The sequence below is a fragment of the Empidonax traillii genome, unplaced genomic scaffold (genome assembly GCF_003031625.1).
Source record: "Empidonax traillii isolate 1590-97213 ecotype Southwest subspecies unplaced genomic scaffold, ASM303162v1 scaffold135:size1941959, whole genome shotgun sequence".
Lineage (NCBI taxonomy): Eukaryota > Metazoa > Chordata > Aves > Passeriformes > Tyrannidae > Empidonax > Empidonax traillii.
The window spans coordinates 491907-633935 of NW_020955328.1; the positions used below are offsets into that span (position 1 = coordinate 491907).

The 142029-nt window shown below is 47.6% G+C and overlaps 4 protein-coding genes and 1 long non-coding RNA gene across 11 annotated transcripts in view; 2 read left to right on the forward strand and 3 right to left on the reverse strand.

Moving 5' to 3' along the window:
* Window positions 1-212: 212 nt before the first annotated feature.
* PAFAH1B1 (platelet activating factor acetylhydrolase 1b regulatory subunit 1) lies at window positions 213-28881 on the reverse strand. Of its 2 annotated transcripts, none has more exons than XM_027883786.1 (11): window positions 28726-28881; window positions 13771-13982; window positions 13255-13339; window positions 11666-11740; window positions 10435-10641; window positions 9041-9209; window positions 8077-8179; window positions 7158-7386; window positions 5641-5742; window positions 4855-5011; window positions 213-3706 (listed from the first exon to the last, which is right to left on the reverse strand). In XM_027883786.1, exons 2-11 carry the CDS (start codon window positions 13800-13802, stop codon window positions 3633-3635), a joined length of 1233 nt encoding a protein of 410 aa, XP_027739587.1. In that variant the 5' UTR covers window positions 13803-13982; window positions 28726-28881; the 3' UTR covers window positions 213-3632. The 2 variants fall into 2 exon arrangements, with proteins under 2 accessions (XP_027739587.1, XP_027739588.1); XM_027883787.1 differs by lacking the exon at window positions 28726-28881 and adding an exon at window positions 28492-28564 and having other exon boundaries at window positions 3177-3706.
* A 21064-nt stretch (window positions 28882-49945) lies between these two features.
* Window positions 49946-53682, reverse strand: LOC114057520. The gene is made up of 3 exons (XR_003571236.1): window positions 53567-53682; window positions 50990-51085; window positions 49946-50125 (listed from the first exon to the last, which is right to left on the reverse strand). It is a non-coding gene; the product is annotated as an uncharacterized LOC114057520 (long non-coding RNA).
* Window positions 53683-67041: 13359 nt separating this feature from the next.
* On the forward strand, window positions 67042-96499 carry MNT (MAX network transcriptional repressor). 2 transcript variants are annotated; one of them, XM_027883812.1, is made up of 6 exons: window positions 67042-67144; window positions 76665-77226; window positions 79198-79239; window positions 79913-80024; window positions 93961-94153; window positions 95681-96499. In XM_027883812.1, the coding sequence occupies exons 1-6, from the start codon at window positions 67093-67095 to the stop codon at window positions 96385-96387; spliced, it is 1668 nt and encodes a 555-aa protein (XP_027739613.1). In that variant the 5' UTR covers window positions 67042-67092; the 3' UTR covers window positions 96388-96499. The 2 variants fall into 2 exon arrangements, with proteins under 2 accessions (XP_027739613.1, XP_027739612.1); XM_027883811.1 differs by lacking the exon at window positions 67042-67144 and adding an exon at window positions 68687-68769.
* Window positions 96500-105542: 9043 nt separating this feature from the next.
* The window catches only part of SGSM2 (small G protein signaling modulator 2), a 38294-nt gene continuing 1807 nt past the window's right edge, over window positions 105543-142029 (reverse strand). The window contains exons 2-24 of one of the 5 annotated variants that reach the window (XM_027883853.1): window positions 138011-138086; window positions 129142-129304; window positions 126987-127148; window positions 124743-124810; window positions 124113-124258; window positions 123556-123690; window positions 123008-123132; window positions 122335-122402; window positions 121159-121322; window positions 120519-120648; window positions 119000-119134; window positions 116011-116161; window positions 115403-115467; window positions 114854-114999; window positions 114304-114432; window positions 111582-111764; window positions 110845-111231; window positions 110046-110170; window positions 109172-109254; window positions 108622-108731; window positions 108069-108165; window positions 107121-107195; window positions 105543-106664 (exon numbers count right to left, since the gene is read on the reverse strand). In XM_027883853.1, the coding sequence (XP_027739654.1) occupies window positions 106576-106664; window positions 107121-107195; window positions 108069-108165; window positions 108622-108731; window positions 109172-109254; window positions 110046-110170; window positions 110845-111231; window positions 111582-111764; window positions 114304-114432; window positions 114854-114999; window positions 115403-115467; window positions 116011-116161; window positions 119000-119134; window positions 120519-120648; window positions 121159-121322; window positions 122335-122402; window positions 123008-123132; window positions 123556-123690; window positions 124113-124258; window positions 124743-124810; window positions 126987-127148; window positions 129142-129304; window positions 138011-138086 (3012 nt within the window). In that variant the 3' untranslated portion in view covers window positions 105543-106575. Of the gene's footprint in view, window positions 106665-107120; window positions 107289-108068; window positions 108166-108621; window positions 108732-109171; window positions 109255-110045; window positions 110171-110844; window positions 111232-111581; window positions 111765-114303; window positions 114433-114853; window positions 115000-115402; window positions 115468-116010; window positions 116162-118999; window positions 119135-120518; window positions 120649-121158; window positions 121323-122334; window positions 122403-123007; window positions 123133-123555; window positions 123691-124112; window positions 124259-124742; window positions 124811-126986; window positions 127149-129141; window positions 129305-138010; window positions 138087-142029 lie in introns of all 5 variants that reach the window. The other 4 variants (XM_027883851.1, XM_027883852.1, XM_027883854.1 and 1 more) reach the window with 4 other exon arrangements.
* Window positions 127224-142029, forward strand: part of IFT20 (intraflagellar transport 20) — a 30541-nt gene continuing 15735 nt past the window's right edge. The window contains exons 1-2 of the mRNA XM_027883866.1: window positions 127224-127228; window positions 136648-136653. The gene's annotated coding sequence lies outside the window, so the exon portion shown is untranslated. The remainder of the gene's footprint in view (window positions 127229-136647; window positions 136654-142029) is intronic.

Here is a 142029-nt window from a genome sequence, read left to right on the forward strand (position 1 = left end):
TCCCATAGCACCAGACTGAACAACAAAACCTCTCACTACTCTGACTGCCACCAACCACCTCAAAACTGCTTCTCTTGCCCTCAGGTGAGCTCAAGTCAAATTAAAATTAGAGCAAAGGCAAAGCAGGTGTGGAGCAAAATCTGAGGGTGAAACTCCAATAGCTTTCCTCAAAATAGTTTTAATTCTTGCATCCAAGGAAACAAAACCACATCTAGTTTTATATGCATTTAATAGTTTACCAATTGGTACAATAAGATTTTTTTAATATGCAGAAAACATGAATAAATTTTGTTTTACACAGTCTGAGAGCAACAAATCTTACTGTAAAACACAGAGCAATATTATATACATTCCTTTACCAATTTTAATTGTGTCAATAGCTTCAGTTAACTCCTACAGCTAGGAACTGTTCTCTCCAATTGCAACCTCTAACAGTGCTTGAACAAACATCTGACATTTGCCTTCTCGATGTTGGAATCGACTCTAAATTATGAGGACTTTGCTAACTTCTCTTCAGAATGAACTTGGGGAAGCCTGAGGGACAGGCAGGACAGGAAAGCAGCTACTTACATGACACAGTGGAAAGATAAAAAGGCCAATTAAATCCAGTTGTGAGTTGCAAATCCAACGCGATTTCCCCGCTCCCCCCCAGCCATCCCCCCCCTCTATGCACGTGCTCTTGCTACAGGACTCTCGGTATTGATTTAATACACGGACGTTATGTACAGCTGGACACAACAGCTCACTCCAAGGGCGCTTTTCCTTCACTCAACTCAGCATCTGCAAGATTCAAATCATTAACGGATTACCAAGCCACCACCGTCTACAAAAACAAAATGTATTTCCTTTTAAACAGCTCTCAGGCGAGTCAGGAGCTGTCTTAAAGTGATTTCTCAGGCAGTTCACATGGACAGGAGGAGGCAGAGGGCAGGCAGGGACCCCATGCCCCAACTCACTACCAGCTGGGGGTTGTTTTCCTTTCCTCAGTGCCCTGGGCACACATTGGTCACACCACACACAAAAGCAGGACGGGTTCGTTTCACCTCCTAAAGTGCAAGATGCTATAAAACATCAACTTCCAGATTCTGTCTAAACCACAATGAATGTTGCACTTCTCAGCCCATGTGGCACGGCCCAGGCTGGGTTAAGCTCAGGGGTCTGCAGTGGCTCCCTGGTAACACAGGCCAGAGGTGGGTCCTGGTAAGTGTTGCCAATTTTAGTCAGAAGTGCCAGACAAGCAGTGAACCTCTCGACCCCTCCAATACATTAAGTTCATAATTGACCCAGTAACCTCACTGTTGTGGTTCTGGTCACAGCAAAGGCACAGCATGAGCTGACAGAAGCAGTGGGGACAGTTGAACAGCGGTGTCGCAGAGCCACACCAGGAACCCTCACCCCCGTGCCTGTGGTGTGGCTCTCCCTTCCAGCCAGGCCTTCAGCTCTGGGCCGGCGGGGACCATCCCTGAGATCATTCCCTGCAGCCCCAGGAGAAGGCTCACTCTGCACAGCAGCAGTGACACTGGGGCTGGTTGTCCTGGTAAATGCTTGCTTGCTACAGGGAAAAAATGCAGTAGACAACTTCCACATCACAGGTACCTTTAATTTCTCATTCAGGTTTGAGTTATGTACATGAGGGTGGTTTATTTTAGACTTAAATAAAGTTTCTAGGTCCTACCAGGAATTAAACAGATGTTATTAATTTACAGTTGCAGATGCATGGAGGGATTTAAGATGCACTACTTGTGTATCTGGAATTCTCTAACAGGAAAAAAAGCAGCAAATGTTTCCAGTCCAAGCAGCTAACAAACAAAACAGACTTTATTCGTGCATGCTTAACTGCAGCAACACACACCAAGAATGACAGAAACCACTGGATTTAAGAGATTAGCCTGGATCTTAAACTGGCTCTGAAAACCCCCACATCAGAACCCTGGTTCCTCCACCCTTCCCAGAGGATCCCACACCCCCATCCAGTTCCTCCCACAGAACACCAGGTCCTTCTGGGGCAACTGTGGAAGCTCTTCCCCCACCAGTGCAGTGTGTTCACCCTCCAGCCCACCCTAAGCTGGTCAGGGACTCTCAGCTTTAAAAGGGACAGTTTAAAAGCCACGGATTAAACCAAAGGAATAAAATAAAGCACAAATTCACCTGTTAAAACATCAGCCTGGTTCTTCATTGTACTGTCAATTTTAAAGTGGATTTTTAAAAAGACCTGGTTAGTTTGATAAGTATTGTAATTCTTTGTTATCTACAATGGAATCTGTCACAAAAATGCTGATTAAAATATTAATTTATAATATTTTCATTCACTTCAGATCAAAATATGTAACTTTAGGGATATGTAAATCAAAAATTGTGTACACCAAACAACATAAATACTAATAACCGAGCTGGGCTGGTTTTGCTGATAGGATTTGGGTTTGGTTTTAGCGTTTAGCGTGATTCCCACAGATGGGAGTGGGCTTTGTTCATGGTGTTTTTCTTTTAGAGGCCTTCATGGATCTGACCAGCCACTGTCAGCTGATTCTCAAGGTATTTAGTGCTTCCTTTAAAGCGTTTAAATGCGGCAGCCCAAGGTATTTCTCCATATGCAAACCCCAGGATGTTTCTATTGGAGCCACATTGCCAAGGTGAGGATCACCTCATTGTCAAAGGGTTTTCAAGGAGGCATTAAGGAAACTTTTGTATACCCCAACTTCCTGCCAGTGAATGAGGGAAGAGTCCTTTGATCCTGCTGTGTAATAGGAATTGCACATCTCTAACAAACATGGAAAGCAAACAGCAAGTTGGACCATGGCAGTCATTTGGGAGAGGAAGCTCTACTGGAAACTGGATCACTAAACTCTAGTGGGATGGACAACTCCTCCTGGAAGTTTGTCTAGCATTAAAAAAAAAACCAAACAAAAAACCATTTAAACTTAGTTTAACAGCACAGCTTAACCAATGACCAAATAAAAAATAAATACATTTATCACATCAGCTGCTACTAAGATTTGTTGTCTTATTTTAGGTTTACAGTCAGTTCTATAAATATACCAACCCTTGCGTGATAGGAGGCCAAAACAAGTGTTTTCTGTTGATTTGGCAAATGTTTCATGACAAATATTCCAGAGTTTAATTTATTTCCATTAATTACATATAAGGTTCAGAAGATTCTGAATTGCAGCCTTATTATCTAGTATTCTTAGAGAAGATTTATTAAGCACACTTAAGTGATGTTACATAGATACACATTTCTGAAAGAGCCCTACAAAACTTTTCCCAAATGAGGTCACCAATTCAGGCACCAACAGACAGCAGAAAGAAAAACAGGTAAATTATCCAACATAACGACACTGTCAACTATTCAGTTAAGTGCCCTATTCCAATCATCCCACTTCTGCCTTCTCAGGTCTGATGTGACCAATGCCAGCCCATGTTCTTAAACCTATGGTACTTCTAGACAACGTATGTAAATTTACAGTATACAATTTGGATTCACCATGCATGAATACTTTGTGTGTAACATTTAATAAGCTCAATCTACATCCAGAATAATTTACATGAAAGGACAATATTTATTTAAACAGAGCTCAATGGATAACCATGGTATCTGAGTGCATCCAGAGGAAAAGGGGTCACTGTGAACTCCATCAGCGGCACTCCCACACTTTTACTGTTTGATCTACACTCCCAGTCACCACGTACGGGGCTGTCTTGTGGAAATCTGCCAGGAGACAAAAGCTCACATTACCAATGAACCCAAAACTTCAGCATTCCCCACTCTTACTGAACGGCGCTGATTTTTCAAAATAATTCCACCAGCTACAGGCTAAACTCCAAAGCTCATTGTGGCTGTACTTCTGCAGGCAAATTCTCTCATGCTGTAATTTTGTAAAGCGTGAAAATCTACTTTCAGTTCAGCTATAAAGGAGCTTTCATGCAAAAGAAATCAAGATAGTTAAGAAATATCTCACACCGATACAACCTTTCAATCCTACTCAGCGACAGAACTTCAGGTATTTAATAGGAGGTGTTCAAGAATCAGGAAACTTGAGTTTTTTCTTTTTGCTGCAGACAGTACAGCCTGTGAGCTGGTATGTACTGTTCTTCAGGAGATCTCCAAGCATTTCATCTATACAAATCAGTGTCGGGCTGGCTCAGTCAGGACAGGGAAATCTAAGCAAGAAGAATCAGCCTCACTGTAGGAAGGCTCCACTGTAACTGAGGCAGCCTGTTCCAGATTTAACCAGGCCCTGCTAAGGGTCTGATGTTCCTCACCCCATTCTCATCAGCTGTCCTCAACCATTTCAGGGGGAAGTCAAGTCCTGCATTTAATCAGATTTGCCAGTTTGGTTAGGGAATCTCAACAGCTTCAGGTTCCCCGCTGACCAAACTCACAGCTCTGCTGAAGGAGCTACAGACTGCCAGGGGAAACCAGAGAAAAAAGCAGAGAAGACTCCAGAGCAAAGGCAGCTTTGCTGAACAGAGAGGGGTTGGTTTGTTCTGGCTTCACCAGGGCAAGAGAGAACTAACAGCTACCAAGATCTGTTAACACCAACCAGCAATGACCAGGAATTCAAAATAATTTTTTCTGTTTTGTGCACACACTCCCTTTTTTCCTTTTGCTGGGCAAGCACTGGCAGTAGAGCACTCCCCAGACCCCTGCACGCTCTAGTGACAGGTTCCAGAACTCCCTGGCAGTTAACATCCTTATCCACGTGCAACACTGGCAGGAGAAGTGGAAAAATCCAGCACAGTCCAACTCCTCTCTGTCCTTATTTGATTAATATGTAGAGAACACAAGGCATCACTAGAGCTCAAAGCTGCAGCTCTGGCTCTGCCCTGGCAGTGAGCACGGGGAGCAATACATACCCAAAGAGGTAACAAAGTGTTCGTGCGCATTCAGAGTTTTCATGCATCGCTTGTTCTTGAAGTCCCAGACACGGAGAGTCTTGTCATCAGCACAGCTCAAAATAAACTTTCCCCCAGAATGGAACAGGACACCACGTACCCAGTTATCATGGCCCACCTTGTGCACAAGGAGAGATCAGTGAGCAGGTGCAGGCTGAGAGCTGAGCATCCAACAGCTCACACTACAGCACACCAAGGGACCCCCGCCCTGCCCCGCAAGGACAGCACCGAGTTCCTGAAACCCGTTACTGCTCAGAGTTTATCTCCATTTTCTATTATTACACCTTTATCAGCTCTCCCAACAATGTGTGTTCCTGTCCTTGAAGGCAAACAAACAGCAGTTCTCGTGATCTGCACCGATCTGCTCTCCACTCCCAGCACCACCACCCAGTCCCGCCAGAATCCCGAACAGCAGGCAATGACTTGCGGTAAGTCCCACACATGGCAACAACACAACTCTTTACAGGAGACAAAATTCAGACCATTGTCGGCATTTCTGCAGGCAAACCAAGCCACTCATTACAGAACCTACACCACAGTACTGCATTCACACTGTGGTTTTGGAGGCAGTATTTCTTAGCAACAACAACATCTGAACTATAGAAGCATTAAAACTGTATTTCCAGCATTTGTCTTATTTCCATAACTCTGGCTTCTCTTCATAACATAACATGCAAGATAACACATTTCATTAGAACTGGTTTTACGTACTCTGCTGTGACTGCCACAAAACACCAATGGACTTACAAGTGTCATAAGGCACATGCCAGTGCTAATGTCCCACATCTTAATGGTCTTGTCTCTGGATCCAGACAGCAGAAAAGGCCCAGGCTTGCCACTCTTCTTAGTCTACAGAAAATTATGGTTTAAGTTATGGCATACATGGAATGGAGGGGAGACATGGAGGAAGTAAGAAGATCCCTTCCCAGTGGTATTGCTTAGTACCAAAATCAGATTGTACGACAGCTTATAGTGAATAAACCCACAGTGCTAAAGCTGGGTCACAAGCACTGGTACTAATACTAGGAGATTTACACAAAAATAGGAATTAAACAACCTGTTAAAAGAAATGGTTGTATGTCCTGCTGATGCCACAAGCCAAGTAACACTTTGAATACACACTTGCCTACTGCAAGACATCCTCTATTAACAGCAGGCACAGCTTAAGTCCCACATCTCGGGACGAGCGAGGATACAGCTGACGCATACCTGTGTGTTCACACTCCTCATAAAACATCCTGCAGCGAGGCAGGACGAAGAACTTCTGAGAACTTCCTACTGTGAAGTCATTTCTGTGTGTGCCCATGCAGGTGTGGCCCACGGCCGAGCTCTGGGGGCCACACCTGTGCCAGGTGTGCAATGAAGGCGCTCCCGTGCGGGCTGTGCCCGATCCCACCAGCAGGTGGCAGGGGAGGCCCCACCACAGAGCCCTCACGGCAACACGAAGGGACACTCAGAATCTTGTTTGAATTACATATAATTAAGAGATTATAAGGATCTTTTAGGGATTCAAGTAAAATTTCACTGAAATAACCAGTAAAACCTATCACTAGACAAGTCCCTGTGTTCAGTGCAGCTACTTCTCCCCTGGAGCGTCCATGCCCTTTAGAGGTGGAGGGTGGGACTGCAACCAATGCCAGGGGACCAGGCTAGAAACTGGAATGAGTGTCTAGCTCACTTCTTCTATACTTTGGCATCCTTAGGAGGAAAGTTTTGCTAGCCTGTAGCAAGCCTTTCTTAAGGCTCACCAGAAGAGGTATCTGTGGTCACACAAACGGGGATTCATTAGTTACAGAATGCTTTCTCCCATCAATAACTGTGCAGCAGGACACAGCAATCAGTTTGATTCCAGCACAGTGAACCTAAGGCAGCTTCACTCTGCATTTCTGACTGACTCCCTCCTCCTGCCAGTTTCCAAATGCTAAGCATCCCTATAATCTTCACATTCTGCCAGAGCAGCTGCCTTCCACACTTTTTTGCTGCAATATAACACAGCGGTCCCATTCTCGCCCTTCCCAGAACAGAGCCTCTCTCTAAAGTTCACTTTCACTAATGCAAAGGTAGGTCTTACTGATAAACACAAAAGTTGGATCCTGTCAAGCCAAGGGGACTAACTGCACACCAAGGTGCTCAGCCACAAGCACCCATACACCTGCTGTACCTGCCAGGCCCTTTGAGCCCAAAGCTCAGCCGCTGTCAGCGCTATACAGAGCACGGACAAACATCTCCCCGTGTGTGCTCGTGTGACAGCCTGGGAACGTTACCTCTGATCCCGTAGCTTCTGATATGGTGGAGTAGGAGCTCTCAGGAGCCCAGGAAATGCATTCTACCACATGCTCGTGCTCTCGGAGCTCAGCTTTGCACTCCTTCGTCGCTACCACCCACACGCGCACCGTCTGGTCGTTGGAACAGCTGGCGATCAAGGTGCCATCCTGGTTGGGCCGCACCATGCGCACCCATTCTCTGTGCCCCGTGAAAGTCTTCACGCAGTAACTGTGCAAAAAAAACCCCACAGCACGACTCAGCCACCATCAAATAACCCATTACGCGTGCCTTAGATATTCGAGGAGCTTGACCTACTCTTAGTAGTCAAGATAAAATATTTTAGTACACACGTGTCTGTTCTGGCTGGTGATGGACAAGGCCATAAACAGTTCATGGAGAGAAAATTGACATGAGAAAGAAGAGACAGCTAAGAGACAACAAATCCTTGTTCAGGCAGAAAGCAGGAAGGTCAGGGAAAAATACAGTTGACAAGACTACTTGCATTAAATAGGTATTTTAAGAACAAGTAGAGATTTACAGATCACTTAGATATTAGAGACAACTGATGAATGAAACAAGCAAGATGACAAAAAATAATCAGGATACACCTTGATGTGTGTCCAGAAAGGTAACAGATGCTCCCTCTAAACTCGTGGTTAACCAGAGAATTTGTTTTCCTAACTGGTCCGGAGTTCTATCCTCATAGCTCCCAGAAGGACAAACCTAGTTAGTTTTAATGAATCAGTACTAACACCTAAACCCCTGTGCAGTGACTGAGGCAGAATCCTTCAGGTCACACCATTATTCCTCAATTCAAATAATGTCTGCCAACATTCGGATTCCTGTGGCCCATTCCTACACAAACTGCTTTCTGCTCGCTTTGTTCCAGTATTGCTGTTTGCCCAAAAGTGCACTTACCCTGTCTGGACTTCCCACATTTTGATAGTTTTATCCCTCGAGGCAGAAACTATATGATCTCCATTGGGCATGATGGCTACTGAAGAAACATTATGGTCATGACCTAAAACCAAAATAAAACCTTTATTAAGTGGCACTGGTAGAGTTTTCAAAGAGCACACAGGACTTGCCATTTCTTTATCTTGGGAAACTAGCTACAGCAGCAGTGCATGTTTTATGGAATAATCTTTACATGTAAACCTGTGTTTTTTTGAAATAACCATCTATAATTTTAGAACCCACCCAGTCCAGACGCTGAGCATCCTTTAAAGTTGCTTTCTGTGTACTTGGGTATATCTAAAGGTGGGTGTTTATTTTTGTAGATCTCAAACATTCTCTGCTACTACTCACCATTCCTCCAAGATGATACTAAAAGCAAGAGAAATGTTTTTACATAAGACTATAAAATAAATATTTGCTGTCAATATTAGAATCCTACAGTTGTGGTTGTTGCACATTCCCATTTTTCCTAGGGGTTTTGAACCCAGTGCAAAGGGCAGTTTCCTGTGTGATCGGACACACGCAGCAGCCACAACTCCTGTGGCACAGATCTCCCTTTCTGCAGCCCTGCATCAGGGACACAGAGGGCAGAAGGAGGGAATCTTTCACTGATCTGAAGGCAGTTTCGTCGTCTAATAAGTACTTAATCTTTAGTGCTAAAATCCCTCTAACTGCCATTTCATTTCAGTACCATTATGGGATGCTTCCCACAGCATCACACATAGCAGATCTGAGATGCTATTTCATTCCACAGATGCTACAAGTATCCCTTATTTACAGAGCACTCAAAGCATCAAAATATCCCCTCTTTTTATTTTGGACAATACTCTGGTCTACAACCCCTTTCCACATCAGCAGTTTTCCTGGATTAAAAAAAAAAAAATCTCACTTTACAGACTGCTAAATCAATCCCTTTATACCTTACCATGCATAGTTCTGATGCACTCAAAACCCTGAAAATCCCATAGCTTAATGGTCATATCAGCAGAACAGGAGGCCAAGAGTTTGCCAGTGTGGTCAAAGGAAATATCTTGCACAGAGTCTGTGTGCCCCTTCAGGGTTCGCTCAAAGTCTCCTGTCTCGTAATCCCACACCTGACAAGTGAACAGACAATCCGTTAGTGGCAGCCCATTACTCTTCGTGTTCTCCAGCCTCACATTTGCACTCTGCAGGCCAGTTTGACACCTTGTTCAATAATTGAGCAAGAAACAAAGACAGACAACCCTAAAAAGGCTTAACAGCATAGAAAAATAAGCATTCTTTTTATGTGATTTTGTTACTTATAAATTAATTGAATTCATGCGTTTTGAAAACTGCTTTTCAGTTAAGCTAAAGTATTATAAACCCAGCAGAAGAACAAGTTCCATTGTATATGGAAGTTTTAACAGCCAGTACCCTTAAAAATAAACAAGATCAATTTAGAAAACACTGGATAGAACAAATCCACTTTGTTTTTCTCCATTTCTTTCTGTGCCAGCTCCCTAACTCCAGCAATACAGCCCACTTTCAGTCGTGGGGAAAGGATCATCTTTAACATCCCTCTCACCATTCCCAAGCTTTACTGTGGCTCCAGAATTCACTTGCTTTCTTCAGAACGGAACAGCAAATATTCTGCATACCACAGAGCAATACTCAGAATGCTTTCGGTTAGGGGTGATAATTCAAACCCCTCTGAAGAGTTTGATACACACACATTCAGACATTCACAGATTACAGCATTGTTGAGAGATTAAACAAATATTTGCAGTTAATAACTGCAGGAGAGCATGAACTCCCGTTCTCACCTCCTAAGTCAGTCGTCTATCATCTAACCACAAATAAAGCCTTTAAAACAAAACAAGCTCCTCCAGATTTTATTGTGTCTCTCAAGCACAAAATTGAGATATTTCATTTTAAATTATATCCTAAACAAACAAAAAAACAAACCACCAAAAAACACCCAACAAAGTGGGAAAGAAAACAAAGCTGATCAGGCCCCTCCACAACATTCACCGCACACGGAGCTGTCGCTGGTTCAGCTGGCCCTGTCTGTTTGCTGCAGAAATGGGAACAGGTTAAAAGTCTCTAAATCCACATTAGCTTCATTCCTCCTTAAAGCCAAAGGATAGTAAAATACTCTTGAAGACATTAATTGGACCAGCATAAAACTAAAACTTGTAGATAATACAGGATACCATACTTGAAAGAACTGTCCCTACTAAAGCAGAACCAGGAATAACCAACCTTCCACCAGTCCAACACGTCCCGCCTGACACACTGATGTCACCTATTGCACAGTTCTGACTTGGCTTAGCTCATTTCTCCACAATACACACATACCTTTATTGTGGCATCCTCTGAAGCAGAGACCATAACACTGAAAACTGGATGGAAAATGACTCGAGTGACAGGACTCCTATGCCCACTCAATGCATACTTCTCTGGAGGACGAGGAATCCACTCCTTAGGGTCTCGTTTCTGACCAAGAGGTCCACCTGATGTAAATTCTTCCTTAGCTTCATTCAGCTTCGATTCTAATTCCATTACCTAAGTGCATGAATTTTAAAGAGAATATTCATTTCTGGCTTTATACAAGATCTAATTCACATTCTTGCATTAATAATCCAAATCACAACTGACTCCTAAACTCACAGCAAAGCAAAGACTGCATGGGCCCAACATGATTACCAACATTCAGCAGCACTGGTGTTTTTAAAAATCAAACCTAAATTAATCCTTTATAGTTTATTCTTTAATAATTTATAGCTTACTCTTTAATAATTTAATCATTAATCATTTATTCTTCTCAAATTCCCAAATATTTTCACAGGGACAAAAAAAAGTTCTACAGAATCCCCTGTACAAATACATTTGAATTACTGTTGTGCCAAACTACCAAAGGAGGTTGTGCTAACAAAAAGCAAAGCTACTGCTGCAGGAATTGCGACCTCCCTGGAGCTGGCATGCCAACAACCAACAACAGAGGCACTGCAGGGCTAAATAGACCCTTGCTGTATTTACCTGCACAAGAGACAGGTCTTCATTGTTAATACACTGATTTTAGGGGGTTTTTGCTTTTAATACACTCTCAAGCCAATGAAGCACGACTAAAAAGAGCTTTGTACTCTCCACTTGCAGCAGAATCCCCCACTCTAATGCACTGGAGCTAATGGCTCCTTCCCTCTCAGGCCACTGCCAAAGACAAGGGGCAGCACTGATTCTCCCTCTGTTCTAACCCAGCCAAGCCCTCCGCACACAAGCTATTCCATCTCCCCACTCACCCACCGCCTCGAGGCACCTCTTGCCTTTTCAGCTTCAGGACTGCACATGCAATCCATAGACTGAAGCCCAGGAATTTTTACAAAGACACTAAGAGGATGGCTCTGTCAGCACTGAGATAGACAAAACATTTCCTACAACATGAATTTAGCTATTTTGCCTACTCAAGCCCTAAACATTCATCTTTGAGGCATCATTGTCTTACCACTGCATTTGTCTGACAAGGAAAACACGGAACATTCTGTTCAGAGCTAATTTTTTATACAAATAAATCCATCAGATCTCCACGTACCTTCTTTTGTAATCTTATAACAGATGTCCATTTTTTTTCCAGAAGTCCAGCATACTTCTTATCTAATTCTTCATTCTGAGGAGATACATTTAAATAAAGAAAGAGGAAGAAAAGCAATACATAAAAACAAACACCAAAGGCACAGAAGAGTAACTACACGCTGCTCTTTCTTTCCACGTACAAAATGACAATCTCATACTAGAATAATCCTAAATTAGAAGCAGAATAACACAGGTATGGGGAAATAGAAATGCCATGGCTTATTCCATGAAAGATAAAAGCTCTAAGGACTGGCCACCTTGGTCAGAGGCTAGATGTTAACCTACTACTTTAGGGGCACTTGTAAAAGCTGGAGTTATCTGCATGAATAATCCATACAAAAAATTAAATCCCTCTTTGCAGAGCTACACTTGAATCCTTCTAAATTACTCAAATAATTTCAGCCTTTCACTTTTTTTTTTCATTTTAGTACAGCCCACTCCAATTCAGATGTTCTTGCAAAAAAAATCACGTGAAACTTTTAGCAACAGCATTTCCTCTTTCCCTCAGGACCATCTAGCCTATTTAGATTGCCTTCCTAACCTTTGGGAAGAGGAAACTTAATTAGGTCGATAGATAAGGCAGATAGGGGAGTGGTATTAGGATTTTCAATTATAAGTATGGTATTTCAATTTGTCATTTCTACTTACTTATTAGACACTAGAAGTAGACTAGAGGAATTAAGTCAAACTTCAAACACACACTTTGGGAAAAGAACAATGCAAGATTTGTAACAGAGAAAAGGCAAGGATTTATCCAGAGTCAGCACACAGAAGTTTACTACTCAATATAGCTGTAGCCAGACGAAATGCACACCTCCTCTGCTAACAGGCAGCAGGTTAAAAATGATACCAACAATCATCTGTGACAAAGGTAAGTCAACAGAATGAAGCTGCAAGAAATGAGTGGTCTGAGTCACTGGCATCCATACAGTCTGACCAGAGCTGCTCATCAGAGGCGGGCACACAACCACAGAATCACAGGCTGGTTTGGGGTGGAAGTGACCTTAAAGCTCATTTTGTTCCGCCCCACTGCCATGGGCAGGGACACCTTCCACAGGCCAGGCTGCTCCAAGCCCCGCCTAATCTGGCCTTTTTGGATGATCACCTTCTATAAACTGGCTTTGGCCTGCCCTCCTACTACACAGTTACCCAAAGGGTACACAACAGATTCAGGCAACGACTTAACTCCTGATGCAATTCCAATCTCAAAAGATTTGCTCTGTTTGATAAAAGGAGAGCACAAAAGCAATCCAGTTTTGCCTTCCTGTTTCTTAAACATTCTCAGGTGAAATCAATCTTCAAAACTGCACAGTCTCAGACCATTTCAAATATGGTTACAAAACCACTCGCTCAGAAATGGCCAAGTCACCCAATGGTTATTTTTCCCTTTTCTGGTAAGCCAATAACCTATGCAAGTTCATCACCTTCAGTTTTAAAGCTGCCTGAGCGAACAGGTAAGGGACAAACACGCTTGAAACAGGTGCAAATGCCATAAAACTGACAAACTTTGAAATTAAAATACAGATGAAGAATCCTGTTTGAACTCACCACATCCAACTCAGCTTCCTTTTTAAAAACCGAATAGGCCTCCTCGTAGCCATTGGAACGGAGGTAATCTGCTATCGCTCGATTTCTGCAAAAAAACGTTTGAAATGCAATTTAAGGAGTCAAAGGGAGACTGTCATCACAATGTAGCACATTCTAGTCAGATCCTTGTCTACAACTTTCTGAAGTGAAATAGCAAAAAATTGTCATAATTTACTCAAGATAAAAGTAGAATTAACAGATCAGTTTGCAGGCTATATTGCAAAGTGTTTGCCATAGATTGAGGAATTCATTTTCTATGCCGTTAATAACTTCGAAAATATATTTTCATCATTTCCCAATTCTATTATCAAATACCAGCAGTTCTATCAAAAATGAAGACTAAAGAGATCTAAACCACAATAGACAGTATATGATGAGCATGTGAACTAAACTACTCTAAAATGCATTGGGAAACAAATGTTAATAACCGAAACTTAATAGAAATGTAACACAAACTTAAAAATCAAGATCCCTTACAGTTCATCTCGTTGCCTTTGTGACAGCACCATCGTGGCTGAGATGTCAGGTTTAACGTGATCGAGCAGCGGCTTCTCCTCAAGAGCTAAAGTCTTAGGAACCCGGGATCCACAATTCAGTCTGCCACAAAGTGGCTTAAATCACACGTATTTTTCCAGACGTGAAATCCAACAGGAAATCCAGAGGCATTCAACACAGAAGATTCAATCCATCTACAAGGAGGAGAAAGAGACAGCATTCATTTCCTTGAAACAAGCACTCAGCAGGCAGCTCTCTTGGATTTACCCAAACAGTGGCTTTAAAGACGAGGTCTCTAAGCCAGCATGGGACCCTTGCAGGTGCAGTGCTGCACAATTATAACAGACAAATGACTTTTCCCACTCCATTAACACCACCTGAGGAAGTTAAAAGAACCACATACTAAGAGATGGTATTTTTGCCTTCTTTTCAGTCACATGTTACCATGGTTTACCTACAGTTAATCTTTCAGCTCGCCCAAATTTGGGGCGCAGCAAATTTTTAAACAGTTCTTCAGTCTTATCAGTGACCATTACCACAGGCCTGTTACTGCAGCTGGGCTCAGGCAGTGGTGCGATCACAACACACCTGGCAGCGCCAGCTAATTTGTGATGTGGCTGAAATCCGACGTTTGAGGTAATTCAAGTGTTGCGTTGTGCCTTTCACAACAGACTCATTTTTCCCACACATACTTGTCAGCATCCTGTGATTCAGTTACATGAATGCAGCATTCTCAGTGCACAATCTGCTTCAACTGGGCAGCTTCAACCTCTGCCACGGCAACATCACCAAACTCACGCTGGCAGCACTGCCTCTGATCTCCACACTGCAGGGACCTTGTGTGAGCACCGTGACCATGGGAAAGCGCTGAAATGGCACTTCTTGCACACCTGGCAGGTGCCTGTACAGAACTCAACATTCACTCAAGACGTTCAGCAAGTTTGGTCAACCATCTTTCAGCACCAAGATAAACTGAACAGACAACAGCAGAGGCTCAGGGAGAGCAGGTGGGTCTGTGAACTCCCCACTGAACACTGAGGACACGTGTGTTCCCACTGCCTGTCACCTCTGCCCCTCCCTACTCACACAGGCACACAGAGCTCACCAGCACAGCTCAGGAACAATTTTGGTAAGGAGCCTCTTTTAAATAATAGCCTTTCTGAAAAAAAATAAAGAAAATACTGAGCTTGTACCATTAATGACTACTTATCCATCACAGGGGATCAGAGGCTTGTTTCTAAACCTATCTAGGCTCTGATGTCTGCTTCAAAATGAGCTTAAGCTGAAAGGTGCTTGTATTCCACTCTGCTGGTAGATTTTCCTCATCAAATGCTGCACACCATAATACTGCCCTGCAAGCTAGTTAGGACAGGAGCACTCTGAACAGGCAAAGCCTTACTTAATCAGTGTAACCTCTTCCCCAACAGCTCTTTCAGAAACAATTCAGATGAAAACTAGAGCACAGGCTGCACCCTTTCAGAGAATAGAAGCAAACATTTCATTTACTCTTGCCCCATCCCTAATTCCTACCAGGTAAAGAGACAACTGGGCTTCCACAGATGCCCCGTGCTCAGTACACACCCAGAGCATCCCATGGAAATTATTGGCAATGTAGTTCATCTGAAAAAACTCCGTCTCAGTGCTGAGACGAGCCTGCAGAGGGCACTGCTGGTGGAAACAGTGGAGAGGAACGAGCCCAGGCCCCTCAGACACAGCAGCGCTGCTGGGAGCGCCGGACACAACAGACAGAAACGGCCAAAATCCACCTCTGCTACCGCCAGAGGCTAAACATGAAGGTGGCGTCTGTATTATGAATCACCCCTGTGCAGTGAGTGTCCAGTAAATCCAGTGCACTGCCTCCGGTCAAAATCTCAGTATCTCATCAATTTTGATGTGGTATCCAGGAGATGCAACCATAGCACTTGTCTAAAAATAACAGCAACCATGTTCGGAAGGCCACTCTTGACATGTCACCTAGTTAGAAATACATTTTCCCTCTCAATTGTAAAGTAACCCCAAATTTCTCCAGTATCCCTGACACTTCCCAAACCTGGGCTGCTCCACATTCTAACTCCGAATTGTCAGTGAGAACCAGACTTTAGTACTGGATAAACTACAACAGCTACAGGGCAAAGCAGCTACTCCTGCTATTAGCAAATTACAGCTGAGCCACAAGACACCAATCACTTGATCTACAGTACCTCACTCCTGTGAAAAGTGGTTGTTCCAAGCACCCTGCTTAGTATTCCTGACTTTTTAACTACAGAGCCATCTGAAAAGAAGGCCAAGTATTTTTAGGGAAATACACACCCTGGAAAAAAACAGAACAGAATGAAAACAAACAAAACCCATCACAAACAAACAAATAAAAATAGAAAAAGAAACCACCCAAAACAAAAACCAAACAAATAAAAAACCCCAGAAAAAAAACCAAAACACCAAAAACACTCAAGCAAAAATGTCCAAACCCCCAAAAGCCCAAACCAACATTATTTACACACACGTGCCACCCTGTGTACTGCTTTTTCTCTAGCTGCAGCAGACTTTGTGACACACAGACTTCAGCAGAGCAAGACTAACCAGTTCTCTCCATCGCCTATCAGGGCTCCCAGTGCCCACTGTTCAGCCACCAGAGGCAGCCAGGGGAACAAAAACAACCCACAAAGAACTACCACCTGCACAAGCTTCTGAAATACATAGAACTACTGATGAAGAGCAACACACTGGGCAAAAACACCCAAAAAGCTGGAGAATCCTCTCCTGTAAGGGAAGGTAGAAAACAGCACAGTGCAGGTTCTTCTGACCCTCTCATCTAGGAAGAAAAAAAAAAAAAGGTGCCAAAAAAACCAAGACCTTCTGTCTCTTCACATCCTCCTATCCCCTCCCATCTTCCTAAACTGGGATTCAGAGATTCCTGAGCTTCACTGCACCAGCCTGTCACTGGAACCAGCTGCCCTGGCCACAGGCCTCGCCCCACTGAGGCCACGCTCGCTGCCACTGCAGTGCTCCTGCGCCCACAGCCAGTCCCACCTGGGCAGCTCACACACATACACACACCCCTCACCCATGCACACGCACCCAGCCAGCCTCACGCCATGCTGCCAGTGGGCATCACTGAGCTGCTGTGGGCAGGAACACCCTCTTCCTGAGGGTGACTAAGAGAGAGGATTTGACAGACAGCTGCTGCCTCCTGGCTCCAAACACTGGAGCCTTCCACTGATTGGTATCAGTGTGGTTCGAGTGCTTCCTAGATCACTAGAAAACTTCGCAGTAACTTAATGAGAGACCTGCTAACCATTCATAAATGCACCAACAGCAAATTGAAACAGGTTCAGCTCCATTTGTTAGCTGAGACAGCTCTACGGGAGGTATCCAAGCACAATAGCTACACACAAAGTCACAGCAATGAGGTAGCGAAAAAATAATCACTTTGAGGCAAGAGATTGTCAAAATATCCTTCAGTTCATGATATATCATGCCAATAAATGGTAAGACTTGGCCGCAGGTATTTCTACGACAGTGTTCGTACTTGCTTCAGGAGACATTTAAAGATTATTTTCCGTAAGTATTCGCCAAATATAATTGAGAAGCAGATTACGGAATCAAATTAACTCATGGGCATTTTAGTCCCAACTTGCCAAAAAATACCTGTTCATTTACCTGAACTGGCACCAAGCAAGAGCAAAGTTACTTGAATTAAAATTCCTAAAAGTGCCTGTTTCTGTACACGTTAAAAACATAAATCGAGTCTGTAAATTCCTTCAGAGTTCATTATGCTTTTACTTAACAGAGTACACTGGATGCTAAACAGCACTAAAATTTGGTTCGAATACCTATGTCTGCCAAAGACACTGGACCCTGAATTGGACATTAAGTTTTTATTCATTTCAAGCAAATCATCTCCCCTGCAAACCTACCATGAGACTAAGCATACTTGAGGCCAGAAGTTTTTAGAATCAAACCCAGCCCAGCTTTTTAGTTTTAACTACTAAAATAGTGTCTAACTAGTAAAATAGTGTCTCTGGATTTAACCCTTGACTTATTGACTCCTGCTGTTAATTACTGCAGAAACACCCACAGATATAACAGTTCACCGAAATAGAGCAGGATGAAACTTCTGTTATTTTGCCAGATTCCCCAAAGCCCTTCATTTCCTATTGCCATGGCTTTGTTTGGCAGCTGTAGTAACTCACTGCTCCAGCTTTAACCGTGGTCTGCCTGTACAAAGCAGGCCACCACCATCCAGCTGCTTCCAAGAAACACACACATTGCACTGTGACATAACTGCAGCCATAAACACAGAAGTCCAAGTAAACCATTAACTACTAGTTACTAACTCATGGTATAAATTATACCTTCACTGAGGTGCTACATTTGTTCCTGCAAGGTATTGGTTCAGTCAGGGATTTAGCTCCTAGAAGGAGTTTTTGCCCTTCAAAGAGCCTTGTGGGAGTCATAGCAGGGGAAGGCACCGCACTCGGTGCTGACCACCTGCCAGCACACACCAACTCAGCATGTGAACTTCTCCACTCGGGTTGCCTTCAAGAGGCTGTTTCACATTAAGTTCTTATGAAGCTCTTCCAAATCCAAGAACTTTCATAAATGTATCCCAAGGTACCAAACTCTGCCATCACAATCAACCTATGCATCTTCCACAGGATTTATCAGCCAGTTCAAGGTTCTCCACTGTCTCTCCTCTGCTCCTATCAAGAGGGTCAAAAATAATCCTGGAGATCAACACCATAAACAAATCCCTGAAATGGCTCGAGTGACAAACAATGCCCATTTGTGCTCTTCAGAAAAAGTCCCAGTAAAAGCCACTCCCGAGTGAGCTCTATGATCCACCCAACCTGCAGTGAGGTTCCTGCTCCCCTTCCCCTGGGAGTGATGTGCCAACACCTCAGTCACTGGCAGTGCTCTGCTACCACAGCAAAGGTGTAAGAAAACCAACACAAGCACCATGCAGTGACATACAGAGAGCACAAAGCCACTCCAAGGTCATGGTGAACCAGTATTCCTCACAGACATGTGCTGGTTCTAACCAGAGTTTTCAAGTCACCTGAGTAAAGCTGCAGAGTAATGTGAAGATGTGTTACATTCTATGATAAGACCTTTATAAGCTTCAGAAGTTCCATTTCACAGGCTTCTCACAGCCTGAGTTACTCTGATTACTTAAGCCAGGGCTCCTTTCACCAAGAAAATCCTCATCAGCACCATAATGAGAGTGTCTCACCACTGGAACTCCAGGCTCAAAATCTTCATCATTCCGGTAATTTCAGTCCTCAAGCCTACAGAAACATTTGCTTACCAGCTATTACAAAAAACCGTCAGTCAGCCTTAATATGTTCTTAAGCACTTTTCCCACCTCCCATAATTCTCACAAGCACATTTGTCCCTCCTGTATTTTATTATTTTTGTCTTACCCTTTGAATTTTTATGAGTTAAACAAAGAAAATCAGTTCCAACCTCATTCCTTGGTTCATGGTTCAAGGTTCTCCACTGACACAGCAGTGAATTGTTCCATACACGAGCACCACCACCCCAGGTTCACTCTGCTGCTGCTGTCCAGCAACCACATCTGATAGCACACATCTCAAATACATCCATAGCTCCTCCAGGAACTTAACAGTAAGTTAATTCAATTTCTGCAGTTGTTACGACCGTTGCTTAGGCTCCATAAACAGTCTTCCCTACAAAAACACAAGCTACGTACACTAAACACGTAACTGCAGCTCATTATATTCAAAATTAGAAGAGATACATGGCATCAATTAAGAGAGCCAATGCATCAGCAGATACAGAACACACCAGCACCATGCAGCTCTGAAAGCTCAGCAAAGCTGTGAACTGCTGTGCTTTAGGAACTGGACATTTTTGCCCTTTTTTGCAGAATCCTAATACTATTAATAAACTCAGCTACAAGACCATTTTTTCCTAAGTATTATTACAACAACATTTTAATAATATTATACAAGAACATTTATTGAAGGAGACAAAATCTGAGGTCACATTCTCAGACTGCCAGCTCAGGCACACCTAATATGAGGCACCTGGGTGTTAAAAAAGCACATGAGCCATCACCAACACCAGAAACACATAAGCAAGTTCACACTGTGAAATCAATTACTTTTGGATTATTCACATTTAGGTTCAAACTTAAATTTTAATTTGCAATCATTTAAAATTTCAACAACTCGTGTAAAATTCAAAACCTTCCGGAGTGTCCAGCACATGCTACCAACTTTCAGGCCGTTTGTCTAACACAGTCTACTGACCTTAAAAGGTTTTTTGCCCAAAAGGAAACTCCTCGAGTTTACTTGTAAATTGTTAATAAATCCAAAATCCCACTTCAATTAGCTCCCTCTCTTCAGGTAACTTTACAAACCCAGTGAAGGGCCTGTCACTTATTAAGACCAAGGCCATTAAAGACTAACTGAACTGATACAATCAGAATTAAATTCCACAATTTCTAAAGCTGAGAAGATCTATTTGTGCATTAATACAGGAGAAACTCTTGTTGCATTGCCTCTTGCTACGTGGCTGGCACAGGAGATCCTTACAAAGTTCTTTGACAGTGTATTTTGTTTTATAATATATTAACAAGAGGACTTAAAGTGGTTATTTGGGAGTATTCCCGGGCAATTAGAGCTACAGTCCTTACGGATGAACTAGACTGCAAGAATTGCTCTCTTACACCTGTGGATTATGTTGCTAAATTCTAGCAAGTATATAATAACGCGTCCTTCCAATTTAAACTGATTTTCAATGGTTTGATTTTGTTTTAAACCCCATAAGCAAAAAGCTGCTTTATCAAACTCAAGACACAGAATAGGACGACTCTTGGCACAAATGTACTCAAAACCAGATTCCACAGGACTGAAGTAACATCCATGCTTCTTGGGCATAACTGTTAGAACCCGAAAAGGTTCTTAGAAATGTCTCTATCTGTTGATAGGAAAGAAAAACAGTAACAAGTAAAATAAAACATCGAGTTCCTCTCCCGCCTCCATCTTGTCCCCCCAGTACAGCAGGAAAGCTCAACCATAGCACAATCACCAGGGCACAGCCAGGCAGCTGCTCTCAGTGCAGCAAACAGACCTTACACTAGAAAATATCGGAATCCATCACCTGCTAAGCTGGCAGGGATGAGTCGGAGAATACAAGAAAGCTACTCATTTATGAGCTGGGTTAATCTTTTTTCCACTTTTCAGCCTACATCAGTAAAGCTGGCTGAGGGATTACGACAGAGTGAGCTCCAACAACTATCTGATTCAGGAAAAACAAAACAAAAAGCAAATCTGATCTGAATTACAACTCTGAGCCTTATTTTTAATTCATATGTTTAGTAAGCCTTTTATTCTGCAATTAAGGAAGTCTCAGAATGCCCGTAGGTCAACGTTTTGCCTGATGTATCAATGTAGCATCCAGAGTACAACATTCTGTGCAGTGTTTGTAATAACTTACCAAAAATATTTCCCATTTCAGTTCAGTTAAAGACTTATCAAGAGAAATATATATTTAACACAAAAAAGGTAGAAAAGTCTATGCCTGTTTTTTTCTCCATTTCACCTACTTTTATAGCTTTTGCTACAGACCTGATACAGCAGTGTAGTTCTGAAAATAATTCAACACCAAATCCACGTGGAACTAGAAAGCAAGCCATGGCAGATCAGATATAGTGCCTATGTTCTGAAGACCTGGAATGCAGGCTGTAATTATATCTAAAATGTAAAGCTAAGGCATGTCACCAGCACGCTATAAAGCAGGAGCAGGCTGGCTGCTCCACGCTGCATGCTGCCTAAAGAAACACCTGTGCATTTCCAAATCAACTCCTGTGCCCGTCTACGTTTAGAGGAGTTCAAGCTGTAATCTGGATTCAACACATCACTGACAGTCACTACCCACCTTCAGGATTATAAAACAACAAAAGACATTTTTGGTCTCATTACCTTCCCAGGCACCAACACTACATGACTTTGAGGCATCTGGACCGTATTTGCCTGGAATATATTTTTTTGGGGAAGTCTTTAAATTAATTCAATCTTGACATTTGTCCTCCATGTATCACTTCAGTTTTGCAATTCTCATAGATTAATTCTCAGGAGAAACACCTCGAGCACAATCACATCACTTCATTTTAGAGCCTTTGAGTTTCCTCCAGGTCAGAACCCCAGTCACAAGTGCAGTCTACATGCAGGCTTTGGCAGAAGACAAGGGAAAGGGAAAACATCCTTCTTCTAACCTGCCTGTTTAGTTCTGTGTGAAAATGCAGGTAAGTTTAGCTCCCAATAAAGGAACAGCCTGGAACCTTTAATGTGCGTGAAAAGGTTTTTGCCATGGCCCTCTCCACACTGCTGCCCAGCAGGTTGTGACAGTGGCAGGACAGCAAGCAGGGTTAGTGTTACGGGCTCCATATTACACGCTGCCACTCGACACTGGCTCAGAGCAGAGCACATCAGGGGTAGCTGCACGACTTCAGCAGGGGCTTTTTCAGTATCATTACTGCTAGGTCAAACAACATATACACATTTTGGGGTAGCAATTCTAGACTACTTATTTAAGCTCCTTTCGGCCACCAAGAGAAGAGTGCCTGCACTCAGATGGGTTGGTCAGCAGCCATGCACCGGATCTGAACTTTGTTCTTCTCAGTTCTTCCCCCTGTACCTCCCTGGCTTGAAGAATTAAGTAATAGACTTACACATGTAAAAGAGGTCACAGGACTACATCCAAATTTAAATAATTAAAATTTAAAAATTAAATAATTCAATCATTAAACCACCTGTAATACTGAAAATGCGATATTAACAAAAATGACTGTAAACTGATTAAATTTATATATGAAAAATATCTGGAAGGAAACTTAAAGGAACACTTATGTTAACACCTTAGAAACAGAAGGTCAAAACCACAAAAGAAATCCAAACAAGAACTCAGAACTTCCACTCTTCAATCATGAGAACACTGTTAGTCCCTTAGCCATTTTCAAAGCCTATTGACCAAAAATGGTTTCACTTGCCCAGCAGAAAAAAAAATCAAAACCAAAACCTAAAAGATAATCATAGTTGTCACATATAACATCTTATTCTGTTACAGGGAACAGAACTCAACCTCTCATGACATACAAAAGTAATGAAATCGGGGTTCTGGTAGAAGGTGTCTCATTTTTCTTATGACCCATCTTCACCTACTACACTTTTGCCTCTAAAACAGAGCTGAAGGTGAGAGAGAGAGAACCTTCTACCATTACTGATTTAATAGACACCATCTGTTTAAAAAACATACACACATTAATGACATCCTTTTAATAGACTGCAAAGACACAGGCATTAAAACACACCAAACTGTTTATCTAATCTCTTTCTTCACCCCAAAAAGCAGGTGAATCCAGCACAAGACAAACTGCCAGGTTATTTCTTTATGGAAGAACCACTCATTTATCTGCAGCAAACAGGCTAAATGCTTCCAGCTGATTTTCCTCTAGTCTTAAAGAAGGATAAACTTAACACCTTTGCTTTAGCATTAAGCAGAAAAAAACACGGCAGAGGCAATCTCGGGGGGAGATGGGGGGACCACTTGTCTAATTAAACCGAAAGAACTTCAGGTTTGTGGAGCACAACAGGAACAATTAACACAGATACGAGAAGGAGGGTGTAAATAATTTCAGTCATGAAGGCCCCTGTGCTATCCCAGATGCAAACCAGTACAGCATCATGCCGTAGAGCCTGTCACCTCCAGCCTCACCTCACAGGAGGTGTGACAGCTGAGTCACCACCCAGCCCCGAGAACACGAGGTGCCTCTGAAGAGCCCTTCGACCAACTCCCTCAGCACAGACCTACTTAACAACGGATCCCAGGAAATTACAGGACAGACATCGCTGCGCACCACCTACCAACCTCAGCTACCACACTGGAAATGCCTTCTCAAGGTATTTCTTCATATAAGCAGCATAAAAAATATCAGGTAAGTCTTCCAGAATCAACAGAATCACAATGACAAAGATGTATTTATTACATTTATTTAATCACAGTCCTTATCCTAAGTCCACAAGCAGCCAAGCCAAGCTGCAGGACTCACTCAGAAGCAGTACCAGTAAGGAGAAAATGGTGAAACTACTTCTAAATGTATTAACTAGCAGATACTTTGAATTAATAATGGTGATTTTTTTTATATAGTTATACATGCATCAGTGCTCTTGGTACTGCTCAGTGTGCCAATGCTGTGCACATGACTAGCTTTGAAAGGACTGTATGTTTATAGTCCTGAGGAAATGGAGCTCAGCATACACTTATTTTGTAAGTAACATTTTTGCTTTGAAATTTCCTGACAGTACATGCCAGCATGAAGTGAAATGATAGGTGGCTTCCGTGACACTGAACTAAAAGCGAGAGAGCCTAAGTCACACCTATCTAATCCCTTAAAGAGAGAGCAGAAGGTTAAAAAAGAAAAGAAAAAAGAACAAGCTTTTAAATTGGCTGAATGAGACAAGCATTGCCTCATCCAAGTCCTGCCTCAAGCAGTACTGAGAAGAAAAGGCCCTTCTTTAAACAACTGAGATAAGATACAAGTTAGCAACACACATCTGTCGGGCCGACCTGTAGCACCCAGCATCACCAGGGTAAAACTGCAACTCAACTGCTCACCAGCTAAAATCCTGGTTCTTGCCAGTGTTTCTAATACGTAACATTCATCAGAAGGTCTCAGAACTTGGTAGGAAAAGCTTTGGTCTAAAATTACTGTAATACATGAAACCCAGACATTTAACCCAACCTAAGGTCGGGACCCCACCACTAAGCTGCCATGCCACAGCTCCAGCTCCAACCACGCTCTGCACCTCAGTGGGGGCACAGTCCTGCCCAGAGTGCTGCCATGCACCCTGCCAGGATGGCCTGCAGTCAGAGAAGGAATTCTGAATTAACAGCTTGATGTACTCAACAGGTTAGGATTGTATCCTACTGTAAATGCTGATTTTTAAAAACTTACATTGAAGTTTAGCCTATTCTGTCAGGCAGATCAAAAGACAAAGCAACATCACCCATGAATAAAAATCCCTAAAACCACACCAGGAGCGCCATTTCCCTTGTGTCAGGTAATAAAACAGCTCACGAGAAAGGCCCTGCACCAACGCGAGGCTTCACCAGTGCAATACATTTTTAGGAGTCAGGTTGTTCTGCCAACGATATTTAAGCTCTTATAAAAGGGGGAAAGAGGAGCCCAGTCGTAACATCACTGACAGATCTGCGAGTATGGACAGTGTGTAACTTACTACTGCTCTGTAACAAACCTTGCAGAAGAACCCCGGGATCATTCTCATCAACACACATGGTTCTGACTCTTGGGAAAGATCTTCAACTGCCATCACAAATCCCACGTTATAGGCTGGAAACTCCCCCACACCCTACAGGAAACCTGAAATTATTATCTATTAATAATAATTAGCAATTTCTATTGTCCTCTTGATTTCCTAAATTTAGGCCTAAGCAGCTCTTATTTTCAGCCTGACAAGTATTTCAGTGCTCACTTCACAGACGTTTCAGCTATCTTCGCTGTCTTTGCCTTTAGTTTAGAAAATGGGCCTGAAGTTCATCAAGGCAGGAGAGAGCTGCCTGAAACGGAACTATCTCAATGCTGCTCCCCTTCGTACTACAGGAATTCCAACCTCTGGTTCAGGAATACGGGGCAGCTACAGAGGGTTGTAAATAAAGTTATAAACAACATACCGAGCTACCCTGAGGTAGTGGGGACCAGCTATTGTTTGCCCATAATATTCTACAAGAGGGTACCAACACATCATAATTAACGATGGAAGCTGGTTATGAAGTTCCTGATGGAAGACATGGTTACTCCAACTTGACAAAGCAATCAGCACATGCTGATTCAAGAGCTGTCCCATCCATAGCAAGTTGGATAGACAGCAAGTTGGTGAGCAGACAAAGGACACAACCTGAGCTCCCAGGCTGGGAGGAGCACAGGAGACAGGACAGGCACAGGAGTCAGCAGGACACACAGGGTAGAGCTTGCATGCAGCCAGAAGGGGAAGTGTTGATGCCTCTTGCTTCTGTAGAACCCAAATGAACAAGTTACTCCTGTACAGAAAGTGACTGCCATCATTTCAAGGGCAAAAATCACCCAAAGTCACAAGGAGGAAAGCGTTTTATTGAGTTCTTCATTGACCTTAGCCTGGATACGTGTTAAGGCTCAGGCATTTGGCACACACATCCACTGAATCCTGGAACATCTACTCCAGGTAAATCAAGCAGATAGAGCTTATATAGAAGCCACTGCCCCTTATTTTAATTCTGGACATATTAAACCAAACACAATCTTCTCTGTGGCCATCTCCCATCACAAACTGGACTCCAGAACCGAGACCCCTATGAAAAAGCAAAAACTCAACCTGCTTCAGAATCATCCATATTCGGTGCTGTACTTGCTCCAATCAACACTGAATTCAGGTGGGAATACCATGAGGCACATGAGGACCAGGAGAGCACTTCCACAAGCTGCCCTTCCTAGGTGCTTCCTCCCATCCTTATTGTATTCCCCAAATCCTTTGTTCTAATGCCTTTCCTACACAACTTTGAGCAGCAGTGTCACCACAAAGATGCAGCAGTACCTGAGGGGGACAGCAACGCTCTGACAGAGCCATGGTGCTCAAAAGGGCTTCCCAAACCCTGGTATGTTATTTTACAGGAACTTGGCACATGAAGAAGGGCAGTGCAATCCAGTCTGTATGTACACTGACAGCAGTCACTCCACTGTAGTCACCAAAGACACCAGGGATTGTCTTTTCCTGTATGCCCACCCATAATCTGATCTATCCAAGAAGTTCCATGAAAAAATAACAGTAAGCCACAACACAGGGGTTTCTATAGATTTCAGAGAATCTTGTGTGCAAAACACCCGCACAAAAATTATAATTCTTATCTAAAGTGTAAATAAAATAAATTCAACAAGTGAATAAGTGGATAAATTGAAGCAGTTATCAGACAAAAAAAATCCGGCTTTTCAACAGTGACTGGTTACTTCTGACTGCCAGACAAATCAAGATCCACCCTGCAGAGAAACCAGCCTCAAAACAGAACGCGAGATTTGTTTCATTTCCGAAGGTTCCTGCACCATTAGATTCCTCCCTAAAGAAGAGACTTCATTGTTACGGCAATTAGTATTCCTCCACCCCGGCAAAGGGAGAAAAAAAAAAAAAAGCTCTGAAAGGGTAATCGAGCCATTTCGAAGCTTTGCCTCCTTACTCCACCCAGTCTCTTCCCTGCTCAATGGCTGCTCACAGCATCCACAAACATAGGAACAGCAACAGAAAGACAGAAAAACGAGATCCCCGAGAACAAGCCGGAAATTTGCAACTCATCTTTCAGTTTAAAAATATTTTCTTTGTTTAGTTCCCTAACATAATTTTTCTATTTAAAAAAACGACTCTAAGGGAAAATAACATTCTGACAGCAGACCCTCCCTCTCCCGAAAACCAGTCGAATGCTGCACAATCATTTACAAAATGATCATCGCTGAACGGAGGTTCTTTAACCACCAGCTCCTAATGGCATGAACAATACTGTCATAGGAACATATATTTAAAAGAATCACGACAAAAATACATAATTCAGCCAGGTCAGTATGCCCAAACATTTATTTATAGTAAAATAGTGCTTGTTAAAGATTTTTAATATAGCTTAGATTAACCTTCCCCCCTCCCTGGTAGGTAATTCATTATAAAAGGACTTGACCTGCACCAACCAAGCCCACTGCTGCAGCACTGCCGGCGAGGAAATGGTTCCAGTGATACCATGGCAAAGAAAGGGAAGGTGTCACATTATTATTGGTATTAAAGGTCAAGTTGAATTGCCTCCATGTTAAACAGAAAACAATAAAAAAAAAAATCTCGTGCCCAGAGAACTGAGCAAACCCCAAACTTTCCAAGGGAGGCACCACTCCCACCCCCCAACTTCCATCAATAGCCCTGCCTGCCGAAACAAAACCTCGGCAGTAACAATAAATACAGGATTTTAGCAAACTCGATTGCTATTAAAAGGTTTCCGAGGGAAGCCTGTGCATCTCCAGCCATCCAGGCAGCGATATGACCCCCAGAAGGAGATCAGACCTCCCTCGCCCGTTTTACTGCAGCTGGTTCTGAAGGTATGAGCCACCTCCTACCGCTGCTGCCCTGCTGAGCACTGCAGGAAAACGGGGGATGCGAGGCAAATTCTAAAATAACACCTACTCCTTTTCCTGGATTATCAATTCTCGCCCTGTTTTCGGTGCCGCGGCCCCCATGGCGAACTGGGCCATCGCCCGACCCCCGGCCCTGCCCCGGGAGAGGGGGACGGGGGGAGCCCCCAGGAGGAACCGGGGAGGGATGCTCGGGGTCCCCTCGGCGCACGCACCGGGCCCCTCGCCCCGACGGCTTTTTTATGGCTCTTTGCCCCGGCCCGTGCCCTCCTCCCCGTATTTGCTAAGTCACGGGAGGAGCGGCGCGGCCCGCGGGGAGAACACGGGCCCGGCGGGGGCTCCGCGCCCGCCCCGCCGCTCCCGCCGGGCCCTGTTTTCCTGCAGAGTCACGGCAGGAGCGGGGCCCGGGGCCGCGAGCAGCGGGGAAGCCGCGCCCCGGCCCCCAGAGCCCCCCTGAGCCCGGCCCGGCGGGGGGAACACCGGGCCGGCCCCCCCGACCCCCGCCCCGCCCGGTCCCTCCTCACCAACGGGCGCGGCCGCCATTTTGAGAGCGAGCAGAGAGAGGGAGGGGGAGCGGGGCGAGGGCGGGGAGCGCAGGGGAGGGGGAGAGCGGAGCAGAGAGCGCTGGCCGCTGGGGCCGCGGGCCGGGACAGCCCCGCGGGACCGGGGGAGCGGCGGGCCCGGCCTTAGCGAGCCCCACCGGCGCCGCCGCCTCGCTGTGCCGCGCGGGGCCGGCGCCGCCCGCCCGTCCCACTCACCGGCGCGGCGCAGGGTCCCGGTGCGGGGTGGCGGTGCCGGTGCGGGGCGGCGGTGCCGGCGCGGGGGTCCCGGTGCGCGGTGCCGGCGCTGGGCGGGCGCTCCGCTCGCTCCGCGCTGTCAGAGGCGCCGCGGCCGCCGGGAGGGAGGGCGGGAGCGGCGTGGCCGCCGCGGCGCTGCGCATGCGCGGCCGGGGGCGGGGACGGCCGCCCGCCGCCATCTTGGGCGGCCGAGGCGCGGGTGCGCGTCCCGGCGTGCCCCGCGCGCGTCTCCCGGCGTGCCCCGCGCGCTCCAGCCCGCCTGAGGGGGGCGGGAAGCACACCGGGAACAGACCGGGAATATACCGGGAATACCGGGCGTGCACCGGGAACAGACCGGGAATATACCGGGAATACCGGGCGTGCACCGGGAACAGACCGGGGACGCACCGGGCGTGCACCGGGAACACGCGTCATGTGCCAGGAATAGCGGCGGCACCGGGCACACACCGCCAGTACCGGGGACACCGCCGATCCCACCGAACACATGCTAGGAATAGTAGGGACACCGGGAATACCGGGCAGACACCGGGAATACAGGGCACCAGGTCCACCCCCTCCAGCCCCGGCCTCCCACGGGCACCGGGCGCTGTCACATTTTGCAGGTGTCCCTCCCGGGCCAGCCCTGCTCAGGAGCGACCTTGTCCCGCACCCCTGGAGCCGCTGGGATCACTCGTGTCCGTGTGCCGGGACCGCCGCGAACTCGCCGTGCATCTCCCAGGGCAGCTCCGCAGGGTCGGTGTGGGAACAGTCCCGCTCTACACCTGCAGCTGAATGTTTGCGTTATCGGCAAACCCCACCGGGCTGCATCTCCGAGTGTCCCTGGTTTCGTGGAGCACTGTTCCCGCTGAGGATCAACCCTCATGCTCACCGGGGGCGCTGCCAGGACAGCCCTGGAACATCGGGGCTGCTTCCCTCAGCTGTCGCCAGCAGCACAGCCGAGCACCTGCGCCCATGAGTTCTCCCCTCGGTTTGCCAGCTGAACCCCTGTGATCTCTGAGGGCTGGAGTGTCAGAGATAGCAGTGCCCACTCGGGTTCTGCTCGGTGAGCACCAGAGATGCCCTGACAGAGGCCCCAGCCTGGACCCTGCTGCTGGCCAGGAATGCTGGAGCGGAGGAGCAGGAGCCCTGCAGCTCCAGGACAGGGACCGGTCTGAAAAGCTGACCCGAGGGAAGAGGTAATTCCACGTGTAACATTATCTAGAGAGCAAAAACTCTGTGAGAAACTTCAAAGGACACTGGAAATTTCGTTATCAAAATCTATACAGTCTTATCTGTTGCTCCTGCAAGCAGCAGGAGAGATTACCAACGTAACCATTATGTAATGGATCTCCGTGCTGGTGCCCAGGGCACCTGAGGGTGCTGGTGTCAGCATCGCCTGGGCTGGCCCATGGGCCCTCACTTGCTCTTGTTTGTGTTATTTTATACCTCAGTGGACAAGAGAGGCCAACCCCACACAATGCAGGGCTGCCAAGGCAGCCAGGGAAAGTTTTTTACTTATTTTTTTAATTGACTAGATTCCAAGTTTTAGATCCATTTTAAACTTGAAAATTTCTCGCCATTCACACCTAGGGATGGTGATGTTGCAGATATTCCCAAATACACTGGTGACGTGCAAAATGGACTAAAAGTGAAGGGTAATTCAGTTTCAGTATAGTGATTTCTTCAATATATTGAAACTTTTCAGTGATGAATTTCTTCACCAAAAGGGTGGTCACCACTGGAAGGGGCTGCCCAGGGAGGTGGTGGAGTCCCCATCCCTGGAGGTGTCCAAGGAACAACTGGACATGGCACTCAGTGCTCTGGGATGAGTGACAAGGTGGGGATCGGGCACAGAGCTCAATGATCTGGGAAGTCTTTCCCAGCCTTTTTGATTCTGTAATTAATATAATTAATGTTGAGACAAACAGTTGGACAAGTCAGTAGGCCACATTTCTAGTGAGGAGCCAATGCTGTATGCATCTGACCCTTTTGTTAATGGAAAACAATCCAACCGGAGCAGCACGTGTCAGCATCCTGTACCAGCACGTCAAGGACGTGTTCGGATATGTTCCAGAAAAGAAGATTGGATCTGGCCATACTCTTTTGGGTTTTTTACCCCCCAGTATTTTTAAATCTCTGTGCTGACCACTGGCAAAAGCTCTTCTGTGGCAGAGAGAAGATTCCTGATTCCCCTGTGGGGCACTTGTCAGGGGTATTTCATGACATGTCAGCATGAGAAACACAGGGGACTGAAACTTAGGGGAAGACTTTCAAATGGTTGCCCAAATTACCTCGGCTTTACTTCCATTTGTTTGCAAAGCAGGCAAAACTGCTTTGGCAGCCTCAAAATTCTAGTATATCACATATTTTGGGGTGTGTACTCAAGCAATAATTAGCATCTACCCAAGAAATTAAATCTGGTTCAGAGATTAATGAATTCTCCAAAGATCTTTAGGACATTTTAGGACCTAAATGCCTTTAGGACAGGCATTTTATTCTCCTTTTACAGCTGGCCTTCCTTGTAATATCATTGCTTGATACTGGGATGGAAAAAAACCCAGGTGCCAGCACAGCTGAACTGTGAGGAGTCCCAGAGCCCATTTTTCTTGGTCGTTTCCTTGATTGCCACCAAGAACCTCCATAACAGGGAACATGGACCCTGCACCTTGGCAGGGAGGTGCAGATCCAAATTGCACAGCTCCCTCTGGTTCCAGCTTCAGATTTTTCTTGAGGATATTCCCAGAGTCAGTCTTTGCAGCTTGCACAGCCCCTCTGCAGTGTGAGCCAGGCTTCTTCGGGGGAGCTTTTGCCATCTGGGGTGGCACACACAGAGTTAGCTACTACAGCCGAGATTGTGATTCCAAACCTTCCATCAACCCTTGCCGCACGCTTCCTGCTAAACACGGAAACCAGAGTCATTGATAATTCATATGTTGCCTCTGAATGAAAGATGTCATTAATATTCTACGCGTGTACATATTTGTGTAGCAAAGCACCCGCAGCGACTGCTCCACTGCAACCAACTCGGGTACACGTTTCACATCCGCCGCGGCGCCTGACCTACAAAAGACACAGACCTCTGCAAGAGAAAAAGTTGCACAAAAATGTCTCCACAGATTTGAACTGAAAGAGCAGTGCAGTTTTAGTTTGGGACTGAATTCTGGTGACACAAATACTGTTATTACAAGGTACCTAAGCACATACCAAAAGAAAATTAACTTCTAGCTGTGCCTTGTTGTTCAATTTAATGAGTCAATGGGCATGTCTACCTGTGTCACTAACCCTGTCACTCGGATAAATCACAAGAAATTAGGATTATTTTCTTCTTTTTGTTCACTGGTGAATAGTAACTTTTCTGTGGCTCAAGCAAGACCTTGCTCTAGAACTGCAAATTGTCCACTTTATTGTTTATATAGGTGCAAAAGTTTTAGCAATCCTACTTCCAGTACTCATGTAGCCTTTCCTCTACATTATGAACATAAGGAGGAGGGCAATCTGTGTCCCCCTCTCTACCCGACATTCTTAATAGCATTAAAAAGAAAAGATAAATCCTGTCTCTGAGGTGTCTCAGTGTTGGGAACCTTGTCCCTGTGCAAAGTCTTCACCTGTTGCAGTAGAAAGTCCAGGTACAAGTAGCATTTCAGGCTCTTATCAGTTCTGTTTTCACTGGTGAGGCCCTGACACAAACCTGGTTGCTCACCCTTGAGGTGCTCATCGAGGCCCTGACTGCCCTGGGCCTGGCTCCCCTGGCAGTCCCAGTTCATCTGCTGCTTCTTCTGTGTTTTTGTGAAGCTCTAATCAGAGTCTGCTCGGCCTCGCGTTCACCCTCTCTGTCCCCATGCAGTAAGACGTTAAAAATATCCTTTTTTTGTGAAGCTGTGAAACCAGGTGTTGCACATAACAACTTTGACCTTTAAAATTTTAAGCTTGTTCAAGTTTTTAACATAAGAGTATTAATTGCAGGTATTTATTGCCATACAAGATGATATTTTTTGTTCCCAAAATCTTAAAATTTATGAGAATTACACTTATTCAAGGACAAATATACTTATTTTAAAAGCTTTTATTTAATAGTTTCAGCAAATTATTCCTTATATCTTAAAAATATTTTTCTGAGTTACAGTGAAGACCAGTAACATGCACATTCCTAATAAAAAGGATGAGAAAGCAGTGCAGAGATAATAAAGGATCCACCTTTTAATCTAACTGGGCATGCACTTTTGCCTGCAAAAGCTGCACACAGGTCTCATGCTAATGCTGCAGCTGAACATGCAGATTAGGTCATCGTGGCTCGTGTAGCTAACCAGAATAATTTGTGCACAAGTACCTGATTTGCATAGAAAACTGCTGCAAAGGCCCGTGCTGGTATTGGGGACCCGATTAATTGCTGCTGGCTGTCCCAGCTGTGCTGCACAGCTGCAGTTCAGCAGTTAGATGGGCTCTAGCACAGGCCTTGTCATACCTCAGCATCCCCTGTCCACTCACCTGTGACCTGTAGGAGTCACACTTCAGGTGAAATGAAAGAAACTACCACGGCTGGAGGCAACGATGTTAAGGTTGCTTCCCAAATTGTATCAAAGTAGAACAAGAAGATACAACCTAAGATTTGGGGGAAATAGGCCAAAGCACATGAGCGGGAGGCAGTAGTGTTAAAAGAGGGGAGCACAAACTAATGTTGATGTACTCTTAATCCATGGTTATCCCAGATTAAACTGCCTTCTGGAGAGGTTTCCAGGGACCTTTTCACATTGAGGTCTTTAGCCTTGGTCACTAGAAGCATTTCTCCTCGTGGGTTTGTGTTTTGAAAAGGATGAGATAAACATTAACATTTCTTGCCCTGTGTATCGCTCACAGTGCTGCTGAGTCAAAAGCACAGTTGAAAACAAAGCAGATGTGGTGCTTTTTTAGTTCTTCAAATTCCATTGCTAATTATAGTGATGTGTAATCATGTATGTTGTTACTGCTGACACTATCCACCCCGCTTCTAAATTCTTTTCACTATATTCCTTTCCACTTGCAATAATAAAGTCCTGCCAGCAATGTTAAGTGACACATAGGGTATATAGAGAGAGCGAAGACTGGCCATTTACTTATATAGATTTTTATGTCATCATCAAAGGGTGTTTTTACTGCACTCAACCTGAAAGACATTCTTGTGTTATTCTTCGTGCTTTTATAATTTCATTGTTTATATATAACACATAGAATTCTGGAATTTGCTTTTTAGTGAAGAGTTTCTTCCCTCTGAGTTATTTCAGCCATAGGTATTGCTTTGCTATTGCAGTCATGAGCAGCTCTTTAAAGGTCTGCTTTTACAGCCCAAAGCTGTTGCTCAGGATACTGTAACACATCAGGGAAGTGTGGCCTCTGCCTGACGGGTGCTGCAGCATTCCAAACACAACTTTATGGGACATGTATCTGTATGTAGTCGATTCATGAATATTGGAGAAGGATGTTACTCCCAATGTCGTTCCGTTAGAGATGTGAGAAATGGGAGAAGCTGTGCAGGACTGTCTGTGGGGGCTGTCCTGAAGGGAACGATGCGGTGGGAGTGCACTGGGGTGTGCCGTGGTGACCAACCTCGCTGTGCTCCGCAGGTGCCGCGGGAGCAGAGCTGGCTCCAGACCCTGCTGCTGCTTCTCCCGCAGGAGGATGGACTTCACTGCTGGGGTTTTCACACTGCTGAGGAGTTTGTAGCTACAGGCTGAGGTATGCAGGGAGCCTGGTCAATGCCAGCTGGGAAAATGGCTTTAAATCTTACATGTCTGCTAAACAACAGTATAATCCTGAACAGAAATACTTCCTCTTACGGGCAAAATTCATGCTTTTTTCCTAGTGTACAATCTGTTTAGCTAACAAACCTGTGCCAGCTTTAGTAAACTGACAGTCTATTCTCCCATTAAAAACAGCAACATTTTACTAACCAATAGAACTATTCAGAAGTGTAAATGCCATACTGGTGTTTCAGTTTTTAAATTTTACAATATTTATTATGAGCGGAAAATGAAAATTCTCTTTTAGATTAGAAACTATTGTTTCCCAGAAACATCATGGTTGTTACTGATCTAACTAGAAGGCTGAGGGGTTGAAATAGGTGTGTGCTGAGAGCCCCATCAACTTCTGAAAAGATGGTCCAGGTTTCTTTCCAAAGGGAATATTGCAGCTTCCCCACAAGCACGAGGTAGGTGGCTCAAATGCTGTGTGATTCACGGCCATAAGAATGCACCACCACCACCAACCCATGCACAGATACACACCCTAGTCAAATTATACATTTGACACATCTGAAACTGAAACTTTTGGCAAGCAATTACTCACGTTAGGGATGCTGTGATTCAGTGTGGGGCTGGCTGGTGATGAAACACTGCAGGGCTGCTCCTCATGGCACCAGGAAACAGGAACCTTAACCTGCCTTGTTACTGCTGGTTTCCCTCTGGAGAACAGATATAATTAATACTATTTTATCCTAAATGATTGTGAAGAAGGACAACTTAGAGACATCACCTGTCACAGTAGGTATTTTCTAGTAAATCTACTGAAAATTGTAAATGGAAGAAAAAGTCTGAGATTTAAAACTTTTGTCAGACAACAAAGAACACAGCACAGGGCAGAGCTTGCTGTGGCTTTTGGGGAGCTGCAGCTGCTGCCCAGGGAAGTGCAGCTTTGGGAACTATAAAGGACAGAGGCAGTGAAAGGGTTTGTTCTGTGGTACACAAACACAAACACTGCTTTAGTCAATCCCTTCTGGCTGGAACTGTAATTCTGAACAGGGAGGCAATGAGAAGAAAGAAGGAACATCTATCCATATTTGGAGAAGTTACAAATTCTTAACACTGATACACTGTGATATCCTGTGCTTTGTTCTCTTGGGAACTCCTCTTCTTTGGGGCAAATCATTTCATGTCGCTTGAATACTTCTTAAAACATTTCCAATGCCAGCACTATTCATTCATGTTTATGAAGTCTGTTTATATTTGTGCTTCAGTAAATGTCACCACAAAAATAATACTATAAAGTATTGGAAAAGATCTCTTCCCAAACCAGTGGTGAAGCTCTTGGGGACTGTGATGGAATTAATCATCCAACTGGTCTGCAGTGTCTATAGCAGTGACTGTGCCTCCACACTCTGCTGGCTGTAGATCTCCCTCAGACCTTTTGTGTACTTCTGTTATTTGTTCTAAGCATCATTTAGTGCCCTCAGTGACCTCATTATGTTTATATCTATAATTGGAAAAAGATACATTTTAGGATGTGACATTTTTGGCCAGGTTAGAAAGCATACTTTATTAAAATTGCTTTGGAAAGGATACGTTGTCCCTCACTCTCCACTGGATTTTCTGTATTCTTTCCAAATAGGCAACTCTTAACAAATTTCATTAAACTAATGTCTATTACCTTAAAAATGTATAAAAGACTGAGTTCTGTGATTTTAAGAACTCTCTATGAAGAAGGGAGTAGAACTTTACCTGAAGGTAAAAAATCAGCATCCAACCGTGACATAAGAATTTGCAGGCAAAACTTCACTGGTGCTGCTTAGAGCTGCACTGAAAGGAGATTATGGTTATGTAATAGAATGTTTTAGTGAATAGTTTCACAGTTCAATAAATTATTATATGACTGAAAGACACATGGGGCAGAGTGGGCTCAGCAGATGACAGGACATGATTTTCAGAGTGTTTGCCCTTCATTTTACACCAGCACTCCTTCTGGTTTAGCCAGGAATGATCCACAGCTGTAACTAGGAACAAGGTGCGAGACTGGAATTGTAAAAATGACAGTTGTGAGGCTCAGTTTGTTCTCATTTTAAACCATAGTGATATCCTTGGTTAGAGATGGTGTTAATAAATGATGACAATCCTTATTTGGAACTGAGAGGGATTTCTAATTGAGAATGATTTAGTAATTCTTAAAACAGGGGAATAAACTCCTCTTTGGTTCATTTAGAGAGTCCCAGTAGATTTCCATTTGGCCTGGAGAGTTTTCTCTGTCCCCATTTTCAGGCTTCGTTGCGTTATCTGTATTCACTGTTTTATCTCCTATGGCAGCTTCTTCATTATTAAGCAGGCTCTGAGAAGGAGAGATTGGATTAGATCAGTTTTGTCATCAGTTTGTGCCATCTAAATGGCACAAGACAATACAAAGTATCTCCTAACATTTCTGACATACTGACAAAGCAGATTTATTGATATGAACTCTGTCTAACATATCTGATCTGTACAGTCTTCTGACAGATTGTATTTGCAAAGCTGCTCTGGAATTTTTCAAAAACAACCAACCAACTACTTTGCCTCCTTTTAGGATTGTGCAGGAGGGTGTAACGCAGCCAGGTGTTGACCCGCCCACAGAGACAGAACTGCATAAATAGGGAGCTTAATTTTGCAAAGTTGTTTCTTCCCATAGCAATATTTCCTAGGATTCTTATTTCTTAGGGCTTAGAATTCAGAGGCCTGATGGTACATAACACAGTTGAAGAAAATACCTTCTGTTTTAAGTTGCCAATGTAACCATGATTTTAAAAAAACAAACCCAAAACAAAACAGACAGTGTTGGGAAGGGCAACTGATTGACAATGTGCCAGAACAGTGGAGTTAGGTAAGGCTGTTAAAAAGCAATGGAATTATGGTAAGATAGTAATGACTACTGTGGGAGTCTGGATTGTAAAATTTTCAGCTGTAATGGCTCAACAGTCAGTTCTGTAAAATTCACCTTTGTGCAGACACTTGCACATCTGTAGGAACAGGCATGTCCACAGCTGGTGAATGCTGGTCCAGGAGCTTGGTTCTGGAGCAGCTGTGTGTGCAATTTTCATTGATCACAGAGCTTCTGTTGCAGAAGCAGGAAGAAATTAAGCATCCCCAGAACTGCTAAGAGTTACTGTAGTGAGTTCAAAAGAAAAAGTAAATTACAAGTGCTGCTTTCTCCATCCCCTGCCTTGTCTGGCTGCTGATGTTCAGGAGACCTTCACCTGTTATTTTCAGGTGAGCAGAGCTGGGCTCCACGTGCCAGCAGAGCTTTCAGTAGCATTTTTTGAATGCAGGGAGATGCCTTTAGGCAATTCCAGAAACACAGCTTTTATTTTCCTTTTTGTGACAGGAAAAGACCGAACACTGAAAACAGTGATGATTGCATTTTAATAACCAAAAAATTAAGTAAGTTTTAAATGTCTAGAAACAGATTCTCAGGGGAAAATAAACCAAAAACATTTCCACCTTCAGCCTGAGACATCAGCCATCAGAGTGTGTAACCTGCCAGGTTCTGTGTGTTCACCATTTTTTTTAGTTCAACCACTTTTTTTTTAGTTCAGGGTGGTTCTCCCACAAGGGAACCTTCCATGCTCCAAGTTAATTATGTTTCTCTCCTCTTGAGTTTCTTTACTACCTAGAAATTTAAGCTAATGTGTTCTATTTTAGGTTTTTAAAAGTGCTCAGTGTTATGAAAACTATGTACTCATGTAAAAAAGATTACAAAAATCTGAATACAGGGAAGTAGAGGACAGCTAGAGATCATCCTTGTTCTCTGTCCTGGATCTGGCCAGGACAGGGTTAATTTTTAATATCATTCCTAAACCACAACATTCTCATAGAACATAATATCTCTAAAATAGTTGTCCTGAAGTAGTCCTGCATTATGCTGTGCAAAATGTATACATTTTAATGAGGTGAGTTAATCCCTATATTCTAGGAGAAGACCTTGATAGCGTTATCTGTCATTACTTACAATACTGTATGAATTAGAGTGCACAGAGATATTCTGGGGCTGCCAGACCAGTTAAGGAAAAACAACCTTTTACAGGCACAAAAATTGAGATGCTTACAGGCCCTCAGCTCCAGCTGGGGTTGGTATCAGCAGGGACAGCTGTAACAGAGGGGGACACGGCTTTCCTAAGATAACACTGGATGCTGAGGTTTTGTAATAAATCCCTTGCCCCACGATTTCCATCATCCTTGTACACACCTGGAAGTCTTCAAAGCCTGTTAGCAAACAGCAACAAGTGTTCCACTGCCACCTAAGATGGGGAAAATAAAACAGCAGTGTTAAATGTCACGCTTGGAAATGGCAATCGTACGTGTTCAGCAGCCCTGTACCTGCTGAAGATTAAAAAATAATGTGGGTCCTTGCTGGAGGGATGCATTGCCAGGCAGAAAAATGGAAAGCACTGAGCTCAGGAGAGCTGAGCCCGCTGAATGCGCTGGCAGGAGCCTGTGCCAGTGAGCTGTTACCTAATGACTTGGTAATTCAAGCTCTGATACAGAGTCAGGGAGCACAAGGGAGGCTCTTGTAGCCCGGCATTTAGAGTCCTGAAACTAAAAATCAGCTAAAATTACTGGATTTTCTTTTTTAATATTGTTAGTCCAGTGTTCATGTGAGCTCTGAGACATGAAGGGGAGCAAAATGGAGTTACACGTGGCTGGAAAGCCAGAATGGAGGAGTCAGATAAGCAAGCAGGAGCATCTGTAGTATAGACCTTGAGCAGTGAGGGCTCTGCAGTCCAGCAGTGGTGAGACACTGTTCCCAGGAGCTGCTGCATCTTCAGTTTAAAGAACACAGTCAAAGCAGTGAATACAGCCCTGTTCCAACCAGCGCTGGCATTTCTGTGCAAAGGTTGCAATTAGCAAAGTACGCTCTTTTCAGATCATTCGTAATGGATGTAAGAGCTTGACATTATCTACTTACTGTATCCCAAGACCAGCTTAAAACCACTGTGGAATCTCCTCATGGCACATTGGAAATGGAGTAGAAAATTGGAGGACTTGTATTAAGTCCTTTAAGGTCTTGTAGTAAAATTAATTTTCGTAGCAGAACTTCAGCGGTTTCACTGAGTGACACTGACAGCACTCTAGAATCCTGTACTGATTTATTTTTGTGCACTTCATTCTTCATTTCCATTGCCTTGTTTCTTGTGGAGTGATTTACATATATGCAAAATGAATGTAAAAAAAATCAAATCAAAATCGTGGCCTTTCTCACTAAGGTTTTGTAAGTGCTAATAATAGAACAGGGTGCAAAGCAAGTGGAGAATCTTGCCTTCAGGCATGAGTCTGCTTTCATAGCATTCTTATCCAGTTCTTTGTTTTGATGTTATTCTTAATTTATCAGTATTTTTACTAATTAAAAAAATAGTCAATAAACTACTCCATTCAAAAAATAAACTCAACAGCTAATACGCATTTTATCCAGAGTGTTGAGAATGATGGTGAGAAGCAAATCAGGATGGAGTGGGGGTATGGAACTTGGAATAATTTAAAGAAATTGCAGGAGAAGGCAAAAAGCTCATTTTATTCCCATTTAGCAATTAAGGCAGGATTCCGTCTTTATCCGTCATAGCACACAGAAGGAAAGAAAGAGAGGAGGGGGTCATGAGTTGGGTGTTTGGCTGTGAGCATACCAGTTGTGATGGGAGAGGAAAACACAGCAAAAGAGAGAAGTGGTTGGTATCCACAATCAGAAAATGTCTGAGCAGGGTGGCGGTCAGCTCGGCAGAGGGTCTGTAGTCCCCGTATTAGCCAGGTGGCCAGTTCCCCACTTAGCCTGCCAAGTGAGTTGATCATCAGCTGGGAGCCAGACAGAGTGCCAGGTGGCCAGATCCATCACTCAGCATCCAATTAACAATGACACTGGTTTGGAGCCAAGCGGGAAGGCGGCTCTGCAACCGGGAGAGCGACCATCCCTGTGTCACCAGTCCAGTCCCTGCAGCAGGTCCAGCTGCCTTCCATTTCTCTAGAAAGTCTGGGCTTTTTGAGACCTCGCTTTGCGTTGTTTTGGTTGGTTGTTTTTGGGGTGGCTTTTAAGCAGTAAAACTGTCTAAATCTTTTGGGTATCTCCAATGTTATTCTTTTCTGGCACTTCCTCTGTGCCTCAGACAGAGCTGTGCTGCACTGTGAGCAGTGGGTCTGTCCACGTGAGAAAGAAGCTATCCAAGTCATTTGATCTCTGAACTGCATTGTGGTATGGACTCAATTTAGGAATGTTAGCCCATGTCTGGTACTGGGATCATAGCTCAGGTAGATCAAGCCTGGTTATACATGAATTACGTGGCAAGAAATGACCTTCCACTCAGGTCTCATTAAGACTTACACTGATTCAACATTCTGTAAAGGCAATTGTCTTTTAAAGGCTTTTTCACCTCAGTGCATTATGTAAGATGTTCTTCATTATCTACACATTATTTAATGGGTCTGCTTTTCCCACTCTTTGCCTCTGTACAAATTTTCCATAGGTTTAAATGGAAGTACGAGATTCAAAGTTTGTTGTGATTATGTGGGTATAATCATGGATTTCCTAAGAAAGCTTTGGAAGACAATCTGGATCAGGGAGATGGGATGACCCAGTGAGGCTGCTTGTTCAAATTACCCCAGAATTTGTTGGGCAGTCGTGGTCCACAGAGGTGGCTCCCTGGAGGCCCCTACGCCCAGTGAACGTGGTCTCTTCCTAAGCCTTACTGGTCTGCCACAGGAGCGAAGCTAAAAGGGTTTGAAGTCTTTTCCACTCTGAAGAAATCTGGTTGAGACGAGTAAGTAGAGAATATTTGTCAGTTTTATTCACATGTTGTGAACAAATAGAGGTCTTCCATTTGTAGCATCTTGTATTAAGTACTAAGGTATTAGAAAAACAAGGGGAAGGGGGGTATTTCAAAATTCATCTCACTTTGGACATCTCATAGGCTGAAAATAGCATTCCACCTTTAGACTGGCAGTTAGGGCAAAATAAACACTTTGGAATGAAGCAAAGGGACTGGCTGAAAGTGAGATAATAGTTTATAGGAATGGAGCCATTTATAGCCTGCAGGATACAGCGGCTCGGAGACAGCCCCGTGACTCACGGGCAGCACGGGGAAGGTGCTCTCGGGGGGGAGGCCTGGTCAGCATCTCAGAGCTGTCACTGCAGCTGCTCACGGGACAAACTGACAGAGAATGACTGTCAGAGGTTTGTGGTTCTACCTGGGCAACTACAAATAATGACATTTAAAACTCATTTTCACAGGCCGGGTATCAGATTGGTCACATCTCATTGCTTCAGTATATGTGAGTACAAGGATATGCATATGAGACAATTAGCTACATCAAGCAGGGTGTTTAAAAGAGGTGGTGGTGTCTCACCTGGCAGATGGAATACATACCAGTGCTCATTTCAAGTTCTCAGATACTCTCTTCATTAAATCATGTAATACTTCTTTGCGTTAGATTTCTCAGTGATGAGACAGGAATAGCAGTTTTGATCTATAACTCCTTAAAGTCAACAAAATATCTTGGCATTTTTGGATGAGACAGTAACTGATGTACTATAATCCTGAGTTGACTCAGACTGGCCCTGTGACCTTGTGTTAGCCTCTCTCACCAGTTTCCATGGCAAAACGGAGCTAAAAGTGCTTAATTATCCACTTTATCTACTAAATAGGGTTAAGACTGGGGATGTTATGACCATTTAATTACTCTTTGTAATGAGCTCTGAAGAGAAGCGACTAAGAGCCGGTGGTGGTGGAGTAAATCTCACAGCTGCTGGATAAACTGTGCTGGGAGGGTGGGAGGCCGAACGTGCCCAGGGTTGCCCCAGATGCCGATGCTGAGCGATGCTGATCATCCCGCGTCCCTGCGGGCTCTGTGATCCCATCCCCGCACACGCCGAGGGGCTGCGCGGTCCCAGCCCCGCACACACCGAGGGGCTCTGTGGTCCCAGCCCCGCACACACCGAGGGGCTCTGTGATCCCAGCCCCGCACACACCGAGGGGCTGCGCGGTCCCAGCCCCGCACACACCGAGGGGCTCTGTGATCCCATCCCCGCACACACCGAGGGGCTCTGTGGTCCCAGCCCCGCACACACCGAGGGGCTGCGCGGTCCCAGCCCCGCACACACCGAGGGGCTCTGTGATCCCATCCCCGCACACACCGAGGGGCTCTGTGGTCCCATTCCCGCACACACCGAGGGGCTGTGCGGTCCCAGCCCCGCACACACCGAGGGGCTGTGCGGTCCCAGCCCCGCAGCCGCTGCCAGGGCCGGGCGGTCCCAGCGCTGCCTCCCTCGGCAGTGTGGCGATCGCTGAGCGTGATGCCAAGCCCTTGCATCATCCGCCCTCCTCCGCCACAGCTGCGATAGTCACAGTTAGGCTGGGAGGAGCGTGTCTGTGGCGTTTCTGCCCGTTGGATCCCTCGCAGACCGTCCCACGGAGGTGGGGTTTCTGCCGTGCTTACGTGTCTGTATTTCAAATCAGCCTCTCCTTGTGCAGCTCCTCTGCTCTCTGAGCCCTGCACACACGGGAGCTGCAGCGGGCGAGGACAGCCTGTGGCTGGCAAACTGCCCCCAACCTCCGCAGCGATCCGACCCCCAGACATCCCCTGCTCGCCCCCCGAGCACCCCCTCGTCATCTCCCCCCTCCTCGGCTGACCGGCCCTTCTGCCGCGCACGGGAGAGGGGGAGAGGTTCTCCCAGTTCGAGGGAACTTGGAGAGAGAAGAGGCTTTATTAGGCCAACTTTTTGGTTATGAGCGAGAGGACAGTGCCCAGTAGCGGGCACGGTACTCCCCGACTGACCGTGCTCACGTGGAGGAGCCCCACGCTGTGCATCAGCTCTGCCCTTGCTGGGACGTGCTCACACAACTGCGCCAGCAACCCAAGGTTGCCTGTTATCTCTGAGCAGTACACAACGAACAAGCTTATTTTGAGAAACAACTTAAAATAACAAGGTTTTGCTTGCTTTCTAGGTCCAGAACTGCTTCTTTATCTTGTCTTCATTTTTTTTTGTGAAATATAAAAGAATTATGATTTTGTCTTTTTTTTTTTTTTCTTATGTTTTAGCATGACTGCTTTTAGAATACCTCCATCTTCTAGGACCAGCAGAAGGGTGATTTCATATCAGCTTCCTAAGGGCAGGAATTAATGTAGTTGAGTGCACTGATGAAGGCAGTGGCCAGTCAGAGGGAAAAGACAGAGAAAGGAATGGTCAGCTTTACATATTTCAAAACAGAAAGTTCCAGATAGGTCCTTCCCCAGAGTTGTTTTTTTTTTTCCACTGTAAATAATTCTTCAATCTCTATTGATGATTTTTACCAGCATCATCAGGCAGTATTTACATTTGTTTGTTTTTATATTGGAATGTTGATGAACAACATGTGAAAGAACCAAACACAAATGAGTTCAAAGATGACATCACTTTGTCGTTGTAATTTGGGGCTCAGTTATCAACAATCTTACATTCTCAGATGCCATTTGAAAACCTGCTGAAGGACCAGACAATTGGAATGACCATCTGTAATTCAATCCACTCAGATGCCATCTCAGAGGTCGTGGAATCCTGTTCCTAAATGTCTTACACCACAGAATTTTGTGGGGATTTTTACCACAAGAGGATGAAATGAGAGTCTTCTCCAGGTTAGAATCTCTCCTGGCCCTCTTTTCTCCGGTGGTCCCAAATCCCTGCTGCGAGCAGGCCCCTGGACAGGCAGCAAGGGAGGATTTTGCAAATCTCTGCCCCTGCCAGTCACCATGAGCCGTGTTGCCCCAAGGAAATGAAAATTGCCTGCCTGTTCTACACCAGTGTGCTATGCAGATTAGAATATGGCTTTAGGTATTTGGGTGCTTTAAGCCTGAGTGTAAGATTTTTTTTACCTCCATAATAATGAAGTGGAACTAAATGCTCTGTTTTCCAATGTGCCACAAGGCTGATTAAACAGGAGGCTGGCAAAGGGGGTTTAGAGCAAACATTTAGCTTTGGGTATTCTTTTGTTTGTCATTTTTGAACAGTGGGTTGGAACAGATTATAAAGCTTGAAATGAATATAAATAGTTTCCTGGTTTAAAAAAAAAAAAAAAAAAAAAAAAAAAAAGAAGAAGAAGAAAAAACCAGAAGAGGACCAATTTAAACCTTGCCCTGAGGAGCTGGCAGCTCAAAGCCAACATGTGGAGTCGTGTAGTGGAACTGTAAAGTGTAATTCCTCACCAAAAGGAAATGAAACTCATCTAGTTGGGTTTGCTTCACAGTGTCCTCCCAGCCCAACTGTCTGAGGAGCTGTTACCAACATACTCGTACTGGGAATTAGGCAGCTATTATTTATAACAGAAGTGTCTACTAGCCCTTCTCCACTGCAGAATGCCTTCTTAGCGTCAAATGATTTCTGCAGCACTCCCGGGAGGGCAGCGATCCTCATCATTTTACTAGTCCTTATCATCTGGGAAATATTCAGAAATGCTTCTTCCAGCACAGCTGTGCAGCTCCATGTGTTCCATGTCTCTGCACGGGGATGCTGCCCCTTCCCAGGAGTCCCAATTCACTTTTGGGATCCTGGATTTACTGCTGGCATTAAGGCTAGTTAATAAACCTAATAACACTGATATCATTGTTATCTGTAAGACTTGCACGAGCAGGAGGCTGATATTGAAAAGTGGGTAGAGCAAGTAAGGAAGGGCCAAGTGAGGCGTTAGGGCAAGTGGAACAGCAGCCTCTGCCTTCCCAGCTCCCACAGTGTGGCCACAGACCAGCTCTTCCTATTCATCCTAGCTCTTGGTTTTCCTTAAGAAATCTGGCAAAGGATCAGGCAATGCATAATGGAAAGGCTGCTGAATGCTGCAAGCGACGAAACCCCCCAGCGTTTGGCATTTATTTTTGTAGCATTTGGAGATGTGGACTGGGTAATCCAATATGGCTTTTATGTCTTATCTGGTATTGTTTGCAGCAGGCCTGTTTAGTGAGCATGTCACCTTTAGGCACTAGTGGTGAGCAACATCTGCAAATGGAACCTTAACCAGCTGCTCCTCGAGCAGTCCGACAGCACAGCTCACAGTGAACACGGAGCTCCGTGAACCAGGGGCTGTCCTCTGATGGCTCTCTGTGCCAAACTGCCTTGAATTTAGGACTCCTCGTGAACATGTGGGAAAATAAATGATGCAGCTTGGAAATGTCGGTGGAAAATAATATATCTTCATTTATCCCTATTTTCTTGTTTACAGATCTGTGCAGCCACAAGTAACAGATCAATGTGTTTGCTTACATCCGTGTTGCATCTTTTATCTGTTTATTAACAGGTACAAAATATCCATGTCTCTGCCCAGTGTGTTAGGAATTGTAGAGGGCTTTTTGACTCACTAATTAATATAGATGTTTTTATCTATTGAGAACAGGGCTGAAAGTGGACTTATCAAAAAATGCCCCATAGCTGGTATTTTTACTGTTGTCCCTTAGTGAATACCATCCAAAAAGGTCTCAGCTCGACTGTATTTTGCCATCTCTGTTAAGTAGAATACAAAATTATATACAAATATATAATTAAATATTAATTTAAATATATATACACTTAAATCTAGTCTTACATCACTTTGGGGAAGATGGGGCTAACTTTGACCCAGTTTCTCACTGATGTGATTAGTGGTTCTATGTGCCTCTAACTGAAATCCATTAAAAGGTGCTGCCTTGTTAAAGCTTCATCTCTGGTGATCAAGTTTCTTTGAGGAGTTTGCAGTTACCCACTCAAAAATAGACTTGCTAACAGTCACTAAGTAATTTCTGAATATTTAGGTCACTTCTCATTTCTAGTTTTCACCTTTGGAGACAGAACTGGTGCAGGTAGTTATTGGTCTGAACTCTCTTCTGTTTCCACTTAAATAATTGGGAATTTTGCCATGAGCTTCAGTGGCCAGGACTTTTAGATCTTTTCCCACTGACCTGAGGGAAGTGTTTGCAGAACAGGGTGTTTCCCCTGGCATCAGTTCTGATCCAAAACTCAGCGCTGTGTTCCTGACACACCTGCTGGAACTGAGGCTGCACACCTGTCCTGTGCCCAGGGATGCCCTCTCTGTGTGACCTGAGGGGAGTTTGAGGGACCATGCTCGAACTCCTGCAATGGGACTGATATCAGTCTGACTATGGAATTTTCATTCTAAGAACTGCTGTGTGCTGCAATTCCTTTTTTCTTGGCTGTTCAGGTGTACCTTTCGCTGTTGGTTTTTTATTTTCCACTTTCTTTAGGAGTTAAAGGGAAACAAACACAGGTTCTGGATTGTCAGATTAGCAGTTCTTGTAACTTTTCTTTTCAAGGTGAGAGATTTCTCTCCACTGGTTTTGTAGGCTATTATTACAAGGTCTTCAGCACGTCTGGAGCATCACCTCTGCAGGTCCCTGCCAGCCGTGTCACTTGGCACAGACATCCTCTGGAGCTCTGCTGGGCTGTGTCAGGAGTCTGAACTCTGCACAGCCACCCCTTGCACTTTGGCACGTTCCAGTCTCCTCTTCCCAAGCTGCTGTGCAGCCTTGTGGAAGGGCTGTTAAAAGGCAACACTAATGGCACTGGCTCAAGGTTCTCTTGCAAGCTTCAATGAACCAGTTTCAGCATTGCTGCCTTCACAGTTCCGTGGTTTGGGTTGGTGTATCCCTTGCTTTCCTTCAAGTCCAAACCTTTTGGTTAGCTAGGAGTTCTTTTGACTGAAAAAGCCACGTCAGTGTAAGCCCAAGGTGGTTTAGGGTTTTGGAATAACTTCTTTTGCTTCCCTTTCTGTGATTTCAGCCATATCTGGCTTGGGGATTTGCTGAGCTTCAACAATCCCATTATAAGCAAAGCAATGCAATTTGCCTGTAGACAAGCTCTTAATGTCATTTACAGTGATTATACCTGTGTTAAAATTACAGTATTGGTTCAGAGCAATGCATTATTTTAAATAATTGTAAAACTAATTGCTCAGCCTCTTAAATAAAATTGCTTCACATATCTTTTCTTCAAATACTTTTCTTCTGCTCTTTGATATATTGATATTATGAGGCCTCCTCTTGTCTCTCAGTGACTGTCAGGTGCAGACTCACCTCCCAGCAGTGTCACAATGACATTGTGCACATCAGACTTGGCAGAGATGAAGTCAAACTGCTTGGAGCTGCTGGGAGGGATCTGTGGGGTGCTCAGGCTTCCCTGGAGCGTGGGGAGCACTGAGCTGCAGGCAGGGCCATCCCCACAGGGCACAGGGAGCTGGGTCAGGACCCACCGTGTCACCGCAGGGAGTGCTGGAAGGTGACCTTGTGTTGGCAGGTCTGCTGCCTGTCCCTTCTGTCAGTGCTGCTCTGAAAGGGTCGTTCTTGGAGATAAAGAGCTCATAATGGTTTCATAGAATGTCAACTGGATAATTAAATGCCTTTCTATTTTAGGTTGGAGAAGTGTTGAAAAATTATGCTGTTAATTTTACAGTAGGAAATAAATGCACAGAGAGTGTGTAGCATCCAGAAAATGGACCCAACCCCATTGCATCGATTCTAGTTGGGTATCATGGACTTAAAAGCAGTTACCACAAATTTGATTTTTTTTTTTTTATATAGTCTTGAGAGCTGGTGACGTTCAGGTCTGGTGTTTTTAATTTTAAAATTATCTTCCAATGTTTATCTACAGTTCCAAAACAACCCCAAATTTATATTTAAAGAGAACTTTATCTAGATTGTTCTGTAGATTTTGTCAGTGGCTGTTTTGTCACCATTGGTGATGAAAAGTGAGGTGTTTTTTTTTTGCTCCTGACCATCATTATCAAGTGATTCTGTATTTCTTTACAGCAGATTTCCCCCTAGACCTTATGAATTGCAGTCAGTTTTTACTCCAAGATAACTCCCTGTCCCTGCAGGGGCAGTTCACAGCTGGCAGTCAGGTGTCTGTTCAGCATGGCCTGCCACTGATTCCTGGCAGGGTGCTTGGGACCTCCCCAAAACGCAGGATTTAACAGTAAGATTCACATCATCTAGCTTGTAGAGTTGGATTATTTATTGTCATTACTACTATTATTATTACTATTATTTTCTGGATTTTCCATGTTCATTTTACATTCCTTGCCTTCTCCAAGGATGGATTCTTTATTACCCTGCACTTGTTACCTGCTGTTACGCTCGTTCTGGCAAGTTGTGCTCACACAGTCCCTTTGCCAGAGCAAATTTTCTCACCCTTTGGAGAAACGTATCTTCTGGCCTTGAACCCTACAAAAAAGAACATGAGATTATCTTAGCTTTTGGTACTGTGGTATTTGATACTTGAAAATTTTAGGAGATAAAGAAGAAAGGTTTCCCCTTCTCCTCTCCTGACTCAAGAGAGTATTGTGACAGCTCCTGATTTGGACATTTTGTGTCGCTGGGACTCACAGTTTGATCAGAGAAAATCAAATTTGGAATTGAAGCTCTCAAGGTGTCTGTGCTTGAGGCAGCTGGCTCTGGAACCCTTAGCGGGACTGTCCATGGGAGGGAGACAGGGAGCCGGGACAGGATGGGCTCTCATCCCGGGAATTACCAGGACAGAAACAAACTGCCTGCGAATTACCGGGACATGAATTACCGCCAGAAGGGGAGTGAAATCGGGAACACACGAGTTGTTACCAGCTTCGTAAATAAGTCACCAAAAGAGAGAAACCCACCCTTTCCCCCCCCCCCCCCCCCCCCCCCCCCCCCCCCCCCCCCCCCCCCCCCCCCGTATTAAATCAGGCACTTCTTACACCATCAACTTGTCACAAGTGTGAGACCCGAGCAAATGCTTTCAGCATCTGAAGAGATGATCCCTCTGCAGTGCGCTCGGTTTCATCCCCTCTTTAAATATTTTCTAATGCCAAACAAATGCCGTTCGGGTTTATGTGCTCAGACTAACAGTGACATCCAGTGGCTGAGCGACCCAACCACGGGAACAGTCACAGCGGATGGAGCGGCCGAAGGGATCAGTTATGGTGATTTAGAGCAGATGGAGTTTATAGTGAATATGTAATATGCCATCCTCGGGGCTCGTGTGACAGCCAAACCCCTTTCACCCTCACACGTGTTCTCTTGGGAAGGCGGCGGTGAAGCTGCAGTGTCCAGAGGAGAGATCACTGTCAGGTCTCCTGCAGTGGTGGAGACTTCGGGCACAAATTGACTCCTGCTTTAAAAATCTCCTTTTATCTCTCCAAACCAGTCTCACCGAGTCTGTAAGCACTTTGGGCATGAGCAGAGCCGATGGCTGTTCTGAGAGCTGCCTGAGCGCTGGGGAACGTGCAGGGCTGCAGCACCAGTGCTGGTCCCAGATGTGGAAGATTGTTGGATGTGCTCCTGAGTGCTCCAAAGCCTACTTTAGAAGGAAAATACATTCAGAAAAGGCAACTAGAACTGATAGTGCAGTGTTATAAACACAGCTGGGGTTTCCCTGTGCCCCTAGAGCATCTGATCCGAGTATGTGCAGAGGAGAATGTTTATTTATTACTGAGAGGTAATTCATTACTGGCCTTGGGCCCAAAGGCAGCAGCTGGAACCACTATTGCCAGATCGGACCCTTGTGGCCATGGGCACGTCACAGGTGAAGGATGATCCATCTCTCTTTGGGATGGCTGTTGCACCTCTCCTGATGGCACACTGCAGCCATCCATCCTCCTCTTACTGCTGAGCTTCTTAAGAGCCATTCGTGTTTTGTTTGTGGTCTGCAAGTTAAGGGAGAGCTTAATGACGTAGGATTCCCAAAGCTGTAGGATGGTAATTATGCCAGCAGTGCCACGTTCTAGGAACAAACCTGGGTGTTTCAGAGAAACCTCGCACAAAGCGAGAACGGCTCCCAGAAGTCTTCTGACATTAACTGTACAAATAGCTTGATAGAATAAATGGCTGCTTCCAGCATGAACAGAGCTAATTTTAGACAGGAGTCCCTAATGTGCCTGTCAGTGCTTCCAAATGAATGATTAAAGATAAAAATAGATTTATCATGTTTTCCCTTGCACCGGGCCTCAGATCTGTGGGCAATATGGAATCAACTGCTGCAAACACCCATGTGAGCCTGCCCTAATGTACTCTGGAAGTGATTCCACAGTGTCCACTGAGCACAGCTGATTGCATTGTCACAGCTGAGACATTCCCATCCTGACTGCAGTTACAAGAAGCACCTGGTAAATTTGTTTTGACTTTGCTGTCTCCTGGTTAACGTAAAAGTGCCGGTGATGTAAGGCCTGTGCTATACTTCATTCTCTCCTAAGAGCCTGCCAGTGAACAGCACACACGATGAGAAATGTGCTTTGTAAGGCTGATCCAAAGGTAGATGTTGTCTTTTTCTGCTTGTTTTCCCCGCAGACCTTTGTTTAGTTTAGTGGTTTAGTTTATTTACCGTGTAATTGAATTTTTGAAGACAGTATCCATTTAGCAAAAACTTTTTTCCTAAAATAACTCCATTTCACTTGACTCTGTCCTGTGGCCCAATTTCTAAGAAATATATCAGAAACATATGTTAAAATATTCAAGTACCAGTACTACAGAAGTATTGCCACAATATCATTGGAAGCCTTAAATAAGCACACTTGTAAATTCTATCCATATCACAGGAGTGCAGTGTGCCTGTGGCAGCTCCTCCCTAAGCATCCTCAGGGGCTGGCAAGGCATCCTCCCCAAAATACCTGATGAGAAGATCCCTTCATCATGCCTGCTCAAGGCCCAAGGTATTTCACTCTCTTTATAGGCACATCATTTGTCAAAAAGTTAACAGATTTTGTATCTAAATCTTTAATTAGCAACTAAAGAGTAAAACCAGAAAAAATCAGTTCATTATTTGTCATGGATACAGAGTACATTTGCCTTCACTAGGAAGAGTAATACATTTATAGTAAGACTTTATTCTTTCAAGGTTCACGGGTCAAGATTAATCAGTTGTGACCTTGGCACACAGCTCTTCTCTTCATGAAGTAAAAGCTGAGCAAGGGAATCTGAAACAGGGATCTGTACGTTTATATAGAGCTGGGTCTGATTGAATGGTTGAAATGTAATTGAACAGCAAAAAATAACATTCCTTTACAGAGGGAGAATTAAAGACCTTTGGAAAAAGAGAGGTGAAATATGAGTAATTTTTCAGTGAAGTGACATTATGTATTAATCTCTAACACGGCTGAGGTTGACAGTTATAGCTCCTTTCCTACTGTAATCCTTTCTCCAGAGCAGTTCTTCCTGCTTAAAATATTCAGAGAGAAAGATACAAACATCAACATTTGAAATGTGAGGTGCTTTGGTGGCAGAGTGTTCACTGCCAAACGGAATTCACGTTTGTTTCTGCTTGGCAGCTCAGGCTGGATCATTGCACTGATCAGTATTGTTTGAACCCAAACTGGGATTTCTACTGCCTTTTCATAAACCCACTGAATCATTTATACTTGTATTAAGGTTTATAATCTTGTTTTTGAAAAAGGAGCGCTGACCTTTGGCTGATGTCATTTGCTAGGCTTCCTCCAAGCGATGCCATCAGGAATTACAGGGATAATGAGGTGGAACAATTTATTAATCTGTCATCCCTGAGCAAATGGGCTACATTTGTTTTGGAGCCTTAATGTAGTGGTCATGGGTTAACCAGCTTCTAAAATCCCCTGGGCTTTTATTTCCAGGTAGGAATAAACTGGGATCCTACTGACTTACCATGTATCAAGGTAGATAAAGGGTGAAATCTATCATTAGAGTAAAAACATCATGGATTTTCATAGGGTCAGGAATTCACTGATGCTTTCAGTTCTGCAGTTCATTGCACCCACAGAGCTCTAAGTGGCCTCAGCAGAACTCCAGCCAGCACTGCAACCTGCAGGTCCAGGAGCTCACCTGACAGCTTTGCTCACCTGGGTTTGATCCCAGGATGAATTTCTTCAGCAACTGCTGCTATTTTGTGTATGAGGTCAGTGGGAAACTGCTACTCTCCAACTAGAACACAGGGGCAAGAAATCAGCAAATTTGGCTTTGAATCAATGACATCTTCCTTTAAAGCTGCTTGGCAGTTCCAGGTGTACTTGTTCTGCACTGAAATGCAAATCTACCATTTGAAATATGCAGGTGTTTTCAGATCAATCAAAATTCCATTGTACTCCTAAACTTCAAATGCTCCTTTTCATTGCCCATCACACACACACTTGTTTCCATTTCACATTTTCAGCTAGTATGTGCAAAAAGAAAAATTCATGATGAAAACCCCTGCTAGGAGTGTGCTCTGCTGCTCCCAGGGCATGCCTGGGTCTAATCTGGGATTATCCCCCTCCTGACAGCTGCTTACTAAAGTGCTGTTCCAGTCTAGCCCTCGTGTCCCGCATGTTCCTGGCGTGCTGAGTCGGCACAGGAGCTGGCTGGCCCTGGCCTCTCGTCACGCCCTCCAGATGCAAACCAAGTGTCTGATACCACTTCTGGCAGCAGGAGCTGCACAGTCTGCTTGCTTAGGCACCAGTAGGCCTTGCTCTCTAAATCTTTCATAACAGCTGTTGAATACACTCTTGTTATTTCACAACTCTGCACCTTTCTCTTCACTGTTTGCTCTGATGCACCAACAGTGGAGAGCAGCAGCACATTTATGTGCTAACAGCCCAGATAACAGACATGATAAGTAAACATATAGAAACCTGGAGGAACTTAATGCAGAGCCTTATTTAATTTTCTTTATGCATCTAAAAATCAACAAAGATTTTGTCATCCTCTTCTGACCTCCCACCTGACTTAGCTCTCTTTTAGTTTAGAATCATTCCTTCCACTCTCCCTCCTTCTCCTCCTCTGGTCTTCTTTCCAGAGGACCACTTTGATAACTTTTCACTCTCTTATTAGCTAAGCTGCTGCAAGGACAGCAGAAGAATGAATTCCATGGGGAATTATGTGTGCAGACTTTCTCATCTGAAGAGGTGATTATCCTCTAACAGTCTCTGACCACTCCACATTTGCCATCCACTGACAGTGCTGCAGGACTCACAGCTAAATGATATGGCATAATTCTACATCATCTCACTCACTCTTCTAAAATCAAACTGCCCTTGCAGGGAGCAGCTGACACCTACAGCCATAGGCTGATCTGTCTCAAAGTGCAATGTAAGCCTTTCTCTAGGATTTGCATTTTTGAAGGTAAAATCTGCAGATCCCCTCACCTGAGCAGACTCTCCATGGGAGCTGCAGCCAGTCAGCAGAGTTCTTACAGCCTCACTTACTGTTTTCTTCTCTCTGACTCCCAGCGTGCCCTGTCTGTTTTGGTCTGCTCTTGTATTTTTTATGAGAAGATGAAGAACCAAAAAGTTCTTCTGAGAAGATGAAGAACCAAAAAGTCACGGTCTTGCATTATACTGACATCCATCTCTCATCCCAAAGGAACTTAAATACTCAGAGGTTCATGCAAACTGTTATTTCTTATTTTGGCAGAATTTTGGAATTACTGCAAACCTCTAAAACCATCTGTAGTGTCAGCTGAGATCTGGTGTCCTGATGCCTGTACAGCAAAAACAGCCTCCCTGTTTCAAACACAAATTCATTGTTATCTACCCAGACCCTCCCCATCATAATCCACAAGGACTCCCTTCAGCCCTCCCAGGCTAAGCCAAACATCTTGAAATGTGAGATTCTCTCTCATTTGCCCCAGGTTTGATCCTGTGGGGTTTGGCCAGATTTAGCACGAGCTGTTCTCCAGGTTTTGTAAATGATGAAGCTGCAGTTCTTCCGTTAATCCTTCTGGGACACCTGAGCACAGGTGGACTTTTGTAGACATTAGTCATCTTTATCAGGCAAAAGATTTTACTCCATATAAACAAATAATTGGAAACTTAAGTTAAATTTTGATTCATCACATTGTTTTTGTCTCTTAATATAATTTAGAATCATACTAGAAGTGACTGATGTAATAGACTTCGAGGTTCAGCTTGCAGGTATAAAATGTCTGATGGCCCAGTCCAGGGTGAGCAGATTGATCAGATCCTGTAGGCAAGGGCTGAAGTATAGGACTCCAGAATCCTTGGATGCATTTTAAATCCAATTCAAATAAATGCAGCTTACAGGAAGAGTTCTACCTATCATGTTTAGGGCAGAGAGAACATCTAAGTTAGGATATTGCTGACACCACTGCTGTACTGCGATTAAAATATGGCTTTTGATTAGTAAACAGATGGATTTTGATCTGCATCATGAGCCTGAATGAATTTGTTGCCAGTTCTTGAAGCGATTTGTGTTCTTGGAATCAAACTACCAAACAGTAACAGATGTGAGTACATTGAGCTGTCAAGAGCTTAATGAAGTAAAACTGAGATCACTACACAGTTTCAGAGAAGGGTTAAGGGGATCCCTTTGTGAAAGATAATTATTTAGGACAGCACACCTGTCATTAGGCTGCAGAAGATACCAAAAATTAACTGCTATCTCACATGAATTCTCACTCTGCCACATGTGGTTGAAATGATAGACAGCATTGTAGCTCAAAATTAATTGAGCTTTCAAATCGGGAGAAAGTGGGAGAAAAAATTTTCTAGGATTATTAAAATCAGTTGAAATTGCCAGCACAGCACACTTTACAGTAGTATGAAACACTCCCTTTCAGTTATTAATAGTATAAAGACAGTTTGGTCCACAGAGCTCTGACAGTTAAATCCAGCCCAGCACATGCAGCCATACTGACATCTGCTTCAGCGTGGTGTGGGCAGACAGAGCAGAGCCTGGCCCTGGCAGAGGCTGGCAGAGTGTCTGGGGAGTGCCCAGCATCCCCAGGCCTTCGTTGTGCCCAGGCCTGCCCGCAGTGGTGCTGTGACCCTGCAGGAGCAGAGGTGCTTTCTGTGCACAGTTCCACCAGCTGAGCGAAGCGGCAGCTCCATCAGTGGTTCCATCTCCCTGCTGGCTGTGCCTGGATGAGCCAGGCCATGAAGGCAGCAGGTGCTCCTTTCCATGGCACAGAGATGCACATGTGGACTCACAGTTAGAGCTGTGAAGACACCGTCTACTGGGTTTTGTGCCAGGTGGCATGGGGTGTAAAAGCTCAGCCTTGGGTCAGGTCTGCAGAACTGCTCAGGGGCCTGCAAATCTCACAACCCACCAGCTGCTGGCAGGAGCCTCTCCTCCCCTCCCATGTCATGCATGGCTGGGGACAGATCACCTTCCAGCAAGGTACAGGGATATTTGTAGTGCTTATCTGATCACAGAGTCGCAGAACCACAGAACCACAGAATATCCTGAGCTGGAAGGGATCCACAAGGGTCATGAAGTCCAAACTTTAGCCCTGCATAGGACCATCCCCAAGAGTCACACCATACGCCTGAGAGTATCCTCCAGATGCTTCTTGAGCTCTGTCAGCCTTGGTGCTGTGACAACTTCCCTGGGGAGCCTGTTCCAGCACCCAGCCACTCTCTGATCCTTCCATTGTGAACAATTTAGGTAAATCACCAATCTTCATTAATCGTGTTACTGCTGTGAAAATAACCATTGTGAGAAATGAGTATCTGCAGGATTAAAATGGCCTTTTCTGAGCACTTTCCAGGGAGCGGTGTTTCTGCAGCTGTAGAGGTGGTGACCATGGCAGTGTGTGCCTGGGGAGGGGAGGGCTCTGGTGGTGCTGGTGGGCTCAGAGGGGGATTCCATGCAGGTTGCTGTATGTGAGTAGTTTCACTTATGCAACTCATGCTATTAAAATCAGTCACCTGGTGATGGCAAATAGAGAGGCTCTAAAGCCTGGGAAAAGACACGATGACTGGCAGGGAAAGTGCAGAAAGGAGAGAGAAGCCTTTGTTACTTTCCCTTTCTGCAGTACAGAGGATGCACAGTGCTGACCCTGGGGCTCCTCTGCAGAACAGCAGATTTATAATCCTTAGGAGATTGCTGCATTTTTACAGGAGCTTTGGGTGAATATATGACTGCCTCCATAGGAGCCTTTCATCATTTAGCATCCTACTGGTGCTTGCTTCTCCTCTCCACAGGAGTCCTGACCCAAAATGATTGTAAATTACCAGGCAGAAATCTTTGATCACTCACCAATTAGCTCCCTTCCTTCCAACACATAAAGCTCTGTATGAGGGAGCTCTGGTGACTTCAGTATGGAGAGTAACATTTAAATTCAGCGTACTGGGAGGTTGGTTACCTGTTACTTGTTCCTGAACTGAAAATTTCATCTGTGGTTCTTCTTTTATAGTGTTCCTTTCACTGTAAACCCAAACCCAACGTGTGCATACGAGTACTGGTACTTTCTCCATCTTAGGAAGACTGAAATGGCATGGCTGGCCCTGTGCTTGGCCAGAGCCCACACTCTCAGGGATCCTGTTCCTCCTGCATTTTTACAACTGCAGAGAGAAATATTTGCTTTCCTTTTGAATAAAAGTTTTTTTCAGTTGTAATTCTGCACAATTTTTGTATTTCCAAATATTTAATGGTACTTTCCAAATGGCAAACTCCACTTTTGAGGCTGAGTGTCCATATGCCTTCAGCCAGCACAGAAGGGGCTGAAGGCACTTGTGAGCTGCCCCTTGCCCTGAGCTGGGGTGGGGCTCACCAAGTGATCCTGTTTGTAGGGTTAGGCTTGGTGTTTGCAAAATTGTGACCTTCCATAAACTATTGTTGAGTTTTAGCATGTTCTCAAGTTCTCATCTTACAGTAAGTTTAGGACTTTTATTTTTTTAACTCTACATTGTCTTACTTACTCCTTCCCAGCGGGAAGTGCCCCACATACAGAATCCAGCAGTGGCAGCCACAGAATTAGACTCTCACTTCCCCTGTGAAAACATTGCAAAGTTTCTCTTGAATTTTGTTCTACTTTTGTTAAACCCATGCAGTGATTTTTAGCTGTAAAATAAGTTTTACTGACTCTTGCCCTCCCAAAGCAGATATCTAAAATAAACCCAGTGATCATTAGCTTGCTATGTTATAGTAACTATTAAAAAACAGGGGAGATATTGGTGTCACCACTGAAACAGGCAGATCTTGTCACGGAAAACAAGCTCTCAAGGTAGAAAAAACCAAACAACCCAAAACAAGCGGTGGCAGGGTAAACAGAGGAGGGTGAGAAGTCCCTCTCCGAAGGCCTTTCCCAGCAGATCCAGGAATGAAGCTCAGTGCTGCTCTGGAATGGGGTTCCTCACGCCCTGCAGAGCTCTGTGGATGCCCTGCCAGCTCTGAGGGGCTGCCTGGGTAGGAGGGGCTGCTGGAGCCTGAGGGGCTGCTGGAGCTCAGCAGCTGGGGAGAAGCAAAGCTGAACTGTCCTCTTCTGCCATTTTTTAAAAGAATAAAACAGTTCCGTTCGTTCTTTATTTTTCTTTCCCTTGTTATTTTACAAAAAAGAAGCCTTTTCCTGCTAGTATGTCTTTAAGTAAATGTGTTGTAGGAATTTATTTTTTATGGATATGTGTTTGTTCACTATCAGTAGATAATTGCATTAAACTGTCTTTACTTGAAGAGGTTTGAAAATCATATTAAACCCAACAGTCACATAACTGCCCAAACGACAGATCATTTACAGACTGAGATGCTCCCTTTTCCCCCCAAACCAAAAGTCCTTTCAGAGGAAAGGTGTCACCACCCACCACCTGTCTCTCCAGCTGTCAAGATCTTGAGTCCGTTCATTAACCACAGGCAGCTTTTTAAAATTATGCCCTTGATCGTACATTTTCTGGAGACTACTGAGCTGAGCTGACAAATATCCTCTCTGGGCTGCTGGCTGGGTGATGGGCCCTGCTCTGGGGGAGAAGGCTTTCTCCGTCATTTTAGTCACGTTCCTTAAACTCTCCGTGATGGAACCAGCACTTGGCACAGGGCACGGGGCTGGCGTGGGGCCAGCTGTCTGTCATCTCATGACTGTGTTATCCTGGGCTCCGAGAGCCCAGTGGGCAAAGCCGAGTCCTGAGTTTACACTGATCTGTGACCAAATGCAAAGTTTCAAAGGTCTGTTCTGTTTGGGGGTTTTTTTAACTTAGAAGTGAGTCACAAAAAATTACAGGTAAAAATAGGGAGGAAGTGGATTTTCTGCCCTTTGCTATATTGATTTTATTTATGGTCCAGTTACAGCATAACAGCTCTCTGAATATCCAGGAGGCCACTGGGCAATCTACAAGAAAATGCAACCCACAAGCAAAGGAGTAAGGGAAGAAGGAAAGCAACTTGCCCTGTGGCACAATTAGAAGTGAACCCCAGCAATAGCATGTGCTCAGGGAACACAATGAAGCGAAGGCTTGTGATCACACACATCACAAATCTGCTGCTCTCGGAGCATCCCAGAGGGCTCTGTACGTGTGGATGACCCACACGTGTTCACACTGCCAAGGGCTCACCCTCCTTCTGCAGAGGAGAAACAGGCATTTATTTAAATCAAAAGTGACTGCAGCAATCCAGCACAAACATTCCATTTCAAAGCCACTACTCCTGCTCTTCTTCCAGCCCTCCCTGCCAGTAGAAATCAGGGAAGATGCTGCTCATGGTGAGTTTGGGCTGCCATGCCCGGGGCTCTTCTCATCCCTGCTGTGGTCAGTGGGCTCCTTGTCTAGAGTTCCCCATCAGCAGCCTGTTGCTGGTTCAGTGGCTGTGGTGTCCCTGTCCCTGCATGTGCCCGTGTGCAAGGGCACAGTGGCAGCTTCTTGTCGCAATTGGGGGCAAAATAACTGCAAGTTGCTGATCGAGCCCTGGGATGCAGCGGGCAGCAGCAGCCAGAGCAGGAGCCAGCTAAGCAGAAATATTGGCCTACATTTTTTTCTCTGCCTGGTAGAAGGCATGTGAGTTTCTATGGCAACTTGTGTTTTCTGTTCGTCAGGCCTACTGACTCACTTCTGGGGGAGCCGTGGAGAAAAAAGATTTGTTTTCTTTCCCTGCCAAGTCAAGTGGCTCCTTTTCTGCAGCCCAGAGCTCTCATCTGAGGGCTTCTGGTCAGGATCTGTGGCTGGTGTGGCTTTGTAGCATCAGTTTAGGGCCACGAGACAAGACAGTTGAACGTGACAACATCCTCATGGCCTTGAGGAATCACTGGCAGTGAGTTGAGTTTCTCAGCCCAGCTGACACCCCGGGACGGCCGGGCTGGTGCTGAGGGCAGCACGGAGGGCTCCAGGCACAGCCACCATGGGGTGGCTGGAGCACACACCCCCGCTGAGCTTGCAGGTGCTGATGGCACAAAATGATTAGAGAGGCCCAAAGGAAACGTTGCTGAGGGTGGTTTCTGTGGGGGGAATCAGAGCTGGAGGAGACACAGGTCAGCGGGAGAGGGGGACACGTGTGCAGAGCCCAGAGCCAAGCAGGGCAGAACACATTTGTTCCTGAGCACCTTTGTAGTGATCAGCCTATTTTTTTTAATCTACTAGTCCATTTTCACTTATTTGATTGTCAGCCTTGCTTTAACAGCTCTACATCCCTGCAGACCAGTGTCCATTGCTAAAATATTTCATTTATGGTTTTGTGGTGACATCTTGAGCTTCCCGTATCCAGCCTTCCATGGGAACAGGGCAGCATGTACAGGCCTTCCATGGTCTCACCTCATCACCCCAGCTTTTCTAATTGGGAAACTTCCCTGAATAAGCAAGCTTGATTTTCCAGCAGAGCTCAGGGATGCTGAGTAACCATTTCTCCTTAAAATGAAGGGGAGGTTTGTAACCACTTCTCTCAGGCTCCTCTGAAAATTCCAGCTATTATACCCTGGAGAACACTGCAAACACTCGCACGACCAGCAATTCTTCTGAAGCTTTTTCTTTTGCCTAATCACAAACATATGGTACACTTTAGGGGAGATTATCCTTACATTGTTAGCTTTAAAATGCAGCTTTCTTCCAGCTTTCCAAGGTCACAGCAGCTATCCAGTTAAATGCTAGGGCAGAAATAAAACGTTAACACAGCATGACCTTGGTCAATCAGTTAATCTTTCTCTACCCTATTTACCCCAGCAAAATAAAAATCCATCCCTACACACTGCAGAGTGCTTTGAGATCCTGGGGTGAAAGGTACATCATAAGCCAGAGTATTAATTATTGAAGCCCTGATAGAGTGCGTGGTGCTGGAGGGAATGCAGATGAATTTACTCACAGTGTCTGTGTTTGTGCCGCCACATCCATCGGTCACGGGGGTGCAGCCACCGGTGAGACCCCCGGCCCCTGAGCCACTGTGAGGGGTGTGAGGGCTCCAGCAGCAGCAGTGCTGCTTCTACAGGGAGTAAGAATGGAATAAAAACCTTTGTCAGCATTTGATGTAGAGCTTCTCATTAACTAATTAATTAATAAAGGTCAGGATACAGCCAGCTCTGAGGCACAGAGTCCGCTGTCGCCCCAGCTTGTCACCCACAGAATGGGATGTGGGTACATGTGGTAACGTGAGGGGGCCAAGGCTCCTTGTTCCCTGTTGCTATTCAGTCCTTGAGGTTTGTGGGAAAACCTATTCTGAAATTACTCATAAATGGGTTTTCTGGCTGTTACATTAAGCTGGATTATGTGGCATAGAGCATTGATTTTTAGATTTGAGAGTGCTGAATAATTTATATGCACATTGCCTTCTAAACCAGATTGTGGCTCTTTAATGGCTCTGGGTTTCCTAGAGCAGACCCAGACAATGGCAGTGGTAGGATACAACCAAACTTCCAGTTCTCTTACTTTTTAGTGCCTGCTTTAAAAAAAGGGCATTGATTCTAACATTGTTTTGTTATTGAGGTTTTATTTTAGAGTGTCCAGTAGTGCTATCCCACTGTAAGCACAAAGCATTATTGTAGAGCTGCTCTTCCTTAAGACCAGCTTTTGCCATCCTTCCATTTTAATATGGCCATATATTATGATATTGAAATGTTCAATACAAGCATGAGTACGTAGAAAGGGAAAATTGTCTTTTTATGAAGCATGCAGCTGCTTATCATAAATCTAAATAAAACCCTTTTTCAGAACTTTTGTCAAATTGAATTGGCTTGTGCCATCCAAACACCTATTTTCCCACGTGTATTGTAGAATACACTTAAAAATAGAAGAGCATGTTGGCACAGAAGTTATTTAGCTGGTGTTTGCACTGTCCTTGTGCAGAGACTGTCTCTGAAGAGCTTAATACACTCCTGTGTGAATTTAACTCACGTTCAGATGTTGATGATAGGTTTGTAATTTCTCTAACAACTTCATTTTATTTTTAATATTCTGCATCTTTACTGACTGTAGCAAACAGGGTGGAAAGCGTCAATTTTCCTCTCGAGCTGGGTCAGCTTTGGTTAACTCATCAAAGGCAAGAAACATCTATTAAGTGTTCTTTTGCTGAGTCCTCAATTTGAATGAACTTGCAGGGAGCAGCAAATATTTTTCCTCCCATTTTCTGCCACCCAGTTCCTCAGAGGTCACAGCTACCCCAGAGAGCAGCCTGATGGCTGAGAAACTCTCCTCCAGACAGGTCCAAATGCCACTGTAATAATAATAGCCCTGTAATAATCTCCCCTAAAGTATGCCAGCCTCCATCCATCAAATGGTTGACCCTCTGTGTGAAACCCCTCAGGACCTTGGCTCACACAATGCTGGTACCAAACTGCTCCGTGCCTTCCTCAAGGCGGTGCATTATCCTCACACAATCAGTTATTGACCCAGTGTCTGAGGCTGACGTTTGCAGTGGGGTTTTTGACAGGGATTGCTCAGGGCTGGGGATGGATGGCTGCTTGTGGTGCTTTGCACCCTGCCCCAGCACCCCTGCTTACCCTTGGGCCCACAGAGATGGAGACAGGGATCCCAGCAGGGATCTCAGGGCCAGGCTGCAGCCACAGTTCAGCAGCGCAGGGCCTCGAGCAAGGTCAGCCTCTTCACTGAAACAGGGGGCATCCTGTCCATCAGCAGCACTGGCTGTGTGTGGGTGCCTAGCTTAGAAAATCCAGGCCTGTTTTACATTGCACATCCCTCTCCATGGTCCAGGTGCATGAGGTTCACCCATCCAAACTCTCACATCCTTATTTTTTACTTGGCTGTTTCTCCAGCATGTTGTTTTGGTTGTGTTGGTTTTATTTTAGTTGTAGACTTGCACAGCTCTTAGTGGGGCTGCATTAAAGACAGGGACTGGTGTGATGTGTACAGATCTCACAAATGCTACAGGAGATAGATACTGCTCTCCCTGTATTCACAGAGCCACAGATGGGTTTGGGCTGGGAGGGACCTCAAAGCTCATCCAGTTCCACCCTCTACTAGGGACAGGGACAGTTCCACTATCCCAGGTTGTTCCAAGATCTGTTCAGCCTGGCCTCAGACACTCCCAGGCAGCCACAGCTTCTCTGGGCAACCTGTGCCAGGGCCTCACCACCCTCAGAGGGAAGGATTTCTTCCCAATATCCCATTGAACCCTGCAGGAATTGCTGCAGGAAGGTCAGGACAGCACCAAAAGTGATCACCGGGCTGGAGGACCCATCCAGAAATGTTTGCTGGATTGAAATGATATTGTTCTTTGAAACAGAAACAGCAGAACCCCTTTCTTTCATGATGCTCATTGCCATTGCTCCTTAGCTGTCACAGCTAACTATTGCCCGCTCGTTGGGCTGCGAGTTTAATACTGCGAACACCCCACGCGGCTTGCGCACACCAGCTGTGCCGCTGCTGCCGGGACTGTGCGGGACTGCTGCGGGATCACTGCGGGATCGGTGCGGGATCGGTGCCGGGACTGCTGCGGGACACCCGCGGGATCGCTGCGGGATCGGTGCCGGGATCGCTGCGGTACTGCTGCGGGATCGCTGCGGGATCGCTGCGGGATCGCTGCCGGGATCGCTGCCGGGATCGCTGCGGGACACCCGCGGGATCGCTGCGGGATCGCTGCGGGATCGCTGCGGGATCGCTGCGGGATCGCTGCGGGATCGCTGCGGGATGGCCGGGCCGGGATGCGGCAGCGCGGAGCTCCCTCTGCCGGCGGCTGCCGGGAGTGCCGGGCGCGGCGGCACCCCCGGACCCCCGACCCGCTCGGGGGGCCCAGCGCGGGGCTCGTCTGAGCAGCCGTCCTGTCCAGGGTTCCTCACCTGGCACGGGTTTTGATGCAGTTAAAGGGTGACTCAAAGCCGTGCAGACGACAATCCTGTTCTCCACGGACAAGACTGGTGTTCCTCTGCGTATTTCGTGGATTAAATTCTCTCCTTCCGAGCAGATATTTTTTCACAGACCATCATGTGCAGCAGGCTGGGATGATGTGTTCAGTGTACGTGTCTCGTGTCAGTGGTCAGCCGTTGTTCCAAACCTGGGAGACCTCAGCATGCAGCCTATGGACTTTGGATGGACCTTTCCCTCCCCGTTCCTCAGCAGTTCCAGCAGCACGTTCTGCAGCTGACTGCAGTGCATTCCTGTGGCTCGGAGTTCCCCTGCACCGTTGCAAACAACACAGGGTCAGGTTTTCACCTGCTGAGAGACCAGCACAGCTGATACTGCCTGGCACTTCCACAAGGGCCCCATCCGGAACTCAAAGCTGGACCTGAGCACACGCTTGGGTTGTACACGTGGAGACCTCAGGACTCAGCAGCGTGCCCTGAAAAGCCAGCCCAAGCTGGGAGCCCCAGGAGCCCAAAAAGTGTTTGGGAATGCCAGGGGAGCTCTTCAGTCACATTCCCTGGACCCATCTCTCTTAGGCTCATCTGTAGCAGCGTGCCCCCTTATGGTAGAAATATAATGAATTAAGTATTATTGGCATAATAAAAACAGTCCTTATGTCATGCTGAAGTTACTGGACCAGGATAGGGATTGGTGGGTAAAACCAGGAGGAATCTGGAGAGTGTGCTAGAGGCCTTGTGATTCCAGTGTCGGCACTTGCCGGCGCTGCCCGAGGGTGGGTGTCGGGTGCTGCTGCAGAGAAACGGGAGTTTTCAGCCCTATCAGCAGATCTGTGGGACCCGTTCATCACACACGTCCTGCTCAACCACTCTCCGTGATTAAATATTTACAATAAGAATACCTTTATCATTAAAACCCTAAATAAAAGGATTACAGAGAAAGTCAGAATAGTTCAGTAAGAAACAGCATTAATTATTTTCGCCCTTGTGGGTTTTTCTGCATTCAGTACTTGAATTTCAAAATGAAAATATTGAGATAAACTCCCTCTTTCATGTTAGCACAGTTGGGGGGATTTCTTATTTGGTGTGAAGCCTGAAAAGGGAAAATTAACAGTCATTTAATCATTTACGTTCAGTCATGATTTAGGCCCTGAGCAACAAAGCATTTAAGCAGGAGATACAATTTTATGCAGTCACATATTCCAGCGACTCCAGATGGATTATTCAGTGGCCTGAAGTGAAAAGTTGTTTATTCAGAGTAAGGGAAGAGCAAAATTGCCACGTGCTGGAAGCTGAGTTGTGGAGCCCAAGCGGGGCAGATGGATACTGAGAGTGTTTGATCCGGGGTCCAGAGCACAGAGCTCAGTCCCTGCACAGCCACCAGCGATCACAGGGACCTTGTGACCTCAGAAAAGTCAGGGAATGAATGAGAGTCATTTCTGAGCTGGGGGAAAAGTCATAGAGATGGAGATTGCCAGAAAGCTGAACTCACTGCCGGTGAAGGGACACAGAAATCCCAGGGATGGTCTGAGCACAGAGAAGCTGTTTGCTGCACAGCCAGAAAGGGAACGAGCAGAGGAGCAGGAAGGGCGTTGTCAGGTCTCCAGCACTATTGAAGTTATTCTTCCACGTCTGCACAGCTGAAGTGGGTTTTGTTTAAACCTCCATCACGTCCCCAGTATAGGATATGTATGGGATATTAGGTGATCCTTGTGTCACTGTAAGACAGGGTCATCCTCAAATGGCAATTTTCATCTCCTTTCAAATCTTGTCTGTTTTTGGGGGGGGAGAAGGGCAGATATAAGGAAAGATGATGAGTGCCATAACCACTGCTAGTTTTTCCTGCACTGTCTATATATGAATATCATCATCATTTTATCTAAATTAATCGAAGCCCATTCAAACTTTATAAAATGCCATCAATAACCCTGAAAACAAAGAAAGGCATTTACTGAGTACAGAGCCCAGCTCTGTGATTAAGGTACTATCCAAATTCACTGCTCGGAGATTTTCAGAGTGATTTCCTTCAGGCTCAACTACAGCCACAGCATCGTAGAGATCAATATCTGTACCATCTGAGTATCATCCAATGCCATCTAAAGGACTGACTAAACAGGAAATAATACACAGATAAGAAGATAAAATGCCCTCAGCATTTCCTCAAAACAGGTAAAAAGACTCACCTCTCAAGCTATATATGCTCATTACGAGACAGAAGTATAAATTCTCATAAGTTACATCTAATCTCTAGAAAAGATTAAAAAAACATTAGTCAGGATTTGACTGAAAGTTTTAGAACCGCGGATGGAAACTGAGGAGGCTCCTGTCCTCCCAGCACAAGGCTGGACATGGGCAGCTCCAGCAGTGCCACCAGAGTGTCCCCCAGCCCCCGAGGGCTGTGTCTGGAGGGGTTGTGGAGGTAGCCCAGTGCCTGCTCTTCCCTCGTGTGGGTATAACAGGATAGAAATTGGACCTCTTAGTAGTTGCAGCACATATGCAAAGTTTTAAATGCTGTCCCTAAAATGTTCACTAAGTCAACCCAGACAATCTCAGTGTTCTGGTTTATCGCTCTCCCCATGTAATCCTACAGAGGTAGATGAATACACAGTTGATGGATTTTGGATATGTACCCAAGCTGCTGCATTGTCCAGGTCCAAAAACTTGCAGTAAATGAATTTAATCAGGAAATATCGCTCTGATATGAATGTGTAATGGCACTGATTTATACTTTGAGCTGCCAAAGCCAGGAGCCAGCTTAGCAGTTGAGAGCCCACAGAGCTCAAGATTTCAAAACAAACAACTCTCCTTGGAGATTAGATGTTGCAAAAGATGCAAGCAGGCAGGAAAAGGAATGTTTTGCCTCCTGCTAAAGCATTAACCCAGTACAGGACTAAACTATTCAAATGTACCTGAAAATGTTTCTTTCAAAAGCTGTGTTTGATCAAGTACCCTCCACTGGAGCACTGCCTCTTGTATGCCCACATACTCCTCTAATGACTCCTTTTTTCTTTCTGTTGTTTTGTCTCACCAATAAAACCCCAGAGTCTGTGGTCCTTGCAGTGGCACAGAGCCAGGAGGCCTCTGTGCTGGGCTGTGACTCCACGGGCAGGTCCTGTGGCAAGCAGTGCAGTTTGTACAGCAGGGTTGATGGCAGAACAGCAATTCCTTTTTCAATCCGAGCCTGTCTGGAAGAGCACAGTAAACCCCACTGGTTTGTGGGATCACACACAGAGAGAGGTGGTTGGAGAAGGAATGAACAGGCTCCCCAGGGCAGTGGTCACAACAGTGTCCCACTGGGGCTCTGCTGCTGCTCTCCAGCTGTGTTTGGCAGGTGCTGAGCCATCCTTGCCTCCTCTGGTGGGATCAGACCAGAGTGATTTTTGGATATAACATATACACTCACACACAACACATGCAAATTATACCTGAGCACATGTGGCTTACAAAGGGAAGAACCTGGGAGATGTCAGGTTTAGTCTGCCCTGGAGTGGCTCTTACTGAGCTCCCTAAGGCACTGTGTAATTCAGGAGTGCCCACAGTGCTGTTCCACAGGCTGAGCTGAGCACACAGCCTGGGCAGTGCTCTGGGGAACCAGGCTGGCTGATGGAAGCCATTCCTGGTGTTAAAACGTCTTCATTCATTGCAGGGAGGAGCGAGTGAGGTGGTTTGCAGAGAGGATGGAGGATTGGAAAGAGGCTGAGAAATTCCATGAGAAATGAAGCTCATCCCTCCAAGAGCTACACCTGCCTGAAGGTACCAGGTGAGTTACTGTGGCCAGGCTTTATCCACAACTACATCTTATCTACCTCTTCTGCTCATGCATGATGACGATACCCTCATTACGTGGCAAGGAATTCAGATAACACAGGAATGAGTTCATGGCAAAGCCCAGGAGGAAATGACTCCTTCCATGTGCAGAGGAGGATCTGATGAGCGTGCAGTACGTGAGGCCACCAGCCACACGAGACATGGCCCTGACTGGGGAACAGGAGCACTTTAGAGTCAGCCCCAAGCTCCACAAACCAGTATGGCCCAGCTCATGACGGTTTGGGTTTGCCACCTTCCATGGCCCTTCCTCAGGGTAGTTTTTGGTTTGTGAATTCCTTAATGTTTTTAAGTAGAATAAAAATTCTCACATGAAAATTAGTTTTTTTTCAATCCCATTCCTTCCATGAGAAGCATTGGTTTTTCTAATCAGTTTATTTCCCTTTTACTTCAGTGTCTTTAAGTCAATCAGATACAGATACTTGGATAGGAAAACTTCTGTGTGGATAATTTAAGTTCAATTTAGTTCTGCAAGCTAATAAAAAAGGGGCTGTACAAAGGAAAACGTTGCTCAAATTGCACATAAGCGTTGCACTGCAAGGTGTTTCCAGAGGAGCAGGGCTAACCTTTCCCAACGGGCTCCCTTCCTTCCTTGCCTTTATCCACAGAAAGGGCTCGGCTTTTCCCTTCCCTGCAGCCGCCCGCCAGGTGCGGCGCAGGACACGCCAGAGCTCCCAGTCAGTCAGTCACATGCACCCCCAGCCCGTGACTCGGGGCAGCTCAGGACGGGGCTGCAGGGACGGGACACAACCCGGGAGCCCCGCGGGGGCAGAGCCGGGCCGGGCCCCTGTGGCGGGGATCCGATCGCGCGGTGCCGGGCGGGACACAGATCTCGCAGGGGCCGCTCCGCAAGGGCCGGGCGTTTAACACAACGCCGTCATCTCCCCCGGCCGGGGGTGCGCGGGGCCCCCGCCGCGGGAGCGGGGCCCGCACGTGCGCGGGGCGGGCGCGGCGGGCGCGGCCCCTTTAAGGCGCGCGGCGGCGCGGGGCGCCCATGTGGAGGGCAGCACGCGTGTTGTGCTGCGCGCCCATTGGCCCGCGCGCGCTGACAGCGCGGCCCGGGCCGCGAGCGCACTGCGGGGGGAGCGCCGCCCGCAAAACGCGGCGCCCGGATCGCGCCGCCGCCGGATCGGGCCGGAGCCCGCCGCGCCCCGCGCACTGCGCCCGCTCCGGGGCCGCGCCCGCCCCGCGCCCGCCAAGCGCCGCCGGCCGGGCCGCGGGGCCGCCCCCCCGCTCCCCGGGCTGGGCTGGCCGCCGCGTCGCGGCCCGCCCCGTCCCGTCCGGGCGGCGCCCCGCGCTCCGCTCCACGTCTTGGCGCCGCCCGCCGAGTAGTAGCGGGGCCGCGCCAGCGCCCGCCTGTTGTGTTTCTGTTGCCACCCGCCATCTTGTCGCCAGCGCTGCGGCCGGCGGGGCGAGCCCGGGGCGAGCGGGCGGGGCGGGCCCGCGCTCCGGGCGGCGGCGGCGGCGGTGGCGGCCGGGCCCGCGCCATGAGCATCGAGACGCTGCTGGAGGCGGCGCGGTTCCTGGAGTGGCAAGCGCAGCAGCAGCAGACCGCACGTGGTGAGGGGCCGCCCGCCCGCGCCGCGCGGGGCCGCGCCTGACAGCCTCGGCCGGTCGGGCCGGCACGGGCGCGGGCACCGGGGCGGGGGGACACCGGCCCGGGCTTTGCGCTGCCGGCGGGCGAAGCCCGGGGCGGGCGGGGCGGTGACAGGGCACGGGGGGCTCGGGGGCAGCAGGGCGGGGGTCCGTGCAGGGGGAGGGGGGGGGCAGCCCCGGCCGGCCCCGCTCCCGCCGGGGGCGCCGCCGCCCCCGCCCCGCGCGCTGCGTGTCCCCGGCCGGCGGGGGGGCGGGGCCGTGACGCGCCAGACCGCGCCCCCCACCACGTGCGCGCGGCCCCGCCCCGCTCGGCCCCCCCCGGGGCTGCGGGACCCGCCCGGGACCCCGGGACGGGACGGGGGAACTCCCGCACCGCCCGCGCGGAGCCCCCGCACCGCCCGCACGCCCCACACCGCCCTCTCGGCTCGGCCCCCGTGGGCCCTGCGGGAGCCGCGGTCCATGCCCCGGGGGCCGCCGCCCGCGCGTGGCTGCAGGAGAATAGCCCCGGCCCCACTCTCGCGGCGGCCCCGGCGCGGGGACTCGAGTGGACCTGCGGGAGCAGCGCTTTGTGCCGCCGCCGCCGCCCATTCTGTCGGTGATGAGTCACGCAGCAGACGGGGGATGCGGTGATGCGGGGCCGCGCAGAACCGGCAGGATTCCCGAGCTCGGAACAAACCCCGGGATTTGGGGCCGGCAGGGCCCGCTCTCCCCGCCGGGCGGTGACAGCTCCGGCGCTGCCCCCAGCATGGGACAGCCCCCTCGCCCCTGCCAGCCCCGGGCTGGTACCGGATCCAGGCTGGCAGAAGGTGGCTGTGCCCAGAGTACGACACTGAAACACCCGGGGCTCGTGCTCTGCAGGGCTGTGCGTGGTGGCTCCTGCTGCCGGAGAGATTCCCACTGCTGCCTGTGCTGTGGGAACATCCTGTGAGTGGGTGCAAAAAGTGGGGGTCTGGGATACAGAGGAGCAGGAGGGACCTGGCTCATCGTGCTGGGCAACCAACCTCTGAGGCAAGAATTCTTGCTGAGTCGGACACGAGCAAGGCAACAGTCCAAGGAAAAGACATCATGCAGATTTCCCAGCTCCAGGAGAAGCCTGTAGGGATGTGTGGGGGTGCGATGTTACACCAAAGCCCGCTGCAGGCAGGAGCTGCCAGGGAGAGGACGTGGAGCCCAGTCCCTGTGTCTGCTGCACAGACACGTCAGGCCTGACAAAACAGGAGCAGCAGCATCAGTGCAAACGTGGCCACTTCAGGGAAGTCTGAGCACCAGGAAGATGTGTGGCACGGGAGGGAGGAGCCCTGTGTGCGACCTTTGGGTAGCAGGAAGATGTCAGGGGAAAGCACAAGCAGAGGAGTAGCTGGGAAAGACTAGGAAGCAATGAAGTGTTCTCGGTTGGCTTCCTTGCCTTGCCTTTTTCCTCTCCTGCCCCTTCATATCTGTGTTCTGAGAAGTGTTATGGTCTGCATTACACCCCTGGTTACCCTGCAGAACTCCAGGGGGCCAGTCTGGCCTGAAAATCAATGCATTTTGGGAGCAGCATTAAATAATGTAAACCTGAGCTAATCTAAGGCTGCTGGGTCTGAAGCTGACAGCGGTGCCTGGCCATGGGCAGGAGGGCAGGATGGAGATGCCCGGGAATCCCTGGTGATGGGGCCGGGAGTGTGGGCTGCAGCACCAACCCCAGAATATCACACCCATACTACCTACACTTTTGGTTTTCCATACCTGGGAATAAAGGGCAGGAAATGGCTCCCAATCAGCCAGACTCATCTTTATGAAAAACAAACTGATAAAACCAGAAAGGCTGTGGAGGAAAGGAGAGCAGAATGTCTCAGTGAGGGAAGATGGTCAAGATAAGGCAGGTCCCCTCTGTGGGGATCCCTGTCATGTGGAGCACTGCAGGACCTGCTCAGGAAGACATGGGCTGTGAGGCACAGCTGGTCATTCCACCTGCCAGGAGCACCAGGGCCACCTCCAGCCGGACAGAGCTGGTGGAGACTGTGCTGTGTGCAGTGTGGGACTGAGGGAGAGCTTTCTGAGGAGAGGAGATGAAGAAGGATTCCTTGAAAGCAAACAGCCTTTGGATCTTCACATTCTCCTTGGACTTTGGGAGGTCAGACTGGCAGCTTTTGTCACTGCTTTGTCATTCTTTTTGCGGGTGATAGTTACTGGGGTGCAGCCTGGATCATCTCCAGCTTTGGGGTGCAGCTGGTGGGAGCCCAGGCTCCAGCCCTTGACATGGGAGTGGGGTGCTGCTGCAGCACCGTGGGCTGGTTCCTGTCTGAGCGGTGCTGTCCCATTCCCCGCCTGTGACCGTGTCCTCTGCTCGGCTCTGGTCCCGGCAGGTACCAGCATGGCTTTTCCTGCCTCTTCAGCCTCTTCCACCAGTGGAAAATTAAACCATGTAGGCTTTGCTTTTCTGAATTTATGGCCAGAGTAAGTTGTCCCCTGTGCCCTCAGCTTTCTGAGGACTGCTTATTGCTTTGGGGAACTGTTTGTGCCACTGTTTGGGTTTTCTGGGGTGAACCTGTCATGGGCCACCCTGACCCACTGCAGGGAGACCCAGGTGGTTCTTGGTGTGGAGCCCACCCAGTGTTACTGCTCCTGGCCCAGAGAATTGTAGAGTGTGGTTCAAATTGCATTTACAAGATGTTTACCTGAAAGCCTATTGAATATTATGTATTATAAGTATTTCAGAAAAACATAACTTCAGATTTCTGAAAACAGCAGAGTTGGGTACATCAGCTGGAGCTGTACAGTGAGAGTAACAGCTCCCAAGGGAATTGCGACACGGGGCCTCAGGGTGAAAGAGGTTTGGATGCCTTGGGATCCTCGAGCTGAATCACTGGGTGTTGCAGCCAGGTTCAGACCTTGCTGGAACACTTGCTAGAAGTGGAAGGATGCAGCACAAGTGGTTGGTTGTTATCTTCCAGTAAGCTGGGAGGAAAATGCAGGTGACAGGGTGGGTTAGGAGGAATGGTTTGCTTTGTAATGACACAGCTGCCCATATACATCTAGAGAATCCTCAGCTGACACTTCTACAGCATAAACATTGACTGCTTAAAAGAGTAGGTTTTGAGGCTCTTTTGCTTGTGTGCTCATTGCACACCCTGGTGTGATCCCATGCGTGTGCTGGGGTTGGCTGGATGCTTCCTGCTGGACCTGCGTGACTTGGAGAGTTCCTTACAACTGGACGGATTTTCTGTAGATTTGCAGAGAAATGTAGCAGAAAGGAAACTGCAGTGGTTTGGCTCATCTGTGCTGTGTGTGTGCGCTCAGCAGACCCGTTCTCCTACATGGTGACAAATGTTCTGTAAATGATGGTGCCACTAATATCGTTATTTGGATCTCATTAATTTGTGGGGAACAAACCAACAGCTGTGGGGAGGTGAAGGGAACAGCTGATGTGTTGCATTTCTATACTGTGAACACCATGGGGATGCAGGCAGTGACACCCACTGTGGGGGCCATACACCAGCATTTCTGGTTGTTCTGGGGGTCAACATGCTGAAGCACTCTTGTCCCCACCTGTGTTCATGCTTCACAACGCTGCTGCTGCTGCTGTAACCCTCTTGCTGTAAGCACGTGGCTCCCAACCACGTAAACTCACATTTACACGGCACAGACCCACAGCTCAGGGTCCCACAGCTCAGGGTCCTTCCTCTGTTACGTGCGAGCTCCAGAGACATTTGCCTTGAATTACAGGGTGGCTGATTTCTTTGAATTTAGGTTAATCCGAGAATGTTTTGTGAACTAAGAAAAACAAATTTCATTATAATTGCAAGTAACTAATATTTGTTTTCTTAGGGTTTTTCCCATAGATGCTGATCTGTGAGTGCTCAGCTCGTGCTCGCTGCTCTCCCGGTGCTGCGCAGTTCGTTCTCACTGTTCCTTCCCTGGGCAGTGTGAGCACGGGCAGTGACCCTGCAGCAAGCACAGTCATGGGCTTTTCCTTCTCACCAAACTGCCATTTGGGCACTCTTCTTAATTGCCTGGGAGTGATAACAAGGTGTGTGGTGACCAGAAAGGTTTCCTTTGGCTGCCGTGCTGCCTGCCTTGTGCTGATGGGTGAGAAAGAGAGCCTGCTCACACCCAGCGTCTGTGGCTGGGCAGTGGCTTGATGCTGTGCTCAGCGAGGTCCCCCACTGGTGTCTCTCAAGAGGTCTTGTCAGTGAGATGTTGGGATGCATCTTTTTGGCTGCTGCTGGTTTCTGTCCCCAGCACTTTCCTGGTAGGAGCCTGGGGTGACTGCTGCAGGTGACACTGCTCTAGATCCTGTGTTAGTGACACCCAGACCACTCCTCTCTGGGGATATGGCTGTTTGGGGTGTGCAGAATAAGCTCCCAGAAGCAACGAATGGTTCAGAAAAACAGTTTAGACCATTCAGAAAATGACAGCACAGAACTGCCAGTGCCTCGCTGTTCCAGAGTTAGGGATGTCCATGAGCTGGGGAGGGACCACTGAGCACACACAGAGCACAGGAGTAGGATGGTTGGCTATGCAAAGGCACACACCCTTGATAAATTCTGAATACTGATAATGTCCCTAGTGAAAAGTAGGAGCGTTAAAAGGGCACTGACATTCCTTAAGGCCTGCTCCTCCAGCACTGCCCAGGGAGGCTCAGGCTGTGCCCTGGGGCACGGGGGCACATGTGCCTCTGCCCCACACTGCTCTCCGTGTCTGCAGCCCTGGCTGCGACAGGTGGGTGGTGTTTCCAGGGCAGGCAAAAGGGAGGAGATATATTTAAACCCAGCAGATTATTAGGTAACAAAGTTAGGAGTGCCTTGGTACTGTGTATTCCTGGACCATGAGGGCCTTAAAATAACACCAGGCCATCAGTCAGGAGTGTTGACCCTGTTTCTGTGTCCTCCTAGGAGAGGATTTGCTGTTCTGTCCCATGGCTGCTGGTGTTGCTGTCGCTGTCTGGGTGGCATGGCCAGAGAGCTGAGGTCCCTGCTCTCACCATGGGCATGATGGCAGACAGAGTGGTGTGGGCAGGGTGGGATTCCTGATCCCTTAGTGCCTGGCCTGTGGTTCAGACCCCTGGAGCGTTCTCAGAGCTGGTTTGTTCACTTGGTTTGTCTCATCCTCAGTCCCCTTGATAAGAGTGTCAAGAATGAGTGGAAATCACACATAATTTTGGGTGCACCTTTGGGTTCAGCAGTCCTTGTAGCCCAAGGGGATGCCCTGAGCCTTGGCTTCTTTCTGTGTCTGGGCTTGCAGGAGTTCCTGTGCTGGGTGCACTGTGCTGAGTGGACTGAAGCTCATGTGTGTCTGAGCACACGGAGCGCTGGTCACTCATCCCTGACATGTGTCTGCGACCAATTGTGGGTGAACTTCCCTCATATGGGAAAACATAGAGCTCGGGGGGCTTTCTTTCAAAGGGTGTCTTTGGTTTGTGTGCAAGGTGTGAGTACAAACTGAGCAGGAGACAGAACTTTATCACCCACTGGAAGGGTTTCTATCCTAAGAGGTGACTCAGGGACCCTCCAGTCCTCTTGCTGGGGAGGAGTTGGCAGTGTGGATCCTTTCTGTCTGTGGATGAGTCAGACACAAAAGGACAGGGGCTCAGTGGTGTCAGATTTTGGCTAAAAAAAATCCTTGAAATAAACTCTTTAGCTCAAGGGAGCTCAAGATTTGTGACACCAAAGGCCTTGCTGGCAGCTTGTCAGCAGCCCGAGGGCTGCACCTGCTTCCAGAGACATTTACATAAATATTTCTGATCAGTAATGCATGCTTTAACCTTGCTTCCCTGTTCTCCTGCATCCCTGAGGAAGGAACACTGCTCGTTGAAGGAGTTTCATGCCGACTCCTGGCAGCAGTGCCAGCGCAGACCTCGGCTCTCCTGGCGGATCCTCTGCTCTGCTGTGGCGTCACCTCCAGCCACCAGTGCAGTCACCAGTGCAGCCCAGGCAGGTCCCACTCTCTTCACCAGACCCCGCCAGGGCTTCCCATTAATGGGCTCCCCTGCTGCTCCCTCCTCCCCGTCCCGGTGCAGTTTTGAGTCTGGGTGGAAGTTGTGTGGTCTGTGATCGGTACCAGCTTGCTGGGCACGCGCTGGCTCGGCCCCGCCGCTGTCCCCGTGTCCCAGGCCGGGTGCCCGGGCTGCCCTGGTGCCTGCAGCGTGGCCAGACACGCACAGGGAACACCATGAGTCAGCAGGTCCCCAGGGCTGGGTTTCCTCGTGTGCCCTGTGCCAGGGCCATCGCATTGGCTCTGGCTGCGAACCAGCAGCAAAGTGGAGCAAAAGATCTGCAGACAAAGGGCTTGTCTGTATTGGTTATTAATGTTGTTCATTTGAGCCACTCAGAAATTGTAGGTAGCTAAGATTTGTACTTACAGCAGGAGAGTCCTGCTGGGGTTTTTGCCACCCGGCATTGCTTTGCTTCTTCCTTTAAGGAAATGTTGATAGTTACCCTGAAATATTTTGAGAAAACACAGAGGAATGCTGCTTTCAACCTTAGCTGCTGCTTAAACATCCTCTCTCCTGTTTTGGAGTCAGTCAGATCTTTTGCTCACTTACCCCTACTTGTGTTGCAGGAGTTGAATTAAAACTTTGGATTTGAGTCTCGGGCAACCCTAGGAAGAGTGCTGTATGGATGTGAAATCCTTCCTGATCATGGAATTCCATGGGTGCCTTTCAAAGTGCTGGAGGGTCAGAGACTGGGGCTGCAGCCCTGGTGCTGGAGCTCAAACCAGGGGTGTGGTTTCTCCCTGTGTGGTTGCTGGACAGTGTTTACCTGGTCAGATGGGTACCTGACCCTGCTCATGAGCTCCTAAAATGGGTGTTTGGGCTGTTGCTGCAACTGAACTTCAGGAAATCGCGTCAGCTGAATCTGGGGCAGTGTCACAGTGCAGTCACATGTACCAAAGGGCATTCAGAATCAGGAGTAAGAGTTTTGTTCCCTTTATTCTCTCTGTAGCTTTTGCACTACGCCCCTCAAAAGGCAGGTAAGAAATTATCCCAGCAGTGGCAGGGCCCCTGAGATGTGGTGAGGGCTGGGCAGCTCTGTGCCTGGGAGCCCTTTTCCCCTTGTTCTGCTTGTTATGATCAGTGCAGCTTCTTCTTGAAGATCACTGCGGGGTAGAACATAACCTGGTAATTCCAGGCTGCAGGATATACTCTCTTCTATCAAATTTCCTAAGTATACACTCCAGCTTCAGCATTTTGGTTGAGCCCAAGCTTCTCCTGGGAACAGGCTCTGTTGGGATGTTTCTTGGAGCTTCCTCTGAATTGCTTGATACTGGCAACTATATAAGACAGGACACCCAACCGTACGCATCCTTCCACCGATCCCTTCCTTGATGGAGTAAGGGTTTATCTTCCAAATATTTGTATATTACTGTGAAGAGGTTGGTGCAGCACTTTTAGTTGCAACTCCTCAGAGGCTGCCAGGAGCGGGATCTGCTGAGCCTCATGGACAGTGGGTTTGGAGATATTTGATTAAAGCTGTGTGATGTCTAGATGCCAGGGCCACTGGCGCCACAGGACTTGTATAAATAAATTTTCCTTGTGCCATGTTCACGCAATTAAAGCTGGAGCCCTGGATCGCGTTTGATGAGGTTTATTTTGCTAGTCGGGCCACACAGATTTCATTTACTTTGTCTGGTGTTATAAAAACATATAGGAACGTACACACATCAAAGCCAAGTTTAGGAGCTTGAATAAAGGCCACAGCAGTAAAAGAGGTGCCCTGGCGGGTTCGTATCAGTGCAGTGTCCACTGAGCTGGGATTTACTCAGGGTGGTACGAAGCATGGGGTATTTTAACCTAAGGAGCCTGCCCTGTGCTGGTTCAAGGCTGCGGCTGGGGAAGGTCAGGGAGGTGCCACTGCTCACTGTCAGTGTTTCTCTTTCAGAAGAGAATGAGAAGCATGAGAAGCTGCGCTTGGAGAGGGAGCAGGAGCAGAAGAAGGCCAGCAAGACCAGCACGCCGCGGGCCAACAGCGCCCTGTCCCCGGAGGAGCCCCGAAGCGAACTGCTGGTGCCTATCTCCCCCCCGGCCCCAGTGCCCCCGCCACCCCCGCCCCTGGCAGCCCCCATTTCGGTCATTCCCATCCCTGTTGTCACCAGTTCCCCCCAGCAAGCAGCCCAAACCGCCCTGTCCCCACCGCTCGTGCAACGCCACCAGCCCCTCGTAAGCACTCCCAGCGTCCCTAAGGAATCCTCGTCGGTGGCACCGGTGATCCAGAGGCCGCCAGGCCCACACCTGCCGGATGGGAAAGCTGCAACCCCTCCATCAGGCAGCCCCAAGCAGCTCCAGCATTACACAGCACCGGTCCTGGCCATCTCCCAGCACCACGTGGTCCCGCAGCCCATCCAGCCCCTGCAGCACCCGGCAGCGCCCGCGCCGCTCGGCACCCTGAAGCTGGCTCCAGCAGATGACCTGAAACCCATCGAGCTCAAGAAGAGAATTGGAGGGTGAGTGCAGTGTGTGTGTGGAGGTGTCCAACAGGGACCAGGCAAAAACGGTACCAAAGCCTGCATCGCTCTGGAGCAGCTCCTGCTTGTGCAAAGCATTGTCAGATCAGAAATACCGAGACCCATGGATGTTTGATGTCTGTTTGGATTGCTGAGAGCAGGGTTTTTTAGCTTGATGGGATTTAATTTTCCCCCCTGACTCCACACTATAAGATTCTGTACCAGGATTTTTTTTTTTTTTCCAAGCCAGAACAGTGTTAGGAGGCAAGTCCCAGCTTGTCTGATCTCAAGTGGTATCTGGTGTTGTGTTTGACAAAAAATCTCTGCTTGTACTGGTCAGAGAAATCACATGGCACTGCTGCTTGCAGGAGCTTTGTTGAAAACTGGGATGTGATCTGGGAGATGTCATTCCCAGGACAGGGATCATCTTAGCTGCTGTTTCAGTTTCTCAGTGCTGGAAGTGCTAAGGGCCTCCTGCTTGCCCAGAATCCTGCAGCTGGAAGAGGCTGAAGGCTGTTTAATCTGCCCTCACCCTCAGACAGGACTTGTGGCTCTGATGTTGCTCCAGGTTAGTGTTTATCTGACTTGTTCCTATGGACTTTGGCTGGTGGAGACTCTGCCTTCTCCAAAGGTGGTTGTTTCCAGACCACAGTGTCCCAGTACTGTCTGGTATTACTGCCTGTGGAATGGCAGAACAAGCCATTCCCTTCTTTGCAGCAGTTTTACCTGTTTCCCTTGGCCCTTTAGTTTTCCTGCAGGATAAGTGACCTGGGTCTGTTCAGTCCTCCTGGGCTGTGCTGTCTGGGCCTCTGACCGTTCTGGTGGCCTGCGGTGGGAGATGACTGCTGGTAGCGGTGTTGGAGATGGTGTGCAAAGCCCAGGGGGGCTGGAGGAGATGGAATGTGTAGTGGACAGAAAAAGGGTTCATAGTGTCCATTGGGATGTGGAGATCCCAAAATACATAGAAGGAAACAGCGAAAGTAGTGCAGATAAGAGTTCGTGAAGATAAAGGCTTTGGTAAAATGCCAGTGTGATTCCTCTGTGGAAAGCTTCAGAGCCTGTCTGTAAAACACCCAGCTGTGGGAAGGGTCCACCAGCCTACACAACCCTGTCACTGCCTTTGTGTGGGTTCAGGTGGCTGTGGAGCTGGTTTGTGCTGGCACGGGGGTACCAGGGCAGGCTGCACGAGTTTGGGGTGGCTGCGGGTGCACCCACAAACTGCTCCCGTGCCATCACACTGAGCTTTGCTTCTGGGAGGCTGGGAGGGCTGTGGTCCTGGTGTGGAGTGCAGCTCACCACTGTGTCCCCCTAGAACTGCTCCATTAGACTTATGTCTTTTTCAGCCTGTAAATGTTTCATGGGAAAATGCTGTCAAATGTTTGTTTTCAAATACCTGACAATTTATTTATCATGATTACCTCAATGTCCTGTATTTTCAGGCAAAGGCAAATCATTTTGCACAGTGTATTGAAGATACTTTGAAATCTACACATCTACTAATGTACCTTAACAGCACTGTAGCTGAAATTTGAGAACATTTATTTGTTTAGCTTTCCCTAAAAATACTCCTCTGAATGGGAGGGTGGGGATGAACTCAAACCCCAAAACCAGAAGCTCGCTCTGGTTCTTCCTTGAGCGGTGACTGGAGGATTCCTGGTTTGCTTCATTCCATGTATACCCTCAGCTTTGTTGTTGAAGTGTCTGCCCAGTATTGAACACTTGAATTTGAAACTGCACAAACCTTGTGCACATCCAATGCACGTGGAAAGTATGTAGTTTATCTTGACTCAGTATAGGCAGAAATACAGATGTGCCTGATGTTACACCACTGGTATCTGAACACCTCTGTTGGTTTTGAATCTTGACCTGTATCTCCTTGACACACACACACACACCCCGCTGCAAGCACAGGTGCGATGCAGGAGTTTTCAACCTGACACTGAGCTGATCTTTGTTCTGTTTGGGTTACAGGGTTGGGACCAGGGAAGTACATAATAAATTGGAGAAGAACAGGTGCGTAGAAAGCCAGGGGTTTGGTTTTTTTAATTGTAATTCACATTCTTTTTTTGGCCTGTAGTCTGTCAATATTTGTTTGGCTTTGGTGGGGTTTTGTTTGTTTGTTTGTTTGTTTTTAAACAAATAACCTGAACAAAATTCTTAGTGGCTTTTACTGAATCTCGCAGCATTGCTTTGCCTTCTTCCAGCTCAGTTCTGCATTTCTGGCTTCCCCGTGTGTTCTAACTGCACCACTGCATCCCATCACCCTGTACAGCGCCGATCCCGCAAAGCAAACCCCATGTGCATAACAGGGGGACTCTCTTTTAAAGTAATCAGCCAAAATCAGGGGTCAGTGTACAGCGTGAATACAAAATGAAAACCAGTTCCTGACCCAAAACTCTTACAAGCCTGACTAGTTAACCAGAAATAAGGTGACGGTGGAAGCGCAGGGAGATGAGATGTTTCATTTAAGGCCGCACAGCGTTCCTGACAAAGCTGGGATAGAATCCGGGCACGCAGCCCTGGGGTGGGCTGGCTCAGCTGTGAGTGTGCAGGTGGGCTGGGGTCTGCTATGCACAGGTGTAGGTGCTTTGCTGGATTAAGGCCCCGTTAAGCTCTCCCCTCTGTGGAATTGGACACACCCTGATGTGTGTCCCGTGAGCTGACGATGCACCTGTGTTTTCTTTAGACGTGCACATTTGAAAGAGTGCTTTGAGACTTTAAAGCGCAACATCCCCAACGTAGATGACAAGAAGACCTCAAACCTCAGTGTCCTCAGGAGTGCCTTGCGATACATCCAGGTACGTGCAGCGCTCGGGGGGCTGCGGGCTGGGCTGTGCAGCGCAAAGGGCAACAGGAGGGAAAGTCTCCTTCCTCCTCCTTCTCCCACAGGGTGTTGTCATTTATGAACTCCAGGCTTCCAGAGCATTTGGATCTTCTAGGAACACTTGCTTCATGCAGTCTCCTTATTCTAGAAGTTCCAAATTAACCACAAAACATCCTTACCAGCAGTGGTGACGCGGGGAGCAGATAGTTCAGGTGATCTTAGAGGTCCAGGCTGAGTGGACTTCAGCTGCTACTTTTGGACTCAGGTGAATTTTAATTTCTATGATTTGAGGAGGTTTTCTCTTTGCTTAACTAAAACAGATTTCTGTGAAGGTTTGATATGTCTCAAATATTTGACGAGGTGGAGATGGGAGTAGTTCATTTGCTTGGAAGCAGGGAAAGTCTGGAATTTGGGGTTGCAGCATGAAGCTCCAGGTGGGTAGGGTACCAGGAATGAGTCTGGGGGAAAGTACAGGTAAAATTCAGTTGTGTTTGCAGCTGGAGGGAAGTTAGTGTTTGTGTTTGCTTGTTTAATGTTTGTGAACATGGTTAATGGTAGCATAAAAGAAAGTGTAGATGTCCTTTGTGAGTGTGAGTGAAATTAATAGCATGCAATGCAATTAAAATTCATCTGGAAACTGGAAGAGTTGCTGAATTTATAATACAAATGAATAGAGCCAGTAATTCTTGTACTTTCTAGCTAGAATAAAGGATGCTGAGGACTGATCACAGTGGGCTTTTGCACTGAAAAATGTCGTCTTTTCCTCACTTTCTTCCCATTTTCCTTAGTCCCTCTAAAATATCATTTCCCTGCGGTGTTCAGAAGTGCTGGACATTGATTACTCACTTCAGCTTCACTTTGGAGAGTCAGTAATCCCTCAGAGTGAGATCAGCTCAGCCCTTCTCGTTAGTGTTCCTCAGCAATTTCCCTCAGAGAGCCTCTGTTTGGGGCAAATTCTGATGGTACCTGTCCGCTCTCTGTGTTGCTCAGAAAGGTGTTTTTGGGGGTGTGGTTGTACTGCAGCCTAATGGGCATTGGAGAAGATCTGAGCCTTTCTTTGGATTTCGGCAGATGATGTTGGTGGGGATGAGCCCCCATGAGCAGGAGGGGAGCAGAGTGATCCGGTCCCTGCTCTCTGCAGTCAGGCTGTCAGGAGCCGTGGCTGCCGTCGTGACTGGCATCCTGGGAGTGCTGATGCACGTGCAGACTCCTCTGTGAACAGACTCTGCTCTGGCAGTGTTCTTACTCTGTGCTTTTGGAAAGCACCTTAAAATTCTGTTTGGGACTGTCAGTGGTGATGGCTGATCGTGCCTCTCCGTCCTGCCGGGCTCCCTTGTGCTGTGGGTGCAGTTCTGTGCTGCCTACGGGTGTGTGGACCAACAGCTCCATAAACCACCGGGAGTGCAACCCTCAGCATGTCCTGTTAGGGGGTGTAAGGTGCTTTTTAATGGTCCAGAGCATGTTCACAGATGCAGAACCACATTTTGTTTCCTATAAGTTTCTGCTCAGGTCTGTTTCAGTGCCGCCGTTGAATTGTTTCTCCCAACCTGGATCCGTTCTGGGAATCAGGATGGCTGGGATCGGGTCTGTCAACCTGGCTGCTGTGGTGTGATTTCTCCCGTGCTGTTGTGTGTGCCCACCACCTGGGGCTGATGGAGGTCTTGGGGTGGTGTAATTGCAATGTGTTCAATCAGTCAGTGAAGTGAAAATGCAGAGGTTGGAAGGGCTCACGGCTCAGTATTCCTTCCTAGTGTGGGACTGTCACCAGCGGGGGCTGTGTCTGCACAGCTCTGCTTTACCAGCTCTGCTGCTTGTGCAGCACAGATGTTGTAGCTTGCAGGAGGAACCTCTGTGGTGACGAGTCTGGGGTGTGCAGCACTGGGACAGGGCCAACCACCCGGGTGTCCGTCGGTCAGTGTGGCAGCACTGGGCTGGCCACAGGAGGAGTGGTCGGGCAGCCAACCCACGTCCCGGTGCTCGCCTGGCACGGAGGAGGTCACAGTGACCTCAGGCCTGTCCCAGCCACCCTCCCTCCACAGTGGTCAGTGCTCCCGTGCCAGTGTCCTCCTCCACGTGTGCAGGGAGCACATGGCGAGTGCCAGCCCTGGCTGGCGTGGTGGGACTGCCCGTGGGCGGCAGCCGGCACTGACCTGGCAGCGGTGCTGGCCCGCTGCCCGTGGGCAGTGACACGGCCTGACCGTGACGTTGTGGAACTCCTCCTGCATCATCCCCTCCTCCTCTTACCGGGCCCTGGGAGCGTCTCTGGCAGCTGCTTGCCCGAGCAGCAGGGAGGATCCCGAGCAGCAGGGAGGATTCCGAGCAGCAGGGAGGATCCCGAGCACAGTTTTCCTTGGCAGTGCCTTCGCCGAGGGTCTGCGCCTCTGTCACAGGATTCGGTTGTGCTAAAAACTTAAGCACTGTTTATTTGCCTGAAAAAAACCAGATTATTAGAAATCTGATAGGAATTTTCAGAATTAAAAATTCATCCTTTTATTATGTTGGGGTTTTTTTAATGCAGTTTGAATTTAGCTGTGATCTGTTTCAGCAAAACTAATGTATGTCAGTGTGGGGATTGGGCACTGATCGTGCACCAAGCTCCATGTGTTTTACTCACAGGCTTGGTGCTTCCCTTGAGAAGAGAACAGGGAAATTGTGCAAAGGATGTTTAAAGCTAGAACCTCTCACTCCCAGGATAGTGAAGCAGTTTCTCACTAAAGGGAAAAATCCTCCAAAAAACCCAAACCCAAATGAGCCTCACAGGGGAGGAGCACAGTGCACCAGCTGAAGCTCTATGCAGTGGCTGCTCCGTGCCCGTGGGCATTGTGACAATGCACTGATTGCTTCAGCCTCTCTTCCTACAAAATCCTTTTTCCCCTGTTCCAGCTGCAACTTCTTAGAAACAGGCGGTTTGTTTCCTTGGCTGGATTTAAATATTTGTATCTGCATCAAATCAGATAAGTCAGAAAGTTAAATTCTGAACTTCCCATGGAGCTGTCATTTTAATTTATCCTTGGACCTGGGCTTGTGCTCTGCAACAATAAATTACATCTGCAATTAAACACACTGTTGCACAAAGGAAATGGGGCTGAACGCAGCTGGAAGTTAATAATCCCTTAGTTGGTGATTCAGCTTAAAGCGGTGTGGGCTGTTCTGTGGCTCTGGGCTGAGGGGGGTTTCCCGGCGGGTCCCACAGCGGGATGGGCTCCATTTGTTACAGGGGCCACCTCAGCCCTTGTTCTTCTCTCTCCTCCCCACAAAACTTGAGTGAAAATGCTGGAGACCTCTGGGGAGTCTGTAAGATGCATGGAGTGCTTTGGCTAAAAGCATAGTGGGAATAAAAGGCTGTTTGCTTTGAGAGAGCAGAGCCCTGTGTGTGTGGCTGTCCTGGAGCAGCGTCCCCTGGCAGAGACCAGGCCTGATTTCCTCAGAGAGCCTCAGGAGGGGTCTGCTCCACCTGTGCCATGGAAGGAGGGTGGAGGAACCCAGGCCAGCCCAGCTCAGCCGACATGAGACACAGCTCACAGCTCGTGCAGCTGGGCCTTCTGATGTGATTCTCCTTGAAGAATTCCTTGCCCCCTAGGAAATGTTGTAATCATCATCGTTGAAAGCTGGTTGAAGCCCTTAAGCAAGACTGCTCCTCTGTTCTCAAAATGTGCCTGTCACTGTGATAGCTGAGCACTCTCCAGTTTGGGGGGTTATTTTATATTGCACCTTTAGTGTAACATGACATCCAGGTGATTTGCTCACCAGGAGACACCAGGAGACACCAGGTGACACCGACATGAGGCAGCCCAACCCACAGTCTCGGGTCATGCTGCAGGTCCTGCTGTTGGCCAGTTTCCACGATATAACTCAAACCTGACTAAATAACAGTGTGCTTCCAAAATCTGAGACACAGCTGAGCTTCCCAGGGCGTGAAAAAGCAAAGAGCAAAATCCTTGGAAGGTGGTGAAGAAGGGCACCATGTGTTCCAAACCCTGCATGTGCTGCTCAGGTATGGCAGAGGGATTGGGAGGCTGTTGTGGTGACATGTGTTGGGTCGCGGTCCCACAGAGCTGTGCTGGCTCTTCTGTGAAATAGACTTTGCTTACAAATTCACAGAAGTCATCTGCCAGCCCTGTTTGTGGTGTTAGACACAGAAGGTAGCTGTGATGAACTGAGAATTTATAGTATGGCCAGTTTGTCAGTATTGCCTCGGGAAGGGGTAGGAAGGGTGGAATTTCTTTCTTCCCAAGGAGCTGGGGTTTGCCATCCTGCTGATGGGACGAGTACTGGAGCAAGGCCATGGAGTGGCACTGACTGAGTATACCTGCCTCTGGGACCAGTCTTCCCAGGAATCATCCACATAAATTTTTGATGCAAACCAGTCTTTTGATTTTTCTGGTTGGTTGCACTTAAAAGACGTGTATAAATGAACGGCAAAGCCATTTAAAAGTCAGAAGGCTGCTTGTGCAAACAGTCTTGCTGCCACTTGAACTGCAGCCCAGATGGCCAGGGAAATATATTACCATGTGAAGTAGTCTACATCTTCATGATGGAAACCTTCCCTTTCCAAAGGCAGACAAGGCTGGGCTGCAGTACCCTCCCAGCTCCTCTCAGGTGATGGTAGCAGCCCCTGACAGTTTCTGTGGCCTGATTCCTTCCTCAGGAGCTAAAAAAAAAAAGTTCAGGCTAAAAAATAGTCCTGGTGTTCCGGACTCAAGGAAACGGCCATCTCTTTAGATTCCCAAGTAAATTGCTGCATTGTTCATTTTGGGGGAAGTGTGCCTGATCTCCTCCTCTGATTACGGATGTGGCTTCCTCAGCGGAGCTGTTTCCACCTGCCTGGGCCATGGCCTCAGCTGACCTGTGGCTCTGTCACCAGTACCAGAATGGTGGCATTTTCCTTGTCATGTTTCCTTGGGTTGAAGTTAAAGCAGGGACAGGAGTTTATGAGTCTCAGATCATTGAGAAAGTGGGTTCAGCAAACTCAATCAGTCAACGACAGAGCTGATGCCTGACCTCCTGCCAGGGGTATAGACCCTTTGGGAACTGATTTACCCCTGCTCACTGGTGCTGGCAGTGAGTTTATGAGGTTTAACTTGTTGATCCTCACCTTGTCTCTTTTGGCTCCTCAAACTGCCTGAAGCAACACGTTGTGCACCTAAAAATGGTGTAGTTGCCCATCCGTGCCAACAATAACTAACTTAATTGACTCCCTTTAGGGCAGAATGAATACAAAGTACTGTCCAAGGATACCTAAGTAGTGCATGTAAAAATCCTTTTTGAGATGATCTCGTGGACTTGTGAACAGACCAGATACATTGGTTAAATTTTCCTGTTAATAACCACAGCGTCTCTTTGCCTTTTGGTTTGTTTTACTTCTCGGTCACTTCATTGGTGCCTGAGCACAGTAATTCATCTCTGTCTGCATGTAGATGACCAGAACAAGAGCAGTGGCAGTGCTTGAGCTGGGGTTTGAGTGTTGGTGGGTGCTGGAGGGCACTGCAGCCGTACTGGATCCTGGTGCAGGAAGGTGCAGACACAAGCCCACGTATCTGACACTGGCATTTGGTTGTGGTTAAAGACCAGGTCTCATTTACATTCAGGCACTGTTGTGGCTGGATTATTGATGAAAATGCATAAACCAAACTCTTCAGCTGAATCCAGTTAAGTTCCCCACCTTGAAGAGGATGGCTGTAACTGTTACTCTTTTTTCTGTGCCAACTGTAAGGTGAATACACTCATCTTCTGTAAAACTTGTCTAGTAAGAGTTGGGTCCATCAGTACCTGCCTTGCCTCGCTCATGTGAGCAGCATTCACGTGCCAAGCTGTGCTGCTTCATGTTGTTTACCTGACCCGATCCATTGATTATATCTTGTCTAATTAGCCTGAATCTCATTGCCAATAATGAAGACCTCTAGCATCCATAGGCTGTAGTCATGCAACACGTCATCTGTAGATTTCAGAAAGTGATGAGTAATAAGACCTTTAAAAGAGTAGCGTTTAGTAACGTAAAGCAAGTTGGAGCCTGCTTAAAAATGTGAGACTGAACCCCCTGCTATTCCTACAGCTGCAGCAGGACCTCAGGGAGGCTCATCCCAGGAGCCATCAAGGCGTTTTTATTTGCAGGATTGGTCACAAAACGTGTCCTGCAGTAGTTCTTAAAAATACCCAGTGTTTGGACCTTGCTGAGCGTGAGGAAAATGTTTCTTAGCCTTTGCCAAGTGATGGTTATTTTGTTAATGTCTCACTCGTGACTCGTACACAAGAGTTTGGAAGGGGTTAATGGAATTGTAGACCCATAGGTGTCTGTAATTGTCAGGGAACCCACACCTGTCACACTGCTGCCATTTAAGTGGTAGTTTGAAGAAGCACTTGTGGTTGTGAAAACCAAAACAACCTGTAAGTTGGGCACAGCACAGGGTTTAGAAATGCTGGTGTGTGGTAGCTGGTGTGGGTTGTGTTTGGGGGCTGTTGCTTGTTCTGGTTGTCACCTGCAGTCAGAGCTGGCGCAGGAGGGAGAGAGGGCATAGGTCCTGAGCGTTGATAATTACAGCTTGATTTCACAGGCTCTTTTCTACGTGTGACATTGCAGAAGTCGCCTGCCTTTAAACTCACTGACATCACAGCTGTGTGGTTTGCGTTGTGGGTTTGCTTTTCCCAGAGAGCCTGACTGAGAAGAGGTCTGGGCTCTGTGGCACAGCTGACAGGGCAGTTTGGGTTCCTCTTCTCGTCACTAGCAAAGATGTGTGTTGATACTCTCTGAAGTTACCATGGAATAGTGCCCGCTGGAAGTCCAAACAGAGAGTTTTAAGAAAGCAATAACTGTGGTTCACAGAGTGCCACAGATTTCAGTTGTGCTGTCTGAACTCTGCAGCTGGGGATGTTGTGGCAGCCAGCATTGTCAGTTACGAAATAATCAGTGAGCGGGATTCTGACGCTGTCACGCAGCAGCAGGAAGTTGGTGTCAGCTGAATCTCCCGTGTTACTCTGACGTGACAGGAATCCTGATACCATGTGCTTTGGAGAGTGTGGAAATATGAGTCAAATTTTTGCAAGGCTCCCTGTCCCAGCTGTAAGTTATAAAAAAATTAATAGTGACTCTGATGCTGCCTGTGCCTTGGCCTTGCCCTGCCAGTTCTCTGTTCCATCCAGAGACTTCCCTCTGTGTGGCTGGAGTTGCTTTATTGTCCCTTTCTCTTCACTGTCGGTCCCGTGCAGGCCATGGGGAGCTGGGTGACCTTGGGAAACAGCAAAGCTGCTTCTGCACAGAGTGGTAGTTAACACTGTAAACAAACCAGAAAAAAAATGGATTGACTGGTTTTCAGATATTTATTTTGTGTCTATCTGTCTTGTTTATGTCATTATGAGTTGAAATATCAATTTGGGGTTTAAAAGATCCTTTCACTGTGGGCTTCGTACTGTTTCCTGGAATCCTTCTTGGGGATGCACTGCTCATCCAGGGACAGCCTGAGTGGTACCCAGAGGAGAAGTCACAGTCCCCAGTCTAATAATGAGGGTGTCAGGTAGGGACTCTTGGTCCTGTCATGCTGAGACTCATCTTGATCTGAATAATGAGGCTGCTCAGGCCATCTGGAGACAGCATTTAGGGGAAATTATGTCTGAGAATTCTGGCTCTGATTGAAAGAGCCAGGTAGCTGGCAGGTGAGCTGTTGTCCTGTCCTGCCACCTCAGGGGCAGGTACCTGATCGTGCATTGTGTTTGTCTTTAGGGGAGCAGGAACTAGCTCCCTGAGGGTGATTGGGCGGTTTCCTGCAGCATTAGAAAGAACAGCTTATATTTTGCCCCTCTTCCCAAAAGGCTGAGACCTTTGAGAGGACAGTGTCTCTGGAAGCTGATGGGTTTCATTCTGCACACACCTGCAGAGTTGGGTGAGTTTGCATAGAGCTGTGCATCCAGAGCAGTTCATAATGATCAGAGCTTTGGGTCCCCAGCAGCTGCCACCTTCTTGTCCCTTCACGTTTGGGAATTTCATGGGACTTCACCTTTCCAAGGTAACCCCTCAGCCCAGCGGAGGAGCTTCAGCCTTGGGAGCAGCTGGGAGAGCCGTGGTGGCAGTCTGGGCACAGTGGGCACTGCAGCTGCTGTGCCCAAACCAGCACACAGGCTGGGTCTGCGCTCCTGGGCACGGCTGTGCCTGGTGGCCTCGCTCAGGGCTGGCTTATGTTTAACAGCTGGGTTTGCATCCTCCCACTGCTGCGGCCCTGGCCGTGACAATGAGGGAGGTGGGTGGAGAGAAATCCTCTGCTGACCCAGATCTGCTCCATGGGCCGTGGGTGGAGCCACTGGGATGTGAGCAAGTGGCACTGACCTCCTCACACAGGTGGGGGCACTGGGAGGATGGCAGCCCTCTGGAGCTGATGTCCATGTGTCATCATGGAGGGTTAGGAAGAGCTTCCAAATGCCCCACATCCAGTAGTTGTGTCGTTAATAATGAGCCCTCCTTGAGATGCAGCACGCTTCATTTCTGTTTGTGGAAAATGATGACAGAGGTGTATTTCCCATAAATTATTTTAATTTTCAAATTTTTTTTATTTGCATGCTGCAGAATTAAATTTAGAATTATTAATTCCAAATTCTTAATTTCCCAAATTATAATTGTCTGTTTGGAATCATTTTCTGAATAACAAACACCAGAGTATTTCAGGGTCTTTGGAACATCCAGAATCTGCTGGAATCATTATAATTGTCTTGCTTGTTTCCTGAACGACAGAGACTGGTTAAAAAAAATAAAAATAAGACAAGTAAAACACACGATCAAGCTTAACACCAAGTCATTGCAAATCATACTTCAGTTCTTTTAATTTGAATTTCCTTTATTCTTGGTAGTCATATTAAAGAATAAACCAGATCTGCTGAACTGCTGGCAACCAGTGTGGGTCCAGTGACTGGCCTGGGCACGGCTCTGCTTCTCCCTGCTTTGTTGTATCATGTGTTCCAGTTGGTTGCTGCCCTTTTGTTGTTGTTGTTGTGGTGGTTTTTTTCTGAATTTATTCTTTATCTTCCTGGTTTGGATTCTTCCTCCCCTCTACCCCAGTGACTGTTTGTACTTTGTCCAGAGCACGGTGCTTCAGGGCTCTGCCAGCCCTGTGCAAACAGCCACGTTCCAGCCCTAGTTTTGATCACAGATTATGGCCCAATGTCTTTTTTTATCAGGGGCCTGAAGCACATTTCTCAGTGTGAAATGATAAATGTAAATACCAACGTGTGTTCTCATTTCCTGCGATTGCTCTGCTCCAGGCAGATTTCCTATTCCTGGGAGGTATTTCTGTCTAGATTTTCATCCCTGCCCTTGCCACCAGGTTGAGCAGTGGTGGGTGGTGCCCACCCTGTCCAGCCCCACTGCCCTGGGACGAAGCAGCAGGTGATGGTCCTGCAATCCCCGTGCCTTCGAGAGGGTGAGGTCACCTCCTGGAACACAGCAATGCTGCTCCTCTGCCCACCTCCTGAACACAGCAGGGCTGCTCCTCTGCCCACCTCCTGAACACAGCAGGGCTGCTCCTCTGCCCACCTCCCGAACACAGCAGGGCTGCTCCTCTGCCCACCTCCTGAACACAGCAGGGCTGCTCCTCTGCCCACCTCCTGAACACAGCAATGCTGCTCCTCTGCCCACCTCCTGGAACACAGCAGTGCTGCTCCTCTGCCCACCTCCCAAACACAGCAGTGCTGCTCCTCTGCCCACCTCCCAAACACAGCAGCACTGCTCCTCTGCCCACCTCCTGAACACAGCAGGGCTGCTCCTCTGCCCACCTCCCGAACACAGCAGGGCTGCTCCTCTGCCGTCCTTGGCCGCTGGCTGAGCACGTGGAGGGGCTGGGTCACGAGGCTGCTGGCAAACACCCATGGCTGCAGGTTGGTGGGTGTTGTACTGACAGGGAGAGAGGGTCTGTGTTCCACCCTGCAGGCTTTGTTTTGGTTTTGGTGCTGGTGTGGAGTTTGAGATCTTGGGAGGCTGAAACCAGGACATGAACACCAGGAGCCTGGAGCCCTTGCCTGTGCCTCCCCTCTCCTAGTCCGCTGGGGAGCGGTCATGGCAGGACCCTCGCCCTGTTCCCCCCATGCTGAGCGTGGTCCCTTAATGACTCGGGCCTTTGGGCTGAGCCCATCACGATTTTGCCTCGTGTCTGGGGAAAGCAGGGCCATGGCCCTGTGGGGCAGCAGAGGCTGCAGGCGGGTGTGGCTGCGGGTGGTGACTGTAGCGGGGTGGTGATGGTGATGGTGACGGTGACGTCGCCCTGCGGTGCTGCTGTTGTGTCCAGCCTGTATTTTCCCACTGTCAGCAGTACCGGGCCAGCACATCCAGCACTGCTGCGGGATCTCAGCTCGGAGAGCCGGCAGAATGAAGCAGTTGCCATGGAAACCATGGCTTTGGTTCCTGTGGCAACCAGCCGGCGTTTCACATGGCTGCTTCCTGCAGACCAAGGGGCTGGTTGGCATCAGCAGGAACGGGGGCCCAGGGGATCTGGGAGGTTTGCAGTGCAGGAGTGGGTCCTGTGCAGGCAGAGTCTGGCAGATGTGTCACCTTGGCAAGTGCAGGCAGTCGCTGCAGAGGGTGGGGACACCAGCCCGGCCTCGCCTCTCTCAAAGGAAGTGGGGAAACAGAAAGGCAGGTAACTTAGGTGACCTTTCTACCCTGAAGAAACTGGGTCAGTATTTCATGAGCCAGGTTAAGCGTGTGTCCTTCAGGATCTTAGCAGGCAGCTTAACTGTCATCCCAGGTGCCAGCACCCGACCTGAACCCTCACTGTGGCCCTTCCTGGTGGCTGTGGAGGGGGGTTGGACAGCAGCTCCTGCCCTGCAGCTGTCCCAGGTGTCTCTGCCTTAATGAAATATCACACCTTGAAGGACAGATGGTCAGGCATTTGTAAGAATTCCTTATATCAAAATGTAACTCTTCAGTGATTGTGTTTTTTGTAGTTTCAGGGACCCCTCTGCCCGTTTCAGCACTAATATTACCTGCCCTTTCTGTTGGAAAATCCCAAAGGCTTGTGTCTGGGGAAATGATGTGTGGTTACTTCTTATTTTAAAGCTATTGTGTTTGTATTGCATAGGATCCATGGTGATGGTGCTGACAGAAATCCCTGTTTTAGAAAAAACATCCTGGGGGTCAGTGGGTGTCTCTAAAGGTGTTTGTTGGTGACAGGTTGGTGACAAGCAGCAGGTTGGTGACCACAGTCCCAATGGCAAAGATTTGGCTGTCTCTGTGGACTTCACTGACTGACGGGAAATCCTGGCACCTGATGTGGCCAGGATGATTTGCAGAAAATAATCTGTCATCAGGGAGATGCCAGAGAGCCGTCTGTCCCTGGGGCTGCGGGTCAGAGGGGACATGGGAGACACTCAGCCATCCTCTTCCATACTGGCTGCAGGGGGAAGAAATGCAGAGACAGGGGGGTCCCTGCTCCCTGTCCCTCAGCGAGTGCCTGTTCCTGCAGTGAGGCCATTCCCGCTCCCAGTGCAGGGCACACACCCATCCCTGTGGAGCCTGGGAAGGAGCTGCATCCACAGGTACCCACAGGGAGCTGCAGCAGAGGCAGGAAGGCTCTGGTTAATCACACCCAGTTCATTATTAGGCCAGAGCAGCTCAGCCTGGAGATCCGTCTTTACCAAGTGAGCCCCAGTGAATTGCATCCCAGAATAGTTTTTGAAAGATTACCAGTGCCAGCAGGGATTCCAGCCCATCTGCTCCTCCAGCTTCCCTGGCAGCTCCCCTTGGAGAGCGCCCAGCCGTGAGTGCCGAGCGGGAGCCCTGGGAGGAGCGAGGGCAGGTGGGAGCTGTGCCCGCTCCAGGGCTGGGGCTGCCTGTGCTGGAGACAGAGCCCACAGGGCTGGCCTTGGACCAGAGCCACATCCCAAAGCCTGTGGAGCGCCTGGAGAGCGACAGAGTGAGCTCCCTGGCTCTGTTTGCTGGGAGACTCCTCCTGGTGCTTCCGAAGGGTTTGCCTGCCTTCCCAGTAATTAAAAGTTTATAACTAATTACCGGCTGCCCTGCTCCTATCTCATAGTTGTGCTTTGCCTCGTGCTGGGAGTCTCCTCTCGCAGCGGGGAGTGAAGCCAAATCTAATCTGCTTGGGTATGCGTGTGCTGTGCCCGATGCAGGCGCCGAGGCTGCAGGGATTTCGTGCTCACTCCTCCTGGAGAGCCGTTCCTGTTCTGTCCTCCTGTGCCCTGCAGCTCTTGGGAGATGCTGCAGAGTGGGGTTGGGCTCATGTCTGCACATCAGGTTTAGCCTCAGCCTTTCTCCTGCTTGTCTCTATCCTGATCACGTAGTGAGGGGGAAGACATTCAGACAGGTTATCTTCTTGCATATTCAAACCTGAGCAGGAGTGTGCACTTCCCTCATTGCTCTGTGTCCCACTCACACCCCCTTCCCAGGGAATCAGAGCACACGACTGTTTTCTGGGTCAGGCAAAATGCTTTGGCTGCACTTGGTAGGAAAAGAGACTTTAAAACTAGTCTGTGGATTTGGGCCTCAGCAATGTGGGAATGTCAGGGCTGGTGCAGAGAGAGCCAGGACGCTGGGAGTCCCTGTCCCCCCTTCCCTGCCATCCCTATGACCCCCTTCCTGTGGTGGGCTTGCCCAGGACAGAACTGTGTGAGTTGGCATCTGCTGCTTGCTTTGGTTTGGAAGGCAGCGGGAGGGAGAGAACTGCCCCCTTTGCCTGATAACCCTCTGTTTTAGGGGCTTTTAGCTGAGCTGAAGGCAGCTGGGCTGGGAGGCAGAGGAACTGTCTCCACTGACACACCTGCAGCAGTTGTGCCCTGCTAACACACTTTGTTTCGCTGTTTTAAAAATACTTCCTTTATTGTTATTACCAGGACAAAGGTAGCGGTAGGAGCTGCCCTAGTCTGTGTGTCAGCTTAGGCTGCATTAAAGGCCTGGCTGAACAGGCTTTAAAGTCCTTCCCAGCAACCCTTCTGATCTACAGCATCAGCAGAACCATTGAAAGGCATGAGGTCAGGTTCTGATTGCACTTATCTTGGAGAACCTTAGAGAGAAATAAAGAGCACGTGTTCAGAAGACCATGAGCCTGGTCCTCTGCCAGCTGTGGGGTTTGCTTTTGAGCTCAGTGCTTGCCAGCGGTGAGGGAGCAGGAGCATCTGTGCAGGCTCTGTGTGGCTGGTATTTTCAGGAGTGTGTGTGGGATTTAAATTCCCAGGGGTGAAACAACTTCAGAAAATGGACAGTCTCTATGTGGTTTTACAGATTTCACTTATTGTGCCTGTTTTACGCAGTAGTAAGTGCTGCCTGGGGCTGGGGGCCGTGTTTCTGTGACTGTGCAGTGTTGGCCGCTGGCTTAAACTCATCAGCATGTACTTGGGTAAAGATGAGCTGTTGCTTTCTGCTGCACTCTCTGTAGCTGGTCCCCCTCCAGTCTGTGTGATTTATATTTCCCAGCAGCAGCATGGGGCACCTCTCTATCCTGCACTGACTGATGAGCAGCTCCCCTGACGATGGATGGTTCCCAGTGCCGAGGGGGCATTAAGCAGGAAAGGAGAACATACACAGTTCCTTCATGTCTGACCTCAGGATTCCTCTGTGATGCAGGAGGTTGTTGACTCTTCATCATCTCTCCTAGGTCAGGAGCTCTTGCTATGGTGTGTGTTGCTCAGAAGCTCATCAGTGCTTGTGCTTTTCCTTTCCTTCTAAGTGTTTCAGGTTTTGAGGCTCATCAGTTTTCCCTCAGCAGGCAGAAAGCATTTGACCAGAGCAACCCTTCAGGTGCCAGCTCTTGTCCTTCTCTTTCTGCCTGACTTTGGCAGGTGTAAATGTAGCTGAACATATTTTACACCAGCGTAGCTGGCAATATAAGAAAATTAGCTGTGGACATGGGAGTGACCAGGTTAGGGTGGACTATTCTTGTCTTTGTTCACATTATATTTCTTTTTCTTCCTGCTGTTTTAAGACTTTAAAGAGGAAGGAAAAAGAATATGAGCATGAGATGGAGCGGCTGGCGAGAGAGAAAATCGCTACCCAGCAGCGACTGGCAGAACTGAAGAACGAGTTGAGCCAGTGGATGGACATCTTGGAGATTGACAGAATTATTCGACAGACAGTTCAGCCAGAGGATGACCAGGCATCTACCTCGACAGCATCAGGTATCCATAGTTTTTCTCTCCTTGTAATCACCATGGAAGTCACTGACACAGTTACTTGGGGTGGTGGGGATCATCGTTTGGCAGTGTCAGGGTTTCTTTGCATGAGAATAAAGCAAAAGGCTTTTGAGTGTCGATAATGATTGATATTGGTTAAAAACGCGTTGCTGCTCGTGTGAAGTAAACTGAAATTTGTGCATCAATGTCAGGTGGATACAAAGTGCAGGTTTGCACTTCCAACGTGCCACTTCCTCACGTGGAGATAAATCCCTGTTTTCCAAACTTAGATTTCTTCTTGCACAGCTCTGCAGCCCTGCTGGTTAGAACTGGGCATCCTGCTGTATTTGTGTGGATATGGGAGGGTGTTCAGCACATAGAGAAGAAGGATTTGGTACAGGGAGGATCATCAGAGCACTTAAACAACTTAAGGAGCCTTCATGTTGCATGAGAAGGATTCCTAGTGAAGATGAAATGACACTAATGGATATCTGACGTGCCATTCCCGGTGAGAAGTTCCTGTGAGATAGGAGAGTGCATGCTTTCCTCCACACCAGGGATCTGCAGCAGGAAGAGTGGGCAGTGTGTGGATGTAGAGACGCAGAGGCTGTAGCGGTGCAGAACAGATCGCAGCAGCTCCTTCAAACCAGCATTTGCTCTTGGCACTCCAGGCAGATGATACCACAGCTTCCAGGAAGGGAAAATCTGAGGTTTCTGGTTTGTTCAGGCTTGTTTTCAGGATTATCACCTCTGAACGTACAGACAGGCTCCAGGTGTAGGCTGATGGAAGTCGGGAGTAACAGGGCTTTGTCATTAGGAGTGTTGGCCGTTCCCTCCGCAGTGGCCTCTGCCGAAAGTGACCGCGTCAAGTTGCTGCAAACCAGAGCTTGTGAAGGGGAGGTGTCTTCCCTGGTTCCTGTTTCTTCTGTATCTTCTGGGATTTTTATTCTCTGCTGCATGGCTGGCTCTAGAGCAGGCAGTGCAGGGTGTTTGTGCTGGCTCTGCAGGGCCAGCATGTTTCTGCTTTGCTTCCTTAGTTCCTGCACTGGACAAAAGTCCATTTCCCAGAACTGCATGAGGGACTTGCTACCATGCTTCTCCACTGCTGTTTCCTTCTTGCTCTGGGAGCAGAAAGGGTGGTGCCAATCAGTGGAACACCAAGAAAAGAAACCCTGTTCCTCTTCCTAGAAGGAGCCACTTCAGCCCAGACAGAGGTCAGCTAGGTGCTTTCTGTCAGCCTCTGCTCACAGCAGCCCCCTTACCTGCCCAGCGAGACCTCTTGGCCTGTTGGGAGCACCCTGCTCTAGCTGGAGCTTTGGGCTGTCATGCCTGCTTGGCTCCATGTCCTTGGCCCACAGGCAGTGAGAAGAGGGCCGTGCCGTGCCAAGCCATGCCGTTGTGCCGCCAGCCTGTAGCCAGTGACACCTCCTGCTCTTGTCTCTTCTGCCAGTGCTGCCTTTTAGGGAGGCTTGTTGGTCCAGTTCATGCTCTGCTTGCTTTTTTATGGGAGTTTCTTCCTCTCGTGTTTTCCAGAGGGTGAAGACAACATCGATGAAGACATGGAAGATGACAGGCCAGTGAACTCATTACCAAAACTTACCCAGCGCCAGCACCCAGAGCTGCTGAAAGCTGTCCCCCCGAATGCTGCTCCCCCCCTGCCCGCGGTCCTGCCCCCTCACCTCTCCATCCAGCAGAAGCCCCACGCCCAGCCCCCCCTCCAGACACAAGCACTGGTCCCGCCACAGGCGATCGTCCCCGCACAGACTCACATCGTGGCGGCCTCGACCGTGCAATCGACTGTTATCGCCCACACCGCCACCACCCACGCCTCGGTCATCCAGACTGTCAACCACGTGATTCAGGGTCCACAGACCAAGCACATTGCTCACATTGCACCTTCCACGTCCAGCCCCGTGCAACTCACCACTGCTGCTCAGCCCATCGGCCACATCACTGTGCACCCGGCCACCATCAACCACATGGCCCACCTGGGCCCGCAGCTGCCCATCTACCCCCAGCCCGTGGCCGTCAGCCAGCCCGTGGTGAGCCACATCGCTCACACCATCTCACACCAGCAAGTGAACGGCACCACCAGCCTGGGCCAGCCGGCGGTGATGGCCAAGCCGGCCGTGGGAACCCAGGTGGTGCATCACCCGCAGCTGGTGGGGCAGACGGTCCTAAACCCGGTGACTATGGTGACCATGCCGTCGTTCCCGGTGAGCACGCTGAAGCTGGCCTAGACGGCAAGGGCTTTGTTGGGAACCTTTCCTAAGGAAACTCCGTACATTCCAACCGCGTCTGACTGGGCAGGAGGGAGCGCAGGATGCCGAGCGGGGGCCGGGCGGGGCTCGCTCAGCTGTCAGTGCCCAGCCTGCCGCCCGCGCCGCGACGGGGCTGCTCCGCGCTCGGATCTGCTGATCTGAGAAACTTCAGAGACAGTTGTTCATGGTGATTTTTTTTCCTTTTATGTGTAATGAGTGAACTATGGATATGATGTTCTTAAGACTTTAATTTTGCCCTCTTATGTGTTGCTTCTTTGTAGAATAAAAATTGCTGATCTCTTTATCGAGACATTGCGTAGAATGGGGAAAAAATCATAGAAGTCTATATTTATATATATGTGTGTATGTGTGTGTATATATATGTACATACATATATATATAAATATAACATTTGAAGGCCTTTTGTAAGGTTGATTATTTTGCAGGATCATGAGACAAAATTCATTTTTGGAGGAAGAAGATAGTGTCCTCTCTAAACAAGAAACTTTAAGATAGATGGTTTGGTGGACCAGGGTGCATCTCTAGTGACAAAAAAACCCCAATAACAAACCACAAGTCAAACCATTTTAAAGGTATTTCCCATCAATATATTACATTTCAAAAACCATCTAAAATCACTGTGACTTGTTATGGCATTTTAAGGAAATTCTCTGTCCTGTCTAATAAAAGGAAAAAGAATACGCAACCGGTCTTCATTTGTTGCCCTTTTATAAATGACTTGACTTTAATAGCTATGTCAAGAAAACCCTGTTTTTTATTATTTTTTAATGGTTGACAATGCTTTGTTTGGATGTTTTGGGGGGTTTTGCTTTTTGTCTGGCTTGGTTTGCTGATGCAGTAATTGATTTTGCAGATCTCTGTGCACGGCCCTGGTCAGGGTCCCTCCTGCCAACCCAAGCCCCCCGGGTTTCTCGGGACGGATACTTTTGTGCTGGCAGCTTGCTGAGTGTTTCTGTGGCCTGATGGGTGGAATCTGGGACAAGAAGACCAAGAGAAATGTAGTAGATTTGCTGCGTGGGTTAATGTTGTTTGTTAGTTTGTTCTGACCCGACCATGCTTTGCTGTGGGGGTCAGCGGGTTCAGAAAGGGATAAATGGGGATGTGGTTCCTCTCCAGAGCGCAGGCAGCTTTGGCAGCTTTGTTCCTTTCTGGGAGGTAAACAGTCTCTAGTTTTGCAGGATAAGGGTTTGCTGCAGGAGATCAGTGTGAGAGCTCGTGCCTGGCAGTGAGACGTGCACCAAAGAACCCTCGTCCTTTGAGACCCTCCTGTTTCCCCTTCCTGGTGAGAGGGGCAGGACCTCTCTGAGGTCAGTGGCAAATCCTGCAGGGCCAGGAGAGGAGGAATGCTCTGCTGGTACCTGCCAACCTGCCCGGGAGGCTGCTTAGGATGTGTTTTGTTGCTGGCTGGACATTCTGGTCCTTGCACCGTGTGTGTAGTTACTGCTGTGAATGATCTCCATTCTGTCTTCCTCTTTTTAAAAAAAGTGTTCCACAGTCCTTACTGCAGGCAAAATTCCTGCTGTAGCCTGTGACTGTTTTCCTTGGCACAGGATGGGACGCTGGTCCCAGCATCTGCCCAGGAGCTTTGGGAGGGGAGTAGGTAAGGAGGGCTGAGAGCTCACACCTCACTGCGCTGCCTGGCTGCACACAGGGTGTGGGTGAGGCCTCTCCAGGAAAACAGGATCCATAGTCTGCCCAAAGACATGTTGACTCCAGCAGCACTTTTGCCTTGTTGAGGACTGGTGTGAAAAGTGTCAGGGGTTAAACTGAGAACACCTGCCCGTTCCATACCGTCCCTGGTTGAAACTGGTCTGGAGGCAAGAGAAATGACTGCAGAGGTCAGGGGTCATTGTGCCTTCTGAGCAGATATGGCTGGGAATTGCATGAACTCTGTGAAGCTCCACTTGCTCCACAGTTACCTCTTGTTTTATTTTTTTTCTTGCACCCTTGAGTCCAGGAAGCTCTTAGCTGTGCTGCCAGCATAGCTCCTGCAGAATGGACAAATCTTAAAGGATTTCTTATCCTGAAACCACATTTAAGCAGATGATTTGTTCTCATTCCAGTGCACCATTAGCACTGGGAGGTTCCTGGAGTTGCCAGGGTTTGGTCATCCCTTGTCCATGCAGGTGCTTTCCCAGGGAGGCTGTTGTGTGCCAACAGTTGGAAGATGAGCGTTGGGTATCAGGTCAGTTGCTCCTCATCAGAAACTCAAGACTGTGTGTTTGCAGCAGGGTCATCTCCCTTCTCAGGAGGGACCACGTGGCTTTGCCTTCTGAAGCGATGTTGGGAGTGGGAGGACATGCCTTTCTGCCCTTTTTTACTGTTCTAACATCACAAAACAACAAAATCTCCTTATTGAAGGAGGAGTAGGATTGGGAACAGGGCTGAGTGCAGGAGTTGGGCTGAGAGCCCCAGGGAGATGAGTTCTGTGGTGGGTTATGGAATGGCCTGTGCTGTAGGGACAGGGGGTGCTGCTGACCTCATCTTCTACTCCATTATGCTTTAGAGGGAGGAGTGGCCCTGCCCTGCCCAGCCCAGTCCTGCATCTTGGCCAGTTTTTCTCTCCCCTTGTGCCATGCTGTGTGTCCGATCCCCTTCAGGAACAGCCTGTCCCCCTTGGTCAGCCCCTGAGCTGCTTTGGATGTCTTGGGTCCTCCCATTCTCAGATGCCATTTTCAGGGCTACCAGAAACATTTCTTTGGGAGTTTTCTTTTTTTTTTTTTTTTTTTAAAGTCCGCGAATTTCTTTCTGTTCTCTGTGAAGAAGAGCAGCCACAGCCCATCCTTCTTTCCACACCTCTGACATTCCTGCTCAGAAACTTCAAATTTACACTGTTGCTCTTAGAAGTCCTGTTCAGTACTGTATGACAAGGGGCACTTAAAGAATGTCTCTCCTCCTTTGATATATGTTTTCCCTATGGAGAAAGCTATATATAAATATATATGTACACTTGAGGATTCAGAATATCTAATTTGTCCCCCCCAAAAAAATCAATAAATACGAAGTTTAGAAGAAATCTTTTCTGTTGTTGAATAATGTTAGGTTTTTGTAACCATACTGCAGAAACAATAGAAAGTGGGTTTTCTATATAGTTGTTTGAGAGGATTTTCTGTTCTGTCATGCCTGGCTTGGAGCCTGTTGGTCAGTGGACACCGGGGCAGATGCCCTTGCAGCCCACGCACTCCCCACGGTTTGTGTCCCACTGGTGACAGCCAAAATGTGCTCAGAAACTGGATCTGTGCTTCGAGCTCAGCTGGCACAGTCGGGTGTGTTGGAGGTTGAGCAGAACCCCTCAGGTGACTGAGGTGACGGGGAACTCTCGTGCTGCCCCAGCTGGGAGCGGCGCTGCGGGAGCCCCGTGGCTGCCAAAGCCACTTTCCATCCCAAGGAACTGCAGGCAGAGGGGAATGAACCCAAACTGCTACTTGAAAATGCTCTTGAAAAGAGCTCTTAGTGCTGACACTTTAGATACAGGAATGTATTCCTGACGTCACCAATAAAAATTAGCCAGAACTGTGTATTTTAACTTAGGAAGGGAAATGACCCAATTTCCCATGTTCTCTGCAGTCACTTGAGTGGGATCCAAGGAGCAGCAGGTTGTGTGTCTCTGGGGGCACAGGGTGGGAGGGGCAGCTGGTGACCCAATTCTCGTGTGGGGCAGTCAGGGCTGGAGCCAAACTGCTGCTGTCGGGCCTTTTTGTGCACACCCGTGGGGGTGAGTGTCCGTGTGTCTGTCCGTGCTGGGGCTGAGTGCTGCGTGTTGAAGGCCAGACAGGCTCCAGTGTCACCACTGGGCTCCTGGCCAGTGGCATGGTCAGGTTTTGGTTTCTTGAGCAGAGCTGGACAGAGGGAACAGCCCTTCGTGGAGGCTCCTGTTCTCTGGCAGTCCAGGGAGGAGCATTTCTTAATTTCTTATCTCACAAGCGGGGCCAGCCTGGGCTGCTGCACCTGTTGGGCTCCCTGTCTCTTTTCTTTGTTTTACTTCAAAGTGGCCTTCTGTAACAAAAGAACAAAAGAAACAAAAAAATGCCTTTGGGTGGTTTAGGTCAGGTGAGGTGTCGCTGCTGTGTCGGTGTCGGTGTGGTTGTCCGTGCGCACGCCTGGTAGATTCCTGTAGACATGCAATGCAAGGCTTTCTGTGTCTGGTTTTTTGTATGTGGCCTGTGTCTCCTTGGGCTGGTTTGCATCCTGAGGGAGTTTTTTGCATTTAAAGAAAAAAAAGCGTGAGAACTGTGGGGGTTGGGTGGGTACGAGGGGCGCTGGGGGCCCCCTGTGTGCCGAGGGCAGGGGGAGGAGTCCTTTGCCCGGTGCTTGTTTGGCCCCTTTGCTTTCTGTGACTTGTGTCCCCAGCAGGGTGAGCGGCCTTGGCCAGATGAACCAGTTGACCTCTGCTCGCCTGAGCAGGACATTGCCTCAGCCTGTCAGCATCTAGGCACTTGCTTAATTAGCTTAATTAGATAGGTGGCTGCTCTGAGCTGGGACCTGCCTGCTATACAGCTGTTGGAACTGCTGGGGAGGTGAGCTCTGAGTACCTGCAGGTGAGGTTCCTCCAAGACTTGGCATCTTTTTTTTTTTTTGAATGGTCATTAGGAGAGGATAAAGTTCATACTTATGGCCTGGTTTCCACTCCTTGTTACCATTTTGGCCAGATTAAAATGGTTTGTATCACTGTCTTTAGGTTATTTCCTTCCTGAGTCAAACATCAGTTGTTAGGAGCGGGTGTTTAGAGTTAAGGAAAATATGCTGTGGATAGAGTCAGTCATGGCTTCTTTCTGTCCCAGTTATACAGAACTTCATAATTCAAATTTGAACTATTAAAATACCAGCCCGAGCCCAGCACTGGGTGGGCACAGTCTTGGCAAAAGTTGTGTTTGGCTGTTCCAGACTGCCTCACTCCTCACCTGGGGCTGCTGAACGGCAAAGGAAGGCCCCGCTCGCCTCCATCCTGTACCGGTGGCACAGGGACAGGGCTGTTCTGCGCTGGGATTTGGTGACAGCCAGCCCTGGGATAGCTCTGTGCTCCTCGTCAGGACTGCATGGCTGGTCCTGCTGTAGCTCTGGATGAGGCCTGTTGTTTGACCCCTTTCCTTGTGCTGTGAATAGGAATTTGAGTATGAAGGAGCACAGATATGGGATGCAGAGCCACCAGGGCTGGCTGGGGGTGGGACCTCTGTCAGGTCCTGCTGTCAGGGAAGTGTCCCAGCCCATTTCTGTGCTGGGATTTTCCCTGGCTGGCTGGCAGGGCCGTCCCCGTGTCTGTGTTCCTGTGGCAGGCACGGCCCCTCTGGCAGTGGAGCTGCTCCGTGCCGGCCATCGGGAACGCTCCGGCCAGAGCCCCGCTGGCCACCGGCCCCAGGGCCGTGTGCTGCCAGCGGGATCCCGGTGTGCTGCCAGCGGGATCCCACTGCCAATGCCTTACGGATACGCCTTAACAACCTGAGCCAAAAGTGGGGGGGGGGGGGCTTGACAGAGCAAGAAATCAGGGACTGACTGCACCAGGCAACGATTTATTGGTGGCTGGTCAGGCCCCCGGCCTGGGCATCGCTGGGTGAGGAGCCGTGGTGGGAGCGGGACCCCCGCTCTGTCACTGCATGTGACCTCCCTCCCTCCTGGCTAAGGCATTTATTTATTTATTTTATCCTGCTGCGCTCCTGCGTTAGGATTGTGTCACTGGAGCTGCTGATTGTGAGCCCAGTTGCTGCCATCGCTGGCCCAGAGCCCCGTCCCTCCCCTGCCCCTCACAGGAGCTCCGGTGTTGCGCTCACCTGGGCAGGTGCAGTCTGTGTTTACAGTGAGGACGTGTCACTGTGTTACCAATTTACTGAAATACTGAATATTGACAAACTAGACTGTAAAGATTTTTATGTGTTTGGAATACATCTGCTATGTGAAAAAGCAACTAATTTTGTACATATTGTATTTTTACTATTCAGCTGTACAATACTGGCTCTTCATGCTCCAGAATTTAGGTATCCAACATGAATGATATCCATGTAATAAGCACTTGCCTGAAATAAATATAAAACTAAAATAAACATGCACTGAAATCCGAAACAGGATTCTGCATTTGCCTCCCTGTGCTTTGCATGCAGATGCACATTTTGTGATTTCCCAGTTCCGAGAGCAAAGAGTTCCCTCCCTCTGGAGCCATCGCGACCACTCCAGGTGGGTGTCACTGATCCAGGGGCTGCAGCTCCAGGGGGTGTGTCTGGATCACCTTGCGGGGAAGCAAAGTCTTTGCAGCCTCTGGAATCTGTAAAAACTTGGGAAATTGTGCCCAGACTCCTGCCCTTCTCCTGCTGAGCCAGGAGGACTCAGGCCCAGCCCTGCCATGGGGTCCCTCCAGAGCCGTCAGAGCAGCGTCGTGCCCGTGGCTGTCAGGTGAGGCCCTCTCCCTCCTGCGGGACCGTGCTGGGCACCCACCACCACAGTGGGACTGTCCTGTTCCCCTTGGGCAGCCAGACCCTGGTGGGGGTGTCCGTTCTCCACAGTGGATGGGGGATCTGCAGGGCCAGGGATGGGCTGTAGAACCCAGCCAGAGCTGCCTCACTGTAACTGCTCTCTCCTGCAGATGCTGAAGTTGGAGCCCCAGGTTTTCCCAGTGCCTTGTCTCCAGTACATGGATGTGGTGCCTGGTCAGCAAGAACAGGGCAAGTCTAACCCTGCCAGTGGCACTGGGGGGCAGCAGGTCAGGGGGGATGGGGAGGTGGGGATGGGTTGGTCCCCCCCAGGTGGGCTCAGCTGCACTTGGCAGCTGTGGGGCAGAGGGGCAGGGAGGGGGTAGGACCACCACGGGTCTAAATAACAGCTTTGAAAGCTACTGAGACTTTGCAAAGGGAATGGTGGGGGATAAGAAGGAGGAATGGTGGGGGATAAGAAGGAGGAAGAACGTTCTGTAGACAAGAGCCAGCGGTAACCCCCACTGTGGTGCTGTGTCCCCTGCCCACCCCAGTCACACCAGCAGACAGGTGAAGGCAGAGGACAAAAGGGCACTGGAAGATTTAGGCCAACTTGTCTTTGGATGCATTTCATAAAGGGCTGATCCTCGTTTCTAGGGATAAATACCTGATTAGCGGCTGTGACGAGCAGTGGCTGAGGGATGGCTGCACCCACCCCGCATTTGGGGGGCTTTTTTTATACAGGAATGGGGAAACACTCCCTTAGTCCCCAGGGACCCAACTCCAGGCAGAGCTATCCAGCCTAAAGAAAAATTGCTGCAAAAACTGCCAGCAGCAGCAAAGGAGCCAGGTGAGACTGAGGAAGGGACTGTCCCTGCTGCAGAGACACAGGAGGAGGAGCTTAAGAGGTTTGAAGGGAGACTGGGAGTGATGGAGGATGCTCTCTCCTGGAAGCCCAGCTGGATTCAATGCAGCTGCAGCCCCATCAGGCCTAAAATTGCAGGATGGAACTTTATTACACTTGCAATAGGCCTGGTTCTGCCCCTGGGCGTGGCTGGTGCTGGTGAGTGCTGTGTGTCACTTAAAGCTGCCCTTGAAGTCATCTAAGGGACCTCAGGAGTCCACTTGGTGGTGACCTACTTGCTGCCTTTAGCACTACAGCCCATGCAGCTCGCCAGAGAAATGTTAATTACATCTCCCTCTCTTCCCAGCCTTGTTCTTAGGACTCCCTGTTCTGTCGCTGAAATCACCTTGGGGGTGAGCAGTGCTTCCAAAGAGCTCCACAACGATGCCTTGATGATAAGTATTTATTCATATGTTACATTTAAACATAAATAATTGAGCAATAAAGAGAATAGTCTGCTCCCAACAAAAATAAATAATACACAACATTGATAAAATCCAATCAAACAGAATGTTGTAACAAATACAGTGAAGTTCGCAATTGGGTTTGTGTGAAACAGCTGTACAGAACATTCCCAACGTACCAAAGGAAAACAGTGCAGTTTTATCTGTACATCCATCACTCCTCAGGCTCTGGGAGTTGGAGGTTTTCTCTTAAAAAAATTTATTTCAGTTTTCAGGTGAACAAACTGAAGCCTTCAGACACACCTGAAGCATTGCTGGGGTCGTGGTTGGCACAGCTGGAACTCAGGGGGGCTCAGAGCTGGCCCCACACACCCCAGACCCTCAGGGGAACTCCCTTCTGTAACTGCCAGTGGTGCTGCCCTGGGGGGTTCCTGCCCAGCAGCCTCAGCAGTGCCTGGCACAGAACCTGACAACGTGCTCAGCCCTGGAGGCGTCTGCAACACCAGTGACAGGGGCCTTGGGCTGGGGGTTTCTCACCTTCCCCTCGGTGCAAGGCCAGTTTAAGGGAGGCCTTGGCTACTGAGCTCAGTACTTGGATCCATTTTTTCCCTTTGTTGACCATTATTGACCTTTTCATTATTCAGGTTCAGAGCACAAGCGTGCCCCCAGCTTGGGTAACCAGAGCAGGGTTACTAGAGCAAATCCTTCCCATCAATATTTGAATCATCAAACAGTAATTTTAATCCCTACCTCCTCTCCTTGCTGAAATCTGATTTTTTAAAAGCTCCTGTGAGCAGATATAAGTCATGTAAACTGAGCAACCTGGTCTGGAGAAGGTGTCCCTGCCCATGGCAGGCAGTGTGACTGGGACCAGCCCAAACCATGCCATGAAGAGCACACAGAGTTATTCCATGGAAATGCAGCTGTGTAACTGGCTGCTCTGAAGGATTAAAAAAAAAAAAAACAAAAAAAACCCAACAACAACAAAAAAGCAGAAACACAAAAATTCAGATTCAAAGTTGTGGTTTTGGGGTTTTTTTAAAGGTTCTAATGGCAAAGGGGGGAACACTTCTGAATACTTCAGATGCTTAAGCTAAGTCCCAAGTTCCAAGAGCAGGGTCACATAAATCCATGGAATCTGCAGCAAGAACCTGCTCCCTCCTGGCTGACTGAGATACACTTTCACTTGGCAACAACATGCACCTGGGGACAGCAGGCAGAGCACAGGTGAATTGTACACAGTGTGATGAAGAGGAGGCCCCCCAGCCCTGGGCAGGACCCGCTCCCCGGGCAGGAGGGGCAGCGCCTGAGGCTGGGACAGCTCCTGAGGCTGGGACAGCGCCTGGCCTGGCAGGAGGGATGGGCACAGACCCTCCAGGGGCACATGGACAGCTGGACAGCCCCACACCCCAGCACGGAGCTGCCACGGGATCAGAGCCCCTGCAGCAACTCCAGCTGCTTCACCTGGCAAGGGCTCATCCTGCTCATGGACACCAGCGCCTGGTTCGTGTTTGCAGGATCCCACAGAGATTCCTCCCAGAAAGCTCTACAGAGCAGGGAGGAAGAGGAGGAGGAGGAGGAGGAGGAGGAGGAGGAGGGAGTGTGTAGTAAGTGATCTGGAGAATGCTCTGTACCATGGGAGCTGAATCCACGGCTCTGCACAGCACAGAGCAGGAGCTGCCAACGCGAGCAGGGACCTGTCTGTGGGCTGAACCCGCTCACCTGAACCACAGGAGGCAGGTCCTGTCAGCTGGGAATGGTGGCAAGGTCAGTTTGCAAAGCAAAATGAAGGCAGGTCTGTGTGGGCCATGAAGACTGAGCAGTGAGCCAGTCAAGGCTAAACTGGTGTTTTAGCTAATGAGCTCATCACTGCTCCCATGAACTGTGTTATTTAGTTTAAGGCCATTCTCCCAGCTAGGAATCTTATCAACTTTAATACAAACTGAAATGCTTTAGCAACATGAGCTCAGACACATTCTCTTCCACGTTCAAGGCAAAGGCAGCGAGTCCAGGGACCGTGCTCCTCCGAGGACCCAAGGGAGCACCTGTGACACTGGATCTGGCCTTGCCTCCATGGAAGCTCCTGGCAGAGCACAAGACATGCATCCAGGCTTTAAAGGTGCAGTAAGTCAAAACAGAAATGTTCCAGAATGTCCAATCCCACATCTTAACATCACAGAGATGTAGACAGATGTCTTCTAGAGGGAAATAGAGAATGCAAAAAGATTTTGTCTTGAAATACAAAGTGAGTGTAACAAGGTCTATCAAACACCAACCTCATCTGGTGAAGGGAAAGTTTGCTTTTAAAAGTCTGTTACAAATCTCCTCGCTATTTATTACATTACATGGAAGATGCAGTTAAAACACCATTTGGAATTACAGTGCCAGGAATGCTCCACCTGATGGCTCACAGCAGGGTCCCAGGACAGTCTGTCCACGGTCACTTGTTTTCAATCAGTGTCTGCACTTTGTAGACAAGGTCTCTCGCTATCCTCAGAATCTCTGCAGCATCGTGGTGCTCAGCCATTTCTGCAAGAGGCACACAAACACTCTTAGCTGTCAGCAGCACAACCTTCCTGCCCCGGCACTGATACTAACGTAGCATTAGCATTAATTATTTAGCATCATGAGAAACAACCACAAAGCATTGCAGGAGGTTGGGAGAATCCCTTGTTCAGGTCCTGGCATGGATGTGACCCCTCCAGTGTCAGTTCTCTCACTGCACAAATCGCAGTGCCCTGTGTCTGGCGCAGCAGCCGAGGAGCAGGAGCTGAGCAATGCACAGCTGCACTCACCACGATCAGGGCAGGACTGGTGCTGGGGTTCTGCAACTCAACACTTGGGCTTGTCATTTACACAAAGGAGTGACAGACTCCGAGCTTCAAATGAGCAGAGGCTTGTCACAACAGCAAGAACTGCACCACGGCAGTCTGAGAAAGGGACAGGGAGCAAAGGCCTGTTATTTTTTATCAAAATGGCTCTTACCATTAAAAAACTTGATGATATCAGTGAAGTCCATGTTGTTATCACGGATAATCTCTCGATAAACTTCCACAAGTGCTAAGGCAATGAAAAGGACAAAATGTTCTGAAGAGATGTGCTTTGCTGCCCAAATAACTTCCCACACTGTAAATACATCCTCGTACAACAATTCTGAATGGGAATAAACATTACAAGAGCATCTGATTATTCACACTGACCATGGCCCCCTCTCTCACCAATGTCTACAGGCCTTAGGTAGACAGAACAGAGCCTGACAACTCCTCCTGTTCCTCTCCCCCTCTCCTCCAGCCAACTCCTGTCACTTGTGCATGTAAGGCACAGAACTGGGTTATAAGTACAGCTCCCAGAGCCTGGAGGTGTGGTGGTGCAGAGCCAAGCCCAGAAAGGTGCCTGAAGCACAGGCTGTGAGGGTGGCACAGCAGGCCCAGGAGCTCTCTAGGGTCACATGACAGGCTGCAGATGCCAAGGTGTATCCAGGCATTGCAGCGGGGCTGTCAGCACTGACACGGCTGGACTGTGCTTGTGCAGGGATCCTGAGATCCAAGGGTGCTCTCACAGGATACAAAACACCTCACTCAAAGCACCACAGCTCTTGAGCTACTGCTGAGCTGCTCCTTTTCATCACAAGGATGAGACAGGAGGTATCAAAGCTTACAGAGCAGTGGGATCACCTTGGGATCACCTTGAGCAAACAGGCATTTGCACTGGGCAGAAACGTGGCTTTAATCACATCATCAGGAATTTTCAGCACCCCTTTCTAAGCCTGGACTCCATTCCAGTGCTGTTTCATCTCAGAGCTGCATTAGCTTTCCTGACTGCAAACTCCCCAGTGATCCCAGCTGTCACTCACCATCCTGACAGACACACACCAAAACCCAGAGCTGTTACAGTTCTACACAACTCTAAATTACAAGCACAGAACATTATTACCTCTTTTGAAGTCAAGCAGAAACCAGCGATAGCAGAAGTAGAAGTGAGTGTAATCTCCATTTTGGTGCATCAATTCAAAAAGCTCCGAGTCCAGAATCTAGAATGGAAAACATCAGCTGTCAGGATCTGCTCTGAAAGCAGCCAAGGTCAGAGGTGCTGGAGTCTGGTTAAAACTCCTACCCTGCTCCTCATGACCTGATCCTGTGGTCAGAACAGCTGCTTGGCACAGGCACAGCCCTTTCCTGAGTGAGCTGGCTGCCTGGACAGAGCTGAGGTGAGGAGTCACTGCTGTGCACAGATGATGCTCAACATGACTTTAAAGGTCCAAGCAGCAACAGATTTTCAACAAATGCCAAACTTTCATCTCCCCCTTCCCACTTCTGCTCTCTGGCTGTAACTGCAAATCCATTTACCACAACTCTCCCTCTCCCCAGCTCTGAAGTCCCAGATGGAACCCCAGTCACTGCAGCTCCTGTCCTTCACCGTAGCATCAGGTGAGTCCTGAGCCTCTGCCACAGCCTCGTCCTCTTTCAGAAACAATCAAACCACTCACCTGGATTAGGGACCGCATGTTGGCAAAGTGTGTGTCCATAGCACCTCCATTGGGAAAGTTCTGGCTCATCCTCTTCATCAGGTGGCTGAAGCAGCTGTAGGCCAGCTGATCTGCAGGGACAACACAGACACTCAGTGCTGGAGGGACTTGAACCAAAATAACAAACTGCGGGGCCTGGGAAAAACAGGGTCTTCCCCTTTGCTCTTCCCTAATCCCAGGACTTAGATGAAACAGGGGTTGGTACCTGACTCTGGATCATTTTTACTCATTATGTTTCAAAGAACCCAGCCTGCAGTTGACTTTTCAGCTTCAGCAACTGCCAGAACACTGAAATTTTACTAAATTTAGTAATATTTAATCTGGAAGTCAGTAAGTGAACAGGGCAGCCCCAAGATACTAATGTTAGCCATCTCAACAACAGCAACAGGTGGAGAAAACACAACACAGAGAAAACAGCCCTGGTTAAGGCAGAAACTCCTTCTGAATCAGCATTTCTAAGGAAAGAGCTCACTAGGGATACCAGCATGTCCCAAAGGAAAAGCCTTCCTACCATTGTCAAGTATAACCATCAAAGGAGCCAGGAGGTCACACATGCCTTGGACATAACCAACTTCTAGGTGTTCCCAGACATAGCTGTGGAAACAAGAAATCCTTGTGTTGAAGGATGATTCCTTGAGACCAAATCCTAAGGAGCTGCAGAACATGTGAGAACTTTCTGACACCTCCCATCCCAGAGTATCTCACAGCCCCCATTTTGGCTGCCTCAATAGAGAGGCCAACCCAGTGGTTTGGGAAAAATCAGCTGACAAAAGCTCAACAGTCTATGGAAAAAGCCCAGATTTGTTAAACGTACCTGGGCTTTTGTGGTTGTTTTTTTTCCACTAAGTGGAATTTTGCTCTCTTTTCTGACTGCTTAAGCTATGACACTTCCTACTTTAAGGGTGTGTAGCTGAACCACCTTCACAGTAATTTGTATTCCCAGAAGGAAAAATAACTTTCTATTGTTTCCAGCTGCTGTCAGTGGTCAGACAGTGCTTTGACTTTGGCTGGATTTGTAGAGCTGGGCTTTCTGTCTACTTAAACACATCCCTTAGCACTCTGTGTGTCTGGGCACAGTCACTGTCACCTTCACAGCACACCCTCAGAGCATGGGTGTATTATCCTGATCAGGAGAAACCCAAACCTCGTAGCACATTAAGAAAACAGTTCTGAAAAAATAGGGTCTGCCTCGGAGAGAATCTGCTCAAGCCTGCATTCCAGACTGGGACCCATGCTCTAAGCTGCCATCTTGCCTGTTCCTCTTACAAGTTAAGTTCATTAGTGAGAATTTTTACAGACTGTTATTTACGTATAATTATAGTTTATAGATTAGTTTATGGATTGTGATGTAAATGTGAAAATGGTGGGGTTTACAAGTTCATTACCTGCACATGACATTTCGGAGCTTCTCCAGGTTCTCGGCAGTAAAATACCAGTAATTCCGGTCACATCTCTGGACATCTTTATCAATTCTGTGCAAATTTAAGGCAACAGTGTCCAACAGCTCTATCTAGAAAAGAGAAGCTTTAGTCAGATCTGCTGAGTTTAGAGCATTCCCAGGACTTGGTGCAGATTTGCTCTGAGAATCACCAACCAAAACCACTACAATTACACTCTGGGCAGATGAGGACATCAAAATACTGGATTACTGTCAAAAATGCCAAGTAAAACACATTTGTTTTCGCTGGAAAATGTGCCAAAGCCTGTCCTACTTCCAGATGGTTATTTCCAGCTAAACAACTTCAGCAGACAGAGGCAAAGACTGAGCTGCTAATCTGTTGACTGCAACAGTAATAGAGGTGGTGGCATCTTGAATATAGATTTAGGTTGTGGTTCAGTTTGATTAAATGTGGGGTTTAGCTTGAATTAAATGACACTGGAATCTTACAAGCGGTGTGTTGTCCACATCCCCAGCCCCTGGAAAATTTTAATTGCTAGAAACGTACCACTTGTTTGTCTTGCTCTCCCACTTAAAAAAAGAGAAATTTTTCTTGCTGTCTTATTTCCAATCTAGCTCAAAATCCAGATGAAAAGATTTGCATGCAGAAATCCTCAGTTATCATCCCACCAGCTGTAGTTCTAGTTGGGCATTGTCTCTCATTAAATCCTTTCTGAAAAAGTACAAGTCTTTGCTAAAAAAGCAATTCTGTGCAGAGAGATGTTGCTACTTCAGTTGTGACTTACTGTGTAGGATGCAGCGCAGACAGAAGCCACATCCATTAAATAATCCACCTGGGAACACAGCTGCTCTTCTGAGACAGAGTCTTGAGACTGCAGCACCACTGCCTTGGCTCTCTGCACACGAGGTGTGCCCGGGTCAGTCCTCCCCACCTCAGTGCCGCCCTCTTCTTCAGCCCCATCCTCAAAGGAGCCGCTCTGCCCGTCGTCAATGCTGGACAGGATGCCCGAGGCCACCGAGTAGTTCCTGGAGGACGGGAGCCCCGAGTCGGGGGAGTCGAACTCCACGGCCGCGGGGGCCGGCGCGTCGGGCGGCACCGCCGTGAATGGGGGCTCGTCCTGGCCCTTGGGGTCCCGCTCCACTGAGTCTGTTTCATCTACAGATATGAACACCTGGGACATGCAAAACCAAAACCACGCTTTAACAGTAGCCATCGTTTGCTCTGTGCTAGATTTGACTAAGGGGCCTGCAAGGAAGGGACCTGCGGAGCTAATTCTCTGTAAGACAGGATCTTTCTAAGAAGGTGAACCTAAAAGCCCCTTAGGCAGGTCCTGCTTAAGAACAACTACAGAATTCCCAAAATTCCAACCTGCTCTCCACTCTATCCTGGAGGCACTACAGGATTAAGGCAGCCCCAGGCTGATGGAGCTGTGCTAACCTCCCTCTCTGCTTCCTGAGGCTGTCCCTCTGCGAATGCCCAGAGCTGCCCACACCCTTTGGTGAGTGGAAAGGGAGTCCTTACATCATTGCTGATCGTGGAGTCCCTGTGGATGAGCCGCTGGACGTGGCTGTCAATGCTGCTGCCTGACGAGAACTTGGCCAGCGTGGCCGAATGCGACTCCTTCTCTCGCTGCTTCACGATGACCTCACAGGCCTTCCACTCTGCCATCACCTTCTGGTACCGCAGAGCGATGTCTGCGTCCACCTGCAGAGACAGACACGTCCTGAGGTGCTGCTCCCCTGGAGAGGAGGCATTGACACCAGGAGGAAGCCAGGAGGGAGAGGTCTAAGGCAAGTGCCATGTCTCAGACTGAAAGCCCCAGGGATCCCAGGCCCTCTTCTGCAGCACAACCCGTGACTGGGGCGTGTGGAGGCACACTCAGGGCTTGGCTGTTAACTACAGGGCATAAACTACTTCTGTAGGCACCAGAAAAGATTCATATAAACGTGTATCCCTGCCAGCACTGTGACAGTGACACAAGACAGAAGATGTCACTGCTTTCACATGAAACCTCACACAAGTCTGATGGACTCAGTGCTATCTCTAACTGCATCATCCCCCCTTCCAGCCCTTTCTCTGTTCCAACTTTAATGTAGCCCTTGCAATGAATTCCAGGTCACAGGTTTATAGACACCAGCCTGTACAGTCAGATGCTGGAAGAGACTCTGGAATCCCTGCACTGTGCATGGCCAGACCCACCTGCGCTGGTCCCACAGCAATAAAACAGATCTTTGCTTTCAGTGGCTTTCTCTGTTGAAAGACAGACACACAAACTCCCCTAGAGCTATTAAGGGACATGCAGTAATTTTATTACTCTGTCACTTGTCAAGAGCTGAAGAGAAACCACAATTGTGAGCTGGCTCCAGGCTCTGGACTCCACTGGCAGAGCTGTTACCTGAGTGTTCATGCTAAGAGCTGCAGGCTATTTGTCAATTGAGGTAGCTGTCGAGTCATAAATCATAAACACAACAGTTAGTGGAGGGCTGGAGAACAGTAACTTCTGGGAGCGCCCCAGATACTGATGGACAACTGCAAAAATACCATCAAAAGGCAAAGATGATAAATCACCTGCGATGACTTCAGTTAAGGGCACGATGCGTTCCCTGTACATGCAGGTGTTACGACTGTTTTCATGTCATTCATTTAACAGACTCTTACATTAAATGTAAGCTTCAAGTCTCCAAAGCCCATTCCTTTGAGGAGTCAGTTATTAATGTTGTTCACTACTGGTGTTGAGTAGCTCCTTAGAATTCCAGATAAGTCTGGAGCATCCCTGTGTTAGTATGGTACAAATTCAGGGAGGAAAATCTTCTATAGCAGCCTGAATTCTGCAGATCAGACCTTTTCTGTCTTGCATCATCTCTTTATGAATTTACTGTAATTCCTATCGTACAAACAGGCTCCATTTATCTCTTCTTGTCAAATCTGCTACGTTCCAGCTGTACACATGCCCTTTGGAAATGGAGCATCCTTGAGATATAGCTTCACATCTCTCACTCTAAAAACTAAGCATCTGGGCCCTTTTTTCAGTTCTCATGAGCCGGGGCAACCAGCTGATTATAAAGTGGCACCTGTTTGCAAGACAGATGATTTGCCCATGGCTAGGCTCGAGGTCAGGCTGCCCTTCTGCTCTGGAGGAACTCACAGGGATATAAACTATCCCTTGGCATATAAAGTAATTGGGAGTTAGCAAAGGCCAAATGTTTTGATATAAACTACTCCTTATCAATTTAATCCAGAACAGGATAAGCTAACTGCATGAGTGCTACCTCCCTGGTAATAACACTAACTGAAAAGCAGATTAATGTGTTAATTATATTCCAGGGCAAACCTCATTACTGTTCTATCCAGTTCAGCCAACACTTGGGTGATGTCAAGGAAAAGCAAGGTCTTACCAACACACGGTCCAGACCTTCCCCACAGGCCTGGGTCCTGCTGCAGTCCTGTGGCTCTGCAGAGGAGAACATCCCTTCCTCTCATTCAGGGAGTAAGTGCAACAAATGACAGCACTCAGCAAAGGAAAAAGGTGCTGCTGCTAGAAACAGATTAGCAAAGGGAGATGGTGTAACTGAGAGGTGGGCAGACTGTGGTTTCATTAATGGCGACGACACACTTCATGCCAGGTTTCAGATGGCAGAATAAGGCTGTGACATAATCTGGGCACTTATTCATGATCAGTGTTAGCAGCAGCATGGGAGATGTTAAAAAGAAGAATGTCTCACCTGCAGTCACACCGTGTGTTGTACAGGGGCACACATTTAAGCCTAACAAAAGCATAATGAACTTATAAACCAAACCTTCTTCTGGGTGTTTTTGGTCTCTGGACAGTAACTCCAGAGGGTCCATCTGGGCTGTTCCCAGCTCCAGCAGAAGTCCACGTATAGAGATGCAGTAACTCAGCTAACACACCATATAAAAGAGAGATGAGTCAAGTTCCTATCCAGATGTCAATGTCTCCCCATTTTCTAAGTGACAGATTTGTGAACTTGCTCAGGACAGGTGCCCTGAGCCACAGGCAGAGCCGAGTGCAGGTTCCCTGACTTCAAGAATGAACTCCCATCTAGTGACTTTCAGACATAACAACATGGTATCACGGTCCCTCTGCTAACATGGGTTACATATGTTTTCAGTAGCCTTTTTCCCTTGGGAATATTTAACAGTAATAAAGACCAACCCTTGTTATTCAGAAAACCAAACCTCCTCTCTGCAAACGTGGTTCCTCTTCCTGGGAAGCTGTGCTTACCTGGTCCATCTCTTTCTTGGCCATCCCGAATTTGTAGTGACCCAGCAAGAACGGCCAAACTTCCTTCCGAATCTCATGCTGTACCCCACCGTAGTAAACTCTTCTCAGTAACTCCAGTTCCTTGTAGTTCTACAGCAGCCAGGAGAAAGAGGGGTTCGATATATCTGTATTTTCCTCAGGCACACTCAAAGACACTTCACACCGAGTATGCAGACAGTGAAATACAGGCAGGGCACTTAACAGATTTTGCAGCTTGATTCAAGCCTTTAGGGCCTTAGCTCAAATCCAGTGAAATATCCCATGAAAATAATCTAACTTGGAATAGACTAGAGTCACCAGGAGATCAGTTGCTTTGAAGTTAATTAATATCTTTGCCATCATCAGAGAAGCAAAAGAGAGAAGAGATTTTAAGAATCAGCTCATTCTTACAAGACAGTGGCCCCATGGAGACCAGAAAACACCTTTAATATTTCTTGAGGCCCATTCCAAGTGCTTCCACGCCCAGGGCAGCCGTGTGTGGGGCTGAGCATAAAGGTATCATGTTACTGACCTTCTTGTCCTTCTGGTACTTGCTCCAGACCTCCTTGGTGAGGCCCCCGGCGGCGCTGCAGGGCCTGTCCGGGGGGATGATGTTGTGGTTCACCAGGGCCGAGAGGTGTGTGCGCACCGTCGACAAGTGCCGGCAGTGGGCCAGCCCTGGGGGGAACGTTCATACATGAGCAGTGCCCAGCCCTGTGCCATTTACACCTGCCACCAACATCCTCTGTGAACGGGCCTTGCACGGCACTGTGTCACAACGAGGAGTTACAAGAGAGCCAAAGATTAAACAGATCTTACACAGACTAGGAAAATCCAGCCTATTACACTGGCATGGCAAACTACATTCTGTCTTCCCAACACATCGCCCACTGCCACCTGCAAAACCCACCAGATACTGGCATTATGAAGCTGTGACACTGGAGTCACGTCCACCCTAATGCCTGGAGGTTTTCTGACTCACAGCAATACAGTTGGGGTCAGACAGCTTCCTAAACCAAACATCCCATGTTGTTTAGATAAGCATGAAGATACCACACCGGATATAAGAGGCTTCACTCACATCCATAAAAGGCTCTGGAAATGATCTGCCTCTTCATGCTTTCACACAACATCTTCAGTGGAGTTCTGTGGAGAGGCATCAACAGGACAATGGCAGGTTGTGAGGAGAGAGAGCATCAGGAATTTCATGCTGATCCCTATGTCCTACACATAGCAGTTCTTTCTCTGCACCAAGATTTATTTAGTTAAAGGACACAATAATAATAAATTCCACTTTATTTTCCCCACCAACGTTTTGGCCCCAAACAGATTCCCTTGGCACATGCAGCCAGTGTTGCAGGTACACTGTAAAGGTCCACGTCAAACGAGGTGAGCTGTTGTCCTTCACTGAATTGTTAATGACTTGTTACAGATAATGCTTCCAGAGCTGAAGTATGTTACACTAGACAAAAGAACTAGATGCATTTTTTCTATCAAAATGTGACTAGAGAATAGATTAACAGGTTAGTTCTATAAATTAAATTTATTGCTTCCAAGTTCATCCTTTTATGTTAGAAACTACTTGAAAATTGTTACTCTGCCTCTGGTGCTGCAACCACTAAAACCTTCCTGCTTTTACCTGTGGCATGCACACAGTCCCCCGGGAAAGCTCCTGCACAGCTTGCTCACCGGTCGTGGATGCAGTTGCAGCAGCTGGGAATGTCATAGGGAGAGCTGCCTGTGGAACAGGAGACACAGGAGGAGCCCTGGCTGCAGTGCTCCAGCTGCCACGAGAGCAGGTTTGCCCCAAAGCCTTGCATCTCTATCATCTCGCCGGGGTCTGCAGAAAAACCACAGAAGACAGCAGGACATCAGCCTTTTCCCTTTCCTCCTCTTCCTTCTGTGCATTCTGATGGTTCATGCTTTACTTCTCAGCAGGCTCTGAACCTTGATTCCAGACACAGGAGAGCAGCATCCTCAGAACCACTGCTCTGGGCACATCTGGACCTGCTGCATGCTGTGCAGGGGCCCTTTCTAGGAAGCCAAATCCCTTCACCCTTTCCCCCTCTCTTGCCCATGCACATCCCAGGTCATGTTTCAAAAGAGAAAAGAGAAAAGGGTGCTGCAGTAACCACTGAACTGGTTCTTGTGTAATGCTATGGAAACGTTATTTAAGGCCAGAAGAGATCATCTAGCCCGACCTTCTATTTAATTCGGGCCTCAGAATTTCATTTTGCAGTTCCTGGAATCAGCCATGGAACTGCTGGTCCAGCTAGAGTGAAAGTTGAAGCATGAACGAAATCAAACCAAGTCAGTTACTTTCAGAAGATGCTTCTTTCCCCCTCAGAACCAGATCCTATAAAACATTCAGCACAAAAAGACAGTTCCAGTCTTGCTAAAGGCCACACCAAGTTGATTAAAGGATACTCTGCAGGAGTATGGGATCCAACAGTACAGTGCAGGTTCCTGAGTTATCCCTGCTCCACCTATTTGCCTTTTTAACCAGCTTCAAGAAGGCAACTCAAAAAATCAGCAGTTCCCTCCAGAAAGCTTGGCTTCAGTTCTTCAGCCTTTCCAACTGCCATTTGAGCACGTGGGATTTTTGGTTTATAATAAATAACTGGCCTTTCAGCTCACCCATGATTAAAATTAAGGCAAATACCATGATTTATGTCATAAAGTATGTCATTAAATTAACATTTATAAGCAAAATCCAGTCCCCTGGGCTGTGCTTTTCAAACAGACGTTGGGGGGGGAGGGGTGGCAATTCCAAACCATCTCATGCATTTTAAATCAAGGTAGCACAAAGCATTTTAGGATTGTCTATTAGCAAGAGGGCAGAGGTGAGGAAGGAGTGGAGTAAAACCATTTGTTAACAGAAAAAGCACAGGCTCATGCGGAAGCAGTCATGTGTGTTTCATTACACAAAACAAAGTGTGATGCAAAAATGCTCTTCACCTTAATTCTTCAGGAAGGAGCTGAATGACCCAGTATTTATTGCAGCTTCTTATTGGGTTCAAATAAAAACTACTGGATAAACATTTTTAGATCATTTTTGCCTCCCCTCTACAGACAGGAAAAGTGGGCTTTTCAGTTTTGATTTTTTATTCTGTTTTTTAGAGAAACAAGGAAAGAACCCCACAGAACCTAAAGATTCAGATGAAAGGTACCTGAATTAGTGAAGAATTAGAGTGAACAGCATCTTTTATTTAATTATAGTGGTGTTATCTGTAACTTCAGCTACATGCAAAAGTCGAGCATGTTGCAAAATGTCAAAGCAAGTGGCTGGCAAACCTGCTACAACAGTGTTGTCATTATGGAGCGGGGCTGCTGGCGAGACAGGCTAGTCCAGCAGATGCATCCCTAACTCTGCCATCTCCTTTGAGATTAAATAAGCAAAAGCAGACACCTGACAGCCACTCTGGTGGGATAACTTAAAATTTCCATCATCTGACTAAAGACTGAATTGTGTTCTTCTGCTTTAGACCAGTTGGCCTCTAAACGTGTATGTGGCAGAGTTAAATGTTCTTCCTTCCTGTGATTGCCCTATCCAGCCATGATCAGTTAGGACACGCTGAAACTTCCGGAAAGAGCATCTTTTTTCAGGGGGAACACACTATTTTCAGAGCTTCTTTCCATCCATGCTTTCCAGGAACTCTTTATTAACTTGGTCTGGGTTTTATCAGTTTCCAGGGGCTGCTCCCTTGGGGTAAGGGTGTGGGCAGCCTAGAGGAATTTAGGAGGATCTCCTTGCACACCTGTTCATGCCCTGTCTAACCTGAACTTCAGCACTGTACAGAGATGCAGGACAATCAATATCTCCTGCAGTCAGTCCCACCAGCCCAGGGCCAACATCACTTGGAACCAAAATCATTGCTCCACTATTTAAAGGTGTAAGAAAAAGCAAGGACTTCTCAGAATCCAGAACTACACTACTGGATGCCAAATGCACACAATTCTTGAGAATACCAATTTAAATAATCTGTTATGAATTGTTTAGGAAAAGAATTAGATGACAGATTTGTGGAGGGTGGTGGAGAGTCTCACAGCTGATCCTCTGAGGCCCATCTGGCCTAGGGATGCAAAGTGGAATGAAAGCACTGACCCCAGAAAGGCACTGCACCTCCATACAACCTTCTCTGCACACCTCTGCTACCTCTCAGAAGTGTCCAGAGTGGCCCTGTGTACCCAAAGCAGCCCTGGGCCGACACTGTCCCCCACCACACTCCTGCCCACACAGGTGCATCACTCCTGGCTGTGCCCAGCACGTCACTGCTCTGGCTGCACTGGTTCTGCCCCAGTGCTCCAACCCAAGGCTGCCCTCCCCACTCTGCCCACAGCCAGCTCGTAGGAGGGAGAACACAGAGACTGCTACATGCCCTCCTTCTCTTCTGAGAACCTGCTCTAGTGTCCAGCCTTTCTGAAAGTGGGGCAGGAAGCCTCTGCAAAGAGAGGGGGTTTGCCTGTTCAGCAGCACGCATGGCAAAGGAGAGGGAAAGTGCTGTTCCCACTCCCCATAGCTGTGAGCACATTCCCAGCCTCTCTGAAATCACCTCCATCTCCAGATCTCACGGTGTAAGTGAAATGTTTCTCCCTGCAATAATGCCAACACTGTTGTATGCATCAGTGGAAGGAGCCGCAAGAGAGCTCTGGGACTCAGGGGGAGGAGGATAAAAACCTTTCATCCTATTAGGAGCTGTGAGGTTCCGAGAGCAGATCATTGATAGCATTGCGTGTAGCTTATCTTCCTCCTCCTCATCATCGTCAACAGAGGTAGAGCGGCTGGCAGCTAAGTGGTGGTAGTTAATAGTTACTGCTCAAAGAAAATAGTGAAAGAGGAGCATAAGAAGAGAGAACTCGATTCTGTGGGAAAGCTCAAAAGGACATGGTCAGCAAAGACAAAGGACCTAAATCCTGCCCTCTTCTCAAGGGTACAAGCTCCTGTGAACAGGTATGAAAAATGAGTTTCTTACAGAAAAAAGCAGCTCCACCAAACTCAGGGCAGCCTTTGAGTGTGCACAGGCTGTGAGAGCACACGTGTCACGTGTCAAAGGAGAAAGCTCCCAGAGCCTGCAGTAGCTGAGTGTGCTTTTCAGCAAAGCTCTGCAGGAATTCTTGGCTCCAACTAGCTCCTGTCCTTCACCCTGCCCTTATGGACAGCAGCCCTTGGCTCCCCAGCTGTGCCTGGTCCTGCAGACATGCGGGACCCCACAGCAGGCACCAGCCCCTCTGCCTGGCACAGCACCCACTGGTCTGTGCCCAGGGTGCCCCTGGACTCTGCAGTGCTCTCCATCCAGGCAAAGGCAGAACATGCTTTGCTGGTGTGTGCATGGACTTACCTGTGCCAGCCCAGAAGCCCTAACCCAGCCTGGCCACCACTGTGGTCCAGTGCCTGTGGTAAGGAGGGTACAGTGGGGATTCTTGCTCTTTCAGATGCAGTAAGTCCCAACAGGAGCAGTAACTCCAAATCCCCTGTAACCTTTGGGGTCTGATCTTCTGGGGAAATCCCTGTTTCTTTGCCAAGGGGAATAAAACCAAATGTGCTGTTTGGGAACTAACTCAAATGCCTTCTTGCATGTAAGGAATTTGTTTTCACTGATGACATGAGGTGGTTTGGTGCTTGGGAATTCATTTAGTTTCCTTGGAAGGGCCTTTATTTGTTCATTGTTAAGTTCTTGCTTCTAAGACAGGAAAACTTAGCCCAGGGAGTTATTGGAGTACTTTAGAGTTGAGTTTATGGGGTTTTTATCCTAATAACAACATTATAAGCAAGCAGTGTGGCCAGTAAAAATATCCTCACTTCAGGAGCAAAACTGCTCTTGGCTAGTCAAGCAATCTTTTTGGGTTTAGTTTGCAAGCCCAGGGGAGTATTTTGAAAACTACCTCTGCAAAACACAGAGTAAATATAAATAAAATTCTCCACCTCGACTCCATTGCTAAGATAACAATTCCCTCTGCATTAAGGAAACCTAAGCTGCGCCTGTTGATCACAGTTATCTCCTCAGAGAAATTCTGTGATAGGGCTTTTCTCTTCCACCCCCCACAAAAAGTCTGGCTTGTCTGTTACCTCCAGGTACTTCCCAGGATATCACTTCAAGGTTTTATCAGATGTTTGGGGTTTTTTTGTTGTTGTTGTTGTTGTTGGGTTTTTTTTGTTTTGTTTTGTTTTTTACACAAAGCTGAACAAAGGCACTTACTGTTATCGTGTTTGTGTCCGGGATAGATAATTCTGAACACGTAGTCTGTGGACGTGTCCTCAGCTGGCACCTCCTCCAGGTCCACTGATTTATTGCTGTTTCGTTTTCGAAGCTTTGGAAATACCTTACCCTAGAGAAAATAACAATTCCATGCATTCAGCTATGAGTGACTAACAGAGTACAACACACTAAGCACAGCACACCTCTAGCACTTTAAGTCTCCAAACTTTCAATGGTGGGAGAAGGTGAGGGAGAAAACTGTAGAGTCATACATAGCAGGTGGTTCAGGGGCATGTAACATGATTTTCTGTGCACTGTAAACCAGCCTTTTCTTGTAATCTATGGGAGCTGGGCACTCCAAGCCTCTGGCAGCAGCTCTGTCCCAGTCCATCCGAGTCTTGTTCCTACCACCTGGTTGTATTTTGATACAACAGCAGATTCCAGTTCATTGCTCAATGGGGCAATGAAGGCATGAACAATTTCTATAGACTATCTGTATAAGAATCCAATTTGACTAAATGGAGTTATTTTGCCTCCCACTTTACTATAAAGCAGCTGGAAATGAATGCCCAGACCTTGTGGATCAGGGACATTAAGACCATCCCCACCTACTACAACAGCCCACCAGAAAAGACGGTACCTTGCCCTGTTGTGACCACAGTGGTGGCTCCAGCTGACCACGAGGCAGGAGACCATTTTCCAGACAGGACAGGAAGGCGAGGAGGTGCCCTCCTTGGGGGAAGTGCAGTGGAGGCTTCTGAGTTCCATCCTGACTCACCAGGACTAATGTCCATCTGCTTTCTGCTGCAAAGAAGGACAAGGGCAGTCCACATCGTTACACTAGAACCTCTATTTTCTGCTCTTACCTCCTAAATAAATTTTCTTGGTGATCATGTCTAAGTAGTTAACTAAAGCTCTGTAAGACACAGTGTGATCTAGGGATGATCTCAGCCCTTTAGTCCTAAAGAACCTCAAGATACAAGCAAGCTGTGACAGGCCTCCTGCAGTTGTCATCCTCTATCAGCTGGGATTGCAGATTTTAACACTCATTCCCACACATCTATAACTAGTCAGAGGTGTTCCTGACACTGAGAGAAAAAAAAGACAGTTCAAATAGCTCTCCTGCTTATGTATTTGCCGTGGTTTGATTTTTTTTAAAGCAAAATATTTAAACTGTCTTCTAAAACAGGCTCTTAGTTCAAAAAGTCCTTCAGTCCAGTTGTAGCTCAAATCTGACTCCAAATAAAACTTCTAAATGTTCTGTGTCTTTGCTCTGTGATTCTGACTTGAGGACTGTGGTCAGGAAAGCAGTGGGAGAGAAATGGCATTCCAGATTCTCCCTCCATTGAGCAGAATGGGCTCGTGAGCTCTGGGTGGTCTGAGGGTGGCAGAGAGTGGCCTGGTTACACACATGCTCTTTCTACAGGCTGATGATCCCACTGCAGACAAGGCTGACAGACTTGCTTTTCCCCCCTTCCTTTTTTGAAATGCTCAGTGGATGGAGGTCTATGCTTACAAAGCCAAAGCTTGCATGTTTAATACCTGCCTCTGACAGCTTCCTGTAAGTGCTGTTCTGCACAGACATCCAGAAAAAACCAACACCCAGAAAAACCAAAGCACAGAAATCAGCTGACACTGGAGTGCTGGCACAGGAGCCTTCCTGGACCCTTCAATGAAGGCAGCTGAAGATGCAAAAGCATTTGTCTCTGTTTATAACAATGCCCTAAGAGGCACCACATAAACTGGCAGCAGCATTAACACTCCCCTGGCAGGAAGGGGCTCTGGGGAACCCCAGGAGAGGACGGGTTGTGCTTACGTTGCTGATGGCAGTGGATGCAGACGATCTGGCTCAGTGGCACTATCAATGCGTAGTCCCAGTAAACACTAAGAGGGAAGGAAAGTGCAGGAAACATTGTATTTTCCATATCCATTAATGTGCTATGAAAAATACACATGAAGTTTCAGAAACAGAATGGTGTGGATTAAGCATCTCAGAGCATGCTCCTGGGGTTGAAGAAAGCATTCCCTGAGGAGGCATACCTGCCTGGTGCAAGACTACCTGTCTTCCTACTGAAGCAAAATCCCCAATCCAATGAATAACTGATCTAACGAAAGACAATGACACTGCAGGTCTCCCTTTTGAGGCTGAGATCAGCCACAGGTGCCAAGTGATTTGGGACCCTCTGAAAGGATGTACAAGAATTCTAATGATAGAAGGTTGTGTTGGGCCTTTTCTCCTGAAGACATCGAAGAGCAGGCTCTTGTTTTCCTTTAGAAAAGGTGTTATATGCAAATGCAGGACAGGACCCTTGGAAAGTTGCTTCATCTATGACAAAACAGGAAGAGAACCCAAGCTGTCCAACACCAATTCAGACACTATTCAGAAGCCCTTCCATTAAATCAGCCTTGTTACACTTATGCCATGGTGTCAAGTATACAAGGAACAAACATTGTGAATGCTTCCCATCTTTCCTGAGCGTAATGAATACCTTTTCTCCAGCTCTGAATCTCCAAGGGTTCCATTCATCAACTGGTTTGGAGTCCATTTTAATGTCAAATTATCTGCTGACTGATGAAGGGAGAGATATCCAGGAATTGCTTCCAGGTCATCTTTCTGTTCACAGAAGCAACAAACAGAAAACCCAGCTGACTAAAGTGCACAAAGTACCTGTACAAAATATATGTTCCAGAGTTCCTATGCCCCATAAATTTCAGAGGTGCATTATCTGGGAACTGCTGAGGGAAACCTTAACAACCTTAACAAATACTGGTATTTAATATTACTACTAGAAAGAGGGGGAAAATCACAACAGTCACTGGGTTTATGAAATACGGTCCAGTATGTTTGTTCCTGCCTACAGGCCCACTGCACATTCACACAGGGCAGCAGTGAAAGCATCTGTCACGTCTTAACCTACCTCAGCATAACAGAGTCAAGGCAGCACTGCCCTGAGCCCTTGACAAGCCTGAGTCGAACCCTCTCCCACCCCACTGACCTCTCAAGTCGCAGCCATTGGCCCAGCACTCCCCCACTCACCGGCTGGACCAGGACGTTGTTTTTGCCGTACAGGAGGTGTGTTCGGGAGTTCTGGTGCAGGGACTCCACATACTCCCTGGCCGAAGCAGCAAAGGGATCTTCTGACGTGCTCCCGCTGGAATGGCGCTTTCGGATCTGGCACAGACACACACAGGGCAGGGCAGGGCAGGTCAGGTGGGACAGGGACGGGCAGGGCAGTAACCCAGGAACTGTGCCATTGAGACCAGTCTCCACAGAGTGGAACTCCTGTAGAGCCAGGAGACTTTGCAGAGAAATCACCTGGACTCTTACTCAGGCCTGACCACAGCAGCTCAGAATTTCTAGTGAGTTACCTGGCCAGATCACAACCGTCAAAAGCCACAGAATTTAGGGCTGGATCTCAAGCTTTTCTACATTGAGATAAAGAGGACACTGGGGCCCAAATGGACTTTTAATCTGTGATAAAGGCTCCATTACAGAACAGAAAGGTTGTTCCAGATTCAGATCTCTCCCTCGTGAGGTTGTTTTTACTATCAGTCCGTACTTAACTCAGAAACAGCTACAAAGTAAATACCTACTCCCAGGGCTGGGCGCTTGGAGGGAGAGTCCTGGCGGCCGTGGACTCCTTGGATGCGGTGCCGCTGGACCAGCTCATCGGCCGAAGGGTCTGTCCAGTAGTGATCGGCTGTCTTCAGCTTGGTGTACTCCAGAGCACACGGACCAACTGGGAAAACAGCCAGGAGAGAAACCACCTGAGCCTGTTCACAAACACATGGTCCTATCCTGCTGGCTGAGCCCTGACAGTGAGACTTCCCTCTCCAGCCCAGTGAATATTAATGATCTCTGACCATACGGGATCAGCCCGTAACACAGACAACACAGATCAGCCCTATTACCTAGGGCTGTGTCAAAGGATTCCTGCAGGCCACAATGCCCTGCCACAGCAGCATTAGCAGTTACAATCTGCCAGCAAGCAGTAAAAAGCGACTCCCATTCTGTATTCTGATCCAACCAAAAATTAATAATAAAACCAGATGACCAGTCTGTACTGGGCTCATAAGCAACAACATCTTCTGTGTGGCTCTGTTATAAATAGCTAAACTACATGTGAGAGAGAAAAATTACCTCTTGTTACAGTGTTATAATACAAAATGTTTTAAGAAACAATTTATTTCTTCAGCATAAGAAGTAACTTTGCAAGAACTCACCTAGAAGAGAAGCCAGTATTGGGCCACAAACAGGATCTGCAAGTAGAGCTTCTTTCTCATAATATTTACTAGGAATAAAAGATGAGAGCCCAATTAAAAACACTGGTTGGTATTTTTGAAAGCTCTTATGCCTCCTGGTAGGATGAGTCCCTTGACCTGATATTTAGTTTATTTAGTTAAATTTAGTTTATTTTAGACATCTGCTTTGGAAGCAGATAATTTCCTAAATTATATCAATAGCATTGACTAGATTTCCATGGAGCATAAAAGGAGCCTGGAACCACTAATTCAATAAACCTACACCCTAGACTTCTACATTTAACCAGCTGAACACCATCCCTACTTTGGATGCATATTCTGCCCGATCAGCTGTGATAATTCCAGGCAAGTCACCTCCCCTCAATATGCTCATTCTGCCTCATCTACTTTTTAACTGAGCTCTGGAGAGGCAGGAGCTTGCCTTGTGCTCAGTGTGTTTACCCAGTATATTTGATCTGGGGCTTTGGGCACTACTGCAATACGGAGACAAACAATAACTCTCTGCAAGCAATTTTGTCCATTTTCCACAGAGACAAAACAATCCACACATTCCTAAACACCTCTTTCATCTGTGAGGAATCGCCTCGAAACATTGTCAAGAACAATGAACTGTGACAAACAGCGGCTCTTGCAATGACACCAAAGTTGACACTACAGCAGGCAAAGCTGCCTTACAAAACCACATGGCCAAAAAATCCAAACCCCCACATTTCTTGAAAGCCACTGTCCTCTATGGTCTGTTCACTAGATGGGGCTCAAACTCTAAAGCACCTGCTCCTCCTCTAGGACAGAACAGCTGAAGGATATGACCATGGAGCACTTGAGCAGTAATGTCAAAGATGCATGGCAACAAGCCTTAGGAAGAGGTTTGTTTTATTCACCAAATCAGGTTCTCAAAATCACAGCCCTGCAATTAAGGACCTGATCCTAACTCATCTAAAGGATGGGGAAGGCAGCAAGGTGAACATCTCCAACACACAGTAATGGAAAAACTGAGAGCAAACTCTCTTGTCTCCTGGTGGATTATACGGAAAAGAAATTAAAAAACCTTGTGCCCATGTATCCACAGACACTGAGACAGCAGACTGAAATGCTTTCATTAACTCTGTCTCTGCGACACAGCCAACCCTCCCTCTGTCTCTTCTGCACACAGCTCATAAACCAAGCTGGGATTGCACATCCCAGAGCAACAGTTTGCTTGAACAGCACAAAAACCTTTCTTCCATTCTCTTGCTTTTTAGTGGGAAGATACATCATGTAAATAAAGCTGATGACAAGGAAAACCGTAATGCAAACTTGGAAAATACTGTGAAAATAATTTGCTCTGCCCTAGTTCTCGTCCTTGTTCAGACCCCTGGGCTTTGATGGGCAAGAACGTGGCCCCCAGTGTGCAATGACAGGAGGACCCCTGCAAACAAACTGCAGTGGCAGCAGATACACACATACCTTTCTGGGACCACATCAAGCTTTAGGGTCCCTCCTTTTATCTTTTTATGGCAAATGGTCCCCAGTGTGCCCCATAAGTATTTTGTATCATCAGTTATGGGAGGGCAGGAAGGTAAGAGTTAAGAGCCACCCCTTGGGAAACCACAGCTGATCCTGGGCTGCAGGAAGCAATGACAGAACAGAGAGAACTTGTCTTTTCCTCTTAGGAAGTCCCCGTGGAATACATCCATAAAGCACTGATGCATTTCTCTGGTTTTGCAAGGGAAGATTCATTTTACACAGAGCTTGACTTTTCTAAAAAGGAAACACGATTCAAAGAACCTGTTTTCACAACCTTAAGGTTTTATGTCATTAACTCCTTCTGTTTTAATTTTCCCTTCTTTCATCTACAAAGGGCATTTTCCTCCCTGATAATCCTAAAATTCCAAAGGATTATTTTCAACTCATGACCTTTTAGAAGACATTCCTATTCCACTAAGTCTAGGTCCCAGTAGAATCTGCACACCTAATATACTTGAAGTTAGGGTTTTTAGCTGATTTCTGGAAAGCTGAATGTCTGTTAACAATTTTTGTAAGCCTGAAACACCATCAGTGATTAAAAACAGAAGTACATTTTTTTCTAAATGTCTCTGCAACTGGTTTTCATCTGACCAGAACTCTGCATCACAGAAGTCTGAATACTTTTGATGAAATCCCTTGTTGCAGATACCTAAACTCAGCATCAGTACAACAAATCCCTGTTTCTGCTTCTTTTCTTACCTGCAGTTATCAACGATGTACTGCACAATCTTGTCGAGCACTTTCTCAATCAAGGCTGTCCGAACCCAGATGTGTTTGATGGCCTGAGGTGTCAGGACAGGTGTTTTGCTTGTGGTTGATCCCTGCCTCTTGAGGGGTTCCTGACCACTTGGCTGATTTTTCCTGCAGAAGGTGATAAAGTAAAAGTAGTCAGAATTCCAACTGCCCTTCTCCCAGAGAGCTCTCCACGTGGGGAGGTGTTTGTGTGTGTGGCCAGTGCAGTATCTGTGTACGAGCTGTCTGCACCACTGGGTGAGCACTCACTCCCTCCGGGTGTGGAGTTCTAGTCAGATCACCATCAGGGATCTGCTGAAAATCACGGCTCTAAGGATTCAGGACGCCTCAGTTCTGAGTTATTTACAGGAGGAGTCTGTAAGATTATCCAGTTCCCAGGGACAGCCTCCTGCTGCACAGCACTGCACACTGCCTTGGCTTTCTGCATTGGGCTGAGAGGGGAACAGCAACCTTCTTCATCTCTTTCCCAGAAAATTTTCCCCTTAAAATAGCAGAAAGTTCAGCTTTGCCTCAATGAGGAAAGAAACTGTGACATCAACAATGTGCAGCAGAAAATCCATGTTCTCAAACGATCCCGTTCTTTACTAGAACTCAGGTTCCCTTTCAGGAAACTGCTCAGTTACAAAGAGCAAATACATTCGTTTGGGGTGGCATCTGTAATTCCTCTCTGCATTTACAGAGTCCCTAGTCCTCCAGGAGGCCATGAAAGCACCTCTACAAGGCAAGAAACACACGACAGCACTGACATCTGAGCAATTCGAGTGTGTTTGGTTGCATCCTGAACAGGGGCTTTCTTGAGCCACTGCCTCAGGACCAGTGAGGCAGCTCCAGCCCTCCTGTCTCACTTCACACACCCAGTGAAGCGAGTCCACCCCCTGCACACCTCCCATTAGTCTCTTTACTGTGCCTATTTTCCACAGTTGTGGCTGTTAATAGCTGAAAACCACAAAATTCCAAGAGAACCCATAGAATTTAAGTAATTTGCTCCTTTCTGTCAGAGGACACAGACAAAAATCTCTAGTAGTCAGAGAGGGGGTTGTGTGGACTCTTAACCAGGAGAGGCTGCTGCATTTTCAACAGAAAGCATCCTTCTTCCCAACATTTAAAAAAATAAAATTAATAAAATGCCAGTCGGTATCAGTAGGCACACAATTAAAAATATGTCAAAAATAGGTACATACCTGCACATACCACATAACAAAGCCTGATAACTACAAGTCTAATAAAGATAAATGCCAGAAAATGAAACAGAAATATAAATGCTAATTTAAACAACTGTCAATAATTGAAGACTTCAACAGAATAAGAAGTTAAGCTCTCTTGGCAAAACCCTTCTTACAGCAAGTTGATCAGAGGCTAAAAGTTCCTATGACGTACAAAGAGCTCCCAGGGCTCAGCAGTGCCTACAAACAGAAGAAGAAATGGTCCTGTCCTGAGCTTACAGGACAAGACACTCCTCCCACAGCCTCATGCACTGTGACTCCATTAGCAGAACCACATGGAAAATTTTAATTGCACTACTCACCAGCAGCAAGAAATTTAAGACTTCCAGTAATCTCCAGTCCTTGACTCCAGGACACATTCTGTTGTGCTCAAGTCCAGTACGTACTTAAAGGCTTTCCTATATCATCCTTCCTCCCATCAGTCTTTGTATCCATTAACTCAACTATTCCTACCATGATACCCACAAATCTGTCACTGGTTTGACAGAAGCATGCCAAAACAGCTTTTCCAGTAAGCCTGTTCCTTGGTTCCTCTTTCCACCCACTCCCTTCCCACCAAGCTGGTCCACCATACCCCGACTGTGGGGCCTCTGAAATCACCAGTAATTAGTCACTCCTGTTGCTGTGTGTGGGCTGGACATGCTGCTCCGCTGTATTGAGAAGCACAATGAAACACCAAAGCCCCAGTTCCCCACCTCTGTCCCTTTGCTTGCTGCCAGCTCGATCAAACACAAACATCTGCCTTATTGTTACAGCCACGAACGAGACACGTGGCCCAGGCAGGCCCCTGAATTCACCGAGCAGTCTGTGTGTCCCCAGCACGCTGCACACACACACACACTGCATGAACTCTGCTGGCAAACAGACCTCGGCCTCACCTGCTCTCCACCTGCTGCTGCAGCTCCTGCACCTTCTTGCACACGTCTCCAGCTACGGGACACGTCTTGCCCACCTTGGTGAAGAGCGCGGCCACCTTGTCCGAGCGCAGGAAGCCGGCAGCCCTGCGCTTCAGCATGTGCAGCAGGCACGCCTCCACCACGCCTGCGGGACAGGGACAGACACACTGCAATCAAAATCACTGCATGCCAGCCTCTGTCTAATCTGCAGCTGCAGGCACCTTATAATGTACAGACAATGGCAGTATATAAACAAACTGAAATCTCCCAGTAATTTCACCCCACTGTGCACATCACAGACTCACAGAACCACCCTGTAACACACCCTGATGGCTCTAGCAAAGCACTGCACTGCACTATGTCAGCCTTGCAAGACTGCAGCAGAAATCTATCCAGCTCTCGTGTAACCTGCTGCAGGAAAGAGAAACAAAAGAAATACAAATTAAAAAAAAAAAAAAATAACAACAACAAACCAGAACAAAAAATAAGCCTTCCCCGTCTATCGGCTTTTCAAGTGAGACTGCAGATGACTCACACAGTCAACACTGCTCATACAAAGCGGGGAAGGATTCATTCACAGGGAAGAGACGATCCAGCCGTAGTGCCAGGTGTGCCCAGCACAGCCCACGCGGGCAGGGCAGCCACCACAGGGTCTGCATGAGCACCCAGCTCTCCCGTACCGGCTGACAGTAGGGCAGCCCCGAGGGAAACCACAGCTCCAATTGCCACATGAAATGCTCCTTACAGTAACACATGGCTCTCCATCTGCTCCGATACTCTCTGCCTCTCACCCAACACTCAGTGGCTCATTTTGAGAGAAGGCAGCTTTTTGTTGTTGCACTTTATGCCCAACACTGTCAGGTGCTGAACATTTCTTGAAGACTCTTCTCCTTACTGGACTTGAAGGCTCCAAATTCCACGACACCTGAATGCCTGTATCTTAAAAACACCTCTCTGCACTGCTCAGACCCTGGAAACTAATCCGAGTCCCAGGCAAGGCTGAGGGCCACACAGGAAAACCTCCTGCCTAGAGGGTCCTGCCTGGGCTGAACCCAGAGGAGCAGCAAAAAGCAGACTCTCTGAACAGGGCAGTGCCAGTGACCTCAGCTTGGGCAGACTCCTGTTCTCTCTGGACACGAGCTCCCACCAGAACTACTGCCCCAGAACACAACCATGCCATCAGGGACAACAGCCTGTTCCCTGGAAGGAGGACCAGCACTCATGGAACATCTCTGCGTGACCCTGTCAGCCATCAGCTCCCAGCAGGAACCTCCTCAGTGATCACAGGACACCTGCGGGCAGCAGAGGCAGTGCCTGTGGTCTGACACGAGCAGGAGGCTCCGCTTCGAGCCAAGCAGTGCCCATGAGGGACAGCACGGGGACAACGCAGCCCGGGGAGAACACAGGGATGGCAGCACGGGACATGCTTCACATCACCGTCCTACCTCCCCTCCAGCAACCACCCCAACAGCTCATAACCCAGCGAGTGCTTTGCTCTGCCTTTCAATTAGAAATAAAGGAAATGAAAAAAGAGAAGCGGTTTTCCAGACGCCTGGAGCAATGCAGCAATAACTGGTTCCAAATCCTAAACGAAGCAACCTGCCTTTAAAAATAACTGCAAAGAAGTGCATTGTTGTTGCTTAGGAAACAGGGCCTCTTCCCACCTCCACTGCTTTTTATTTCTTTAAAACAATAAAATATTAATGAAACAAATTTAGTGAAAAGCACAGCAGGCACAGCTTTAATTATTAATAAATGCTGCAGCTGCCACTGAGGGCAATTTCCACAGCGACTGTCTCTAAAGCCCCAATATTTAATTAGTCCATTGTGACACTTCTCATCACAAGGACTTGGGTAACAACAGAGACACTGGGCTTCACTGCTGGACTGCCTCAAAATGCATGTTCCACAGCATGAGACATTAATGCATGCCCAGTTCTATGTGTAAGGCACCCTCAGATCAGGGTGCAGGTCACAGCCCTGCCGGTGTGACCCTCAGGGCACTTCCTTCTCCTCCACTTCACCCCCTGACTGAGACTTACAGCACTGGTTGTCTCCAGCTCTTTTCTCCAGGTTGCTTTCTACGAGAACTCTTCCAGAACAGCTGACTTTCCAGTGATGTCTGACTTGATCTGAACGTGCTTTCAAACACACGGTGCCTTTTGTCCAGTTAACCACAAAACATCCAAGGAGGGCAGCACGTCTTGAGACAGAGGTGCCATCCCATCCCAACCCGGGGGACTGTGGGGATGTCACCTTGGTAGCACAGGACAGCAGGAAAGCATCTCTCCAGCACAGTGAGCAGCACGAGAGTGGCACAGCACAGCAGCCAGGGACAAGTTGCCTGGCAGAGCCCCACAGGGCTTTCCCTTGGCTCTGTGTCCAAGGCAGGCACTGATCTCACTGCACCTTGCCAGCACTGCCCACAGCCAAGCTCAGCTGGAAAGCAAACTTAACACACCCTGAACACACTGGGAGAAGAGTCACCTCAAGCTGCAGAATCTTTAAAGGACAGGAGAGGCCCTTGGCAATGGTGCTTTTTGATAAACCAAAAATAGGCAATCCCCTGGAGTCACAAAGTGCAAAGCTCAGATTGCTGCCTAAAGAGATAACACACAAATTCTCCTAGGGGTTAACCTATGGGACAGGGAAATGAAGTTATTCACCTATTTTAAAGAAAATGAACCATTTTCCCCTCTTTGGAATCTAACACTCTAAAAGGACACTAACTGACATCAGAAAGGCATCAGCAGGTGGCCTTGTGCACATGCAGGTCGTTTGGATACAGGTATGTGTGCATCCAGGTCAGTAAGTGTGAGCTCTCTGGGCACAGCCCAGTGTGATCTGAGCCTGCCTAAACTCACTGTACCTACAGCAAACACAGACAAAAACCCACCAGATAAAAAGGCAGCAACTCATTACACACAGATTGGAAGAGCAGCACTGCACTGGGAATAAATCAGCACAGCTCAGGTAATTCCCTTGTATGGTTCCACCAACAGCAGCCATCTAAAAATCCATTAACTCCAGCCAGTTTTGAGGAACATTCCCTGCAGTATCCACTGCTGAATTTAATTAAGTGCAGATATATTATTGATTTACAGTTCAAATAATCATGGTGCCCACCAAGCTTTGGAAAATGTCACTTTTTTATGACTTCACCACGGCTACTTGTTGCAGAGTCAGGTGAACGAGTTTGGTTTTCTTCTTTTTTGCCTCTAGGAAAATCTTGACGTGACTTAATGGAGTCTGAAATGAGAGCTCTGGGGCTGGAAGGGTGGTGAGCAGAGAGAAGAAGGCCTGTGGAAGGATGATTTATGGGGTATATTTAGCAGATGAGATTTTCCTTAGACAGGAAGAAATACTGCAGCTAAATACCTTGTTTTCATGGAAACTGTGCACAGGGAATCGAATTCATGAGGCTGAAGAAATTAAGAACAAGTGAAAAGAGGAGGATGATAAAGAAGACGTCAGATGCTCACGACTTCCAACTGCTGTTGCTTTCCCCAGATAATGACAGATCTGCCCAGTTTGAAAGCAGTTTTACTGCCAGGTTCCAGCATGCTGTGCCACTGAGAAGGGCATGCTGAGCAGGTGAGACTCAGCTGTACCTGTGTGTCAGCCCAGCAGCAAAGGACTGCAGAGGAGACACCCAAATCTGCTCCTTTGCCCTCAGCCACCTACCTGGGTTTGGTTCTGCCACATAACATCCTTTGTTCGGTAGTTGCCTAGAAAATAAAAAAGTCTCTAAATGGACACTCCTCACTTTTAAAGATAGTTCTGGCCAGGAAACATCAGGGCTGGAAGCTGGTGACTGCTCCCCTTTAAAATCCTGACCATTAAGCTTCAAGGATCTCAATAACCTTCAGGAAATGGAAGTGTTTCCATTAAACACCCTTAAGGGTTAATCAAAATTACTGACATTCCTCTAAATATTGAATATGATCCAATTAATGGCCCAGGATTAAAGTAAAATATTGAGCAGAGTTCTCTAAAAAGCATGACAGATTATGTTTCATCTTCTCAAACTAAAAACACATGCAGTTAAAAAACTGTTTAATCAGAGCTAGTATTGACTCTCTCTTCTCCTCTCTACAGAACACCACTCATTACTTTAAGCATCATCTTTGGAGCACAATCAAAAACCTTTTAAATTTGTGTGAAGAAACATTGGCCTCCCCTTGATTATGATCATCTCTGGTACTCTCTTTGGGCTAATGTGTTTATCAAGTGAGGTAGAATCTCTGTAAACTGTTTTTTAAGCATTATTCATCACCAAAAATGTTTGTTTTCCAAACAGGAGCAGTAATACAGTGAGGGTTGTGTTTTGTTTGTGAGAGACTTGCATTTCCATAGCAGATTAACTACATTTTTTTTAATATCCATGCTGAGGTTAGAAAGCAAAGAATTAGGATGATAAACTGTCAGGGTGAACAATGGTTATTTACATCCATTTCTACAGAAGTTACATTTCTGTGAGCTAAGGAAAAAAAGGAGAGAAACTGAATTTTCTGTCAAACCTATAAGTATGGTGCTATTTAGAAGACTCAAGAGAATCACCTAAAAACCCCAAAGCATAAGACATCTCTTCCTAATGGGGTTGATTTTCAGGAGAAGTGGAAGGCTGCCACTCCAACTGCAAATGATAGGAACAGCTCACTGTGTGGACACTCAGGTCACTCCAGGAACGAGGTCCAGAACAGCTCCATGTCAACAGCCAGTCCCTTCCATCTGCCAACACTTTGGTGCCATATTTTAAACAGGAGACAGGAAAAGGGCTTCTATCAGGAATTTACTTCTTGACTTAAAAATAAATCAACAGTTTCCCACATTGCTGCCTTCCACAACTTTACTGCAAGTTGTGGCTATTGAATATTCTTCTGAAAGCTGTACCCTCTTGAAGCAAACCACTGGATAAGAACCTCTGGGTAAGAAATGTACTTAAGAGATACATTTCAATCCCTCATATGATTTTATTTTCCTGTCATGAACTTTAATCCAGCCTTGTAATTTAGGGCCATGAAGGAAAAGATTTCTGACTCATGATTTTTCATTGCTTGGGGCTGGCAGTCGTGACGTTTGGTGACTCTGATAATTGCCTGGATTTCAGGTCCTGAACGAGAACAAAACATGAGCTCCAGCATCACGCACTCCCGGGTTCCTAATTAGATCTCTTTTAAACACAATTAACTTAGTGCAAAATGGGATGACAAGTCATCATACGACCAGTGAAGGCAACAGTCGGACAACTAACACGCTGCTGTGGTTAACCCTTGTGTCTGTGAGCAGTGGAGGTTGTTAACCAGCACTGCCAGGCATTCCTGCAGCTCACACACCAATCCATCCCCAAAATACCTCCAGGAGTCACCAGCCATATTCATGTTCAAAGGATTCCCAATTTTCCACTGCCAGCTTTGACAGAGACTCATCCATGACTTCTGCCAGTGCTATTTGACTGTGTTCCTACAAACATTTACAGGGTCTGAAGATCTCAGCTAAGCACGTGGCTCCAGAAAATGCAGCCACACAATTGCTTTCCTACTGCCTCCCACCTCCAGAATGAGTGTAGTACTCATCTGCTTTAGGAAGCTGGGAAGGAACTGTTAAACTGTTGGACAGAAAGTCCATTCTTATAACTGCAATCCTATTACACACTAAATTGGTTCTAAAATGTGAAGAGGACCCAAGAGCATGTTCTGTTTCTCAGAACACACCAGTCCTTTTGCTGTGAACAGATCCTGACTGACTCAGAGCTATTCCAAATAACCATTCCCTCTACTTATTTTCCAAGAAGGAAGCATCTTACACCGATGATTATCCAAGCATGAGTGCCCCAGGGCTTGTGAAAGGAAACTGCAATGGATGGCCCACACATCAGGTCTTCTCTTGAGTGTGGAATTAAAGCCTGAAGAACAGACATCTCAGAAGCACTTGTGGGTGACAGTTGTCCTCGCTCTGCTTCCAAGAACAATAAATGCTTGTGCAGTCCTCATCTACACAGACACTGCAGGAGCTTAGGAGCAAGAGCACCACAATGAGACTAATAATGCCACTCAGGAGTGCTTCACAGATGCAGCCATTTTCATCCTCAGCCTGCAGCCCAGCTCTGACATACCACAACCTGGCCAAGTCAAGCTCATATTCGAGTCTCACTGACTGAAGGAAACATGGGGAGGCTGAAGGAGCACAACTGACAGGAGCACATGAGAGTAACTGTACTGAGAAGAAGTAGGATGGTAATAATCACCTACTACCTGGCACACTGTGCTTATAGATGTGGAAGTCACCCACAAAGGAAAGGGGGGATCCTGCAGAGCTGGCCGAGGCACTCACAGCACTGCACAGCTGCTGCATGGACCTCCTCACACACCCACCCATCTCTCCATGCACGCATCCACTCATCTCCTCACCCATCCATTTACCTCCTCACACACCCACCCATCTCTCCATGCATGCATCCACTCATCTCCTCACCCATCCATTTACCTCCTCACACACCCTCCTCGACCACTGTGTCCAGCAACTACCAAAGGTTTCCCAGGCCGTTGCTTCCAGAGTAGACTGGACTGGCAGCTGGGCAAATCACCCCCTCCCATCCCAAGGGACATGGCAATGCAGACCTGCCATCCTCAAAGGAGGTTCACAAGAAGCCCCAAGCACAACATTAAATACCGTTCTGCAGCTCAAAATCGGAACTGGCCTTCTCAGTTCAGCCTCAAAGGGATTCTGTACATTTTAATTAGTGGGTTTAATTACTGGCAGCAGATTTATTATTCAGGCCAAAAAAAGCTTTTTGTGCAGTTCATCTCTTCCTTAATTTGAATTAAAATCTGATTGAGAAACCAAGTTCTGCACGTTTGACAGTGCTCAAGTTACTATTTTCAGTCATGTTTAGCGCCAGCCTTCCCCCAGGTAAGTACATTGCCGAGCAGGCATGCTGGATTTACATCTAAACAACATATATTTTGATTGTTACACGTCCCAGCCCTCAATAACCCACCTGAAGTCTACGGCAATTAGCTTACAGCGTGGGAATTCAGGATTATTTCATTTAATGCACCCAAAATATTTATTCAAAGACAACAAACTCCTGAGACTCATTTCAAACTATATATTAAAAACATAAAGACCATCATTCAGGTAACAGTGTTTTGGACATTCATGAATGAAGCATGTTCCAGTGCGTTAAGCTGACTTAAACAAGTTTTTTAATTGCTTAAAGCAGCATGTTACTGTCAGACCTAAAGATGGACAACTACACAGAAAAGGTTTAGCAAAACGCAGGTAGTTTTTGGACAAACACAGCAAGTGTAATGTACTGAACTGGAAACCCTGTAAATACACTTCAGGTAACTAGAAAGACAGAGAAAAGCTTCCTTTTTCTTCCCCCTTCCCTCAGAAGTGCAGAAGCTGGAAAGGGCCAGCGTTCCTGGCGAGAACACCTCCAGCCATGGAAGCTTCGGGCACGCTGGTGGAGGGAGGGCCGAGGGAGGAGGGCTCAGCACTCCCTGCCGCAGAGCCAGCTCAGCTGAGCAAGGCCCCACGTCAGGGATGTCAGCTGCGTTCCCAAGGAAACGCCTCCACACAGCCCAGGCTGCAAACATCCACATCCAGCTTCTCCCAGCAGCGCCAGCCACCGAGGATGCCACGGACACACCTGCGTCACTGCCCCCGACCGAGCACACCCCTGCAGGGAAACCTGCCCCCCAGAACCCCAGCACAAAGCAGTGTGGCACTTGTGTCCCACCACGGCACGCGCCAGCCACGCCGCAGAGCCCAAACCACAGAGCTGCACCTTCCAGAAATCAGGGGGATGGAAGAGCCCCCGGGATCTAACGGGGTTATACTTTGGATTGAGAACAAATACAGAACCCCCTGCACTCCTCACAAGGGGTGAAAACATTGGCACTGCTTTCAGCCACCTAGGACCTAGGGCAGCTAGGAAATGTTCAGTTACTGATGCAGACAGACCCTGAAAATCAAGTACCATGTATTTAAGAGACTCTTGCTAAACTCAGCCTTGCAGGAGAGTAAAATGATTCACAAGAATTCTATATTTATAACAAAGATTCACTGAAAATGACTCATGTACTGAGCCAATCTTATTTTAAATAGAAGGGAAAAACCTCTTGAAGAGGCACATGAAACTGGAGTGGGGGAGGGAAGAGAACTGCACACACAGGAGAGCCCCAGCCAGGAGCAGTCAGCCAAATCTACTGGAAGGGGTTTCTCCATTCAGTCAGCCAAAGAGAAAACAGAACATTCAGCTTCACCTGCTTCAAGGTCTACATTCAAAGCAGCAGCGGGCTGGGCAATAATGAGTCAGCTCATGGAGTTATTAGTTCTTCAGATGCTGAAGAATCCAGAACACAAAACCAACCAGAATCACAGTGGGAGGAAGAGACATGTGAAGAAGACTTCACAGTATTCCTAATTTTGGCCAAGCAGAGTCTAACAGAAATAGCTGCCTTACACCAAGCATGGCTTCCAGAACAGGATTTCAAGAGCAGGGACCAGATAGACCACACTGGGAGCTCTCTGGATCACACAGGCAATCTGCAGCAAGGGCACTGGATCAGGGATCCTGCACCTCCTCCTGTCTTGGGACCATTTCCCACAGTTACTTTTTCTCCTCTGTACAGTACAAATGAGCAGTAGATAAATTTTAGTAGGAGTTACTTTATGATTTTTAATGTACACACACATGTAGCAATTATAAAAAGGTGGCATGGGCCTGAACACCATGATTTCTAATGTCTAAATCCCTGCATTTACCTCTGACAGCAGAGAAAAGACATTTCTAGAGGAAAAGTAAGGTTAGGTAGTGTTAGCTCTTCCACGTGACATTTACCACACAAGGCGATGATGTGACTGCTGTCTTCATGGACAAATTTCCGGGTGACAGCCTCTTCCATGATCTGCTTCACCTGAAATGAGCAGAGAGAAATGATTGTACGACCTCAGCACAAACCAGCACAGCATTTGGGAGTTGCTTTCAACCACTGCTTGCCTTTTCCCCATCACAAACAGACTCACCACTCACATAGGTCACATTTTGCAGGGAAGGATGGATTTAAGGAGGGAAAGGCAGACAAAGCCAAGCAGCTTACCATGGGATGAGGGAACCTCTGGCAGAACAAGGACAGGTCTCTTTGGGGTGTGCCCCCACAAAAGGCTGAATTATTTCAGCGTGCCCAGCATACCCCCTGAAGAACTGCTCCAGCACAAGCTCCAGAGGGCTGTGCAAAACTTTATGATTCACCCTTGGCCCTCCTGCACACAGTTCCTATGCTCATGAAACCAGATCATGTGTTGCCATGTTCCCTCTCCACTTGTGTCCTTCAGCAATTTTTCAAGCACAAAACATCCCTGAGCTACACAAGCACACAGCCCTAGAGGAGTTTATGGCCACCTTCCCCCTGCCTGGGGACTTCACATGCCACAGCAATTACAACTTATGCCCTCAAAGCTCTGCTGCACCAAACACTATAGAAAATTATTACAGAACCTACAGAGAAGGCAGTGCCTTCAGTTTCTGCTTCAAGACACGATTTAAGAATTACAGCAAATAAAATTACATTTATCACACTTCTTAACATTTAAAACAAAGTTCTTTTCCAGTTCCAGGGCTGATGTGCCAAGCTCCAGAGGGAAATCAGTGTAAATTACTGACTTTCAAAAATTAAGGGAGAAAGAGACAACTCTTACAATGAGGCTCTTGGTGAGATGCTGCACTCACTCTCCATTCATCTGCTACCTTATTCCTCCCCAAAGGCTTCCTCAGCCTGACACCAGCCGAAACCTATTTGTCTCCACCAACTCATTTATCAGACACTCATTTCCTCCTGGCCACAGAGGGCTTGCTCTTTTCCATATACAAATCCACCATCATTTTTGGCTTCTCTCAATTGTGAGCTATAATTACAGGGTTAGGACACTCTGCCTAAAGAAATGCCAATTCACTTTCAGTATATGAAAGTAAGTGGTACCGTGACAGGAGACTTAACCAGACACTCCCTTCTTCCAACATTTAGGGCTAGCTGGGTCCCCCTCCTCCAGGGCACTGACAGGTCCAAAGGTCTGGAGCCTCCCCCCTCAGCGCTGGAGCAGCAGAAGGTGCAGGTGCAGCACTCCACTGACAGCTGGGCTCTGCAGCTGCCTATGGGGACGCTTTCTCCAGTCTGGAGGGGCACCCTCCTCCTCTGCCAGGCCAATTCTGGATGCTGTAACCAAGCATCCCTTCCCCCAGGAATCATGTTGAGGCCTCCATGCCCACTCGTACACCCCCAGCCCGGCTGGCAGAAGGCTGCAGCTCCAGCACTTGCTGCACGAGCCTCTCAACACATGGCATTTGCCTTGCCCCAAATCCTGGATCAAGTGGATCCTCCAGAATTTGTGCTCCTTATCAAACAGGAGCCCTCTGAGTTGCAAAGAAAACATTGGAGGGGAAAAAGCAAACAAGTAAGAGGTTTTGAAAGTAGAACATGTTTTATAGCTGAGGACTTCAAAGCAAGTGTTTTGCACTTTATAAAACCTGGCTCGCTGCTCACACCTGAGGCCTGGCAATATAAACTCTGAGCAAGGCAATTTGTTTCTTTCCTGCAGCATTTCTGACACGGTTGTTAGAACTCGGGACCTCAGTGCTCAGCAGCCAATTTCCTGCTACCACACATTTCCCAAGCATACTCCAGACACGGGGTTTTATTAGCTCAGTATGTTATTTACATCTCAGTCAACAAAAATTTTAAAGTGTATAAAAACTGAGAAAGCAAATGGTTTTTCAGAGGCACCATCCAGTGCCTCCCAGCAGACGTCAAACTCAAGACTCCAGAGCTGAGAGCACAGAGCAGGCACTTGGTGTGTTCCCAACTGCCACCACATCCAAGCAAGCTCCGTGCATTTTCTGGAGAGTGAGTGAATGTTATTAGAAAACATTTTCAAGGCATAGACAGGAGATGAGAAGATTCAAAAGCTGGAATGCAGTGTTCTTCAATCCCACGTCATCCCTCACTGCCACGTAATTCATGGATGCTCCAGGCAAGGAGCTAAAGCAAATGTTTCTGATCAAATGGAACACAAGCCTTTTTTTTTTTTTTCTTTTATTCCCTTGCAATTTTGCCTGGCTTTGTAGGGACTGCTGTGCCTCTGTTCTCCGCTCACACCCACTGGCAGTTACCAGCAGACCTGACCAAGCTGCAAATTAATCTCATTAACAGAAGCATCACCACTGCCCCCCCAGGCACCCATCCACCCGCGCAGGTAAGGGAATCCTGCTGCTGGTGCAAGGGATGCAGGGGGGGCTGCAGCCTCCAGCTGGGCCAGAGCTGCTCCCAGAACCTGGAGAGGGAGAGCCTGGGCTGAGGTGTGACACCAGCTCCCTCAACTGCCCTAGAAACACCCCTCCTGTTCCCTGTGCCTCCCCTGCAAGTCAGTACAGGAGCCACACACCATAACCAGGCTGTCACCTGCACCTGCCAGGTGGCACAAGCACAGAGGCAGCACCTGCAGGTCAGTCTGTCCGTGAGCCAGAGGCAGCAACAGGGAACCACATCAGCCTCAGTGACACCCTGCTCTCCCTGGAGATGGTACTTCATGGGCACCACACCTGCCAGCCACTGCCGAGCAGGGAGAGCTCTGCCCACCCAAGTACAGATCTCAGCACTTGAGGAGCAAGGAAGGTCCTGGTGGCAGCATTATCCAGGTAAAGCACAGCAAGCTCCCTGAAGACAAGCTGCTCAGCTTTTGCACCATGTTTTCATGGATCACTGCTCTGACCTTCTCCCACATCCTACAATGGCCAAAACTTTCAGAAGCAAACACCAGACCTACATCATAATACATGGATTATTTAGTAAGTTTCACCAAAAAAAGTACAAAAGAGAAATGCCTTTATGTTTCATTTTTAAATTTTTGTTACAAGGAAGCTTTATAAATGGCAAAGAATAGTGCTCATAAAGTACCAGAATAACCAGGACCACAGCTAAAGCCCACAGTGTTTTCTCCTCAAAGGGGAAAACTTCATGTCCAGCACCTGTGCCTTCTTCAGCTTGTACAGCTACTGCTCATCTCCTTTATCAATAGCGCTGCTGCACTGACTCCTTACTGCTGAGGAAGGACTGGCTGGTGCGAAGAGAAGCTGTTCAATAACTACTGTATTTCTGCTCAGAAGTGGCTGCACTTCAGTTGCACGTTGAGACATTTTGTTTCTGAAGCACTCTGAAATCTTTCAGCGAGGAACTGCTAAGGTTATTGTTATCCTGTTTGTTTCACAGCTAGAAAGTGCTGTGTTTAAATCCAGAAATGTCAAAACCCTCCATTTCAGGAGGCAGAAGGAAATGGCCAGAGAAAAGCCTATTTTATGACTCTGCTTGTCACAACAGATTTTCCTGCAGAGAGAGAGAAATGTTTGAAACGTGAACTTCCAAGCAGCCTCAGCATGAATCCCAGCAGAGTTACATTTTCAAAACACATTACATGTCTTCTTTTCTGTGAGAGCCAACAAAATACATTCCCTACCAGTGGGAACTGAAAGTCCATCTGAGGAAAAGCAAACAGCATTAAATTTCCCAAAGGAAAAATGCCGAAGTTTTAGCTGAGGGTGAGGCAAAACAAACTGAACACTTTGCACTGAGTGACTTTGGAGATGACAGTTACATATTTTGCAAAGACAACTGAATCTTAACGGGCTTGGTGGAACAGCACACAGAAAGAAGCTGTGGCCTCTGAACTCCTCTGGATATTGAGGTTATGGGAATATAATTTCATGGGAAGTAGAGCCTGGATTTAAAGGCCAAGGGAAGGGAACGATGGCTCTGAGAATGGCCATGGATGAGTCAGGTTTTCCCAGCAAGCCCACCAGCACACAGTATG

Coding starts and splice junctions, on each gene's coding strand:
- PAFAH1B1 (XM_027883786.1), bottom strand. CDS start 13,802: ATGGTGCTGTCACAAAGGCAACGAGATGAACT. Junction 13,340..13,770: donor CAAAGGCAACGAGATGAACT/GTAAGGGATCTT, acceptor GTTTTTTTGCAG/AAATCGAGCGATAGCAGATT. Junction 3,707..4,854: donor ACACTTTGTTACCTCTTTGG/GTATGTATTGCT, acceptor GTCTCCTGGCAG/ATTTCCACAAGACAGCCCCG.
- MNT (XM_027883811.1), top strand. CDS start 68,697: ATGAGCATCGAGACGCTGCTGGAGGCGGCGCGGTTCCTGGAGTGGCAA. Junction 68,770..76,664: donor GCAGCAGCAGACCGCACGTG/GTGAGGGGCCGC, acceptor TTTCTCTTTCAG/AAGAGAATGAGAAGCATGAG. Junction 80,025..93,960: donor GTGCCTTGCGATACATCCAG/GTACGTGCAGCG, acceptor TGCTGTTTTAAG/ACTTTAAAGAGGAAGGAAAA.